General features: G+C 33.6%; 3 protein-coding genes and 1 pseudogene across 15 annotated transcripts; 1 reads left to right on the forward strand and 3 right to left on the reverse strand.

The window, feature by feature from the left end:
* The first annotated feature begins 27,001 nt into the window (after positions 1-27,001).
* LOC107892076 (60S ribosomal protein L36-3) lies at positions 27,002-29,314 on the forward strand. 3 transcript variants are annotated; one of them, XM_041101765.1, is made up of 5 exons: positions 27,002-27,141; positions 27,383-27,558; positions 28,127-28,230; positions 28,775-28,974; positions 29,056-29,314. In XM_041101765.1, the coding sequence occupies exons 3-5, from the start codon at positions 28,129-28,131 to the stop codon at positions 29,090-29,092; spliced, it is 339 nt and encodes a 112-aa protein (XP_040957699.1). In that variant the 5' UTR covers positions 27,002-27,141; positions 27,383-27,558; positions 28,127-28,128; the 3' UTR covers positions 29,093-29,314. The 3 variants fall into 3 exon arrangements, with proteins under 3 accessions (XP_040957699.1, XP_016672543.1, XP_016672542.1); XM_016817054.2 differs by lacking the exon at positions 27,002-27,141 and having other exon boundaries at positions 27,375-27,558; positions 28,124-28,230; XM_016817053.2 differs by lacking the exon at positions 27,002-27,141 and having other exon boundaries at positions 27,376-27,558.
* A 2,517-nt stretch (positions 29,315-31,831) lies between these two features.
* Positions 31,832-42,514, reverse strand: LOC107892077 (uncharacterized). Of its 11 annotated transcripts, none has more exons than XM_016817056.2 (11): positions 41,942-42,507; positions 41,307-41,393; positions 41,053-41,151; positions 40,187-40,962; positions 39,991-40,079; positions 39,763-39,866; positions 39,572-39,662; positions 39,124-39,199; positions 38,907-39,021; positions 38,277-38,808; positions 31,832-32,567 (listed from the first exon to the last, which is right to left on the reverse strand). In XM_016817056.2, the coding sequence occupies exons 1-11, from the start codon at positions 42,249-42,251 to the stop codon at positions 32,069-32,071; spliced, it is 2,778 nt and encodes a 925-aa protein (XP_016672545.1). In that variant the 5' UTR covers positions 42,252-42,507; the 3' UTR covers positions 31,832-32,068. The 11 variants fall into 11 exon arrangements, with proteins under 11 accessions (XP_016672545.1, XP_040957704.1, XP_040957705.1 ...); XM_041101770.1 differs by having other exon boundaries at positions 40,187-40,275; positions 41,942-42,503; XM_041101771.1 differs by having other exon boundaries at positions 40,187-40,275; positions 41,307-41,404; positions 41,942-42,502.
* Positions 42,515-72,910: 30,396 nt separating this feature from the next.
* On the reverse strand, positions 72,911-87,918 carry LOC107892696 (cytokinin hydroxylase-like; annotated as a pseudogene).
* Positions 87,919-125,879: 37,961 nt separating this feature from the next.
* On the reverse strand, positions 125,880-132,947 carry LOC107892078 (DNA-directed RNA polymerase III subunit RPC3). Its single transcript, XM_016817061.2, has 14 exons — positions 132,638-132,947; positions 132,341-132,488; positions 131,978-132,096; positions 131,643-131,730; positions 131,329-131,468; positions 130,775-130,927; positions 130,592-130,699; positions 129,759-129,870; positions 129,011-129,154; positions 128,888-128,925; positions 128,708-128,800; positions 127,048-127,131; positions 126,459-126,605; positions 125,880-126,329 (listed from the first exon to the last, which is right to left on the reverse strand). Exons 1-14 carry the CDS (start codon positions 132,704-132,706, stop codon positions 126,219-126,221), a joined length of 1,554 nt encoding a protein of 517 aa, XP_016672550.1. The 5' UTR covers positions 132,707-132,947; the 3' UTR covers positions 125,880-126,218.
* Between the last annotated feature and the right edge of the window lie 11,232 nt (positions 132,948-144,179).

The raw sequence follows: 144,179 nt of genomic DNA on the forward strand, positions 1-144,179 counted from the left end.
ATAATTTAAACCCTAACTCGACCCTTAAATCCTTATGTCCTAACCCCTAAATCCCTAACTCTTAACCCTTAACCCCTAACTACTAACCCCTAAACCTTAAATCCCAACCTTTAAACCCATAATCCATAAACCAAATCTTCACACGATTTTGAAAAACCAAAATAATATTATCTCTTTTACAATTATATAAGAAATTAATTAATATATAAATTAGAAAACACTAGTTAATCTAAACCCTAAACCATAAACTTAAACCCTAAACTCATAAACCCTTAACACATAACCTTTAAACCTTAAACCCCAGCCTTTAAACCATAAACCATAACCCCTAAACCCATAATCCATAAACCTTAAAATGGTAACACCTAAACCTTAAACTCTAAACCATATACCCTAAACTATAGTGATAATTAATTTAATATTTTAAAATTAATACTGTCTCTTTTATGATTATATAAGAAATTATTTAATATATAAACTAAAAAAATCAGTAATGTATCCAAAAAACTTTAAAACTATTTTAAATAATAGTATTTTAATTTTTCCATTTTTAACAAATATTTTAATTTATTTTAAATCCCTGAGCATTAGCGGCGCTTTCTCAAAAATGCCGCTAAAGCACTGAGCATTAGCGGCGCTTTATTAAAAACGTCGCTAAATCCCTGAAAGCTCAGAAAACGGCGTCGTTGAGCTTAGGTTTTTTTGCGGCGCTTTCCCAAAAACGCCGCTAAAGCCATGAGCATTAGCGGCGCTTTCTTAAAAATGCCGCTAAATCCCCGAAAGTTCAGAAAACGGCGTCATTGGGCTTAGGTTTTTTTGCGGCGCTTTCCCAAAAATGCCGCTAAAAGCCCTGAGCATTAGCGGCGCTTTCTTAAAAACGCCGCTAAATCCCCAAAAGCTCAGAAAACGGCGTCGTTGGGCTTAGATTTTTTGAGGCACTTTCTAAAAAACGCCGCTAAAGCCCTGAACATTAGCGGCGCTTTATTAAAAAAGCCGCTAAATCCTCGGAAGCTCAGAAAACGACGTCGTTGGGCTTAGGTTTTTTTACGGTGCTTTCTCAAAAATGCCGCTAAAGCCTTAAACATTAGCGGCGCTTTATTAATAACGCCGCCAAATCCCCGAAAGCTCAGAAAACAGAGTCGTTGGGACTAGGTTTTTTTGCGGCGCTTTCTTCAAACGCCGCTAAATCCCCGAAACCTTGGAAAACGGCGTCGTTGGGCTTAGGTTTTTAGTGGCGCTGTCTGGAAAATGCCGCTAATACTTATTTTCAGCGGCATTTTCCATAAAGCACCGCTAATGATCGATCTTTAGCGGCGTTTTTCATCCAAACGCCGTTAAAAACGCCGCTAAAAGCCTATTTTGGTGTAGTGTATGCGCCCTATTTGCATGTGCATAGTCTGTTAAAAAATTTCAAAAACACCCAAATATGGCTGTTATTTCACATGCTTGAGTTGACCCTTGAGAGGTCTTCATTTGCTCATTTTGATATCAACCTTAGATATATTGTACTTTTAACTTTGAAAAAAAACTGGGTTTTACTTGTCTTCAGGTTATATGTCTGGATGTGTAAATATAGGTGGAAAGAATTGGCTCAAAACCCTAGCAACTGTCTCTATCTCTCTTTTAGATTATATGAAGAGTCAGGACGTGGGACTGGTAGTCTCTTTGGTAGTAGCAAAGCTGAGTAGTGGAAGCTTTTTTTGGTGACTGCTGATTTTTTGTATATCTCTAAAATTTGGGAACCATCTTATTTTATTATTAACGATTTTTGTTAATTTCTTTTTGGTCCCATTTATACATATATTTTGATAAAGTGATATCCAAGTCAGTATTAGATATACGAGTTATTACCTTTGCATTAAAGCCCTTGGATTTTTATTACATTTAAAAAGGTCAACTAGATTAACATTTCATTTACTTGTTAATACTTCACAACTTGAACCATTAATTGGAGAAAAACTTTAACGAATCATTGGAAATGATTGCAACACATTCTTTCTTGTTCAACTAGGGAAACCCCTTTTTTCTTAGGCTTCCTTTGGTTTGGCTTTTAATGCCAGTGAGGTGCAATTGGGGGGAAAATATGGTGCCAACCTCACTGGTATGCTGTTTGGTTCAGCAGGTCAATCTAGTGAGAAGGCATCTCCACCACGCTGGTCAGCTGAAAATCAGCTGGAGATTTCAGCAGTAATGGAAATTTCAGCTGGAGATTTCAACTGTTGGTATTTTTAACAGACAAAAATACCCTTACTCTTCTGCCTCCAATATTTTACCCTCTTTCCATAGGCTATGCAGCAAAATATTACAAGTATTAGGGACACAGCCATTTCTCATCATCTCATTTACAATAGCATTTGCTTCAGATAACTTCCCTTTACGACAGTAGCCATGCAGTAAAGTGCTAAACTCATTCGGCAAGCAACCTTTCTCAGGCATTTTATCAAACAACTCTCGGGCAAGCATTTAGAGACTAGCAAATAATAACAATATTCAGAAGCACAATAATAAAATGTATTTATCACCCAATGCCGAGGTAGGATCACATTCACTCACTGCAGCTTTTTCTTCTATCTTCTCTTTTCTACATCCAAAAAATTTTGCAACAAAAATTAGCATATATATGCTTAATAGGAAAGGTCAAAAGAACTGCATGGTGTTTCTGCATCAGAAATAAGTGAGGTACTTGGCAAAAATTAGTGGTGAGTAACGATAATAAAGTAGGTTGTAAACTTTTAAATTTGTAAAATCTAATAAATAATTTAACTATAAAAAATTAAAAATAATTATCATTTTATCTAATAAATAATTTAAATTGATTATATAATTCATTAAAATATTAGAAGATACATTTTAATATTTTATTAAATGAATTTATAAATTCACATATTTTAATAATTTTAAAAAAGTAAAATAATTTTAAAAAATTCTATTATATATCAGTTCTAATTTGATGTCCTTAATAGTCATTTTTTATTCTCACCTCACCGCTACAGCTACGTTTGAATCCAAACACACACTCCACCATTGTTTCTAATCTCACCGTTACAATATCCAATCTCACAGCTACAGTAACTAATCTCACCGCCACCGCTGTTTTTAACCTCACCGGAGGTAAACACACCGCCCATCCAAACTAGCCCTTAGTATTTTAAAAAGTGTTCCAACTCCTATATTTAAGCTCTATTTTTACTTGGTTGATGCTATTAATTACATTCTTTATTCATGATTTAGTATATCCTTTGTCAATTATTCTTGTGAAGTTAAAAGAATTGCATTTAGAAATAATTTAGGGTTTTTTATAAAAATGATCCAAAATTTTTTATTATTTATGAAAATGACTCACTCTAAATATCATGTACGTAAATGACCCATTTTGAATAGTAAATTCTGGTGCCACCATAGAACTTTACTTAAAAAAAAGGAATTATTTTGATTCAATCTTCTCTTGCCTACTCAAAATCTATATTTTTGACACCGACGAAACTAATCACACAATATTCACAGTTTTTTTTATCTCTTTTGTGCGATTCAGGATATAGTAACCAATTCCATAGATCTATGTAGTCCCAAAAAATAATTTATTTATCTTATTATTAATCAAGGATTTCGTATATAGCTAGAACAACCCTCACAAATTGCGACTACTAATTTGTTAAGAATTAATCGAATTGAAGCTATAGCGTCATCATTTGCTAGAATTGAAATATCTGCAAGATCGGGATCGCTATTTGTATCGATTAAACAAATTGTTGAAATTCCCAAAGTGATACAGTCTCACAGAGCCATATATTCTTCTTGCTAATCAACGATGATTACAATATCAGGCAATCTCGTCGTATATTTAATCCCGCCCAGATATATTTGCAAGCGAGATAATTGTCTCTCCAAGAACAAAATTTTGTTATGCTTAATATCTTTAATTTGATCTGTATTTGTTTTAATTCTGCCCTTTATTCGAGTAGTTTTTTATTCGCCAAATTGCCCGAGGCCTATTTTTTTTTGAATCCAATCGTAGATTTTATGCTAGTAATATATGTTCTCTTTTTTCTCTTAGCCTTTGTTTGGCAAGCTGCTGAAAGTTTTCGATGAGATCCTTAATACTGTCCTAGAAAAATGCACCACCCTGTCGAGGCAGAAGCTGCGGGTTCGAGCCCCATTAGTCCCTACAGATAAAATTTTTAAAATACATCAATTGATCCCTCCGTTTTCTGTCAAAGGGGATACAAATGACAGAATTTCATTCCCAACGATATCTTTATCTTTTTATTTATTTATTTTTTCCTTTCTTTTTTTTGTTGGGGTTTATTTGGAAACTATTTGTAAACGGTAAAAGTGGAAAAGCAGTCGGATGATATATCATCAGACGATTGTACAAGGAAGACGGTAGATTATCGAAAAGAATGGGTGGAAAAGAATATATATATAAATAAAGGAAAGGAACTCTTTTGATTGGACCAGGCATCACTTTTTTTATTCGGTGTGGATAAAAAATCTTCCTATGTTATACTATTCAATTCTCGACGGTGAATCGATTTGATAGCCTAGATAGTCATTCCTGGTTTTCCTGTAGCAGGATCCTCTAGAACCACAAGAATCCTTAGTTAGAATGGGATTCCAACTCAGCACATTTTGAGATTTTGAGAAGAGTTGCTCTTTGGAGAGCACAGTACAATGAAAGTTGTAAGTTGTGTTCAGGGGGAGTTATTGTCTATCGTTGGCCTCTATGGTAGAATCAGACGGGGGCCTGAGAGGCGGTGGTTTACCCTGTGGCGGATGCCAGCGGTTCGAGTCCGCTTATCTCTAACTCGTGAACTTAGCCGAAACAAAGCTATATGATAGTACCTAATTTTTTTTATTCGGCCGTTAGTTCGATCTATGATTTATCATTCATGGACGTTGATAAGATCCTTCCCATTGGCGGCACCACCCATCACAATCACCCAATGATTGGCCCATAGAATTAAAAAATGATTTCTTTGGGGTTGTCATTGACATTGGCGGCACTAGCATGTGTATTTGTAGACCCGTTTAAAATACCAGAATTCTAGGGAAAAAGAAAAAAAAATATTAATGTGTGTCACTATTGCCATTGGTGGCACTAGTGTTTTTATTTTTTAAAAAAATTGGTGTCACCATTACCCTTGATGACACCCATATGATTTTTTTTAAAAGGCAAGGTTCAAATGAAAAAAAATATAGAATCAGAGCCTTAGAGGAGATAGGCTTTACAGTGTGATGCAATGATGACAATGTGAATCGTTGGTTGAATGAAACAAAGAAATGAGACCAGGAAGTAATGGGTCGGTTGGATCATATGAAGGGACATTGGCTTGCTCGCGAAATGAGATTTGGAGTTGGGTTATTAAATCTTTAAAGAAGAAAAAGAGAGGAAAAGAAGATAAAAGGAAACAGGGAAAAGGAGAATGAAATCACAAAAAAAATGAAAGAAAGAAAAAAATAAAAATGATGAGGGGATGAGAGAGGGATAATGATGACAGGGGAGGGAGGGAGAAGAAAAAGGGGATGAATGCAATAGAGAAAGGAGATGAAAAGGTAAAGAAAAAAATTAATTAATAAAAAAAGAAATAAAAGTTGCTAACAATTGACAATTAATTAAGGCATTTACTTCTTTGTTTCTTTTCTTCCCAAGGTGTATCTATTTCCCTTCCCTTTGCTTTAACTTCTTTCCTCTTTACCTTTTTATCTTTCTATTCTTTCTTTGTTGCGTTCATCCCCTTTTTCTTCTCCCTTGTTTCAACGGTTTTCCCTTTTTATTGGTTCCAGGTTTTTTCTTCACTTTTTTTCATTGTTTCATGGAAGATCAAGCTAGTTCAAGTTCAAGAGAAGTTACAGTATTCAACGCGCCTTTCACTCTTGGAACCTTCATTCTTCGTTCATTGTTTCTATTTCCCTTCTACTCTTCTCTTCAGCATTGCTCCTTTCTTTGTAATTTAAGTTATATTGGATTTTTAGGGTTTTAAACAACCATAAACAGTGTAGTTTTAAGTTTTAGGTTAAATTTTTTATTAAATTAACCGGTGCCACCAATGACAGCAGCGACAAAAAAATTCAAATTCTTTTAAAAAATATAATTTTTTTCTGACTAGTGCCACTAAGAGCAATGACGACACAAAAAGCACTATTTCAAAAAAAAATTGGTGTCGCTGTTGTCACTAGCGACACCTATTTAAAAAAATATTTTTTTTTCTTTTTTTTAGGAAATACAAGTATTTTTAATAGGTGGGTACGTGTATTGATATCGGTGTCGCCGATGTCGCCAATGTCAATGGTGTCACCTGAAGAAATCATTTTTTAATTCCACAGGTCAATCATTGGGTGATTGTGATTAGGGGTGAGCATTCGATCGAATCGAATCGAAAATTTTCAAGTTAATCGAGTTTTCGAATCTCATTTTATCATCCTAACTTTATTTGAAGTTTTTTCGAATCGAGTCGAGTGAGATGAAATTCGAATTGAATCGAATCGAATCGAATCGAATCGAATATGTTTGTTCGAGTTAAATTTTAAAAAATAATTTTGGGTTGTAACCGTTGTCACCCATCGTAATAAAATTTGTCCACCTTAATCAAAATTTTTATTAACTTTCATCACCTCATAATTTATTTATTAATTTTTTATATACTGGTTAGCTTATTTGTTTGCTTAGTTGTTTCAATTATCTTCAAATTCTTGTCACTATGTATTTTGGAATTAACAAATATATTAAATATAAAAATATGATTTTTTAATAAAATTTATTTTAAAAATAAAATGTGAAATTGATACCAATATAAAATTTTAACACGAATATTTTATGGCATAATTAAGAATTCAATTTTAATATAAATATTCAATATGACTAAACAATTCAATAATATAAATAATATAAAATGTGAAATTTAATTTAATAATGTAAATAATATATATAAATAAAATTATTACTATTTATGTTTAGTGATTTTTTTTGGATAATTTTGATTTTTTATTTGAGAGTAAAGGGTGAGAAGTAAAAGTTTAGGGGAAAAAAAAGTTTTGGGGAATAAAAGTTTGAGGAAAAGTAAATAGGGGGAGTAAAATTTTGGAGGGAAAATATTAAAAAAAAATTGGAGGGGGAAGGGTTTGGGGTAGATGGGAGGTGGGATGGGAAGAGAATAAAAGTTTTAGGGGAAAAGTGGGAGGGAATAAAAATTTTGGGGGAAAATAAAAGGTTTTGAGGGTTTTTGGGAGTAAAATTTTGAGAAAAAGTAAATGGAAGAGTAAAATTTTGGTGGGAAATGGATTTTGGGTAGATTGGGGGATTGGGAGGGGAGGGGAGTAAAAGTTTTGGGAGGAAAGTGGGAAGGAGTAAAAGTTTTGAGGGAAAAGTAAAAAAGTTTGGGAGTTTAGGGTAAAAATGTAAAATATTATAGTTTGATATTTGAATTATTCGAGTTATTCAAATTCGAAAATTCAACTCGATTCGAACTCGAAAACCAAAAAAAAATTTGAGTTGATTCGAATAACTCGATTCGTTTGACTCGAAATTCGAATTTTTTTTCGATTTTTTCAAGTCGAATCGAGTTTTGCTCACCCCTAATTGTGATGGGTGGTGCCGCCAATGGCAACGACGACATTGGGGTTTACTATTCAAAACGGGTCATTTACATACATGATTTTCAGGGTGGGTTATTTTTGTAAATAATCAAAAGTTTTGGGTCATTTTTATAAAAAAACCAATAATTGGGTTATTAGTTGTTAATTTTTGGTTATTTTTTTAAATTTGTGCACTTGGTTAAATCTATTTAGATCACTTAATTGATCGTAATTAGTGCAATCGGTCCAATCCAATTGTTTTTTCCAATATTGTTAAAATTTGTTTAATTTTAAATCTGATGGTAATTTATTGGCAAATTTAGACTGTCAGAACTACGAAATGGATAAGAGTTGGATGAAATTGTTAAGGGTAAGTCAAGACTATAGAAATGGAGTACAAAATTTTCTAAATTTTACCTTTGAAAATGCAAGCCAATAAAATATGATACTTTGCCCTTTTTTGAAGTGTGTTAACATTAATTGGCATGTTCATGAAGTTGTTTATGAACACTTAATTGTTTTCGGCTTTCTTCGGGGCTATAAAAGATGGATATTTCATGGAGAGTATATACCTCATAGATTTACGGTTAATCCAACATATCCTCTATAACACCCCTTATCCGAGACCATTTTCGGAGTCGAGCTCGAGGCATTACTTAACTTAAAAATTCGGAGCATAAAATTTTACTTTTGAAATTAATTTCACTATTCACAACAAAGCTGACCACCTGCACAGTAGTTACTAATTTAGTTATAACTCAAGCTAAGAAATTTGAAATTTAAATCCGTAAATTTTCCCTGAAACTAGACTCATAGGTCTTATTACCATAAATTTTTTAGAATTTTTGGTTAAGCCAATTATTAAAGTTTATTAGTTAAAGTCTCCCCTGTTTCACCACTCGACTATCCTAACCTCTTGTCACTAAAAATAAGCTTTCTCATTGTAGGATTTTCATATGGTGTTCTCACTTAATTCTACAGAAAATAAACTCAATAAGGAATCTATACATACAAACTAAAACTCATAACCATTTTTTTCACAATTTTTAATAATTTTATAAACTCAGAATAGAGGACTCCAAAAATAGTTCTGAACCTGTCTCACTAAAATTCACATATCTTAAAATATAAAATTCATTTTGCTACACCATTATTTTTTTATGAAAGTAGACTCAATAAGATTTAATTCTATATATTATTCATCTTCTAATTCATTTTATACTATCCTAGGTGATTTTTCAAAGTCAAATCACTGTTGCTGCTTGAAATCTGTTTCTTTGCAAATTTTACTCTTTCATGATTTCCATGTATGATTTATCACCTAAACATTTGTAACAACAAACACCTTCATACTTAGCCATTTTAACAACCATTCATCATCAAATACTTACATATCATTCTTTAGCAAAATCATAAATACAAACATTCAAAATAACTAAGTCCCTATACATGCCATAACCCAAACATGGTTCATCAAAAAATACCAAGTTGTTGTCGTTGATAGTGTGGACGATCTCCGACGTCTTTAAGTTCCCGAAAGTAGCTTTACAATACTATAAGAGAAAGAAAAATAAAATAAGTAAGCATAAAGCTTAGTAAGTTTACTAGCAAATAAATAACAACATTTGACACAAGTAATTAAACTCAAATGTCAAGATCTCTAGTTTACTCTTTATTTAATCTCATTCTCGTTCTCTTGCTGGTTTACTTAGTTAACTCATGATCGTAACTTATTCTTCTCTTACTGAAACATTGAATATCAATTGATAATATAGTAAGTTCTTAACTCTTATAACTCATCTGAGCTTGCCATTTATGCTTTTAAATGAACTTTCATTAACATGATTCGTTTACTAGCCTGTTGAGCCACGTTGGAATAATAAGGATACTTGGGTCTTTTCTGATAATAACATGCCAAAGCCATGTCCCAGACATGGTCTTACATGGGATGTTCTCATATTGGTGCCCATGCCATGTCCCAGACATGGTCTTACGAAGGACCTCTCATCTCGGTGCCAACGCCATGTCCCAGACATGGTCTTACATGGGACCTCTCATCTTGGTGCCAACGCCATGTCCCAAACATGGTCTTACATGGGATTTCTTTACCCAAATGTCATGACATTTGTATTCGATACATTCCTCATGTTTCAACGGGGCTTTTTAACACCGATTCTCCGTCATCTCATACTTGAGTCAACATTAAATAAATTCATAATTGCTGGAAAATAAAAATATTAATAATAATTATTGAAATATTTTATTTATTTACCGTAAACTTACCTCGGTATAAAATATAGCCAAATTCACCAACTTAGCCTTCAACTTTATTCTTTCATTTGTCTAACCTCGATTTTCGTTCCTCTTGATCTAAAATAGAAAATTTAACTCATTTAATACTCACATTTATCAAAACAACCCTCGACTCTAACTTTGGCAAAATTATGATTTTGCCCCTAAACTTTTACATAATTACACTTTTGCCCCAAAGTTTGGAAATTAAACTTCATCTCATATTCTTATGCTATATAACATGCTGAACATTTTTCTCTTCTATGACAACATCAAATTCTCACTCTAACACTTACATATGTACATTAGGGATTTTTACCGATTATGTCAACTTACTCGTTTTCGCTTAAAATCGGCTAGCAAAAGTTATTTAACATAATTTCTAGCTTCATATTCTATCATAAAACATCAAAATAAACACTTTTCACCTATGGGTATTTTTCCAAATATAAACCCTAGGTTAAATTATTGCTAGAATAAGCTAAATTAAGCTACCGAGATCCCAAAAACGTAAAGAACATTAAAAACGGGGCTTGGGATCACTTACTATGGAGCTTGGAAGCTTGAAAACCCTAACTATGACTTCTCCCCTTGCTAAATTCGGCCTAATGAAGAAGATGATCAAAAATTGGCTTTTAATTTTGTTTTTAATTCATTTTAATAACTAAATGACTAAAATGCCCTTAATGAAAAACTTTGGAAACATGCCTAACCATGTCCATTTTTGTCCACCAACTTAACCAATGGTCTAATTACCATATAAAGACCTCCAATTTAAAATTTCATAACAATTGGACACCTTTAACATATAGAACTCAATTTTTACACTTTTTACAATTTATTCCTTTTGACTAAATTGAGTGCCCAAACGTCAAAATTTTTTAATGAAATTTTCACGAAATCTTTCAGTGAAATTGTAGGTCATATAAGCATAATAAAAATAAATTTTTCCTCATCGGATATGTGGTCCTGAAACCACTTTTCCGATAACCTTAAATTTGGGCCATTACATCCTCCTAATTATCAACATCATTCTGTAGAGAATATGACATGGAAGGTATGTTGTGAGATACATTTAACATGCACAATCATGGTTTGCAAGCCTTTTCACCTGAAATTATTACATAAAATGATTGTGATACTGGTGTAAATGATTTTACCGAAATGGGAAAAAGTGCATGTGATCAAAAGCCAAATGGAGAAGCAACAAAGTTTTATAAGTTGCCTGATGAAATGAACGGAGAACTTTATGAAAGATCGAAACATTCAAGATTGTCCTTCTACATTTATCCTTTTCACTTAAAATGTTTAAAAGGTTAGATCAGGAACTTTTTTACATTATTATTAGTTTTTGAAAATAGTATTTCCTTTTGCAAAAATCCTTCACTCATGTAAAGATTCAAAGAAAATGATTAAGGATTCAGGCCTTAGATATGAGAAAATTCATAGTTGCCCAAATGATTGCATGTTTTATTGAGGCAATCAAAAAAACCAAGAATCTTGTCATGTATGTGGTAAATCTCATCGAAAGAATGAAAATGCAGAAAAAGTGAATGAGGATAAAGGTAAAGTACGATCAACAAAGAAGCCAACAAAGATTTTGCGATATTTTCATTTAATACCAAGGCTTCAAAGACTTTTCATGTCTTCAAAGGCAATTGAGTATATGAGGTGGCATCATGATGAATGAATTAATGATGGATTATTAAGGCATCTTTCGGATTCTTTAGCTTGGAAATCATTTGATAAAAAGTTTCCAAGTTTTGCAAGAAATCCTAAGAATGTAAGGCTTGGGCTTGCATCTGATGGCCTTAATCCTTTTAAAATCATGAGTCCTTCATATAGTACTTGGCTTGTTGTGCTTGTTTCTTACAATTTCCCTTCATGAATTTGCATAAAACAATATTCTTTTATCTTATCTATGATAATCCTTGGGGAGAAAGGCCTAAAGAACAATATTGGCATTTATATGCGTCGCTTATAAAAGTTTCCAAGTTTTGCAAGCAATCCTAAGAATGTGAGGCTTGGGTTTACATCTAATGGCCTTAATCCTTTTAAAATTATGAGTCCTTCATATAGTACTTAGCCTGTTGTGCTTGTTCTTTACAATTTGCCTCCATGGATTTACATGAAACAATATTCTTTTATTTTATCTATGATAATCCTTGGGGAGAAGGGTCTAAAGAACGATATTGGCATTTATATGCAGTCGCTTATAAAAGTTTCCAAGTTTTGCAAGCAATCTTAAGAATGTGAGGCTTGGGCCTATATCTGATGGCCTTAATCCTTTTAAAATCATGAGTCCTTCATATAGTACTTGGCCTGTTGTGCTTGTTCCTTACAACTTGCCTCCATGGATTTGCATGAAACAATGTTCTTTTATCTTATCTATGATAATCATTGGGGAGAAAAGTCAAAAGAACGATATTGGCATTTATATGTAGTCGCTTATAAAAGAGTTGAAGCAGTTTTGGGCGACTGTTGAAACATATGATATGTTAAAAAAGGAAAATTTGTATTTATGTACAGTTTTGTTGTGGACTATTAATGATTTTCTTACTTATGCAAATTTATCTAGTTGGAGTACCAAAAGTTGTTATGCTCCTTGTGGTGCTGCACAAACATGTTGGAAATAGTTATAAAATGGGAAAAAGTTCTCATATATGGGACATTGTCAATGGTTAGATGTAAATTGTAGATTTAGATTCCAAAAGAATATATTTGATGGTACTGAAGAGTTCAAAGAAGCTCTTGAGCAAACTATTGGGTCTAGAATCTTGTTGATGTTGAAAGATATCAATTTCACTTATGGAAAGATGAATCAACCACCTAACATGTAACCAAAGAAAAGATCGAAAAAGGTGTATGAAGGTGATTTTAACCAGTAAATTGATGATGAATTTGATAAAAATGAAAATCCAAATGAGGCAAAATTATGGAGAAAGAGAAGTATTTTTTTAGTTGCCTTATTAGGAGTATAACATATTGCGACATAATCTTGATATGATGCATATTGAGAAGAATGTCTATGAGAATATCATCGAGACAATTCTCAATGTCGATATAAAATCAAAGACAATCTAAAGAGTCGACTTGACTTAGTTGACATGGGAATTCGACGTGATCTTCATCCTAAATTACTTTTTAATGGAAAATCATGGTTGTCGCCTGCTTATTTTGAGATGTCATAAAAAGAAATATATGTGTTCTGCATGGTGTGAAAGGATATAAAGGTCCCTAATGCATATGCATCAAAAATATCTCAATGTGTGAGTTTAAAAGATCAAAGACTTTATTCTCTAAAGTCATAGGATCATCACATCTTGATGCAAGATTTACTGCAACTTACTTTATGTTGTTGTATGTAAAAAAAGTGACATATTTTATAATTGAACTCTCTAACATAATGAAAGCTATTTGTGGCAAAATTATGAAGGTTAAGAACTTGAGAAACTACAAGGTCGAATTGCCCTAACTTTATGAAACTTTAAGAAGATTTTTTCACCTTTGTTCTTTACAATAATGGTGTACTTGATAATACATCTTCCTCATGAAGAAAAAATTGATGGACCAATTTTCGCTCGACGAATGTACCTTATAGAGAGGTATTAATTTCAAATTATGTTACTATTCATTCTTGAAGATACCTTTTAATTACAAATATTAATAATGTTGTGTATCTTGTTTAGGTTCCTGGGCAAGTTGAAGTCTTACTGTCGTAATAAGCGTTATCTAAAAGGATAAATTGTTTAAGGTTATTTAGCAGAAGAGTTCATGACTTTTTGTTCTAGATATTTGGAAAATATTGAAACAAGATTGAATAGACCAAGGAGAAATGTTGGGCTCACTTATAATAACTTAGCCAATACTTATCTCTTTGAAAGTTATGAACAAAAAATTGGTAAAGTTAAGGTCGTAGAATTGGATGATAAATTTTGGTCACAAGCACATCGATATGTTCTTTTTCATCACGATTCAATGGAGCCATTACGTACGTAAGTTTTATAATAATATAGAATTTTAATCACTTGATCAATTTTATCTTGTATTTTTTTAACGAATTAATGTACCTTTTTTACATAGTGAGTTTAGACAAGTCTTGAGATCCTATTTACGTTCTTGAAGATTACAACATCGAGAGCTTTATAGGTTATTTACAGAAACTTTTCATGAATCAATTATAAGTAACTACTTTACTTTCACTCTAATAGGTTTGGAGTGGGAGGGATGTTAGTGAAGAAGTTAAATGGCTTTCCCAAGATTCGAATAGAATAGTTAAAAAATATAATGCCTTTATCATTAATGGCTTCAGATTTCATACAAAATCTTGTGAACGATTGAGGAGAACTCAAAATTGTGGAATAGTTGTTACTTCTTCAATTACAAGTTATGCTAGTTGTTAGAATTAAGTGACCCGAATCCTTATTTAAATAAAATACAGTGGTAAAATAAAATAAAAGTAAAATCCCTATAGAACTACACTTTTTTATTTTATTTTAGAATAAGGTTTTTTAAATCTTATTAAACTCCATCTATTTTATATTGATTAGAATAAGGAGTTTCAATCTTACTACACTCCTATTAGAATATGATTTTACAATCCTATAAATAGACATAATCTACTCATCTTGTAAATATTTTGAATTCGACATAGCGAATTTTCTTCTCCTCTACCCGTGGTTTTTTCCCCGAAAGGGTTTCCACGTAAAAATCTGTATGCTTCTTTATTTTTATTTCTATTTTATTTACGATATATTGTCATTACTGACATTCTATTTTTACAAATTGGCATCCGAGCTTCCATGTTGTTCATCTTAATCACGGTAATGGCATTTTTAAAGTATGAAATTCTGTTGTTGGATCGCAACACCAGATTCACGTTGTGGCAGATAAAGATGTAGGCAGTTCTTGCACAGATGGACTTATAGGAAGCCCTGTAGATGCCTTCGACATTGACGGAGAAAGAAAAGAAGTGCAAGGATCAAAAGGTGTTAACACAGTTACATCTGCATTTGTCTAACGAAATTTTGCAAGATGTGATGAAAGATAAGACCACCGCTAGATTATGGAAGAGGCTGGAACAAATATGTATGTCGAAAACTCTAATCAGCAAGCTGCATATGAAGCAGCATCTTTATGCTCATTATTTGGAGGAAGGTGTGTCTGTGCATGAACACTTAACACTGTTTAAAGAAATTCTCTCAAACTTGAAGGCCATGGAGGTTCAGTATGATAAGTAAGATCTAGGGTTGATTCTACTTTGTCCGTTGCCCCTATCTTATTCAACCTTTAGAGACACAATTTTATATAGCACCGAGTCTCTCCAATTGATGAGTTTTATGATTCTTTAACCTCGTATAATAAGATGAAACATCTTGTGGTTAAAATCGACTCTCAAGAAGAGGGTCTCATTGTTTGTGGGAGACAAGATCGGAATGCTTATGATGATCATGGAAGGACACAGGAACGGAATCCTCGCGGTAAATCTATGGGTAGATCAAAGTCTTCAAACAGAGGTAAAACTTGTAACTTCTGCAAGAAGAAATGACATATTAAATCTGAGTGCTATAAGCTACAGAATAAGATCAAAAGAGAGGCTGTGAATCAAAAGGGAAAACAACCAGAAAATTTTGGTGAAGCTGATGTTGTAGAAGACTACAGCGACGGTGAACTTCTAGTCGCTTCTGTCAACAATTCTAAAGTGAGTAAGGAGTGGATCCTTGATTCGGGCTGCACCTTCCACATAAGTCCCAATCGGGATTGGTTTACAACTTACGAAACAATGTCTGAAGGTGTTGTTTTGATGGGAAATAATATTTCGTGTAAAATCGTAGGTGTTGGAACAATTAAAGTTAAGATGTTTGATGGAGTTGTCAAAACACTTAGTGACGTACGACATGTTCCAAAATTGAACAGAAATTTAATTTCGTTGATTACTCTTGATTCAAAAGGGTACAAATACACAACTGAAAGTAGGATGTTGAAGATTTTCAAAGGTTCCCTCATTGTGATGAAAGGGCAGAAAAATACTGACAAGTTATATATTCTGCTGGGTTCTACTATTACTGGTGATGCAATTGTCGTTTCTTTTTCCTTGTCAGATGATGATATTACTAAACTTTGGCATATGCGCCTAGGGTATATGAGTGAGAATGGCATGGCAGAATTGAGCAAAAGAGGACTTCTTGATGGGCAAGAAATTTGTAAGCTGAAGTTTTGTGAGCACTGCATTTTTGGGAAGCAAAAGAGAGTTCGATTCACTAGAGGAATCCATAACATGAAGAGGACATTAGAGTATATTCATTCTGGTCTGTGGGGGCCATCCAGAGTGCCTTCGAGAGGTGGAGCTAATTACATGCTAACTTTTATTGATGATTTTTCTATAAAATTTTGGGCGTTCTTCCTGAAGTAGAAAAGTGATGTGTTTTCAGCATTTAATTCTTGAAAAACATACGGGAAAATAAATAAAGTACCTCAACACAGACAATGGCTTAGAGTTTTGTTCTGATGAGTTTAGTAAACTGTGCAAGTTAGAAGAGATCGTGAGACACTTGACAGTTCATCATACTCCACAGCAAAATGGCGTTGCAGAACGAATGAACAGAACGATCATGGAGAAGGTTCGATGTATGTTGTCAAATGCCAACTTACCAAAGTCATTTTGGGCTAAAGTAGCCTCTACTGTATTTTTTTATCAATCGATCTCCATTTGTTGCCATTGAGAAAAAAACTCCACAAGAGGTATGGTCTGGTAATCCTACTGATTATTCTGATTTAAAAATCTTTGGGTGTCCTGAGATCCATTAAATGTGTTTTTCTTAGTTTTAAAGTTGGTGTAAAAGGGTATAAATTATGGTGTCCTGAAAATAGAAAAGTTGTGATTAGTAGAGATGTTGTTTTTGATGAAACTGCTATGCTACCTAACTTATCTCTTAAAGGCTCTTCCAATAAAGAAAATCAAAATCATATGGAATATCAGATTAATCCAGAATCTACAACAGAGTTGACTCCTCAAGCTAGTACAAAAATTTAGAATAGAGTTGATTCTTCACTACAATACTTTATTGCCAAAAACAGAATTAGAAGAGAAATTAAACCTCCAAAGAAGTATGTCGAGGCTGATCTAGTTGTTTATGCTTTAAATGTGGCTGAAGATATAGATGCAAACTAAGAGTCATCTAATTATTCTGAGGCGGTTAGTTGTGAAGACTCAGAAAAGTGGATGTTTGCTATGCAAAAGGAGATGGAATCACTTCACAAAAACAAAACATGGGATCTTGTGAAACTTCCTAAAGGTAAAAAGGTTGTTCGTTGTAAATGGGTGTTTAAAAAGAAAGAGGGGACTCTAGGATTGGAGAACCCATATATAAAGTAAGGCCTGTTGCAAAGGGTTACAGTCAAATTCCAGGAGTGGACTTTATAGATGTGTTCTCCCCAACTGTGAAGCATAGTTCGATTCGAGCTTTGCTTGGTATTGTGGCCATACATGATTTGGAGCTTGAGCAGTTAGATGTAAAAACTGCATTTTTGCATGAAGAACTTGAGGAGGATATTTACATGCAACAACCAAAGGGTTTTAAAGTCTCAGAAAAAGAGGACTATGTTTGCTTGTTGAAAAAGTCCCTTTACGGTTTGAAACAGTCACCAAGACAGTGGTACAAGAGGTTTGATTCCTTTATGACTTTTCATGATTTCAAAAGAAGTAGCTTTAACAGTTGTGTTTACTTTAAGAAAAACAGTGATGGTTTTTTTGTGTATCTACTCCTTTATGTTGATGACATGTTGATAGCAACGAAAGATAAATGAGAGATAAGAAAGGTCAAAGCCTAACTAAGTGAAGAATTTGAGATGAAAGATTTGGGACTAGCCTTGGTATGGAGATTCTCAGAGATAAAAAAGTAAGTAAATTGTACCTAAGTCAGAAGGGGTACATTGAGAAAGTTCTTTGCAGGTTCAATATGCAAAGTGCTAAGCCTGTTAGTACTCCTTTAGCATCCCATTTCAAACTTTCATCGGCTTTGTCTCCACAATCAGATGATGAGATTGAGTACATGTCACATGTTCCATACTCTAGTGCAGTGGGATCTCTCATGTATGCTATGGTTTGTTCACGTCCAGATTTATCATATGCAGTCAGTGTAGCTAGCAGATACATGACGAATCCCGATAAAGAACATTGGAAAGCAATTCAATGGATTTTAAGATACTTACGAGGTACTACTGATGTTTGCTTATAGTTTGGAAGAACTAGAGATGAAGTCATTGGGTATGTTGATACTGATTTTGCTGGAGACCTTGATAGAAGTAGATCTCTTACAGGTTATATCTTTACAATCGGAGGATGTGTAATAAGTTGGAAAGCCACTTTGCAAACTACAGTCTCTTTGTCTAACACTGAAGTTGAGTACATTGCGATTACTGAGGCTTGTAAAGAAGCTATTTGGTTGAAGGGACTCTTTAGTGAACCCAATGAAGACCTTCAAAATAAATATAGTATTTTGTGACAGTCAGAGTGCAATCTTCCTTACAAAAGATCAAATGTTTCAGGAGAGAACAAAACACATTGATGTTCGGTATCATTTTGTTGGTGATATTATTGCTCGTGGTGATATTGTTGTGAGCAAAATTAGTATTCATGAAAATCCCACAAATATGATGACTAAGTCACTTCCTATAACCAAGTTTGAGCATTGCTTAGACTTGATGGTGTTTATTGTTGGAGTTAAAACCCTTAAGGGGTTTTATGGAAGAGGTGGAGAACTTGTTCGTTGAGAGTTCGCGATGAAGAACTTGTTCATTTAGAATTCGTGTCAAGGTGGAGATTGTTAGAATTAAGTGACCCAAATCCTTATTTAAATAAAATACAGTGGTAAAATAAAAAAAAAGTAAAATTCCTATAGAACTACACTTCTTTTATTTTATTTTAGAATAAGATTTTTTAAACCTTATTAAACTCCATCTATTTTATATTGATTAGAATAAGGTGTTTCAATCTTACTACACTCATATTAGAATATGGTTTTACAAGCTTATAAATAGACATAATCTACTCCTCTTGTAATTATTTCGAATTCGACATAGTGAATTTTCTTCTCCTTTGCCCATGGTTTTTTTCTCAAAAGGGTTTCCACGTAAAAATCTGTGTGTTCTTTATTTTTATTTCTGTTTTCTTTGCGATATATTGTCATTACCGACATTCTATTTTTACACTAGTGTTAGGGACAAACATCTTATGGAGGGAAATATGGAATATTATAAACTTCTTACAAATATTATTAAGTTGAACTATTATGGAAAACGGAAGGTTGTGTTATTTTGATGTGATTGGGCTGATGTCAATACTGCTCGAGGGATTAAAAAAGATCAATTTGATTTTAGGGTGGTGAATTTCTCTCGATTAATTCACATTAGGCAAAAAATGATAAACAAGTCGTATGTATTTTCTTCTTAAGTGAAACAAGTTTTTTACTTGAAAGATCCAATTGATGAGGGTTGGTATGTTGTACACTGTAACAACCTTAGAAACTTGTTTGACATGGGCGATGAAAGTAGAAATGACATTGAATCAAGATCAAAAACATTTCCTTTTATAGAACAAAACTTAGACGAAACTACCCCTAGACTAGTATATTTTAATGGGTTTGTGAATATGTGGATGAAAATATTTATGAATCATGACGTGACATAAAAATGTAGTAAGATTTTATATTTTAATTGGTTTATTAGTAATATTATAACTTAAAAGATGATATGGTTGAATATATCTATTACTAGTATTGTTGTATTTAGTTACTAAAATTTCAAATGTTATATATTTTTTGCATGTAACATGCCGATGAGGAGATTGATGGATCTAAATATTCTTCAATTTCCTTCACAAGTGAAGGAAACAATTAATGAGCAATAGATTGTTGTTGGATCTTCGAATATTCAGAATACATTAAAAGAACTTGTAGAAACTCAAAGTAATGATGTTCCAAATACACACGCACACAAAAAAGCAACGTTTATATGAATAAGCATCGTTGAATTCTAAATGATATCACGATGTTTGTAGGAAATGCGTCGTTATATGTCCATTTCTTTTGCGGCGTTTGTATGAATACTAATGTAACATCTCGATTTTGGGCCTAGTTGGAACAATAGTTTCGGGACCACAAATCCGATGAGAAAAAAATTTTTTGACTATATTTTTATAGCCTACAATTTCACGGAATGATTTCATGAAAATTTCGTTCAAAAATTTCGACGTTTGGGCACTCAATTTAGTCAAAAGGACTAAATTGTAAAAAGTGAAAAAGTTGAGTTCTACATGTTAGAGGTGTCCAATTGTTATGAAATTTTAAATTGGAGGTCTTTATATGGTAATTAGACCATTGGTTAAGTTATGGACAAAAATGGTGTAACAACCCGGTTTTGACTCTAATCGGAATAGTGGTTTTGGGACCACAAATCTGAATTAGAAAAATATTTTAATATTATTTTTAGTGTCTATTATATGTTAAGTTATAGGTGTGAAAAATTCGTGTGGAAATTTAATTGTTTGAATGTTCAATTCGATAAAAAGGGATTAATCGCGTAAAATGAAAATTTGATGGTTAATAAGAAAGTACTTAATTATTGTTGACTTTATAAAATGGAGGCTTATGTGGCAATTAGACCATTTTATTGGTAGTGGGTGACAATGGTCAAGAAAGACCTTGAATTATATGTTATATATATTTTATATTAAAGGTTAAGTTAGTAAACTAATAAATTGTTAATATATATGTTATAATAAAATTAAACAAAGCCATGGTTATTATTTTTCTTCCTTAGCCGAAACTAAACAAGAGAAAAAGAAAGAAAACATAGTTCTATTCGGCAATATTGAAGTTTAATTGAGGTTAGTTCTTTGTTCGGTTTTTGATAATTTTTACGTTTTTGGGATCGTTGCTTTGTGTTCTTCAAAACCCATGTTTCAATTTTGTGAATTGATGATAATTTTGGAATATGCCATTGATGAATGTTTTAGTTTTATGATATTAGTTGATGAAATATGAAATATAGGTGTTAGATTAATATGTTTTGTCTTTGAATTTTTGGTGAAATTGAATATATAGGGTTAAATTGTGAAAATAAATTTTTGAGGGACTAAAATGTGAAATAAAAGAAATGTGTGAACTTGTATGAAGTATAGGAACATCCAGCCCTAGCTTAGTGTGGGCAAATTTTGTGTATTTTGTGTTTTGTGCAAAAAGGACTAAATTGCAAAAAGTGTAAAATGTTAGGGGCAAAATGGTAATTTTCCCATTTATTTATTTTTGGATTTAATTTAATGTTTTGATGAATAAAAAGGTTAAATTTGAATATGTTTAGATTGAGAAACAAAGAAAACAGATTTGGATCGGGGAAAAACGAAAGTAGTTGAATAGTCGATCGTGTCCGCTGATATCTGGGGTAAGTCTATTAGTTATTTAATTTTATTAAATTAGTATATGTGTATGTATATCAATTTTATTTTTGTTGAGTTAAATTTAAAAGTATAAAATTCGAATTGAAAGTATGTAATTATATATATATGTGATAAGTTCGAATGACTATGAATATGCAAATATGCATATAAATGTCATTGTAATAAATTTAGGTATGAACATATATGTATGTATAAATTATATTCGAATATACATGTATATGCATGTAAATTTTGTTGTATTGAATTTAGGTATGAAATTACAAAGGTATGAGATATATTCGAACATATGCATGTATGTGTGAATAAGGTGCGAATTTAGTATAAAATATTTGTATAAGTTGGAGCAAATAAGCATGTATACTTATGAATAAATATCTATATTGAGTATAAGTATGAAATTATATTTATACATATATATATGTTAAATTTGAATATGTATGAGTATATAGGTATATGTTCTTATTTCGAATATAACCATAGAGTAATATATATTTGTTAGATTCGAATATGTATATATGTACATGTATAAGATCTTGTATTGAAATGGTATATGAAATTATATAAGTATATATGGAATTCAAATGTTAAAAGTACATAGTATATTATAAGTTAAATCTTATGATATTAGTAGTGGAATCTAAAGTATGAGGTTATATATATATAAATGTGTTTCGGTTGAATTATTGAATTATTTAAGTTAGATTTGATGATTGGGATTTATATATATCCATGTGTTTTAAAGATATAAGTTATGAATATTAGCTGAATTTTATGTGGATTTTATATACAAATATGAGATACAACTTCTGTGAATTGAGATTCTTTTGTTAAAGCTCAGTACCAATCGGATTTATTGCTAGTGAAATTATTCAGACTATACGTCTAGCAGGCTAAGTGCCGGTGATCTGAATCAGGTTATAAACCTAGCAGGCTAAGTGCCGGTGATCTGAATCAGGTTATAAACCTAGCAGGCTAAGTGCCGGTGATCTAAATTAGGCTATAAGCCTAGCAGGCTAAGTGCCGGTGAATCTGTTAAATTAAGTGATTATATGCATTTGATATATATATATGATTTTGGTTATATGTAATGGATAAGTATATGAACATTTTTTTATATGTATTTGATGAGCATATAAACGTTTGGATCTTTGTGTTTAGTTAGTAGGCACATATATTGGTTGTTATGAAAATTGTTGAATATATGTATGCATTCAACATATGTGGATTATAAGTATAGATGTGCATTTGGCTCATGTAGTTGATAAGTAACAATATAAGCTTTTGACATATGTATTTGAAAGATCACAGATATGCATTCGATGAAATGCAAATGATAAGTATACTAGCAATCAGTATATGCAATTAATGATTATGTTTGTAACTTGATTATAAGCATATAATGTTTATACATATGTTTGTTTATATGTATTTTAGATATGCTATAAACTTACTAAGCTATAAAAGCTTACTCTGATTGTTTTTGTCCATTTGTTTTATAGATAAAAATCAAGCTGCAGACTCGGGGATCATTAGCGAAGATCATCACTCTATCTACTGTCTCGGTATTGAAATGTTCAAATTTTAACTTATGGCATGTATAGGCTAGATAATATTTTGGGAGTCGTACTTTAATGTACTGTATATATATATAATTAATAGCCATACGAAATTAGCTTATTTTTCTTATGGTTTAACTGAACAGAAATGTTATGTTTTGTTATAAAAGGTTAAAGTAGAATTTATAATTATACTTACTTAATATTTGACTAATTTAACATAGATGTAAAATTTTGAATTCTACTGAATGTCCGTGTTAAGTTGTGTTTTGTCAGGTAACGCCTCGTAACCCTAATTTATCGACGTATACGGGTTAGGGGCGTTACAAATGGACATGAGATAAGTGAAATAGAAAATTTTTAAGTTAGGGGCATTTTGGTAATTTGGTAATTAAAATGAATTAAAAGGGAAAAAGATGGCAAATTGTGCTCATCTTCTTCATTTGGCTGAAATTAGCACGGGGGGAAACCATAGTTAGGGTTTTCAAGCTTCCAAGCTCCATAGTAAGTGATCCCAAGCCCCGTTTTTAATGTTCTTTACGTTTTTGGAGTCCTAGTAACTTGATTTAGCTTATTCTAGCAATAATTTAACCTAGGGTTCATATTTGGAAAAATACTCATAGGTGAAATGTGTTTATTTTGATGTTTTATGGTCGAATATAAAGCTTGGAATTATGTTAAATAACTTTTGCTAAGCGATTTTAAGTGAAAACGAGTAAAACGACATAATCGGTAAAAATACCTAATACCTAATGTTCATAAGTGTTAGAGTGGAAATTTGATGTTGCCATAGAAGGGAAAAATGTTCAGCATGTCATAAAACATAAGAATAAGGGATGAAGTTTAATTTCCGAGCTTTGGGAAAAAGTGTAATTATGCAAAATTTAGGAGTAAAATCGTAATTTTTCCAAAATTTGAGTCAAGGATTGTTTTGATGAATATGAGTATTAAATAAAATAAAATTGCTATTATAGATCAAGAAGAACAAAATCCAGAGTTAAACCGAGGAAAGAAAAAGTTGAAGACTAAAGTGTTAGATTTGATCATATTTTGTACCGAGGTAAGTTTACAGTAAATAAATGTAATATTTTGATAATTATTATTAGTGTTGTTATTTATCAACAATTATGTATTTATTTCATGAAAATATCTAATGTTGACTTAAGTATGAGGTGACAGAGAATCAGTGATAAAAGCCCCGTTGAAACATTGGGAATGTATCAGATATAAATGTCATGACATTAAGGGAATGAGATCCCATGTAAGACCATGTCTAGGACATGACATTGGCATCATTGATATTATGAGAGGTCCCATGTAAGACCATGTTTGGGACATGGCATTGGTACCGAGATGAGAGGTCCCATGTAAGACCATGTCTGGGACATGGCGTTGGCACCGAGATGAGAGGTCCCATGTAAGACCATGTTTGGGACATGGCGTTGGCACCGAGATGAGAGGTCCCCTGTAAGACCATGTCTGGGACATGGCATGGGCACTGATATGAGAACTCTCATGTAAGACCATATCTGGGATATGGCATTGGTAATACAGAAAACATCCCATGTAAGACTATGTTTGGGACATAGCTTTGGCATGTATTATCAGACAAGAGACCCGAGTATCCTTAGTATTCCAAGTGATTCAACGGGCTAGTAAATAGACCATGTTACATGAAAGTTCAGATAAAAGCATAATAATAAATTCAGGTGAGTTATAATGATTGAGAATATCTTAGTTATCAGTTGAGAAAGAAATTTTAGCAAGGGAGGAGTAAGTTATAATCATGAGTTATTTAGTAAGCATGTAAGTAAAAAAGTGAGTAAGTAAAGAAGCGAGTAAAGATTCTAATGTTTGATGAAATTTATGAGTATGATTATTTATGATAAATGTTGTTATTTATTTACTTGTAAACTTACTAAACTTTATGCTTACTTTCTTTATTTTCCTTATTTTTATAGTATCGCCAAGTCAGTTCGAGGATCACAAGGACGTCGGAGTTCGTCTCACACTATCTACAGACATCTCGGTATTATGTAATTTCGAAACGTGTAAAGCTATAGCATGTATAGAGACTTAGTCATTTTGAATGTGTTTATATGATATGGCTAATGGTTAGCTATTGAAATGGCTAATTAAGAACATGTGTGGTGTTATGAATGCCTAGGTGATAGTTTATACCTAGAAAATATGAAAGAGTAAAAATTTGCAATGAAACAATTTTGGGACAGCAGTAGTGACGTGACTTTGAAAAATCACCAAGGATAGTATAAAATAAATTATAGAGTGAATGATATATAGAATTAAAGCTTATCGAGTCTATTTTCGTAGAAAAATAATGGTATGGGTAAAAGAATTTTATATTCTGAGATATTTGAATTTTGGTTAGAGAGGGTCAGAATGGTTTTTGGAGTCCCCTGTTTTAACTTTAGAAAATCATTAAAAATTGTAAAAAAATAATTATGAGTTATAATTTATATTTCTAGATTCCTTAGTGAGTCTATTTTCTGTAGAAACAAGTGAGAACACCATATGAAAATCATAAGATGAGAAAATTGATTTTTAGTAAATAAAGGTCAGAACCATCAGGCAGTAAAATAGGGGAGACTTTAATGAATAAAATGTACTAATTGTCTAATCCAAAAATTCTAAAAATTTTATGGTAAGATGATATATGAGTCTAGTTTTAGGAAAAATTTACAGATCTAAATTTTGAGTTTTTTAACTCGAGTTATAATTAAATTAGTGACTGCTGCGCAGGTGCACAACATTATGGTGAACAGTGAAATAAATTTTAAAAGTAAATTTATGGTTTGAACTGATAAGTTAAATCAGATAACGCCTCGTGCTCGACTCCGGCAACGGTATCGGGTAAGGGGTGTTACAACTGCCTCTATATGTCCAGTTCTTTTGTGCCATCTTAAAGCAAAAATGCCTCTACAGTTTTCGACACTTGTTTTACCGATGTTTTTTACTATGCTTTGTTTTTCATAACTATTTTTTTAGTAGTGATCATGGATGTGTAACTAGCACTAACAACTCTGTTAACATTTTCTATAATTGTTATTATGATTCAATTTAAAGAAAAGAATTATAAATATGAATCTTATATCAATTAGTAACATATTTTTGCATAAATTGTATTTAAAAAAAAAGTAGGTTATGACATATTCGTACGTATTAATGTTTTTCTTTTTGGTGTTCAATGTATGATAAATGTATGGATAAGTTTTCGTTTTGGTCACTTACTAGAAAAAAGTTACAATTTGATCATTGAATTATTCAAAAGTTTTCATTTAAGTCTTTGAGCTATTAAAATTGATGCTATATGATTTTCTCTATTTGTATTGGTTGCACCAATTAAACAACTTTCTTTCCCCTTCTCTTTTGGAATTTCTTTTCATGAAACAATTTTGGATGCCAAGAATTTGCTTACCAAAATTAATCAGATTTGTTCTTCAATCTACGACACGGACCGTCAAATCGACTTGAATCTAAGGTATATTCTTCTAATCGTCGATGGGTATTGGTCCACGATATTAATCGTCGAATCATTGCTTGGAACTTGTTGAGAGAACTTTTAAAAAAAAACCTTAACAACATAGTAACTTAAATAAAAACTTTGAATAATTTAGCGACTTAAATAAAATTTTTCGAATAATTCAATGACTAAACTCCAACTCTTTTAGTTAACAGATCAAAACGAAAATTTACTCATAATTTAATGACTAATGATATAGTTTACCTTATTCATAATTTTTTATATGTTAATCATTCATTTATTCAAAATTTAATATATTTATTTATATTATATAACATTTCATATTTATTTCTTTATTTGAAAGGTTTAATTCACTATTTGTTTTTTAAAGTATAATATATATTTTTCTATTTTGATACTTAAACTTTTTTTTATTCCAATTAAGTATGTAAAGTATTCAAACGTTAAAATCTTTAGCCCAATTATAAACTAATGTTAAAAAAAATGCATCAATCACGCAATGCCATATGGCTCTTTTGTTTTACGGTGCAAATTATGAAAAAAAACTGAAAATATTTTATTAAAAAAAGAGAGAAAAGTTTAAATATTTTACTTTTTATTAAATGCAAATAAAAAAAATTACTCTCTCCCCCCCTTCCCCTCCTCCCCAACAATAATTGAGCAAGCAAGTCAAGGTGCCGCACTGCACCACCAAACTCTTACCTTTTCTCTCCTCTACTTAAATCACATAACACCGGAAGAAACTGAAATGTTTTTTATTTTTGGTAAAATACGCTTCGTGTGGTTGTTTGGTTATCTATTTTGACTTGTGGAGATGTGATTTTTGTGAAGGCTTCTTCTATTAGCTGGGTTTGATGAATTTATTTTTCCTCTTCTAAGTTCTAAACCCATTGTTTCTCTTTGCCTTGTTTTGTTTTTATATAATTTTATAAAAGAAAGACGCGTGGCACGACACCATCAACCATTTCGTTGACGAGTAATAGTCAATTTTTAAATTTTGTTTAGGTTGAAATAGACATGCAATTGGGCCGCAAATGGTGATTTTGGGTTGGATCATGCCTTCAACCCAACCCTAGGAGGGAACTCACTTGCCAATTCGCCCTTATATATATACTCTTTAAGAACAACGTACGCAAAACCCTAACACTCCTTTAGTCCGCCATAGATCGCCGTCTCGACTGGTAAATCGCGCTATCTCTAAACCCTCCTTCTCTTCTTCTTTCTTCTTCTGAATATTTTCCCTTCTTTCATTGCTTGGGAAATGAAATGCCGTGCTCAAACATTTAAGTAGCTTTAGCTGCTTTTGGCTATTGCAATGAATTCAAACTGTGTTTATTAACTGCCCTTCTTCATTCGTGGGTTTTCTTTTAAAGATTATATCACATTGGCTTTTCGATTTTATATGTATCGTTTTCGTTTTAATTTCAATTTTTCTAACTTCATTAATTTTATAGGTTTTTAAACCCTTTTTTAATTTCATTTGCAGTAAATCTTGGTCTTGAGATATTTGGGATTATCATGAATCCGTTTTATATATATTTTACTGCTGAATCATGCTAATAAATTATGTGAAATTTGAGAGGTTTTTGAGTCCTAAGTTAAAGAATCATTTATATATATCTGCTAATGTTTGAAGCATGAGTTGAAATCTAAATGAACGGTAATCTAGATTTGATAGCTTATTGAAATGCCGCTCGAATGTTGTGCTTTTCATTCTATTTATCATGATTTTTTTGTTTACTTAAGCAGGCATGGCCACCAAGCAGCCAAATACAGGCCTTTTTGTAGGACTGAACAAGGGCCATGTTGTAACCAAGAAGGAATTGGTTCCACGTCCATCTAACAGAAAAGGAGTAAGTGCATCCTATGCCTAATTAAGTTCTTTTTTTGTAGAACAATAGTAAACGATTATATGTAAGAGTCCTTTGCCAAAAGGTAAAAATACCATGAAGTCCCTGTTCTAGGAGTCAAATTGCATTTTACTCCCTTTATTCAAAAAATGAAATGAGCAAATTAGTTTATATACCTTAGATCAAAGAGCAAAGAGCAAATTGATTCATGTGTACCTTATTTTGATGTATAGGAACTAATTTTTAATAGTAGAAATGAATGAAATTTTAACAAAAAGACCTGTGTTTGCTCTTTGATCTAATGTAAATAGACTAAATTGACTACTTTTTGAGTAGAGAGAGCAAAATGAAATCTTGACTCCTAGTATAAGAGTTTTCATGGTACTTTTACCAAAAGAGAGAAGGGAAAAAATGCATGAAAAAAGGGCAGCACTACCTTTGAATAGCCATATTAGATCTTTTGTTATTCTTTGTATTTAATCTTTTGGAAGGGATTGGATCTTAGAGTGGAAGTTGAAATCATGATTTATCTTATTTCTTTTCCCAGAAAACTAGCAAAAGAGTCCATTTTGTGAGGAACTTGATAAGGGAAGTTGCTGGTTTTGCACCGTATGAGAAGAGGATTACGGAGCTTTTGAAGGTTGGTAAGGACAAGCGAGCTCTCAAGGTAGCTAAAAGAAAATTGGGAACTCACAAGAGAGCCAAGAAGAAGCGTGAGGAGATGTCGAGTGTTCTCCGCAAGATGAGGTAACTCATATATATGTTATTATATCAGATGACATTGAATTATGTCTTCGTCTTACGAATATGTTGATGATTTGCATGCAGGGCTCATCATCCTGGAGGTGGAGACAAGAAGAAGTGAAGCTTTTATTTTTGTTGATTTATGGACAAGCTTGAAGGTTTCATTTAGTAGCTGTTAGGGATTTTGTTTAGCACTTTGTTTGAGACTGAAAACCATGCACTCAAATTTGCTGCTTTACTTGAATTACTACAAGGTTTTTTTTGTTTAAAATGTGTTTATTATGCACTCGTAAAAATTCAATGAAATGCAAAACATGGCTGGGGCCATGGATTTAAAATCAAACTATATGTCACAGCTCAATTGATTCGAATATGTCAGTTGAAACTTTTTAAAAGAAATTAAAAATATAAAATTTATAAAATTCATCTCCTGGCAATCTGTGTATGAGCTCTGTTAATTTTTACGTATAAATAATTTAAGTTTAAGGGTTAAATTTTTCTTTTTATAGTTGAAGGTCAAATTATGCTTTTATTATTTTATCAAAATAAATTAAAAATTAGACTATAAATGGAAAACATGATACATTCAAAATATGTGTGTACGATTATGTAACACAATTAAGGTATGCGACTGAAGTTGGTTTTGAGAGCCAAAATCTTATTAACTTGTTTATTGTTGGCGGGTTCAACTTACAATTTTTCTTTTAATTTATTTATTCAACCAGTCCATTGATTTTTATCTCATCCAAGTTTAGTTTTTTCATAAATGTATGATCCAATTGACTTGTTCAAATATTCAATGCAATAAGAAAATATAAATATTTACAATCGAATTAATCTTAATACAATTATACTTGAACTTCCATGGTTAGAAAGGATGGAGCCCAATCACGACATTCGTATCCATGCTCATGTTTGTAAAAGCAACAACCATTTGGTTTTTTTTTTTCGTTCTTCTTGCCCTGCAAAGTGGCCTCATTGAACCCCAACAAAATGAATCGACCATTTCAAAGAACTATAGTAAAGAAGATACATGGTATGTGTCTTGTTGCCGAAGTGATTTTGGCAACAATATTCCTCTTACCATCCAAAGCATTTAAGCTCTAGCATATCGATCTATCTCTTCCACAATTGAATGTATAATAGTTAATTTGAGAAGCCTTTCTAATTATCTACATTTCATTTGATTCACATCAATTTCTTTCTTCTTTTTAGATGACACGACACTTAATAACCGATCACATTTATACTCAATATCAATGTTACTAGCTCCGATTATCACATTTTCATTGATTGAAAAACCGATTGTTAAAGCGACATCTTCTAATGTTAGTCATTTCTCAATATGAAAAATGGAATGTATTCGTTATCGGACTCCATCTTTCCAACAAGGTGGGAAGCAATTCTAATTTCATAATAAACTTTGTTATCATAGATATCACATGTAAACCATCACTCTTCAAGCAATTTACAATACATCTATCATCCTCCGAAAATTTTAAATTATGTTGAACACAAATAACTTGATATTTCAACCGCTAAAAAACCCACATAAAAATGTTTAATTTCTCAAAATCTTAAAAAAAATATTTCTGTAAAAGATTAAAATTTTTTAAAAAAATTGAATTAAAAATTTTACCATATTAAAGACATAATTTATTACATTTTCTTCCTAAAACTTTCAAGCGACCATTTTTTCTCGAAAAAAGAAGAAGAAAATAACAAGTTTATTGGAGAGAGTTTGAGAAACTTTTGATGGAAAGAGAGGAAAAATTAATGGAAGTATTTATAGGAGAGAAAGTCGACCCATGGTTGTTAACTCCCCATGGTTGTTAACTTCTTCGTATTAAATTCTTGAGTGAAACTTTACAACTTAAAAATCTGACACCCTATGGGAGTCAATTTATTGTTGATTTTACCTTGCAATTATGACATATAGAGCATGCATTCTTGTAATAATTTGACATTGCACTGAACTCAATACACGCGAGTGTCGAGGTATCTATAAAAGGAAATTCTAAAATATAACTTTTACAAATAAAAATCAAATTTCGACTGAATCCTCAACGGAACGCATAGCCACATTGCTTTCAGATTCAACTAAAACGTTGTGTCATCCAAAGCAGTATATGACCCTCGTATATAGCCTGATGGACACTGCAACAACCAATATTTGTATAAAAATCAAATGATTTTAGTTCTTGGTTTGTTCCTTGTTCTTTGATTTTTCTGGATCCTTACTAAAATATTATTCTTTGAATTGGGGCCTAACAATTTTTTTAGTCAGATTTTACTTGCCTAACCCCGATTTAAAGATTCGATTATTGGACGGTTGTGCAACTTCGACACTTGATAAGATGAACCTCTTCATTGCTCAGAACATGCAAATGGCTTCCACAAATCTCCAAATTAAAAAGTGGATTTACTATTATTATTATTATTATTATTATTTATTTGAATCTCTTGCTTTTGCAGATTATAAAAGCTTTTTTTTTTTTTGACATTCTTTGGAGATTTCGAATAGAAAAAGAAAATTATGGAAATAATTTGATGGTTTTAGTTTTGAGAATGATAGCAACAGCTCCAGATACAACCCAAAATGGAGTACACCTTCACAGATCAATGTGGATGCAGCTTTCACTACTTAATAATAATGTTTGGTTGAAGAGATTCCAATTTTCTTTTATTTAAAATACCTTTAGTGTTACTTAAAGTCAGGTCATTCAAATAAACTTTTTTTCTTGACAGTTGAGGTACCAAAATAGAGTTACTAGCGTTTGGAGATTTGATGAAGTACAAGGACTACTAATGCTACCATACCAATTATTCATCAAATTATGTTTTTAAAGATTTCAAGATATGATTAAATGTCCAACAAGAACCTTGTCGGGTGCTATTAAGAACAAATACATAAGTAGCAATTTTCATTGCTTATTATTTTCTTTTACACATCATTTAAATGACAAATGATTAACATGGTACATTCATTCTAATGCATATTGATCAGAGATGAGATGAATTACATACCTCTCGACTGCAAAATTTCTTTATTTCCGTGCCCAAGAAAGGCCAAAACATAAATCACAGGTGGAGAGACTTATGTTCTGAACCTCTGAGTGAGTTTCTCAACCCCTTTCCGACAATCACCAGCCACCCGTTTTGCGCCTTCTTTAAGGGCTGAGCTAAATCCTGCTGTGCTTTGCTGCAATTCTTGTACCGATCCCCTTGTGCTCGATGCAGCCCTGTCTTTCAAAACTCCAGCTTTTGCGCTTGCTATGGAGGCCCACTCCTTCAACATTGAGATAAAATATTGTATCTTTTGAATGATCTTACTGATGAACTCTCTAGTTTTCCATTTAACTTCACTTGCCAATGCCTTGAGCTTCTTCACTAAAGCTTCACTCCTGGTGACGGTTCCTTCAACCTCATCTTCGACTTTCTTCCCTACATTTACCCATGTAACTTCTGCTATAGTCTCTTCCTGAAGGTCTTTATCGACCACCACTTTGATACCTTGCCTCTCCCAGCGTTCTCTAGCCTCCTCTAAGGCTTTTGCCTGTTCTCTTGCTCTTTTTGCTTCATCCTCAGCCCACGCCCTGAATCATTAGGAACTTTAAATGCTCAAATGATAACAGAACTGAGTCAAACATATCTTTCAGAAAAACTAAAGCAGCCAACGACAGACAAATTAAAGAAGAAATACAGTAAGGCAATAATTGAATCTCCAAATGGATTTTACAGTAACCCAAGAGAAGAAAAAGCCAAAATTATGAACAATTATTCTTCCATAAAAGCATATAAGAAATGCAGGAGAAATATTGATTCGACTGCCAAGCTAGATATTGGTTTAGCAGTTGGCAGAGGGTATAATTCAAATAGCAAGCAAGCCAGGTTGTCTTTCTAAACTAATAATCTTTACTTAATATATTGGTTTAGCAGTTGCAGAGGTAAAAAAACATTTGAATTTTGAACACAGATTTTCGAGAAAAATAGTTCCGTAAATTAAACAAGAATATAAATCATGACATATGAACATAATGTCTGACACATTGTTTCTTGTTGAAATATGTGAAACCCATATATTTTGGGAATATATTTTAAATGTATTTAGGTAGATAAGTTTTATTCTTATTCTAGGAATATTTTATTTTATGTTTTAGTAGTTTATTAGAATAAGGGAATTATTTTCTCTTATATTTTAGTAGTTTATTAGAGTAAGGGAATTATTTTCCCAACTAGGATTAGGACTATTTTCTCTATTTAAGTTCAGTTCTTTAGTTAATAGAAAATAGAACAGTTTTATTAAAAGCTCTCTTGAAAACTTTCATGGCATTTGAGCTAGGTTAAATCTCTAGTAACATCATGGTTAAAATAGCCTTTCACTGGAGATAAGAGATCTAGCAATCAAACAGAAGAAGAAAGTTCTACTGTTGAAACAACTACCGAGAGTACAATGACTCAAGGGGCAGAGGCGTCTCACCTTTCTTTTCAGTTGACATCTCACAAGCTAAATGGCAAGAATTATCTGGAATGGTCATTGTCCGTAAAATTAGCAATTGATGGGCGCGGCAAGCTAGGTCATTTAACTGGAGAAGTCAAGCAACCACAGGTGGGCGATCCAAAGATGAGCAAGTGGAGGTCAAAAAATTCCATGATAATTGCGTAGCTTATTAATTCCATGAAAGCATCCGTAGGTAAATATTTTCTTTTTCTCCTGACTGTTAAAGATGTTTGGGACGCTATGGAAGACACCTATTCAGATTTAGAAAACGCTTCACACATCTTTGAGTTAAAAATAAAACTTAAGAAAGCTAGATAAGGGGAAAAGGAAGTTACTTTTTATTATAATGAGACGATGTCTCTTTGGCAAGAACTTGATTAGTGTTATAATGATGAATGAGAATGTCCCGGAGATGGTGTAAAAGCTATGAAAAAAGAAGAGAATGAACGAGCTTATTTGTTTCTAGCTGGTTTAAATAAAAAATTTAATGAAGTAAGATATCGGATCTTAGGGAAAAAACCGTTTCCAAAACTTCGTGAGATTTTTTCTGAGGTTAGAAGAGAGGAAATAAGGAGAAAAATTAATGTTAAGGCCAGGGATTGAAGCTAATGATAATTCTGCTCTTGTAACTACTAAAATTAATGATGATAGTGAAAAATGGAAAAACCTTGGTGCAATCACTACAAAAAATATTGGTACACTCGAGAAACATGTTTGGAAGCTCCATGGAAAATCGACGTATGGAAGAAAAAGAGTGGCAATGATCGTGGTTCACAGTCAGGGGATAGCAAAGCTTTCCAAACAATTAATAAAAATTATGAGGCCAAAGTTCTCTGGAAAGGTCTCCATTCACTAAGGAACAATTAGAGCATCTACACAAGCTTTTTCAATCACCACTGTTTCGGATGAATTCTTCTGTTTCTAACTCATCCAATAATCTTTCTTCCTCTTTTGCCCAATCAGGTACTGATTTTTCTGTTTTTTTCAATATCAAACCTTGTAAAATAAACACGTGGATCGTTGATTTTGGAGCTAGGGATCACATGATTAGTAGTTATTTTCTTTTTTCAACTTACACACCTTGTGCAGAAAACAAAAAGATCAAAGTAACAGAAAGGTCGTTCTCGGCAATAGCCGGGAAAGGCACTATTAAAATTTCGTCTTCTTTGGTTTTACATGATGTTTTACATGTGCCAAATCTAGCTTGTAATCTTATATCGGTCAGTATATTATCCCAGTCCTCAAATTGTCATGTTATATTTGACTCCTCTATGTGTAAATTTCAGGATATGGTCTCGGGGAGAATGATTGGCAGTGCTTTATCTGGTGAAATTTACTCTGGTGAAATTTACTCTGGTGGAATTTACTTTCGTGACGACAACCATCTAAGTCAACCAACAACTACTTTATGTTTAAATTCTGTTTCTGATTTTGATAAGGTTATGATTTGACATTATAGGCTTGGACATCCTAATTTTTACTATTTAAGATATTTGTTACCTGGTCTATTTAAAAAATAAAAGTCCTTCATATCACTATGAATTTTGTGAATTGGCTAAACATTATCAGTCATTCTTTCCACCTCAAAAATATAAATCTTCCAAACATTTTTCGTTAATTCATAGTGGTGTTTGGGGACCTTCAAGAGTCTCAACTTTTTTAGGAAAACATTGGTTTGTCACATTTATTGATGAACATACTCGTATTTGTTAGGTGTTTTTATTAAAAGATAAGTCTGAAGTTAAAAATGTGTTTCAATCTTTTTATGCTATGGTGAAAACACAGTTTGGTGTGAAAATATAAGTATTTCAGAGTGACAATGGTGGGGAATTTTTTAGTGACCAATTAAGTGTTTTCTTAACCAAATATGGAATAGTCCACCAAAGTTCTTGTACAAATACACCACAACAAAATGAGATTATAGAAAGAAAAAACTGACATCTTTTGGAGGTAACTAGAGCCTTGATGTTCACTAGTCAGGTAACACATTATCTTTGGGGCAAAGCCTTGCTAACAACTACATATCTTATTAATAGAATGCCCAATAAAACTCTAAACTATAGAACTCCTTTTCGTCTTTTTAAATATAACTTTCCTAACTCTAAATTGATCACAGATTTATCCCTCCGAGTTTTTGGTGTAGTATTTTTGTTCATCCTCACAATCAAGGTAAACTAGATCCTAGAGCAAAAAAATGTATCTTTGTTGGCTATGGTTCTAATAAAAAAGGTTACAAATGTTATGATCCAATTGATAGGAAGATTTTTGTTACCATGGATATCACATTTGTTAATACACAATCTTATTTTGATTCTAATCTTCAGGGCGAAAATTATAGTAAGGAATATTTTATAATTGATCAAGAAAAGACTAGGAATATACAACATAGGGATTCTAATAATAGGGAAGGCGCATTTATGATTAACACAGAAATTAATAATGTTAATGTTAATAAAAAGGAGTATGAAGGTGTAGAGTCTGATCATGAGAATAAAAAACAGATAAGGAGTTAATTGTTTACTCAAGAAGAAATAGAAATAAAGAAAGTGGAATCCACCAGATTCATCACCAAGAATCCGACTCGCAAGATATTGTCAAAAGTCCAGGTAAAGCTCATAATCCAACCAATGATTTTTCTGATTTAGATATTTCAATTGCTAAAAGAAAAGATGTTAGAAATAGTCAAATATCTCATGTCTAACTTTATATCCTATAAAGCCTTGTCTTCAACATTCTCAGCCTTTGTTACGTGTCTCGATACTGTGAAAATACCCAAAAATGTGAAAGATGCTTTACAGGTTCATGAGTGGAAGGAGGCTATTTTAGAGGCGATGCGCGCTTTTGAAAAAACAGATACATGGGAAACAGTGGAATTACCTGTAGGAAAAAAACAGTGGGCTGTAAATGGGCGTTAACAACCAAATTCAAACCAGATGGATTTTTAGATAGATACAAAGCCCGGTTGGTGGCTAAAGGGTATACTCAAGCATACGGGATAGATTATCTTGAAACATTTGCTCCAGTAGCCAAATTAAATTCCATTAGAGTTCTTTTATCAATTGCTATTAATCTTTATTGGTCTTTACAGCAACTAGATGTGAAGAATGCTTTCCTAAATGGGAAACTTGAAGAAGAAATTCACATGGATCCTCCTCCAAGTTTTGAAGAAAATTTTAGAACTCAAGTATGTAAACTCAAGAAATCTTTGTATGGTCTAAAGCAGTTTCCTCGAGCTTGGTTTGAACATTTCACTCAAGTTGTTAAAAAACAAGGTTACTCACAAGGGCAAGTTGATCACACAATGTTCTATCAACATTCACAAAAAGGTAAAATAGCAGTTATTATAGTTTATGTCGATGATATCATTCTTACAAGAGATGAAGTGGATGAAATAAGGTGTCTCAAGAAGCATCTAGCATTGGAGTTTGAGATCAAAGACTTGGGTCCTTTGAAATACTTTCTTGGAATTGAAGTTTCTTGATCAAAGAAAGGTCTTATGGTCTCTCATAAAAAATATGTGATTGATATTTTAAAACACCAATTGATCCAAATGTAAAATTCCAAAAATAAAGAAGGTCGATTAGTTGATAAAGGACAGTACTAAAGATTAGTTGGTAAGTTAATTTATTTATCACATACAAAGCCAGACATAGCTTTTGCAGTGAGCTTAGTGAGCCAATTTATGCACTTCCCAATAAAGGAACATGAAGAAGCAATGTTTCAGATTCTAAGATACTTGAAGAGTTCACTTAGAATGGACTTATTCTTCAAGAAATCCGAATAACGAGGAATTGAAACTTATACAGATGCAGATTGAGCAGACTCAATAACAGATAGAAGATCTACATCATGATACTGTACATTTGTTTAGGGAAGCCTTGTGACTTGGCAAAGCAAAAAACAAAGTGTTGTAACAAGAAGTAAACTAGTGGCTGAGTTTAGATCAATGGTTCAAGGAATTTGTGAAATGAGGTGGTTAAAAAGAATTATGGAAGAGCTGAGGAAACCAATAACTTCACCAATGAAGTTGTACTGTGATAGCAAAGCTGCCATTAGTATTGCTCACAACCCAGTCCAGCATGACAGAACTAAACATGTTGAGACTAATAGACACTTTATCAAGGAGAAGATTGAAGAAGGCCAAGTGTGCATGCCGTTTGTTCCTTCGAAACAACAGATTGCTGACATACTCATCAAAAGGCTCTCGAAGACAAGCTTTAATTTTCTTGTAAGCAAGTTGGGCATGATTGATAAATATGCACCAACTTGAGGGAGGGTGTTGAAATATGTGAACCCCATATATTTTGGGAATATATTTTAAATCTTATTTAGGTAGATAAATCTTATTTAGGTAGATAAGTTTTATTCTTATTCTAGGAATATTTTATTTTATCTTTTAGTAGTTTATTAAAATAAGGAAATTATTTCCCCTTATGTTTTAGTAGTTTATTAGAGTAAGGGAATTATTTTCCCAATTAGGATTAGGACTCTTTTCTCTATTTAAGTTCAGTTCTTTAGTTAATAAAAAATAGAGCAGCTTTATTAAAAGCTCTCTTGAAAAACTTTCATTTCTAACTTCTAACTTGGAACAAAAGTGACATTTATAGATTGAGCAGATAAGCACAAATCCATGTCAAATCTGATAGATGCAAGTTCTTATGCAAGTGAACAAACATAAGCAGTCTCACACTACATATCCTTGAATATGTTATCCTGCAAATAAAGCATCTAATTTATATTAGAAGAATCTTTTCAATTCTTCCCTGTTAGGTGTTGCAGCATCTAATAAAGTTCATTTCTTTACCTGGCCATAGATAAAGCTTTTCTCTCCACCTCCAGCTCATGCTGTAACCTGACAACCTCCTGGCTTTCATCCTCTGTTTCTTTTCGTAGTTTGTTAATCGCTTCCTTCTCATATGATATCTCTACCTTGTTATTCATCAGGCTTTCCAACTGCTCCTCCACTTCACACCTTAACCTTGAAAGAGCTTCCATTTCTGAATCAATGGCAGCACGGTCCTTCATTAAGGCCATATTCTCTGCCTCTCTCTCAGCTTTTAACCTTTCCAGTTCATGCAGTGCCTCTTCGGCCATTTTTTCAACAGCATCAATCTTTTCCTTTTCGATTAAAAGCTCTTTCTCAAAACTAGCATTAACATCTTTCTCAACTTCAGCAACTAAAGCATTATGAGCAGATACTGCCTTTTCTGCCATTGATTCTGCTTCAATACGCGCAAGCTCCTCATTTACTAGGTCAAAAGCCTCACCAGTTGCAAGAGCAACAGCAACTTGGGCTTTGGTCACAGGCTTATTTGGCTGAAACAGTCTTGTACAACCTGCCGGGGATAATGAAAATAACAAAGAAATATCAATCATCAAATTCAACATCAACTAGAAATTTAGTGAAAGAAATTGTAATTCAAACAAAACTTACCAAAAGCAAGTGCTATTATTCCTTGTTCTCCGGCAGACATATCAGCCACAACTGCAGGCCATGCATCTGGATTTATCTTATCTATGTCTATAAAACCAGAAATTTGGTAGAGGATCTATACATGGCCACAAGGTAAAATTAATACCAAATATACTCACTACTACGTACAACAAAGAAGATAAAATGCACAAATAAACAAAACTCAAGCATAGCCAACCTTTTTGTCGCCTTCCGGAAGTTGTCTTTTCTCCAGGGCCATTTTCCAACTCACAAGATCCTGGCGTGATAGAGGACTGGAGCATAAAAAAAGGAAGGAAATGAGGAAATAAAAAGACAATAGAAACCCAGAAGTAATGCAGGCTTGTATCCTCAAAGCAACAGACTGAAGAGCAAAACTGCAATGCAAAACCGCAATGCAATTTTCATTCACATCATTCCAGATTTTATTAAGGCTAAGTCAGAAAGTTATATATCAGGCTTTTATGCACATCTTCTAAGAGCATTTTACTTCAATTAAATGAAATGGGTTAACCACGACTTCGGGAAATGGGAACCATTCTTTAGATATAGAACAAAAGGCCATGCAGAAGTTTAGGGTAAAAATGTAATGGCAAGAATTGCATTGGAGACTTATATTGCAAGTTCAATGTGTGAACAGTAAAAACCTTTCAGGAGAAAAGTAAAATGGGCCTAGATCATCATTAAGCAGATCTTTATTTGAAAGCTTGCTTGAGATAAGTCCAGCCTCCGCTAAGCCTGAATAACCAACTCGATTAACAACAATGATTAGAACAAAAATAAAGTTACCAAACAAATATGAAATATCATTGCCAAGAATATAAAATCCTATTCTCACCTTGAATGGATGAAAAATCAGGGTCTTCAGGTGTGATATCATCAAATGCAAGTTCAGTAACATTCTCAATATACATTGCAGGATAAACTTTTGATACTGAATTCCTGCGAGCAACAAAAAAGGGATTGCAAGTTTTCTTTTCCCTATTTTATATTGCTAACTAAGATGCTAGTTTCCCAATGCCAACATACTGCCATACATGGGAGTAATTAGGAAGGGACCTGTTACCTCGAAAGAACACCACTTCCAGACACTAACCATCGAGCATACTCACGGCGTGTGCAAAGATCGCTAGGTTGAGCATCAGCCTCAATGACCTGGAAAGATTCAGATATTTGATGAATAGGTTGCAACTTGCAGGTCCTCATCTTATCTGCAGAACTTATACTGTAATTGTTTCAATATATCAGTGAGAAAGAAACACCTTCAAAACTTGAAGGGCTGCAAGTGCCTGCCCCTGAACCTGATCAACAACTGCAGGAATGAGAACCTTTCCTGGATGCACCTGTAGAGCTGCAGAAACTACAGATGGAGCGGGTATACCGGCAGGGGAGAAGGAACTCCTTGGAATTGGAGATTCCAAAACTGGTTTGCTATCATTTATCTCTTTATAATCAATTTCCCTTTGCTCATCTTTTGGATGAGCTGGTGCTGACATAGAGGTTATTTTAGATGGCACACTCTCATTTAAGTTGTTCACCTCAAGGTTTCCTTCAGATGGAAATGATTCTATGGTTTTCACATTGTCTATGGGTAAAGAATGAGGTTCTAAAATTGGTTCAAACTTGGAACTAACTGAGAAGTTCATAGTCACAGCCTCATTGGTTAGACTAGAACTAGAAGAAGAATCCACTGAGGTATTGCAATTCTCTTTTCCTTGTGATCCAAGCTTTCCCTCATCGATATCATTGTCTAGGTTTATTGGGTCAGACAAGTTAGTATCTATAGTTTCTTTGACATTAAACAAATTGTCTTTAGTTTCTGAAGTTGCCTCAGGTGAATCAATATCAAGGTTGCTATCTGATTCTCTAAGGCTTGGTGCAAAAAAAGGCCCACCAGCAACTTCAGATTCAGGCAATTTAGGTGATATTGGAGTTAAGCCTGAGCCAATTGGCATTCCATCCAAAGCTGAAACATTTTGCAAGTCTTCTTGAATTGGAGCAGTGTTAGAGGCAACATTGCCATTATATGTGTAACCGTCTACTAAGTACGAAACATTGTCATTTTCAAGTTTATTATCAGTAGAAGTGGAATTAAATTCTGAAGGTGACAAAAGATCCTTATGTATACCTTTCTTGCTTTCATTCTCCTCAGACTTATCAGTCTCATTATCAGAGGCCAATAAAACTTCCTGTAGAGCTGTTAGTGGTTCCAACTGTTGTTTTGTCCCTGCAGTCAACAGATTACAATCTTTCATCACCACCACTCAGGCCAATTTGATCTAAATTACCTAATAAACACACAAAGGAAAAAAGGTAATAGCATGCAAATGATACAAGACCATGATAAAATAGAACGTGCTGTAGTCAAAAGAGACCACTTACTAGCAGTGCTTTGGTTACCAATGGACATTGCTGCAAAGGAAAGCCCGGCTACCAGAACAAGTCCAACTGATCCAGCTCTTATAATTCCTGAAAGCAAACTACTTACGACTTGTTATTAGTCCATGAAAAAGGGACCAACTATTTTAATTTAAACCCCCTTTAAGAATAATTAGAACATCCCCACCCCAAGTCATTGCCCAAGCATTCTTTGACAACCCTGAAAATAGAAAAGATGAAGTGCCCAATTCTATTCGCCATTATCAACTTATGCATATCTGCTTCATTTCAAAGGAATACCTCTGATTGGCAGATGCTAAAAAGTAATTTAGCGTTAGAAAAACATAAATCTTAAACTCAAGCAAATTATAGCGGGGAAGGGATAAATCTACTAATAATGATAACAAAAAAAAAAAAAAACAGAGCAACGCACCATAATTTGATATTGTAAAACCAGATTCAAAATATATTAACATAAAATTTCATCCTTTTGCTGTTTGATCGACAAAAACAGTTAGATAAAACTTTTATTATTTTCAACTAACTCTTGAAAACAAAATAGCACAAAATTCAATCAAGAAAAATAGTAATGACATTTTCGTTAGATGCAGAGTAATAAATGTATCATAAATTTATACCTCCGAACCATCCGTTCCGTCTCGAGTCTACGGAGTCTTCAACATGTTCCGAATCGGACCATCCAGAAAAGGCATCCGCCCCCGCGCCAGCTGTGGAGTCGGCCACAATCCGAAAAACACCGTTATGACGTCGTTCCAATCTCTTACTCCTGCTTCGTGTAAGAGAGAGCAGGCGAAGACGACGATGAGAATCGAGGTTGGTCGTCCACGCCCCGACGAGAAGCGCGCGTGGTTCGACGGAATTCCTGCAACGCAGAGCCAGACGGAGCTGGGGAGAGCTGGGGGACAACGTGACAGTGGTAGAAGCCATCACCAACAGAAAATGAAGAAGGAAGGTAAAAGGGGTGAATTGTTCTAGGGATTTTGGTAGAATTTGATTGTGAGTTAATGGTATAAAGGAGGATGGAAAGAGTGGGGTTGGTTATTTGAGTAATTGATAAACAAGAAGTGAGGAAGGATGATGCTTCATATTCAGTGTGTCGCTGTGTTGTTGTTTTTACCGAGTACCGGAATTTGATGTTCGGGCACCTACCTATCTTTTCATTAATCTCACCTCCCTCATTTTCCTCGTTTTGCCTTCCTAATTATCCTGTCTTAAGTCTTAACCAGACATTTTAGGAATTAAGTCCATAGGAGAATATTTTAAACATTTTTGTTTTCTTCTTTCTTTTTTTATTTTTAAAAAAAGCCAACAATAAAATTCGTTTTGTTTATTAACATAATTTAAATAAATTATCTATTATCTATCTATAATATTATAATATATTATATTATAATCTACCTATTCATTTATAATCTATCTAAAAATTAGAGAAACTAATTTGATCATATTAGGAAGCATAGTTTGCTTTGATAGCCCGTTTGGGTGTCTGCTTTTATATCACGTTTTTCTTTTGTTGTTTGTTTTAGTTTGTCATTTTATTTGGTGCTTTTCTAGATGTGTATCAGTCGCTGGAGTGTCGTTTTGTGTTTTTCCTTTTAGAAGTTGATCATTTCAAATCTACTATGGCAGAGTCGCTGACGAGTATGAAAATTGAGGATGAGGCTCCTTGGAGAGTACTGGTGGAAGGGAATGCTAGTTTTTGAGAATATGATCTATGTTTGGTAGGATGCTTCTGAACTATGAGTGTAGTTCATTTCCAAGCCATGAGGAACATGTTGGCAAATCTTTTGCACCCATTAAAAATGGTGGCAATATCATATATAGGGGAAAAGATATTCATTTTCAAATTCTTTTATGAGATCAATCTGACTAGGGTGATTGAAGGTGGACCATGGACTTTTAACAACCATCTACTAGTGTTTCATTGTTTGTTAGAAGGAGAAGACCCTCTACAAGTACCACTTTTTTTCCATGGATTTTTGGATACAAATTCATGACCTTTCCAATGGCTTATTCAATGAGACCATGGCAAAGCAATTTGGAGGTTTTCTCAGTAAGTTTATTGATTATGATGCTAAGGCTATAACACGAGGTTTACGAAATTATATGTGTATTAGAGTGCCATTGGATGTTCGTCAACCATTAAAAAGGAGGAAGAAGATTTAGATTTTGATAGACCAGTTTTTTATGCTCATTTTATTATAAGAGGTTATCTCTATTTTGTTTTTTGTGTGGGAAACTCGACCATAGTGAGAGCTATTGCCTTTGCGAATTTCTCAAGGTGCTTAGAATCTATTTATGGAATGGGATCTGTCAATAAGGCAATGCTAAGACGAGCGATGATGGCTCCAAGCATCTGGCTGAGAGGGTGACGTGATCTGGCCCGGTTGATTGAGTCGATTCACTTGATTTCCCGATCGTCGACGAGAAGTGTCGTTCAATTTTGTAGATCAATGGAGTTAGGTTGATTTATAAGCGGAAGTAAACAAAATGGGTTCAAAAGATGGCTTGGTTTTGGAGATAGATAGGTTCAATTTTAACAAAGAAAATAACTTATAAGTTGAAAGATAAAAATGGAATGGAATACGAACTCATGCGTCAAGATCGATTCAATACTATGTAGAGTATTGCCCCGGGACTTATATTACTCAATGTGGGTTAAATGGTTTATCGAAGATGGACCTTGACCCGTTACCTATAGAGAGGTAAGAACCAAAGGTATAAAAAGGTGGATGAACGCCACACCAGGATGGTGATAAGTTCAAAGAGTCGGGTTGACGCCACTAGCTAGCTAGATAAGTTAGAACGAGACTCAAACGAAATAGGATAGAAGGAAACCTCACAATCAAGTTTTGATAATAAAAAATGTCTAACCTTTTTTACAAAGATGAGTAAACTATTTATAGACCTAAAATGCCTATTCATATTCGGCATCTATGTTGTTCACACTGACTTAAATTCTGTTCACATAGGTATTTAACATGTTCACACAAAAAGCATTAAAATTCAGTTCATGCTTGAAGAGGGTACATGAATTTGGCTGAACCATCATGATGCTTCACTTGATGGATTCATGCATCCTTAACCTTGAAGAATCTCCATAATTCCATGAATGTGCAGCCCTTTAATGCTCATACATCTCCCTTGGCCGAATAAGCCTTAATGTGCCTGAAATACTTGAATGGCCATTTTGAAAATGCATGAATCAGGCATGAAACGTCCCAATGTATTTTCCTCCTTAAATACGATCCATGAATCTTTAAATACATGAACATTCAGCAACTCCCTCTTGCATGAACGTCCTAAATGCATGTTCTCCTTTAAATGCCATCCATTAAACCGAACAGTGCATGAATCAACCTTAATTGCTCCCTTTCACATTCGCTGAACCTGTAAGGAATTTAAACAATTTAAATGGTTATAGATTCAGCTGATCTTGGACAAAACAGCATGTAGACAAATTAAATAATATGTTAGGACAAATTAAAAATACTTAAATAAATGTCTAGCTAATAATTAAATTCGGCTAGCTCAAAAAGATGTGAAATAATTAATAAACTAATTTGAGCTAGGAAATTTGGTCATGAGTTGTATGAAATTGAATAAATTAAAGCCAATACTTAATTTATTTAAATGATAAAAGAAACGAGCTAAAAATAAGCTAAATTGAGCTCAAACGAGCTGAAATGAGCTGATTTGAGCTGAGTGTAGTTCAGAGAGCTGAAATTGAGCTAAAGTCAGCTTGCACTAAGGTGCATGGAGTCTTCAAGGAGTTGACTCTAGCTTCAACATCATCAATGAGCTGATTCTCCTTCTAAAGTTTAAGAAATAAAGCTGAAACAGCTTCTTGAAGGTGCCTAAATCGAGCTCGGATCATTGGTCCTTTTGGAAGCTCAATGGGTACGAAACTGGTACTTGGAAAGCCATGGGGCATGGTCACGTCAGAAAGGTGGCGGAGATACCTTCCATTGATTCTATGGAACTGATAAGTATTTTGGCAATATAAAAGGAAATAATATTAATCTTTCCTTTTTTGATAAGGTTAGAGCTAATCCTAGCCTAAATTTAGGGGGTAAAACTTTTTCAAAAATCTGGGGCTTCATTCATGGGCCCGACACAAGTTGGAAAAGATAAAAGGGTTTTGTGTCATCAGTAAGAGGGCTTACTAATGGATTCAGCTGATGGGAAGAAGAGGCCTAGGTTGGATGTAATGGAGACCAAAAATGTGGACCATGAACAAGTGTTTGGATGTGCTTTAGATGATTTGGCTGAGCTTGCTGGATAGGTCAGCCTTTCACATTGTAGCTACTAAGCTAAAATGTTTATGGGTTGGGGAGTCCACAGGTCGTTCGACATCTTCAACATAGTTTGAAGACTTATAAACCCCACATAGTTTTTTTTTCATTTAAATAAAACTATATGCTACTTGTATGGAAAGGACTCGTAGGATGCTCGATTTTCAAATGGGTTTTGTTGTCAATGCTGAAGGCTCTCAAAGAGATTTTTCTTTAAGATGGAATCATACTTGTCATGTTAATCTTGAATGGTTCATTGCTAGTTTTATTGATGTTGATTTTGTAGAACATAATGATGGTAAATCATGGAGATTTATGGGTTTCTATAGAGCCTCAGATGAACGAAATCAGTAGGAATCATGGAATACTCTCAATAATCTTAGTCAGGAATCTTTGCATCCTTGGTTGGTTGTGGGAGATTTTAATGAAATTACATCATCATGGGAGAAACAAAGGGGTCAATTGAGGGACAATGGCAAATGCTTGCTTTTTATGACGCGCTAAATGTGCGAAGCTATATGATATGGGTTATAAGGGACAGTGGTATACTTAGGAAAAATGTCAGTTGCCAGGTTCAAATTGTTGGAAAAAATTCGGTTTAAAAACAGTTTTCTTGCATAACTGAAAATAAAAAATTTGAAAATCGACCCGATTTGTGATATTTATAACTATAAACCTTAGACCAAAATCGTACTTGTGTTTTCAAATAAGTGGATCCTTGATGTTTTCTGGCATTCAACCAAACGAGCTTCTCCACTATTCTAGTACCATGAAATGCTTTGAGTGTAGGCTCAAACCAATTGAATCAAAACACAGAACTAGAAAAATTGAAATTCTCTCTTTTCTAATAGAAATTGGTAGAATTGTTTTTCTAGAAAAATATATTTAATAGTTGAGAATAAATTCCCTCTATTTTTTGACATAGTAACAATCTCTCAAAGTTGTTGTAACATCTCGCCTAACGAAGCATTAGTATTCGAAAATTGTTTAAAGTAGCAAGTCATATAAAGTAAGTTATGAGTGTATATAGTGTTAAAATTTAACTAATTATAAGAATTCTATGAGCGTGCCTAAAAAGCCCTGGTTTTGGCAGGTAAATGGAGTGGTACTCTGAGTGGAGTATTGTTATCCACTTAACCGATGCTCTTAGTGTGTAAAAGTGGCCGCGTAGCAGACATTGGATTATTGCAAGGGATTGTCTTAGAAAGGATGAATTGTTAAAAGAAGGAGCTTAGTAATATTTTCGGGTAATTGGGTTACCGCCGCATGGTATTATGCGCTGGGTTGGTTATTTACAGTCCTGATTACGTCCTAATGTGATGATTTGGAATGAACGATGGATTGGAACCCAATATATATAACGTTATATTTTCATACATATTCCTTTACAGTTGTAAACCATGAAACTGTAGATTGAAGAGGATTATGACGCATGTCAACTTGCCATAGGGACAAAGGTTGTATATCTAGATAACTAGGTTAAAGAAAAGGAGAGTTTTTCCTCATCCTTTTTTAAGAAGCATTTTTAGTCTAGATCTAAAGGAACCTAAGCGTTTCCTCCTTTCACTGAAGCTAAGTTGTAGATCCATACCTTTACTTATGAATACTCCAAAACAAGGTAAGATTTATGATCCCACAGATTATGTTATGAAAGAGCAAATATGTTTAGCTGGGTAAGATGTGGTATAAGGCCTTTTGGGGAATTCTACTATTAGGGATGACAAAAAAATGAGTATATAAATAGATCTTGATGAGCTTCCTTGTCCCATAGAAGTATTTGCTGTCGATTGATCAAGGGAAGCCTGGAGTTTGGAGCTACAGAAGGGGAAAGTCAAATGAGTGCCTAAGCTAACTCTTGCATGTGTGTTATGCATTCTAGAAACTTCAGTGAAAAGAGATAAAAATATTAGATTCAGGTTGGAAAAAGTATGATATCATGATTCTGATAAGAGATGTATGATTTATGGACTTGTGTGTATATATTGCAAGAAATATGATGGTCTAAGTGTGTAATAGGAATCTTGAGGTTAAAGGATGCTTGTATCTGAAGATTGAAATGTATATATGTGTCTTGAAAAAACATGAATATGTTTGTCATGTATGAGTTAATGTATGATGAGTCTGCGTCTGTCTCTAAAGTCGTCTAAAGAACTCCGTTGGGACTTTAAACATGATCGTCTAAAAGGAAAAGTCCATGGCACCATATCATGTAAGACTGTAGTTGGTGGGTTATGACTTCATATAGAAAAACCATATCGTATAAGACCATAACTGGTGGGTTATAGCTTCATATGGAAAAAAATTAAAGGAAGGTTATTACCTAATGGAGTTCTCTGCATGACCCAAGGTGATGGGGGACAAAGCTCACGTAATGTGAGTCTAGGCGAATCCCTATCATGAGCACACTGGAAAAATAGAAGCCTTTGTGGCGTATTTGAAATGGAAGCCTTTATAGCGTATGGATTAGCTCTTATGAGCACCTGGTGTGTTTTGGTTGGAATATCGATGTACTATTATCTATAAGTCATTTATCATATTGTAAATCTCGGTAAGTTAACTTGTTTAGTAAATTTTTATGGTTTTTTCATGTACTTGAGTTTTGAATTGAATTTTGCAATTCACCGTTGAGATTGTGGATGACAGGAAACACATATGGTTGTATTATTATTATTTGATTTGTTGTACTTACTTCGGTAAGATTTATCATTTTAGTACATCGAACTTGCTAAGCTTCAATGAGCTTACTTGTGTTATTTTCTGTGTTTGTAGATACTTTGAAGGTTGGACGGTTGGATTAGCACTTAAGTCACACTATCTATTCATTTTTTTGTAGTTTTTGGAACGTTTATTTTGGATTATATGGCATGTAATAGGCTTGTATGTCATTATTATTTTGGATATGTAAAAGGTTAATTATGATCTTAAGTGCACATAATCAACTCATGTGAATATGAGAATGAGGTAATATGTTTTAATGAAAATATGAATGATATGTGTTAATGCAATGTTGTATTTGAGGTGCCTATGATAGGCACATTGGTTAGGTGTGTTATTTTGTAAATTGATAAGTTGTGATTGATGATTCATTTTGTTGTATAATTGTATATACTTGTGGCATCACTGAGGATACATTGGTTAGGCACTTAGGATGTTGATTTGGCATGTTTTTAGCTTTAATGTCATTTTGAATAGGTCTTTTGGCTGGTAAATGGATTACTTAGAGTCTAAGTAAGCTTGAAATAGTAAACTTATTGTTTAAAGTTCATTTTAGGTTCACATGGCCTGAGACACGGGCATGTGACTAAGCCATGTGTGACACACGTCTTAGCAACATGGCCGTGTGTCATTTGATGAGTTCTTTAAGGTGCAAGTCAGTGAGTTCTACAGGCTAACACACGGCCTGACACACGGGCGTGTAAGGCAACTTAGAGGCTACACAGCCTGGCACACGGGCGTATGACATGGCCGTGTGACCCTACTCAAAGAGTTACATAGGTGAGGACACGGGCTAGGACATGACTGTGTGTCCCTAGTTCGATTGTTACACGGCCTAAGACATGGGCGTGTGTCTCAGCCGTTTAGGTACACGACCGTATGACTGTGTTTTACAAATTTTGCATCTTTTTCCTAAACTTTCCAAATTGTTTCAAATTGGTCCCAGATTGTTTTTAAATTATTTTTAGGGCCTCGAAAGCTCGATTTAGGGACAAAATGCATGAGTATGAATATTTTATGATATGATTATAATATTGAATGACAATATGTTTAAATGGTTCTAATTGTTTAGTAATACTTTGTAAGCCTAATTCGACGACAGAGATAAGTTAGGGGTGTTACATTAGTGGTATTAGAGCTACAATTTAGTCGGTTCTCGAGCTAAACGTAGCATGTGAAATGTCTAGAATTACATGCCATATAAACTTGTAATAGTGTGACATGTTTGATCTGATCTAACCCTTGTTCTTCTTATATATTGTAATGATGTCAGACGAATCTGATCGTGTAATGATGAGGTTAATAGTAATAGACCGACCTCAGATCAAGGGACAAGTAGTAATATCCCAATTCCACAAGTACAAGAACATGAACTTAAAAATATGTTTTTCAAGTTTATAAACTAGTGGTTCAAGGAGTTTATGCAAATGAATACTCCGGCTTAACGACCTCCACCCCTTGTTATACCTCCGATTGTACCTCCACCTCCTCTTGTGATTGAATCTAGTCGACGTATTCCAATAGAGAAACTTAGAAAGTGTGGTGTTGAAGAATTTCGGGGTAGATCTAAAGATGATCTAGGTAAAGCTGAGTATTGACTTCAGAATATATTACAAGTTTTCGAAGAAAAGGCTTGCCATCTCGATGATTTTCTTAGATGTGTCATTTCATTTTTAAAAGAGGAAGTGTATAGTTGGTGGACTACGTTGGTAGCTGTGGTACCTAGAGAGAAAATTTCTTGGGATTTCTTTTAGACCGAGTTTAAAAAAAAGTATGTAGGAAATGGTATCTGGACAAGAAAAATAGGGAATTCGTTGAGTTACGACAAGGAAATAAGTCAGTGACTGAGTATGAGAGAGAGTTTGTGTATCTTAGTAAATATGCCCGAAAAATTGTTCATATTGAAGAAGAGATGTGTATCCGGTTTAAAGATGTCCTAAATGATGAAATTAGAATGATGATCGGAGGTAATGAAATTTGAGAATTTGTTATTTTATCTGATCGTGTACAGAAAATGGAAGAAGTGTACAATCGCAAAATACAAAAGGGTAGACAGATTCGAGAGTTTAACAAGGAAGTTCTTCTAAGTCTGTACCACCAATAAAGAAGATTAAAGAGGAATTTAGTCGAGCTACTTAGTGTCTGACCATTCGAACAAAAATAAATCGATTCAGTATGACTTTAAATCTCCTATAAAACCATTTGATAGTGTGGGAAGTGTATGGAACACTCCGAAGCCCAGTTGTAAACATTGTGAAAAATTTTATCCTGGCAAGTGCAGAGCTAAGTTGGAAGCATGTTATAGATGTGGATCGACTGATTATTTTTTTGGAACTATCTAAAACAGTTAAAGGAAAATGAATAACATAATGAAAAGCAAATGTCTACATCTCAGAAAGGTAGACGTCCAAGCCAGAACAGTACTGTTGGGACTACTCGTACGGGAGTAAAAAACACCGTTGTTCGGTTTGAGGCTAGAGCACTTGCTCGCAAATATGCCATCCAAGCCAGAGAGAAAGCTGATGTACCTGATGTGATTGCTAGTACATTTTATCTCTTTGATTTTACTGTGTATACACTGATTGACCTTGAGTCAACTCATTCTTATATTTGCACTGCATTAGTAACAGAAAAGAAATTACTTGTTGAATCAACTGAATATGATATTCAAGTTACTCATTCTTAGTTTGTCGTAAATGTTCATTGAAAGTTAGAGGTTGTGAATTCCTTGACGATTTAATGTTACTACCCTTTCGAGAATTTGATGTTATTTTGGGTATAGATTGGATATCATTACATGATGCTGTGGTAAACTGTAGACAGAAACAGATTGATTTGAAATGTCAGACGGGAGAGATGATTTCAATTGAATCTGATGGGCCGAATAGCATTGGTAGAATCATTTTAGCTATTTCTGCACAGAGATGGATATGTAAAGGTAGTGAAACATTTCTAGCATACTTTCTTGATACCAGAGATTCAAAGTCAAAGTTAGAACAGTTACCGGTTGTTAGTGAGTTTACAGATGTACATCCTAAAAAGTTACCATGTTTCCCTTCAGACCGAGTTGAATTTGTGATTGATCTGGTTCCTGGAACTGCATCGATATCGATACCACCGTATCGTATGGCACCTGCTAGATTAAAAGAATTAAAAGCACAGTTGCAAGAGTTGATAGACAGAGGGTTTATTCGACCGAGTGTATCTCCCTGGGTGCACCTGTGATGTTTGTGAAAAAGAAAGACGGCTCTTTGAGATTGTGTATAGACTACAGACAGTTGAACAAAGTTACAATAAAGAATAAGTACCCCTTGCCATGTATTGACGATTTGTTTGACCAATTAAAAGGTGCCACAGTGTTCTTGAAGATAGATATCAGATCCAAGTATTATCATTTGCGGGTTAAAGACTATAATGTGTCAAAGACCACTTTCAAAACTTGTTACGGTCATTATGAGTTTTTGGTAATGCCATTTGGTTTGACTAATGCCCTTGATACTTTTATGGATTAAATGAATCGGGTTTTTCGGCCTCATTTGGATAGATTTGTGGTTGTGTTTATCGATGATATATAGATCTATTCTAAGATAGAATCAAAGCATGCTCAACACTTGAGAATTGTGTTACAGACTTTGAGAGAAAAATAGTTGTGTGCAAAGTTTAGTAAATGTGAATTCTGGCTTTGCGAGGTTGGATTTTTGGGTCACATAGTATCAGCTGACGGGATTCAAGTCGATCTGAGTAAAGTTTCTGCTGTAATGAATTGGAAAACTCCGAAAAATGTTTCTGAAGTACGAAGTTTCCTAGTTTTAGTAGGTTATTATCGTCATTTTGTTAAAAATTTATCAATCATTGCTTCATTGATGACCAGATTACTACAAAAAAATGTTGAGTTTGTTTGTTCTGATAAGTGCCAATAGAGTTTTGATTAGTTAAAAAACATGTTGACAAAAGCTTCAGTGTTGACTCAGCCTGAGTCTGGGTAACATATGTTGTTTATAATGATCCATCTCTCAACATTTTGGGTTGTGTACTGATGCAGGTAGGGAAAGTAGTAGCTTATGCTTCTCGACAGTTAAAACCTTATGAAAATAATTATCTTACTCATGATCTTGAAATGGTCGCGATTGTATTTTCTTCGTTATCATCTCTTCGTTATCGTTTCCATGTCATCGCTGTTGGACCACTGTCGGCCATCGTTGGCTCTACTAGGCCTGGTTTCCTTCGTTTTGTTTTTCGGGTTTTGCTGGGAAAGAATTTTACAAAATTTTTTATGTCTATTTTCGGTTCACATATTTTATTCTAAATAAATAAATACAACCCTTTTTGGAAATAATAGTCCACAATCTAAAATATAAATGCCCAAAAAGTAATTTAAATTACAAATAAATTTCTAAGAACCACAACTTTGTTAAAATTATTTTAACATCCATAACAATAAAATAATTATATATTCATTCACATACATTCCCCTAAACATGCAAATGATTACAAGAATCTCACATCTTATCAAATAAGATGAATAGAGAAAGATTCGGTCTCCATTTACACTATAAAAATAGCACAACTTGGCTCTGATAAAAATTCGATTTGAAAATGGTTTTCTTACACAACGAAAAATTAAAATTTTAAAAATCGACCCACTTTGTGATATTTATAACAATAAACCTTGAACCGAAATCATACCTGTGTTTTTAGATAAGCAGATCCTTGATGTTTTTTGGCCTTCAAAAAAATTATCTACTCTGCTACTCGTACCACGAATTGCTTCGAATGTGGGCTTGAACCAATGGAATTAAAACATAGAACTAGAAAAAGTTTTCTTTTATCTTTGGGGTGAAAACAAAAATTTTGTCTTCTTTAATAGAAACCAATAGAATTGTTATTCTAGAAAATATATTTAATAGTTGAGAATAAATTCTCTCTATTTTTCAGTAGAGTAACAATCTCTCCAACTTATATAAATAGCTCTATCTATGTAATCTATTTATAGAAAGAAAAGATAGAACCCTTATTGAATTGTAGAGGTTTATTTCAAATAGAAAAATAACTTCCTAGTCCAACTAGAAGAGGGAAAGGGGCTAATAGTGTGTTTCCCCTCATATATATTATGATGGGGATTTGGGCCTCTAATTGTATTGGGCCCAATTATATTTGGTTTCTAGACTTTTAACCCATCACTTTATAATTTAATCCAGCCAAATACATATTTTTCTTTTTTCCAAAATAAAGATTAACTTTCCAATTAAATAATTTTCTCATCCCAATTTTACTCCAGTAAAATTATGATGATTTTACCCCTAGTATAATTTCCAAGAAAATATATGCAATATTTCACAACTAAACTTTTTCATTATGATCGAATGATTTATTTTCATTTTTGGGCTTTAAAACTACTTAAAAACATAAACTCATTCTTCTGCTCATTTCTGCGTAATCCATATATATTTGCAAATGGATCATTTCTCATCTTTATTTTCATTTTTATTTTCATTTTTAGTTTTGAGAAACCTGCATTCATTTCCAAATGATTGCATTTCTCCATTTCGGAGAAAGCCATAATCATTTATGAATGTTTTCCATTTCTCTGTTTCTATTCATTTCGTTAATTTTGACTCAAACACGCAATTCATTTCTGGTTTCAATGAGCTAGCGAAGGGACCAATTGGACATATGTAATTAGGGTTCAAATAATTTATAATTAAGTTTAAGCTTTTTGCCTATTAATTATAAAATCATTTAGTCACGAAGTCATTCCACTATAGTATCGTGACTAAGCTCTCCCAAGCGACAAACCATTACGAAAGCAACTACTCAGTGCTCACCCTATGACCTTGTCATAAGTGTGTTACCTCGTATGATATCCTTGATCTCTTTAGGAAAATATCTGCTCTCCAAATATGATCCTATTTTATCTCATGGTAATCATTACATCTTCTTTCATGAAAAGTCAATCACTATCAAATAGTGATGAAGTCATCCATCACAAAGATGAACAACCTGTGGTCAAGTTTACTTTTCATCAACCATGTAGTACTAACGAGAGGATATCTTTTACCCATATCTTAAGCTATGAATTCCATTGTTGTAAATGATGCTACATACTGAAGAAGTCGTACACTTAACACAACAGTTTTCGATTCCTTATCTATTCGAACTCAAGCTTTTACTTACATTAAAATGTACGAGTCACGTATACATAGTCTGTCATCCACTTAGGATTTAGGCATGGTACACTATGAATGTCACAAGTGAATAAGTCCATAAATGAACTCAGGATCTATTTTGCTTGTATCCTGTCTAATGTACTGTCAGTCTTGTTAGTCACATTTATTTCTCTATCTTCTAGGAGTCATCCGCTCCAATGCAAGACAAAGAATCTCCCCAATTGGGTAGTATTTCAATTTGTCTGCTCATTTACAGTTAGATTAAGGACATGTTTAGGTTCGTCAACTAATAGAAACTATCTTTCCATATTATGACCCAACCATATAATACCGTTAAATATTAGTTAAATAATAAACAACCAGTAAGTAGCATTTGCTTTCATTTTGTTTTGCGTGCAAAAACTGTGTGAGGAAAATAAACAAAGTATTAATGTAATTCATGAATAGTTTTATTAACGAATCTGTTCGAAAAATTACAAATGTACTTAGACAAAAATAATACACTTAAGGCACCAAATTCAACATCTTTGTAACGACCCAATAGTCAAAGTTGTCAGAAAATGAAGTTCGAGATTCATTTTTGTAAAACAAACTCGTAAATATTTTTATTTAATATATGCGTGGTTAGTTTAGTAGTGAATTAGATTTTGATTAAGTAAATTTACATGATTTATAAGTTGTTAATGTGTAGGGATCAAATCGCATAAGTATTAAAAATTGAATTATAGATTAAAATTAATTAAGGGGCTAAAGTGTTAAATATACATTTTCCTTGTTGAAGTGGACGGCATTAGTGGATAGCATATATATTATATATATGTAAACTTATTATATATATATGTTATAATAATAAATAAGTTTAAAACTAAATGCATGTATATATATTATAATTAAATAATAATAATAGAAAGTAAAATAAAACAAAAGTGGAATGATATGAAACATTCCATGCAAATTAAAGAAAAGAAAAGAAAGTGAGAAAAAGGTGAAGAAGTTGTGGCAAACCTAGGGACCTTAAGGTTCAAATTTAAAATTGGTTAGTACAATTTAGTTATTTTTTTTATAATTTTTATATTTTTGGAATCCCGGTGTTTAGAACTACCTGACCTATGTTGAAATTTTAGTATTGATTAAGATTTTAGTTGTTGTTATTGTTAAATAGTTTTAGTATTAGAGATTAAATTGATAGATTTTTAAGTTAGAAATGGAAAAGGATTGAATTGTAGAATTAATTGTTAATTTTGAGCAATAGGGACTAAAGTGTGAAAATTTTGAAATTTAAGGGTATAATTGAAAATAATGAGTTAAATTTAGCTTAAAGTGAAATTAGTATAAAAATAAGGACTAAATTGAAATTTAAGCAAATATAGTGCAAAAGTTAAGAATTTAATGTGAAATTGAATGGTGTAATATTGATGCATTTTAAATGTTTTATTTCGTAGCTAATGTTGTACCGAAATCCTCAACTAAAAAGGGAAAGGACAAAATCGATGTTGAATAGCTCAGAATTCACGGTTTGTGTTTTTATAATTCGAATTAAGTTTTTAATTATTACATTTTGAATTATTGCATATGGTAAGCATTTAAAGTGAGTACTTTGGTACTTTGAGATTGAATTGAGTTCTTAGTTGATTGAAATGGATTGATTTGGTATATATTATGGATGTATTGATTATATGAAGATTGAAATGAATATATATTTAAATGTGATAATGTGCAAATATCAGAATTGGACATTGGATGTATTTGTAACTAAAATGGAACCCTATTAACTATTTCGGGCTAAGTTGGGTATAGAGGGCATGCCATAGATAGGAAGAGTTCAGGGATTTCTTCGACCTCGAGTCGATGAGGCACTAGGAGCCAATTTTTTTCGGTTTAACCAATGAGACATTGGATATCAATTTATATAGCGCTAGGCGTAGTTATTACGTCAAATTTATCATTTGAGGCCCTGGGTGCCAAACTGGTGTGTTGGTTGGATCCGTGTATCTGTCCGAGTCTGGGTCGTGTTAATAGGGGTAATTAAATAATAAATTTATGTAATTGACATTGAAATGGTAAAGTATGTGAATTGGAAATGAAAAAGTGGATTGGAAAATGAAACGTGAATTATGTTGTCAACATAAATGAGATATATGAGTAATGCACTCATGGATTGAACATAGGTTGGTTTGTGCCATTATATAAGTGAATTGTTAAATGATTTGTGAAAAACTATTTATATAGCAAGTGATTTGAATTGAGATATATGTTAAAACCAACTGAGTATGAATACTTGTGAAAGTTGAGCATAACATGAAATAATGTGATAATATGCATGAAATCGAAATGGTGATATCTTGTAATTGCATATTTAGATAGTAGTATGATTATATAATTCAATTTGAGTATTCATGTATCGTATCATGTCTTTAAACGTTTGGATTATAGAAATATCACTGAGTTTTACTCAGCGTGCAATTTTGTTTTCAGTGCACAGGTTAGGTACTTCTCTTTTGGTTGCCGATTCAGCATCCAACAACGATCCCGAGCTCAAGTGTGGTGATATTTATTTTTGTAATAGCATGTACCTAGGAGGTCTTTGGTTGATATTTTTTTTGTGAATGTGATGTAAATTTGGGTTATAAGTATAATGACGATCATTGTATATAAGTATATGTTTGTGTTTGAAGCCATATGTTTGGTATATTAGTTTGACTCAAGGCTTGATATGTGTGTGTGTAACTTTAAGCTTGATATCTTACATAGCTATATGATAGGTTAATATGGGTGATTTTGGCATGCATGAAACCTTGATTTGGATGATGCCTTGTTTATATGTTTTGGCATGTTTTGAGTATGTTTAATCGTATTGTGAATAGGTTAACTGATTGGTATTTGAGTTGCTTAATGCCCAAGAAAGTAGGAAATGGTAAACTTAAATTTTAAGGTACATTTAGGTGCACACGGCCTGAGACACTATTTTTCACATGGCCTTGTGTCACACACAGGCGTGTGCGCTGAATGTGTGGTATAATTGCATAAGCATAGTGTCACACATGGGCTAACACACAGCCAGGGACACGGCTGTGTGGCCCAAGTCAGAGAGTTACACGGGCTGGGACACAGCCGTGTATCTTCATTTCAAAAGTCACAACCCGAGGGTATTCCACACAGCCTGGCCATACGGCCGTATGTCCCTTATTTTTAAGCATTTTGAATTTTCCCCTAAACTTCTAGAATTGTTTCAAATTAGCTCTGTTAGTTCTAAAATCATTTTTAAAGATTTGTAAATTCATATTTAAGTATGCATAACTTTCACTATGATTTGACTGAAATAGCTTGATTTAAATTATAATTGATTTTGTAGTAATGCCTATAATCTAATCCGTTGACGGAGAGGGGTTAGGGGTGTTAAAATCTTAGTCCTGGATTCACCTAATATTGACTTACCAACCCCACTGCAAAATAGATATCTGGGTGTGTACATAACATAACATACATGAGACTTCCTACTCCCGAAGCATAAAGAACCTTTCTCATGTTCTCTCTTTCTTCTGTTGTCTTAGGACAGTTCTCTAAAGAGAAATGAAATCCTGATACGGAAGGTTGATTTCCCTTCTTCAAATAGGTCATTACATAACACTCCAATATCTTGCCTATGTGTAAAGCTTGAGTTAGTGCTATCACTTTTTTCTTTCGATCCCTTAGGATTTGAATGCTTAGAAGAAAATTAGCTTCTCCAAGTCTTTCATGCTAAACTATTGGTTTAACCACAATTTAATTGATGACAACCTCCCTACATCGTTCCTAATTAGCAGAATGTCATTGACAATTAGAATGAGAAAGACCACCTTTTCATTCCCTAAATGTTTATAAACACAAGGTTTATCTATGTTTTGCTCAAATCCAAAAGTCTTGATCACTTGATCAAATCTTTGATTCCATGAGTAGGATGCTTGCTTCAGTTCATATATGGATCTAAGAAGTTTGCAAACTTTATGTTCATTTCCTTTAGTTATATATCTTATGGGTTGCATCATATAGATGCTCTCTTCAAGATAGCCATTCAAAAATGTTATCTTGATATCCATTTGTTAGATCTCATAATCGAGAGTAGCTGCAATGGATAGTAATATGTGGATTGACTTGAGAATGGTAATCGGAGAGAAGGTTTCTTCGTAATTGATGCCTTCCTTCTGAGTATAACCTTTTGCTACAAGTCTGGCCTTTTACGTTTCCACTTTTCCATCTGCATCTCTTTTCCTTTTGTAGATCCACTTCCATCCTATGGTTTTTTATCCCTTTTAGTAAATCTACAAGTTCCCACACTAAGTTGGAATACATAGAGTCCATATCAGTTTTCATAGCTATTTTTTCAAAGCTTGGAATCAACACTTTACATTGCTTTGTTATATGTGAGTGGATCATAATCTTCCTGTTCGACAGACTAAATGCTAAAAATACTTCCATCGAATTGGAAAAACTCAGGCCTATCAAAGACCTTCCCATTGTGATGAAGTACCTTATGCAGCTGACCTTTTGCAAGTCTACTATTAGGAGTTGATTTTGGATCCATTTCTAAAAGGTTTTGTATATTCTCAAAAGTTCTTTGAGTACATCTTTAATCCGAGATTTAAAGTCATCCATTTAACTTTCTTCAAGGAAAGTAGCATGAGTTGACATTATAACAATTTTCTCTTTCGAGTTATAAAACAAACCATCATTTGATCCTTTTGGATATCCTACAAACATGCATAATTCTACCTGTGAGTCCAACTTCCTCGCATCTTTATCCAATATGTGGGTCTAGCGTCTCCAAAGCCTTAAATGATTAATATTCAAATTTCTAAAAACATGCATTAAAATGATGCATGCGTCTTACATTAAACCTTGAAACTTTTATAAGTCATTGTAACGATAATTCCTACACCATTGAATCAAGCAATCGTGGGGTGATCATGATCAACTAGTAAGAACATAGATTTTCATCCAATTAGTACATGAATCTAATTCCTTAGGAATTCGCACGTACTAATAATTGTGTAACGTTTGACCATCAGTCTAACTTAAGTAGAGCTTTGTGGAGAGTTACTTAACTAGAAGATCTTGAGTGTATAATCATCAACTCAACACATATCTCATCATGCACTAGAAATGAGTCGTCGTGGGAAAATTTCACCGAGTAGCATGCTTTGACTAGTTGTCCTCTTTGAAGCTAGTACTTCTAGCTATTCCATATGATAAGACCTACCAAATAGGTCGGTCCAATTATCATATGAATAGAAGATAGTTCGTCTTACTTTCAGGAAATCTCTTCAGTAAGATCCACATGAAAGTCCTACCATGGGGTAGTGCACTTGCCATGCCATTACAAGAGACCATTAATGGAGGTCGTAGGTATTATTTAGGGACCTTCTCCCATTCAATATTTTAAAAATTATGCAAGGTTTTTATAAATCTGATTTCAATCATGAATGATCAATATATGACATTCTTCCTTAATCTATATGGCATGCTTATCTCATATATGCATTAATATACATTCATAGTCGTATAAATATCATCATGCTTACCTCATAAACATAAAAGCATAAAATTTAAATGATTCTAACCAACCAAAGTTTTCATGATTTTGATCTACTGTCAAATGTAGTAGTTAATTTGGTTTAATTTTGCACTTAAGGAGCTTGTTTTCTAAGCAATTTAGGATTTTATATTTCGTTTTTGGTAATTAGGCCTTAGGATTAGAATATAATAAAATAAGTGTTTTTCAACACATTTTGTAGGTGTTGTGATCTACTAGGTTGACACAGGCCTTAGGTTATGCTAATGTATTTAATTGAGTGTGTAGAATGAAGATATAAAGACGCAATTGACGTGGAAGCAAGAGACGAGCGATGCACAAGTTTCCTGAGCTGTCAAAGCACCAAACAATCGACTAAGGCTAGAATTGGGTGTTGTGTTATGCCATAGCCTTAGTGTATTGCAACACACATCGACGTCCTTCCCAAGTAATTCAGGGTTATTTTCGTCCGCGTAATCAAACTCATATGAAGCCCTAAGACGCGTCGAAGACCTAACTTGGGCTGCTAACACCTTTATAAATAAGACATTAGGGGTTGAATGTAGTGAAATCGTCCAGACGCCTTAAAAAAATCTCGTAGTTTAGAAATTTTTTTCAACTTTTAGATACTTTTTTGTTTTTCTTCTTGAATCAATTTTGATTCAAGAACTTGTTTATTTAATTAAAGTATTCATTTTATATTCTTCTTTGTAGTTGTTTTATTTTGTTATTCCAATCGAGAGATTTGCTACTCCGTTTCCCATTCGATACTCAATCCACAATTATTCAAATCTCTTTTCTTCTTCGAATCGGTCATGTTTCTTACATGGTTATTCAATTGAAGTTGAGATTATGAATAACATGAGTGGCTAAGTCCCTTAAAGGAGATTAATGAGTGGATGGGGATGTGATTAAAGGAGGATTTGAGATTTCTCGAGATAGATTGGTTGGTATAAATTGCGTTTTCTTAAATTGTTAGGCTTGACAACCCTAATAAGTTATCATAGGGTAGACGAGATCAGAAGATGAAGCCAAATCGAGTAAATCGTAATTTATCCTGGTTGAGAAAGTGATGTCAGACGATAAGCAAGTATCAACCAATCGATAAAGTTAATTAGAGTCAAGAGGTAATAATTGTTTGAAGCGATGACTAATCTACTCTAGAACCCTAATCCGAAGTTAGTTGCAAACCCTAAAGCGAGTTAATCTTCCTAACTGGTTTATTGGTTTAGTTCATTTGCTTATCTTTCCTTCTTTCTTTATTTTTGTTATTTATTTCTTTTTAATCTTCTTAATATACTTTATGATCCATCGTAATATAGGAATTAACTATTACTACTTAGGCTTAGTATTGTAAAAAAATATTTTCATTATTTGTTCCATCCTCCCCTAGGTACAATCCTTGGAATACTTATGGTATTTCGTTGTAGAACTATATTATAATTTGACCCATGCACTTGCGGACACTGCCGTTTCAATTCTTATATTTTTGGTGTTAGATTTATTCTATAAACAATAACTCGTTTTAGGCGGTCTTCATTCTAGAAAATAATAATATTATAAAATTACAAAATTCACCCCAAAGCATATTTTAGGTCATCAATTTTGCCACCACGAACTTCTGTTGCGGTACCGGTTCATATTTTTGTCATTGCCATCTTTCCACGGTTGTTTTTGTGTCACCATTGTTATCGGTCACCGCTAACCACCGTCGCCACAAGGAAAAAATTAGGTTATCGTCGGCCACCTTCGGACCACCAATAGTCTCATGCTACCGAACCATCATCTGCCACCCTTTGGTTTAGTTTCGTGTTGTCTTGGTTCTCAGGTTTCGTCAGAAAATAATTTTACAAAAATTTCTATGTCCAGTTTCGAATCGCATATTTTATTCTAAAATAATAAAATTAAAATCCTACATGGAGATAATAGTCCATAGTCTAAAATATACTTCCCGAAAAACAAATTAAGGCTCCGTTTATTTACCAGGAAAACATTTTCCATAAAAGCTTTTCAGCCTTTTCCAATGTTTGTTTGGCTAAAAATGATTTCCCACGGTAAAACCTATTACAAAATACGGGAAAAGAAAAGCTTATTTAGGAAAATGTCTAACCTTTTTTTTATTTCGGTAAGACATTTTCGGGAAAAAGAAGCCTCTTCCCTTTCCCCTTCCCCATTCCCCTATCCTTGCCACCCTAATCTACTACTTGTCGTCAGCCACCAACAGTTCTCAACACCAGTTGCCAGCATTCATATTTGATTTCCCCATCTTGGCCTTTCATTATTGAAATCTGCACTACACCATCAATCGATGATGACGTTCATCTTCCTCTCTCGAAGGTAAGAACAAGAAAAATGTGATTGTTTTTGTTTATTTTTGTACTTATTGGGGAAAGGCTGTAATTTATTCCAGAAAAACATGAAACCCTTTGGGAAACTGGCTCTACTAATATTCTTTGAAAACCTAGCCTAGAGTCCCAAAGCTAGTAACAATGTAATAATGGGCAAAGCAATTCCCAGCATGGATTCATCATATTAAATTCTGTAAGTACTTTCAATGAAGTTTTAGCTTTTCTTTTGCCATTGTTACAAGTTGCAGATTGGTATTTGAAACTGCCCTTTTTTGCTTTTCTTAAGTGTAAAATGTAGGTATATCATAGATTATGCTAAAGGTCCAGAAATCTATGGGGTGATTTACTGATGAACCCAAGGTACTTTGATCTTATTGGTTTTAAAGCAATTTGGCTTGGCAGTTGTTCAGTTTGATCCTAGTATTTTGTAGAGATTAATTAAATATGCATTGGTGCATTACTCTATAGTCTCATTTTTAGTTTTTCCTTATAGCCTGAAAAAGTGAAGTTTCAACTATGATTGGGACAAAGTAAACCCATTTATAATACTTTCAAGGCGATTAAAGAATCTCTTAATTGGCAATCGTTGAGTGAAGCTCACAAACGTATTATAGATGGTAAGTATATGTTCCCTTTTTGCTTTGGTGCCTTAATTCAAAACTAGAACCATTACTTAATATTGAGTGCACAGTCTATTAGTTGGCTTGCTATAGCATATATTAAGATGAGAATTTTGTTTAAAAAACAAAACAAACAAATAAACAAACTTAATGTTGTTACATGTATTATAGATATAAAAGTGTTCTCACTACGACATGCTTCTTCCATTCCTTTTAGTTTCTATGGGTGTTTGACCTGATATCTCTTTTGTTTTATTGTATGTATTCAGCCCAGACAAAGGAAGCTGTTCTTAATGGTGTTTCACTTGAAGATGATAAAAGAGAAAAGTTTAACAAAATTGAACATGTACAATATAGTGGTGCTAGGCTGGTTTCTTGTTGTAACCACATAAACATTTATGCTCAATTGTATCATGTTCATTTTTTTTTGGCTATTCTTTTATGTTTACTATAAGCTAATTTGCAGGAATTGGAGATGTTGTCTCACAAATTTTGTGAGAATGTTTTGGATGCCACAAAGAAGTTTGAAAAGCTGATAACTGATAAAAAAGAAATTGATGGTTTGCCTGCAACTTCTCTTGGGGTAGTTGCTCAAACAGCAATGTCTAAGGTATTCTTTTCCAAATTTCAGCACATGTTTACATTTATTAATGGTCTCTCATTGTCAAGTCTAGTGCAGTTTCTGTTTTCTATCATGTAATATATGTTCTCTCTCTGTACTCGCCGAGGGGTATGAAAATGCAACCGCTGAGAATGGACCATGAATGATTATATTGGATACTCCAAGTTTTATTTCTGTTATGCAACATGCTCGTAATTGTGCCTTACGTGAGGAAGTCTACCGTGCTTATATAACTCGGGCATCAAGTGGTGATTTGGACAATACACCAATCATCAACCAGATATTGAAACTTCGGTTGGAAAAGGTTAAGCTTCTTAATTACAATAATTATGCTGAGGTATGAATCTAGAGTATCTACTAGACTGCAAATACACATTGGCAGTTTTTCTTTTCACACTTAAACTAGATACCCTTTTTTGCTTTTCTTAAGTGTAAAAGGCAGGTATATCACAGATTATGCTAGAGGCCCAAAAATCTTTGAGGTTGGTTTACTGATGAATCTGATTTTGGAGCCCATGAAAAACCCAGCAAGCAGACGACTTCAAGGAGATTGCTTTTTAAGGTTTTATGATGGGAAAATCCCCCTGGTTATTATCAGCTTGTTGTGTTACTAGGAATATGTTACTCCATTGGTAATTAATAATTTACTAGGATAGGATGTTTAAACGAATGGTCTAAAAGTGGAGGTGTTTTGATTTGTAGAGGTTAGTTACTGCAAATGTTACAAATATGATGTTGTGATTCCAAGATTTTGAGTATTGTTGTATGAAAAATGAAAATTATATGTTTCTTTTGAAAAACTTCAATAATATCTGAACTTGGTTTTTGCAGTTCACTCTGTTTATTTAATACTGTACATGTTTTGTGATTTTGATTCTATTGAACAATCTAGCTTAATAATTGAGTATTATTACATATTGAGTACTATTTTGAGATTTTGATTCTCTAATTCTAACTTTATAATTGAGTACTATTATATATTTAATTTTATTTATTTATTTATAAATAAATTATTGCAATATATGTAAAAACAATGTAAAATATAAATTTAATAGATATAAAATAAGCTGAACTAAACAATGAAAAAATAATAAATTCTTGAATGTATGTTTGTTTAATTTAAAACAGTTTTTATAAAATATTTTCAAGAAATCTACCAAACAACAGAAAATGTTTTACACAGATTCATCCAAACACCAAAAAAAATTAACTTTTCTAGAAAAGTAAGTCATTTTCCAAAAATCATTTTTTGGAAACCATTTTCAGTCAAACAAATGGATCCTAAATTATAAATGAATTTCTAGGATTCACAACTTTGGCAAAATTACTTTACCATTCATAACAATAAAACAATTATATACATTCATTCACATACATTCCCCTAAACATGCAAATAATTACAAGAATGTCACATCTTATCAAATATTAATCAAACAAGATTAAGAGAGAGATTCGATCTAGATTTACACTATAAACATAGCACAATTTGGCACTCTGATACCAATTGTTGGAAAAAATTCTGATTTGAAAATGATTTTCTTGCACAACGAAAAATTAAAAATTTAAAAACCGACCTAGTTTGTGATATTTATAACAAGAAACCTTAGACCAAAATCGTACTTGTGTTTTCGAATAAACGAATCATTGATATTTTTCGACTTTCAACTAAATGATGTTCTCCACTATTCTCATACCATGAACTGCTTCGAGTGAAAACCAATTGAATCAAAATACAAAATTAGAAAATGTTTGCTTTTCCTCTTGGGGTGAAAACAAAAACTCTCCCTTCTTTAATAGAAACTGGTAGGATTGTTATTCTGGAAAATATATATTTAATAGTTGAGAATAAATTCTCTCTATTTTTTGGCAAAGTAACAATCTCTCAAAGTTGTGTTAATAGCCCTACTAGTGCTATCTATTTATAGAAAGAGAAGGTAGAACACATGTTGAATTGTAAATGTTTATTTCAACTAGAAAGACAACTTCCTACTTAGAGTAAGAGTAGGGTGGATAGCATCCGCTAGTATTCCTACTAGGGTTGCCGCCCACCTCATATCCATAAGGGTTTTTTGGCCTCTCTCACATCGAGTCCAATTATGAGTATTTCTCAGACTTTTGACCCAGTACTTTGTAATATGATCCAACCCAATTCTGCTTTTCTATTTCCCAAAATAAATTTCAATATATTTATATTAAATAATTTTCTCATCCCAATTTTACTCCCGGTAAAATTATGATGATTTTACCCCTGGTAAAATTTTTGAAAATATATTTAATATTTCACAATTCAACTTGTTCACTATGATCGAATTATTTATTTTTAGCTCAAAAACATAAACTCATTCTCACGATCGTTTTTAACTAATTCATCTACATTTGCAAATGAATCATTTCTCATTTTCATTTTCATTTCCATTTCATTTTTGAGAAAACCACATTTATTTCCAAACTCTTCGTTTGTTTGTTCATTAAGTAAAGTCTCTTTTGTCCATAGTTTTTTATCCTCTCAATTGGAGGAGTATTTCCACATAAATTTGGGTGTCCAATTTTTTTTGTTCTTTCTTGTTTGTTTAAACAAGTCAATCACTAATAATTAAGAAAGAAAAAAATGAAAATTTAATTGTGAAAAATCTAATTTACAATGTAATATCTTTTTATAGTTTTTACAAATTCTTTAATGATGATTAAATTTTTTTTATTAACATTATATTCGAATTATCAAAATAATTGATATATTTAAACTATGTTTTTTTTAGTTAACACTAATATGCGATCCACATTTAGTCACCATGCTATAAACACATCCAACGGTTCAAATTTAATCCCAATTATATAATATCTTATCTTATAATATTTTCTACATAAATCTCAAGTAAAATAATCAAAATGCTATTATACAAAAAATTTACACTTTAATCCCTTTTTTACCTTTTACTACACTTCCTTCGCATAAAATTCAACACTTAACATATTCAAATTTCTTAAATCATATTTACTCCCTAATATTTATCCAGTTTTTTTGTTAAAAGTTACACTTATACCCTTAACAATGAAAATGGAAAAAATTATAATTTGATCTTTATACATTTCAATCTTTTCTAATTTAGTCCAAAATTGATGTTCATCATACTACTACATATTCCATACAATCATGCCAAATAATCATTAATAAATCACATTTCTCTTTCTAATTAAATCACATTTTTATCCTTAAACTTTTCAAAATTTACAATTTTATCTTTTTTTCCACATTTTCATATTCACAATTCACTATATTGATTTCCATCTCTAGCATACTTTATGATGTCTTTAATTGAATCATTTCCAAATTTCTTCAATAATTCATTTTATTCGATTTCGGAATATAACTAGATGTTACATAAAAAGTTTTAGGGCGTTGCATGAAAATTTCCAAACTTAATTGCTTGGTTTTAAATTTGGTCTTTAATGTCCCCCATTTGATTTAACATATTTTTTGGGTTAAGACCCTCTTATTCTCTCTTTTTGCCTTTTTTTAGTGGGCTCAATTGTGGGATTCTTTTTCTCCAACTTCGTGCAATCATCTCCATAAACGCATCTCATTCTTTATTCTTGTCAATGCTTGAGAGCACCTTCTAAATGTTAATCCACCTTCTCCTCCCCTCTGCTAGATTGCATCATCTTCTCCACCATCTGCGATCCAGACACTTACCTATCAACTGGTGCAACTCTCATCCAATAATCGTATATCATCCTCTGATCCTCCTTGTCAATGGCCTAACACGAATCGAAGCTAAGCCCTAAATAACCACGCGCATAACAAAAGGTAGGGAGACTTACCTTTTCTTCAAAAAATCATGGAAATTCCCTTATTTCACATTATTTTAATCGAATCTTCTATACATGTATGTGTTAAGTATGCACATATGTTGTTTCTATTTATTAGATAAGTAAAATTAATTAATTATAAGAATATTTTTATAATCAATTTAAATTTTTAATTATAATTTCAATTTTCTTCGAGTTTTGATCGTTTCATCCATAAGGTGTGATATTGTAGGATCCTGTAACATTGACAATAAAATTAAAATATTTATAATATTATAAACATTGAGTAATATCTAGCAATGTATCACTATTGTACGAGTTGGAGGAAGTCATGGTTCAACAAAACATTTCTATGATAATATTATCATTTAGTATATTTCTTTGTTCATGATGCTCAAATTTAGTAGAAGTCATGGAACAATCACACTTATATAGTCCAATGTTTTATTTGATATCTCATATCAACTCATTTGAGCATGACCATACATTTCTAGTGTCATTTGATCAATGGGGCTTGAGATATCGCTTCCATTATGTAAGAGGGACAAATATTGTCTTGATTATTTATATCCCACTAAGTTTGTGGTATATCTAACAATAGTTTTTATAGTACAACCATTTTCAAAAGACGTTTGATGTGTTAAAGTATACGACTCTCGATGTTGGAACTATGATAACCTCAAATCTAAGTATCACATCTATTGTTATGAGAATTGTTGTGACTATTACATAATAATCCAAGAAACATTCTCATTGTGAGTCAATCTAATACATAGTTTTATAAACATGTACTAATGCATTGACTTGATATTTCATATCTATAACAATACATTATCATTAATCAACCGCACATTAATCTTAATGTATTATTGTAATTCAGTCTCACAATAACGATTGGCTAAAAATAATTTAAAAATAATCATATTATTCTCAAAACTTTATTATTATTCAACATAAAAATAGAATTAAAAAAATACTTTAATTAAAAAATAAATATACAATTATAATTATTCCAAGATTCATATGAGTTACACGTAAATCCCACACAAGGATTCCTTAAAAGAACCCACTCCTGGGATTGCTTTTATCAATACAAAGAGCATAACATTATCTCCAACCTATTTCAATATTTATTATTGAAAACAATTTTTATTTTGAATTGTAATAACAAGACAAAGTTCGAACAACAAATGTGACTAACACGACTTGAACTCAGGCCACACTTAAGGCGATGAATACCCTCAACTATTAGGCCATTATATGAGATTTGAAAACAAAATATATGTTTAAAACTTGCTTTGACGTCTATAAATTTCATAATTAGATTACTATGACAAGGCGCCGCATAGACTATTTTATTATAAAGGTCAATTTCTAATTTTATTTACAAAAATGGGCCACTTAAAACTTTATTTACCAAAATAGGCCAAAAAACCCAAAATGCGCCTACGTCGAAGCGTTTTTAGGGAAAAATTTTAGAAAAGCACGCTGACGGGGACGTGCTTTAACCCGAGTCAATAAAAATGCACTAACATGGGCGTGCTGATGTGGTCATGCTTTTGCTCGTGCTCAAACTAAATTTATGAGAATAAGCCTTTATAAAGACCCAAAGTGGCAGCACCATTTTTTTTGGTGCCACCAATTAATATGAAAATAAAACTTACAAAACAGATCTTTATATAGACTCAAAGTCTCATTTCCCTTTTTTTTTAAGCCATGTGGGATGCGAGATATGTGTATATATAGACTAATAGGTTTGCAGCTTGTTCCTAGACAATGTAGGATTCCTTCCTCTTTTAACTAACAACATAAAATTAAAAGCTACACTATATTTTACAGTTTTTTTTACTTATAGAGTTTAATTTTTTTTTACAAAAAGTTAACATTTGTTATATTATAAATAAAATTTTTAAACTCTAAAAGTAAAATAATTATAAAATATAAAATGAGTATGGTAAAATATTAAAAAAATAAATATTTAAAAAATTACTAATAGTTGAGTAATCTTTTTGTAAGTTTTTATAGTTCAATAGCCAAAAAATCATAGTTAAGTGACTATTAATGTAATTTAATCTAGATATAAAAATATGAAAAACAATTATTATATTTTATGTATATTATATATCTCTATAAAAAAACTTATTTAACATAACTATATACTATGTTTAAATAGATTATCTAACTAGTCAAAATACATCTGAAATAAATTTATCAACATTCATTAGGTGATAAAAATTAAATTAAAATTAGGATTAAAAAAATTAATGAGTATAGTAAAATACTAAAAAATAAATATTTAAAAAGAGAGATATCAATTTTTTAAAATTACAAAAAAAAAACTATTTGAGTACCAAAACTCACCATTTATTTATTAATCAAATATTCATAACATAAAATAAAATAAATAATAAGAAAATTAAAAGCATAACTTCTAAATTGAAATAATGGAAAATTATTTTAAAAATTAGAATTGCATGGATATTAACTTCAAACATTTAAAATTGAATAGAAGATTACTGCATGTACAAGTTTCATATATGTAATTTGTTCTTTTTTTAATAGTCCTTTTTATATATGCTAACAATTCTAAAATGCATCAAGATTAAAGATATCAAAAGATAATTTTATAATATGAGAAAATGTTAAAAAAAATAAAAAATAGAAATTGTTTTGTAAAAAATTATAAAATATAATGTAGGCTTTAATCTTATGTTGTTAGTTAAAAGAGGAAGGAATCCCACATTGTCTAGGAACAAGTTGCAAACATATTCATGGCTCTATATATGCATATATCTCACATCACATGTTGCTTAATAAAACAAGGTAAATGAGACTTTGAGACTATATAAAAATTTGTTTTGTAAGTTTCATTTCCATATTAATTGATGACACCTTAAAATAAAAAAATGGTGTTGCCACTTTGGGTTTTTATAAAGGCTTATTCTTGTAATTTTTTTAAAAATTTGTTCATTTTTATAATATTCAATGACTTTTGAAAATTTAGTCCGAGTATGGAGTAAAGCGCCGCTTCCACGTAAGCACATTTTGAGTTTTTTGACTCATTCCAGTAAATAAAATTTTATGTAGCACATTATTTTAAATAAAATTAGAAATGATCTTTTTTTAATAAAATAGTCCGCCGCGTAGTTTGATAATATCAGCATTTTATGTTTATTAATGGAGATGAGGAAATTTGTAATAAACAAATATGCATATTGGCGGTCTTTTAATTTTGATTAAAAATTAAAATGATACAACTCGATTATTCTATTTTTTATTTTTAGAATTTAATTTTTTTAAAATTTTAAAATTTAAGTCTAATTATTAATACGGTTAAGATTATTTTGTTAAATTTAGGTTAATTACAAATGTTATTTTTAATTATATTATTACCAAGTAAGTTTTTTTTTTAATTTTAAAATCTCACACCAACAAAATTAAAAAAATAAAAATAGTATTAAAAATTGAATATAAATATTAAAATATGAAAAAAAAAAATTAAAATTTAAAAATACAAAAATTAAGTTCTTAATTTATAAAAATATATATGAAAAATTATAGCATATTTTAACATTTAATTTCAAAGCAATTCATGCCCCACTTGAAAGTTGGATCATTTACTTAAAATTATAGGGATCGGTGATGAAGTTTAGTTAACTTCACTCTTTCTTAGGGAGAAATTCAAAATTTAACTTTAAAGGGGTGAAATTTCTAAATTCGAATGTTTTTTTTTAACATATTTGATTTTTCTCTACTAATAGTAGAAGTTTGAGGAATCAATTGATTATTATTATTTTCTAACACCATTTTCTTGAAAAAAGATTTAATCTTTTTATTAACCATAATTTAATCGAAAAACTTGAATATTGTAATAATACAACATATTAGGAAAAAGAAAATAATAATAAGTCAAATAAATAAAGAATATAATTTATTCAAAAATATTTTCAAGAGGTCTTTTACATAAGAAGTTGAGAGGAAGATATTTTATATTTTTTTACTCTATGTTCTTAGTCTCAACATCAAACTCTCTTTTTTTTTTCTCTCGGCAGTGCTAACACCTTACTAGAGGAAGATAATTTATTAGCAAGACATATAAATTAACATATAAATTAACATATAAGAAAGTTACTAACCTAATATGTATTATAAGTCAAATCAATTAATTCTAAAATTTAGCTTTAAAGTCAACATTTGGCCTCTAAGTTTAGTCTTTTAAGCCTCATCATACATTAATATTTGATTATTATTAAAGTTATATAATTACAAATTAAAAAATACTTTTTTAATACAAAGTATAACTTTATGACTTAAGGCGACTAATAATATGAAATATAATTTAATAAAAAAACGAATATTATATAATATAAACACTAAATATATAATACATAATAATTTATATATAAAATTTAAAATTTTGAAAATTTCAAGAAGAGCGACCGCGGCACCCGCTGTTTTACACTTTTTATTTGACAAAATATATTAACATTATTGGAGAATTAAAGTGAAAAGAAAATGTCAGTCCACCTTTATGTCTTTAGTTGGTAGAATAGTTGGTCAAGAAATGATGTACTCCGATTAGTCTAAGGTCAAAAATGTTGTTGGCCGAAAAAAGGTAAAAAAATATGATCATGATTTTTATGATGTCATTATATGTTCTTTATTAAGTAAACAAATCGTAGTTATACATCGAAAGTAAAAAGAAAGAAATATGGATATGATGTCATTCATAGAAAGTGACCATATAATATATTTTTTAATTAATGTCATGGAAGGAAAAAAAATAGACAAATAATTTAGTCTATATTTTAATTTGGTTAGTTTTAGTCTCTATACTTTTTAAATTGATTAGTTTTAGTCTTTGTATTTTTTTGAATTTTAAAATTTTAGTCTTAAACCAAGTCGTGATAGTAAAATTTGTTTGGTTAAATTACGCTATTAGTCATATACTATGTATAAAGTTAGATTTAGTTTATGTTTTCCAATTTGACCATTCTTAGTCCTTATACTTTCCGAATCTTGAAATTTGAACAACAGTTGTCAAATCATTTAATTGATTTTTTGTGAGTAATATGTGGAACTAGCAAATTGGCATGATATTATACATGTGATAACATGTTTGTCACATAAGATTTTGGAAATTGCAAGACTTGAAGAATTAAACATCTAACATTTGGTAAGGATTGAAATCTCAAATTTTGAAAAGTGCAAGACTAAAAATGATCGAATTAAAGTACAATAACTAAATCCACTACTTATATTTAATACATGTACTAATAGCATAATTTAACCTAAATAAAAATATTACAAAGTTTAGCCTAAAATTTTATATTATATTCAAATTAGGTTATGTACTCGAAGAATAAAAAATATTAGAGATACTGAAATTCAGACATTAAATATGTTCTTGATTAGCATCAAGATTCAACTTAGTATCATTTTAAGTAATTAAAGTGACATCCAACTATACCATACGAAAGAAAATGGGGAAAAGAATGAAGAGCCTAAAGGGAACAATGAGAGGCAATCCATATCTAAGCCGTAGAGAAATAAAAATAAAAGGCGAATGGCGATAGGTAGGGGAAAGTGAGAAAGAAAACATAGTGAGCATAAGGATTAGGATAACTTTATATTCCATAATTGCAAAATTCTTCCCAATGCACATTCTCCCTTCGAACCCAAACGGCAAAAGCCTCATTTTGTGCTTGCACCCACCATATAACTGATCGTCCTTAAACCTCTTTGGCCGAAACTCATTAGCTTCATCACCCTATATGGTCGGATCATGGTGCATGGATGCAATGTCGATCCATATATTGGTTCCATTAGGAATGAGTAGGTCATCTACCTTTATATCTTCTCTTGCTTACCTTTATGCATTTGGTGCTTATGAGTATAGTCTTAGCACCTCGTTCATCACCCATCCCATCTGCAAATGAGCAAATCAAATTTATCCATATCCAAAATTAAACCAAAAAAAATATAGAAAAAGTGGGGAAAAACACGGTAAAAGTACTTTGCATGCCTTTGTGCTAGCGTCACAGGGCAAAGTGTAAAGCCCGTGACCATGGCATAAGATACGCCCCATGGAGGTCTATTGATTAAATGGGGATCATTTAGCCCACAAGAACTGGCCTGATTCCAAGAACTGTTGGATAAGCCTGTTAGATTGAAGCCTGGTTGGCCAAATAATGAATATATGACAAAATAGGCTATTTTTAGTAAATATGAGAATAATATATTTTAGATTTGATTTGATATGATGTAATCTTGTAAATCCCTAAAATCAAGGGATAGGTTAATATCGTCCATCGATGTAATTTGGTCTTGACCGTCGATTTTGGGGGAGTTCAACTATAAATAGAGAGCTTTCCCCTCATTTGTATCTCATCCATTGTAAGTTGAATTCTTAAGAGTAATAGAATTCTTTGAGCATTTACTCAAACACTTTGTGTGTGTTCTTTTTGTGGGTTTCTGTTGTTCTTTTGAAGCTTCTTTTGGTACAATTGCTTTCACTATACAAATTGGTGCCTTAGAGGAATTCTAGAGGAATCATCACTTTTGAGAGTAAATGTTGACTTAGGCAAGTTTGGAGTGAACGGATCGCCTAAGGCCACACAGATCACAAGACAAAAGATTTAGCCCCGTGACAAGTGGTATCTGAGCTATTGGTTCGAAGACACTGTTGGGATATTGAAAGAAGTTGTTGATCAAAATGAGCCAATATAGACACGCGGGAGGGCTAGAAAAGTAAGTCGCTCGAGGGACATGCTGACAGCTTTATAAAATCGAGTGTATAATCTCAAGGAGTCTGTAGGAAACATGAAGGAGATGCTTGAGTTGGTCGAGGGACGCATAGATGGGTTTAGCTCAATAGAAGAGCAACTTAGAGAATTTGTGTTGGATTCTCTCGGTGCCAATGTGGAAAAGATGAATGGATTAGTTAATTCCACTGCGAAAAAGTTGGCAGAGAGGGATGATACTTTCGAGGATATGGTGCTAGCCATGAAGAAGGAAATCAAAGAGCTTAAGGGGGAGCTCACGATTTACAAAGCTGCTTTGAGTAATGGGATATTGTCTTCAAGGTCGAAGCAACAAGCAATGGATGTTCCCAAACCAGAGAATTTCAAAGGTGCAAGGTCTGCAAGGGATGTGGACAACTTCTTGTGGGAAATGGAGCAATACTTCCTAGAGATGGGCATCGATGATGATGCCATTAAGGTAAACATTGCTTCAATCTATTTTACTAATGTGGCTCTCTTGTGGTGGCGTCGTAGGTCCATAGATGAGAGATGTGGTGAGAGCGCAATTGGGACTTGAGAGGAGTTCCAAAGAAAGTTGAAGAAATAATTTTACCCACAATATGTCAAGAAGAAGGCTCGAGCTAAGTTGCACAGTCTCACGCAACAAGGTACTATTCGAGAGTATGTTTGGGCATTTAGCGAGTTGATGCTTCAAATCTTCGACTTGAGCGATAAATAAGCTTTTGATTGGTTCAAGGATGGGTTAAAACTGTGGGCAAAGTGTGAGTTGCATAGGTGAGGAATCATCAACTTACTGTAGCCATGGCCGAAGTAGAGTCCTTTGTTGAGCTTGGTCCAACGAAAGACGAGTTTGAGTCGTCTAAGCCTAATGAAAAGGGAAATGGTGAGAGAAATCATGAGAAAGATGAAGAGGGACATAGCGATGATGGCAATAGTATCGATAGGATAAGTGGCAATGAGAAACCATGAGATGCAAAGTGGGGATCCAACAACCCAAGGGATAAGAAGAAAAGGATAAAATGCTTCCTTTTGTCAAGGACTACATATAGTGTGAAAATGTTTGAAGAAATCGATAATTTTGGCTATCGAAAAGAAATATGAGTCGAAAGAAGTGAAGCCTGTTGAGGAAAAAAAATTCAGGGTTAATTCGATGGTACTCTTTCGTAAGAACAGGGATGGTGAAGAAGGGTTGATGTTTGTGGACATCAACATTGCGGGTCAGAAGTGGAGTGCTCTTGTTGATATTGGAGCATCAGACTTGTTCATATTGGAAAAGGCTGTAAAGAAACTTGGTCTCTCGATTAGGAAATTGAATAAGAAGATCAAGACGGTAAATTCTAAGGAGGCCCCAATTGTGAGAGTAGTTCGAAATGTGGAACTACAAATCGACGAGTGGAAAGGCAAGGAAGAATTTGAGGTAATCCACTTAGATGATTATGATTATGTGCTTGGCTTAAATTTCCTTGACAAGATTTAGGCAGTTCTGTATCCATGGGTCGATCAAATTCATATTGTCACCGGTTCATTATAAAAAATTATTGTGCTGATGCATCGGGATATGAAGGTTTAGACCAAGGTGTTGTCGTCCTTCCAACTAGTCGAAGATGTTTCGTATAGGAGAAACATTAACTCGATAGAACAAAATGCTATGAAAGCCCATTCGTAAAAGTTAGTAGAGCATGAGACCGATAAAGGCTTGTGAAGTCGACTGTGGAGCCGCCACCTTTGGGAAATATGGGTTGTGTATTGGACTTCGAGGGGAAGACGCGATGCAAAAGCAGTCAAAAACTCTAATAGTGTTTTGAATTCTGACTTGTTGGCTTGGCAAGGTCGTAGGGGACTTTTCAAAGTTCTTAAGTAAGGAAGCCGAGGGACTATGGGCGGTATGAAGCAAAGATGCAAGAATCAAGGGGATTCCAATGGGAACAAGTCAAAATTGGGGCAAGTTAGAGTAAAGACTTCTTGCGAATAAGATGTACCAATGAGTGCAACGATTCAAGTTAAAAGGCGATGGAAGCCGAGGTAAAGGTTTCGAAGAAAGGGATAACTTGATCACAAGAAAAGTCGAGAAGAAGGCAAGGCAACAAAATAGTTCAAAGGTGAATTAAGTCAATGTCATTTGAAAGTCGCAATGAGGGCGTTGCGAGAATGGGTGGCGGAGAATGTCACGGGCCAAAGTTTAAAGCCCGTGACCATGGCACATGATGTGCCCCATGTGATACGATCATGGTCCACGACTCGTCCAAAGCTGCCGAAGAGGATCAAGAAAGGTGTTTTGGGCCTTATTGATCGAATTTGGGGTGAAGCTGTTGCGGGGTTCATTGATCAATCATGGACATGCTATCCATGCGTGCTATGCAACTTGCTTCAAGCTCAACTTTAGCTTTCTTCAACTTGTGAATTTATTTGTTGGAATAAATAATTAAATTTGATTCTAGTTATTTAGTTAAATTAGTTTAAGTCTTTAATTATGTCATAATTTGAACATCATTAATATGAGTTTTAATTATGTCATACTCTGAACATCTTTAATAAGGGTTTTTAATTATGTCATAGCTTAAGACATCTTAAATATATGTTTTAAATATGTCATAGTTTAGACATCTTTAATACAAGTCTTTAGTTTAGACTAATTAAATTATGTTTAAGCTGTGTTTAATGTGTCTTGTAGGGTGTTCAATGGACGACATTAAAGGAGGAAACATGCATTTAGACGTGCATGCATGGGGGAGTTGTTGGTTGCTCTTTTCCAAGCAACCTTTCGTGGAATTCAATGGACACAAGTGTTTTCACACTTGTCCAATCAGCTGGATGCTATGATCACACCAAATGACCATCCAATTTTGTGTTTTCACACCTTGAAGGCTATTGTGTGCCCTATGCAACATTAAAAGGGAGATTACACATTCGGCTTCTCAAGAAGGCATGAGCTATGTTCACACCATCCAGAATCGATCATTTACTTGAATCATCAGCACAAATTAAAGGCTACACATTTTGGCTATTTGGGGAGTGCAAATGACATGGCTGTTGGCGTCACCTATTCATGGGAGTCTTTAAAAGTCATGTGGGATAGTTCAATGGTTATTCAGCTCAATTAAGCTGAATTAAACTAGTTCATTCGGCTGGACTTATGTAGAGCTATAAATACTAAGCTCAAATATTGTATTTCAGACTTTTTGAACCTTTGATGAATTTATATCTAATTGTGAGTCATTCAACTCTCTTTGTTCTTTTGAGACTCAAATTGACTTATCTAGCTAGGTCTAGTGGTGTCAATCCGATTCCCTTTGTGAACTTATCACTGTAATGAGTGTGGTGTTCCAATTATACCATTTGGTTCCTATTTCCAATAGATAGTGGGTCAGGGTTCAATCTATCATTCATTTCCACCTTAAGAGCATCATAAGAATTGGGTCAATATTCTCTTTTAATATTGGTTCATTCTTCAACTTTTAAGTCTATCCTTCATCCGTCCCTTTACTAAACAACCAAATAATCCCTTGATTAACCTATCTTTGTCCAAATTCAGCCCTTTAACAAACTAGATCGAATACTACTTAATTTTACGATCGGGAACACAAACAACTCGAATTAACCAACAAGTACGAGATCACATCATTTGGTATTAGAGCTGGGTAAAATTGAGTAAGTATTGACGTTCTACCATCCCAGGGTTGAGTTAAAAAAAGTTGTTTTAAAAAAGAAAGAGAATATATATAGTATATTTGCAGCACAAGGTTTGAAATATATATAAAAAAAGAAGAAGATGAAAGGCCAGTTTTGTGAAAGTGATTGTTTTTTCGAGCTCTAAAAAAAAATTTCCTTTACAAACATTTTCGCCACAATTTAAGAACCTTTCTTTCTTTTAGCCTATTCTACACCGATATCAATACCTACCCTTTTGCAACAGTTTTGAAGCCGACCCACAAAGATTTGTTGTTAAGTCTATGGCAGTCACTTACTAACTTAGAGAGGCGAATACGAGTAGAAAAAGGCAAGAGAGTGGTGAGAGCATTAGAGTGACAAAAGCGAAAAATTTGAGTGAAACATGAGTGGAGTGTATACTTTTCTTTTGAGTGAATTCATGAGGTTTGCTGTAAGGAAACACCATGTCTCGTAGTCTTGAAAGAAATATTGCAGAAGGTGGTGGTGTACACCCTATAAGAAACATTGCTGGTGGCGGCGGTGGTGGTGTACCCGACCTAACTTATCAAGCCCTTATCTACAAAAATAGATCGGATACTCCAAAGGCATTTAGAACCCATACAAGAACAACTAGAACAATTGGAAGAACGGGTCCAATGAGAAAAAACTTCACAAAATCCGAGGAAGGAGCGAGGCCAACCGAGACTCTATCAAGATGATTTCTACGATCCTAGCAATATGGAGAGTGATCAAGTATCTAATTAAAGCAAAAGACGACGAGGCCATAGAAATCGAGGGCCTAGAGAGCGTGAACGAGTAGATGATAACCTCAAGAATATCAAAATAGCTATTCCACCATTCCAAGGAAAGATCGATCTGAAGGCGTATCTAGAATAGGAAAAAATTATTGAGCTTGTCTTCGAGTGCCATAACTACTCGGAGAGTAAGAAAGTCAAACTCGCAGCCATCGAGTTCTCTGACTATGCAATTATATCATGGGATCAATTAACCATGAGCCGGAGAAGAAACATAGAACGACCCGTGTCTACATGGCCCAAGATGAAAGCCATCATGAGAAAAAGGTTTATTCCTGCTTATTACCATCGCGAACTATTTCAAAATCTACAAAACCTTACTCAAGGCAATCAGAGTGTTGAAGACTATTACAAGGAAATGGAAATTGCCATGATCCGAGCCGACGTCGAGGAGGATTGAGAGGCTACCATGGCGAGGTTCTTAGTTGGATTAAATCGTGATATTGCCAATATGGTGGAACTACAACACTACATTGAAGTTGTAGACATGGTGCACATGGCCATTAAAGTGGAGAAACAACTCATATGAAAATGTGTCATTCGAGCCTATCCCAACTCCACTTCCACATCAAAATAGGGTCAATAAACCAACAAGAAAGACACCTACTTTCGAGCGAAGGAACCCGTCATATCCACAAAGCCTTACAAGCCAAGTGGAGAGACTAGTAAAGACAAAAATAAAGCCGTGCTAAACCGCACTCGTGACATCAAATGCTTCAAGTGCCTTGGGAGGGGTCACATCGTGAGTCAATGCCCCAATAGAAGTGTAATGGTTGTAAGACTTATCGATGAGATCAAGTTTGAAGAAGAGAAAGAAGATGAATTCGAAGCACTCACCGAAGAGGAGGAAGATCTCGAGTGTGTTGTTGAAGATGAAAGACTCGTCATCAAGCAAAGTTTGAAACTTCAAAGCACGTAGAATAAACATCAACGCGAGAATATTTTTCACACGTGATGCCATGTTCAAGGCAAAGTGTGTAGTGTAATCATCGACGGAGGAAGCTGTACAAACATTGCTAGCAACATGTTGGTGGAGAAGCTTGGCCTACTAATGACCAAACATCCACACTCGTAGAAATTGTAATGGCTTAACGATGGAGGAGAACTCAAAGTCACCAAAAAATCCGTTGTTGCCTTTTCAATCGGCAAATATAGTGATGAAGTCTTGTGCTACGTGGTGCCGATGCATGTTGGCCATTTTCTTTTGGAAAGACCATGGCAGTTCGATCGAAGAGTGATCCATGATGGTTACACTAATAGATACACTTTCAAGCACCTTGGAAAGAATGCGACCTTGGCACCATTAACCCCTAAGCAAGTGTACGAGGATCAGTTAAAATTGAAAGATTTTGTTGAAAAGTTGAGAGTAAAAGAAAAAAAAGGAAAAGAGTGAAAAAGAAAAGAAATTAGAAAAAAAGGAAAGCATGAGGTAAAAATGAGGGAAAAGAATAAAGACATTGAAATAAAAATGAGAGAAGAAAAAGAAAGAAAAGACGAAAAAGAGAATGAAAAATTAAGTGTTTATGCAAAAGAGTGGGAGATTCAAAAGTCTTTGTTGTTGAAACAGCTGATGCTAGTACTTATATACAAGGAAAATTTCTTTAATACTAAAGATTTAGATGATAACCTTTCTTCTTCGATTGTGTCTTTGTTGCAGGATTTTGAAGATGTATTTCTGGAAGACTTCCCTAGTGGTTTACCACCTATTCGAGGGATCAAACATCAAATTGACTTCGTACCTGGAGCTATAATTCCAAACCGTCCAGCATATTGAAGTAACCCCTAAAAAACTAAGGAACTTCAAAGGCAAGTAGCTGAATTGATGGAGAAGGGGTACATTCGAGAGAGCTTAAGTCTTTGCGCCGTGCCCGTGCTCTTGGTGCCCAAAAAGGATGGAACTTGGCATATGTGTGTGGACTACCGAGCAATCAACAAGATCTCAATCAAGCATAGACACCCAATTCTGTGTCTTGATGACATGTTGGATGAACTAAGTGGAGCCCAACTCTTCTCCAAAATAGATCTCAAAAGTGGCTATCACCAGATCCGAATGCGAGAAGGAGATGAGTGGAAAATGGCGTTTAAGACAAAGCACGATTTGTACGAGTGGTTGGTCCTTTCTACTTAACTAACACACCCAACACTTTTATGTGTTTGATGAATTATGTGTTACATGCTTTCATTAGTAAATTCTGCGTAGTTTATTTTGATGACATATTAATCTATAGTAAGTCTGTAGAAGATCATTTGCTTCATTTGAAATCTATTTTGGAAGTATTGTGTAAGTAAACCTTGTATATTAACTTTAAGAAATGTTCATTTTATACTAACCAGGTTATTTTCCTAGGATTTGTGGTTAGCTTGGAAAGACTCGAAGTTGATCAAGATAAAGTGAAGGCGATTTGAGAATAGCCACGACCTACAAGCATAAGCCAAGTAAGAAGTTTCCATGGCTTGGCGAGTTTCTATAGACGGTTTGTTCCTAACTTTAGCACTTTGGCTGCTCCATTGACGGGTATCATTAAGAAAAATTCTACTTTTCATTGGAGTGAGGAATAAGAAAAGTCTTTTAAATTAATTAAAGATTCTTTGACAAACGCTCCTTTACTTTCCTTGCTTGATTTTAACAAAACGTTCAAGATTGAGTGTGATGCTTTAGGTATATGTATTGGAGCTGTGTTGACTCAAGATGGGCATCTCATAGCTTATTTTAGCGAGAAGCTGAATGGTGCCACCCTCAATTACCCAACCTACAAAAAGGAAATGTATACGCTGATCCGGGCATTAGAAACGTTGTAGCATTACTTGTGGCCCAAAGAATTTGTTATTCATACTGATCACGAGGCGTTGAAACACCTCAAGGGCCAAAACAAGTTAAACAAGAGACACGCCAAGTGGGTGGAGTTCCTTGAATCATTTCCATATGTAATCAAATATAAAAAAGGTAAATAAAATGTCGTAGCAGATGCGTTGTCGAGGAGGTATGCCCTTCTTAACCATTTAGATTCGAAACTACTTGGTTTTGTGCATTTGAAAGAACTTTATAAAAATGATTATGATTTTGCTGAATTGTATAAGGCTTGTGAACACGGAGCCTTTGAAAATTTTTATAGACATGATGATTACCTTTTTTGAGAAGGTAAGCTTTGCATTCCTGAAGGATCTTTTCGGGATATGTTGGTAAACGAGGTGCACAGTATAAGCCTAATGGGGCATTTTGGAGTCACAAAGACATTGGCTATGCTCCATGAGCATTTCTTTTGGCCAAGGATGAAACATGACGTGGATAGAGTTTGCAATCGATGCATAGCTTGTAAAAAGGCCAAATCGAGAATCAAGCCTCATGAATTGTACACGCCCTTGCCTATTCTCGAGGAGCCTTGGGTTGATTTTCAATGGAATTTGTTTTAGGCCTTCTTAGAACTAAAAGTGGAAAAGACTCGATATTTGTAGTGGTTGAACAATTTTCCAAAATGACACATTTTATTGCTTGTAATAAAATTGATGATGCTTTACATGTTGCAAATTTTTTTTTCAGAGAAGTTGTGCATTTACATGGAATCCCAAGGACTATAATGTTCAATCGAGATGCGAAGTTCCTCAGCCACTTTTGGAGAACATTGTGGGGGAAGCTTAGCACAAAACTATTATTTTCTACAACGTGTCACCTGCAAATGGACGGACAAACGGAAGTGGTGAACTGAGTCTTGTCAACATTGTTGAGGGCCATTATAAGGAAGAATCTCAAAACATAGGAAGAGTGCTTGCCGCACATTGAGTTTTCCTGTAACCGATCTATTCATTCAACAACTAAGCATTCTCCCTTTGAAATTATTTATGGTTTTAATCCTTTAACACCTATTGATTTGATTCTTTTACCTAATGAACAACTTGTGCATGTAGATGCTAAACGAAAGGCTGAGTACATGAAGCAATTACACCAAAAGGTGAGGAAGAATATAGAAGAGATTTGGGGACGATTTGGGGACAAATCGCTCTAAAGGGGGAGGGGATGATGCGATCATGGTCCAAGACCCTTCCAAAGCTGCCGAAGAACCCATGGAGTTACCAACGGGGTTGACTACGCGAGCTCGAGCTAAGAGGTTCAAGGAAGCTGTTGTGGGCCTTATTGATCGAATTTGGGGTGAAACAGTTGTGGGGTTCATTGATCAATCATGGACATGCACTCCATGCGTGCCATGCAACTTGCTTCAAGCTCAACTTTAGCTTTCTTCAACTTTTGAATTTATTTGTTGGAATAAAGAATTAAATTCGGTTCTAGTTATTTAGTTAAATTAGTTTAAGTCTTTAATTATGTCATAATTTGAACATTATTAATATGAGTTTTAATTATGTCATAATCTAAACATCTTTAATAGGGGTTTTTAATTATGTCATATTTTAGGACATCTTAAATATATGTTTTATATATGTCCTAGTTTAGACATCTTTAATACATGTTTTTAGTTCAGACCAATTAAATTATGTTTAAGTTGTGTTTAATGTGTCTTGTAGGGTGTTCAATGGACGACATTAAATGAGGAAACATGTATTTGGACATGCATGTATGAGGGAGTTGCTGGTTGCTCTCTTCAAAGCAACCTTTCGTAGAATGCAATGGACACAAGTGTTTTCACACTTGTCCAATCAGCTAGATGCTATGATCACACCAAGTGACCATCCAATTTTGTGTTTTCACACCTTGAAGGCTGTTCGTGTGCCCTATGCAACATTAAAAGGGAGATTACATATTTGGCTTCCCAAGAAGGCATCAGCTATGTTCACACCATCCAAAATCGATCATTTACTTGAACCATCAACTCAAATTAAAGGCTACACGTTTTGGCTATTTGGGGAGTGCAAATGACATGACTGTTGGCCACACCTATGCATGGGAGTCTTTAAAAGTCATGTTGGATAGTTCAATAGTTATTCAACTCAATTAAGCTAAATTAAACTAGTCCATTGGCTGGACTTATATAGAGCTATAAATACTAAGTTCAAATATTGTATTTCGAGCTTTTTGAACATTTGATGAATTTATATCTAATTGTGAGTCATTCAACTCTCTTTGTTCTTTTAAAACTCAAATTGACTTATCTAGCTAAGTCTAGTGGCGTCAATTTGATTCCCTTTGTGAACTTATCACTTTAGCGAGTGTGGCGTTCAAATTATACAGTTTGGTTCCTATCTCCAATAGATAGTGGGTCACGGTTCAATCTATTAGCCATTTCCACCTTAAGAGCATCATAAGAATCGGGTCAATATTCTCTTTTAATATTGGTTCATTCTTCAGCTTTTAAGCCTATCCTTCATCCGTCCTTTTACTAAACAACCAAATAATCCCTTGATTAACCTATCTTTGTCAAAATTCATCCCTTTGACAAACTAGACCAAATACTACTTAATTTTACGATCGGGAACACAAGCGACTTGAATCAACCAACGAGTACTGTATCACCATGGAGGTCTATTGATTAGATGGGGATCATTTAGCCAAAGAGAACTGACTCGATTCCAAGAACTGTTGGAGAAGCCTGTTAGATTGATGCCTAGTTGGCCTGATAATGAACATATGGCAACATAGGCTATTTGTTGTAAATATGGGAATCATATCTTGTAGATTTGATTTGATATGATGTTGTAAATCCCTAAAATTAAGAGATAGGCTAATCTCGTCCGTCGATATAATTTGATCTTAACCGTCGGTTTTAGGGGAGCTCAACTATAAATAGAGAGCCTCCCCCTCATTTGTATCTCACCCATTGTAAGTTGAATTCTTAAGAGTGATAGAATTCTTTGAGCATTTACTCAAACACTTTGTATGCGTTCTTTCTGTGGCTTTCTGTTCTCCTTTTAAAGCTTCTTTTGGCATAATTGCTTCCGCTATACTTAGAGGAATTCTAAAGGAATTCTCAATTTTGGGAGTAAAGGTTGACTTAGGCGAGTTTGGAGCAAACAGATCGCTTAAGGCTGCACGGATCGCAAGACGAAAGATGCAGCCCCGTGACACTAGGACTTGGATTGCATTTTACACTCTTTATTTAAAATGAGCAAATTAATCATTGTACGTTAGATCAAAAAGTAAATTGAACCTTCTATTAAAAAAATTCATCTATTTCTCCTATTAAAAATGGGTTCCTATATGTTAGTATGAGGCACATATGGCATACCACATGTCACTATTTGATTATTCTATCTACCATGTCTATTTTTAATAGTAGAAATTAATAAAATTTTTAATAGAAAGGTTCAATTTACTCTTTAATATAATGTACAATGACTAATTTATCTAGTTTTTTAGTAGAGAAGATAAAATGCAACTTAACACTTAATACAGGGTCTCCATAATATTTTTACCAAAAAAATATATATCACATAAGAAAATGTAAAATTCCACGTGAAATCCATTTAATACGTAAATATAGGAATATATATATATATTTGATCAAACCATGACATTTGTAAGAAAAAAAACAAAATAAATGAACTGGAGGCAAAGTCCATACATTGGGCTCAAAAGGAGAAGTTTGATTCTCAATATAATCCGACAAATAGTCAGTTCAACAAATAAGATTTGATTTTTTTTTTAGCTAAAGAATTGAGTCTTTTCATTATAGTTTTGTTGATTTCCAATTTAGATTCTTTAATAAAATATAAGGCTCCGATTGGCTTAAAAAACGGAGTCATTTTCCTTTTTGTAGAATATTAAAATATTAAAAAATGTGTTTGGTTGAAAATTTTAAAAATAATTTTTAAAAATAAAAATTAGAAAATAATAAAAATTATTTTCAATAAAAATACTTTGTAAAAAAGAAAATGATAAAAGTAAAATTTTTAGATTTAAATAGAGGTGATCCCGGTCAAACCAAAAAAGGAAAAGGGTGGGGCGCCGGGGGGGAGGTGATGGCTGGGAGGTTTGTCCCACCATGATTTTAAAGACGGCTGCCGCAATTTGCAGCGGGAAGAGCCAAATTTTTGGTAATTTACAGTTCAATGGTTAATATTAACGTATCATACATGGTATAATATTAAATTTATATCTTACCATTTAGATCTTTTGTCAAAATAGTTTTTTTTGTTTTATTTAAATTACATCTTAACCTTTTAAAAATAATTAAATCGTTTTTTAACAGAAATATTGATTAGAATTTTAATCTATTAACAATATTGGTATGACAATCTACGTGTACTTTATATTGACATTACATTATTTATTTTATATATCTAACCAAAAATAATTTAAAAATTATAAAAATATTCAAAAATACTCATAATTCAAAAAATATATAAAATATTCAAAAAAAACATGAATTACATGTGGATTGCCATAAAAACTGTCATGTTTAAAAAATTAACATTTTAGGCCGTATTTTTGTTAATTTAACAATTTAATTCTTTTTGAAAGGTTAATAGTCAAATTTAAATTATAATAAGAAGAATCAAATTGAAAAAAAAATATACAAATTAGGAGTTAAATTTGGTATTGCCTTATTGATCAATAATAATATTAGCGAGACTTAAGATTTGGGGTTAGCATTAAGATTTTTAAAATTTACTTATTATTTTTCAAACTTTTATATAGAAAAAATTCCATACAATTATTTTATTTTTTATTATTAAACATGTTTCAAAAATTAAATCATTGAAAACATTTTCGATAGATTTAAAATTTTTAATTATTTATCAAACAAGACCTCAGAGTTGTATTGGATCTGGATAATTGTAGTATAATAATTAGATTTAGAATCCAAGTTGTGAAATGTTGATCGGGTATTTGTCTTTCTAAGAAATGACATGAGTTTGAATCATAGCTGTACCAAAAGAGATACTTAAATTTATCAAACCTTGGTTAAGCGAGACAGGGTGGTGAAAGCGATGTCTTATCCATCTCCAATCACTTGTCTAATTTCTTCCCTCAATTGGATTTGCCATTGTGGATATATGGCCAAAAGTAGTAAGGTCCATGTGAGTGCCATTGTCGTAGTTTCATGGGCACCAAAGAAGAAAGCCTTGCATTCATCAACAATCTCCCTTGCACTCAACCTTTCCCCTTCCATCAAATACCCAACCAAGTACCGATGATGGGATCCATTACAATCCTTTATGATCGACCAAAGTAGCTAGTCGATCTCTTTCCTTAGTTTCTTGGCTTCTAGGTTTTTCTTAGGACAAATCTAGTGGCTAAAAGGAACACCCACGTACCTGTTTGAGTTGAAAAGCGTGAATTGCATGGCTCTCAATTTTTCAAACACTTCACTCACCTTTTCGTTTCTTAACCCAAAGGTTGTCCTTGCTATGATCTTCCCTGTCATGCCTGAAATTTCCCTTTCAACATCCATTTCAGGTTTACCACTATTTATTAAGGTAGTCCACCTTTCTAGCATCTTTGTGGCCGGTTCCAATATCAAGCTTGCCATAGCCTGCGTTCATCATCAACATATATCATAACTCCAAACAAGAAAAATTGGGTAAAAGTATCATAGATTACTATGTACTAGGAATCATTGTATTTTGCCTTTTCCACTAGAAAATAGGTAAATTAATCCGTATACATTAGATTAAAGAGCAAATTGATAATTTCTATTAAAAAAATTATTCATTTGTATTATTAATGTTGACGTATATAAACCAGTTTTTAGAAATAATAATAAAATTTAAAAAAAATCAGTTTTTTCTTAGATCTAATGTACATGGACTAATTTACCCATTTTAGTAAATGAGAATACCTCCATGATAATTCTATTAAAAAGCTAGGTATGCCTATGGTATAAATAACTATATATAAATAGTTGACCTTCAAGTTAGGTGGAGACATGGCGATGTCGAACCCAATCATCCCCTTCAACCATCACCAAACGACTTCCAAACATAGGCTTCCTATCATGTTTAAACATATTGGGTTTTCCCATCTTATTTCCATGCACTTTTGATGACATTTTCTTAAGGAAATTTGGTTCTGTAATGTATAAAAATGGCTCCTTTCCCAGCCAATACATGAATACTTTCCCTACAAAAACAAGCATAATGTTATTAACCACAGAGTCACACACACACAAAAGAACCAAAGAGAGTTAGTTACCGTGAGACTTTTGCCACCGAGCAAAGTAGGGAAACACAATGGGGTGTATATTATGGGAAAAAACAAGTGAAGAAGAAGCATCATTATTAATAATCTTGGCATCCACTTTCATCTCTCTAATATTTCCCAATAGAAAACGAGGAGTTGGACCACCAAAACCCATTCTTCCTTATTTTACGGTAAACTAGAATGGGTAGATTCTAGCATGACAATATCAATCTCAACAATAAATACAGAACCAAACCCACCATCACTAATGAGAACTACGAAATACCAATTGGGAAACTGAATAATAGATATATATTGTTAACCTGAATCAGAATGTACAAAGCTCACTGTATTTATAACACTAAGTATTAACTGTTAACTAACCATTACAAGAATAACAACTTAAACTCCAACTACTAACTACCACAACTATTTTCATTCCTTAACATGCTCCCATCGTCTTGACTCATGCTGGGTGATCAGCTTTCACAGTCACCTTAAGACACGATCTAAACTTTGTAAACAGAGGCACTGTCAAAGGCTTTGTAAACACATCCGCAACTTGCTCATGTGCTGGAACATATCCCATACACAGCTTCCCAGCAGCAACCTTTTCTCTAACAAAATATAAGTCCAATTCAACATGCTTAAACTTCAAGTGCATCATTGGATTAGCAGAAACTGCAACAGCTCCAGAGTTATCACATCACACAGTGGTTTTCCGTGAAAGTGAAACATGGAGTTCAGACAATAGAGACTCAAGCCAGACCACCCAGTCAATGCATGAGCTAGCCCTCTATATTCAGCTTCTGCAGTGGACCTAGAGACCACCTATTACTTCTTTGATCCCCAGGCTACAGGATTACCGTAAACAAACATACAAAATCTCGAGGTTGACCTTCGATCATCAACATTAGTGCCCCAATTCACATCTGAATAGCCAACTACATCCAAAGTGGCAGCAGGAGTAAACTGAATACCACAGTCCAAAGTACCTTGCAGGTATCGAACGATTCATTTGGCAACTTTAAAATGTTGATCAAGAGGTCGATGCATGAACTAAAAAACTTTTTTTACAGCAAAAGTGATATCTGGTCTGGTGATGACCACATATTGTAGTGCTCCCACAATACTGCTATACTCAGATGAATTCTTAATCGCACAACTAGTGTGCTGAGACAAGATGGAAGAGGTGATCATGAGTGTAGGAGAGCTATTAGCCTGATCCATTTTAGCCTTTCGAAGGAGATCAAGCACATACTTACGCTGACTGAGAAATAAGCCAGTAGAGGTGGAAGACACTTGAATTCCAAGAAAGTAACTGAGAAGTTCCAAATCTTTTAAAGAAAACTGAGTATCCAAGTTTGTAACAACCTGATCAATATTGGCCTGATGATTTCCTGTAATAATTATGTCATCGGCATATACCAAGACATATAAAACCACATCGTCAGTCTTCTTAATAAAAAGTGAGCCATCTGACTTGGCCAAAGAGAACTATGAAGACAACAGAAAATCTCGAAGTTTAGAGAACCAGGACATAGGAGCCTATTTGATGCCATACAGAGCCTTCTTTAACTTGCACACCATTGGTTTGTTACCATGGTTTTGTTCGAATCCAGGTGGTTGAAGCATATAAATTTCCTTAGATAGGTCACCATTGAGGAAGGCATTGTTGATGTCCACCTGTCTGAGTTGCCAGCCAAATTAAACAGCCAATGCCAAGACAACTCTAATAGTTGTTGGCTTAACAACAGGACTGAAAGCGTCCTGAAAATCAGCCCCAGCCTCTTGAAGATAGCCCTTAACCACCATATAACCTTTGTAGCGAGCAATGGTGCCATCTGAATGCCTTTTGAGCTTGAAAAAAAACAACTTAAGGCTCTGATACCATAATAAGAACTACGAAATAGTAATTAAGAAACTGAATAATAGTTGTATATTATTAACCAGAATCAGAATGTACAAAGCTTACTGTATTTATAACACTAAGTATTAACTGCTAACTAACTATTACAAGAATAACAGCTTAAACTCCAACTACTAACTACTACAACTGTTTTCATTCCTTAACACTGACCTAAAATAACCTTCTAATAACCCCATTTTTATATTCAATATTCTCTAGCTATGTCAGTTTTGATATTGTGATAACTAAAGAAAATGATGAAGTGGGGTTTTATAGGGGATGATGCGTTCACTATTTACTCCACTTTTTTTTTGTTTTTTGTTTTTAGTTTCAACATTTCTCAAGTATTCGTTTACTGTTGCTGCTATGTTTTTTAATTTGTTTCCTTGTCTATATATGAAACCAAAAATAAATAAATAAATACCTGGTCTAATTTGCCGAATAAGAATATAGGTTAAATTCTACAATTAGTCCCTATAATTTACAAAAGTTGTGTATTTAGTCTTTAAACTTTAATTTGGTTATTTTTAATCTCTGTACTTTTCGAATGGTAAAATTCTAGTCCTCAGCGAATCATAATTGTTAAATTTATTAAGTTAAATTATGTTATTCTAAAATTTAATGTAGTAAACATATTATTATATTTGTAATGTCATGTTAGCATATTATTTCTAAAGTTTGCTGCGGGCTGTTTCTAGTACATTTCAATGTATCAAAAAGGGAAAAATCTCTAAATTGGGGTCAGCCTTTTCTTTCAGCTCATCTAATCAAATATTCAAGTGATTGAGTGGAGAGGCTTGGGAGTTCATAGAACATGGGAACGACCAAGTCAATTTGTATAAAATAACACTAACAAAAAACAGCTCATGTGAAGTCATATTAAACATACACACATGCTGCATTAAATACATGAATTTATTAATCATCGTGTAAAGTTTACAAACACACCTTCTCAATGTGTGAAAATTGAAAACAGGGCCAAAAACTTTTTTAGGACCGAAATTAAATTATAATTTTTATGATAATAAAAATATAATTTCATTATTTTAATTGTCTATATCTTTATAATTTTTAAAGAATTAAATCAAATTTTTTATATTTCTAGGAGGGTCAAAATGTAATTTTACTTTTACTAATTTAAAATTTTAAAAATTTTAAATGACTTAAATAAAAATTTTTCATTTTAGGGGGTCAAGCCCTACGAACCCTAGTTTTGCCCCTTATTGAAAGGGTTATCTTAAAAATTAAAACTTTGATTTTGTGTACGGGGAAAACATTTCTAATTAATAAAACCAAGTTTGTGTAGTTTCTCATTTTTTCTATATATTGTAAAAATAATTCATCAAACCATGCTTGAGGCGTGTAGAACATTGTCTTGCACACGGGAAGAGAAATCATCGATTTGTACTATATTAGCCTTTTGAGTTTAATTCTTGTACACATTAACTTTTTCTTTCTACTATTTCTTATAAGACCAATGGTTCATTATTACCAGATAAATTCTTTTGAAATACTTCAAATTCCAACAATCTCTGACATATTTTAAAAGAATGATGGGCAAATTTTGATTAAATATTTTATTCTTTGATATAATGTATTAAGTATAGTATCTTTTAGACTTATGAATCAAAACTAAATAAACGAGATATAATTTACAAAATTATTGGTGCTTAAATTTTTATGAACCAAGAATTCATCTTGTAAACTAAATTTCTCATAGAAATGCAATTGTTCTTAAACGCAAATGTGCACCAATAAGCCATGCACACGTCCGAATTTTTATGAGTGCTTTATAGATTTTATCTCAAATCTCATAGAAGTGATCCCACTACACAGTCGTATAGGTCAAATCATCAAGTGTACATTACAAATTAATACACAACCTATTAAAGGATATGAATTTGATTAAGAATTTTGCTCACCCTATTATTTTCTTTTTGCAATTTTAAAATTATTTACACTAGAGAAATGAAATAGTTTTATAGTACTTAACAAATCAACTAATGATTTTTTTTATTACCTATATGAACTTAATTCATGGGATCGTTAATCTCATAAGTTGGGTTACCATCATTACTGATATATCAGTTTGGCAGTAGCCACATTCCCTTGATGCTTCATTTAATCTTTTTCTCTCAAAAAAATTAGTTAGAGGATCAACCAAGTTCACTTCTAACTTCACATAATCAATTGATATGACTACATCTTTTTGTAGTTGTTTTATCACATCATGTCTCAAACGAATGTTTATTTTTACCATTGAAAGATTTATTATTTGTAATGGTTATTGTCAATTGACAATCATAATAACGGATACAAAAGGTGTTGGTTTTGTGCCCAATGAAATATTTGCCTAGAAGTTTTCTTCAACCACTCAGTCTCATTACCATTCAACTCTAAAGCAATAAATTTTTATTCCATGCTAGATTTTACTATAATAGTTTGTTTGGCTGAGCTTCGTGTAACTACACCACTACCAAGGGTGAACATATAACCATTAGTGGATTTTGTCTCCTCTGAATTTAAAATCCATTTACCATCATTGTATCCTTTTAATATAGTAGGAAACCACTAAATATGATGCCATAATACACAGTACTTTTCAAATAGTTCATTAGTTTGACTATAGTATGCCAATGCTCATGATCTGAGTTATTTGTGTATTTGCTTAATCGATATACAACATATGCTATATTAGATTATGAAAATTTTATTAAATGCACTAAATTTCCAATAAATTTGTGCATACTCAGATTAAGTAAGAGGGTCACCTTTATTTTTCTTCAATTAAGTGTTAGCATTATAAGAAGTTTTCACTAGTTTAACATCTAAGTGTCCAAACCTTTTTAAAAGTTTTTCAACATAATGTTCTCGTGATAGTTTTATACTATAAGCTTTCCTTATGATCTTAACACCCAATATAACACTTGTTTCACCTATATATTTCATGTCAAATTTAGAATCAAGAAAACACTTTGTTTTAAGTACTAACTCATAACTAGTACCAAATATAAGCATGTCATCAACATACAAACATATGATCACCCAATCACTATCAACAAGGTTTTCATAAACATATTTATCTACTTTAATAGAAAGTGGAACACCCCAAATCTCATAATTCGTATTTTGGTTGGCTGACATGATGGGCATAGGTTGGGAAGTTTAGGATGGATTCATCTGATGAATTATTTTGCTATGATCCGCCATCTGGCAGATTTTCACTTTTCTCGCGTTTCGTTAACTCTTGTGTTCGGTGAATTATCTCGTGCGTGAACATGCCAATGGTAGGTTCTTTTATAGCGGAGTTAATCATTTGATATTTTTTTGATAAAATGGGCCTGAAAGCCACCACCTCATATTAACTAGAATCAACAATTACAAGCTCATGGATATTGCAAGGATACAATCATTTGATATTTTTACCCAACGTAGGTGGGACACATATTAGTTATGTGTCAAACTTTAAGTAAGGAATGTGTCATTTGCATGACACCTGTAGAGTCTTGATAATGGTGATTAATTAGTGGAATCGTTTGTGCATGAATTATGATTAGGGATTCTGCTTAGTGGGAGACACGGGTTAAGTTTCGTATATTTATAGAACTGAAGTTTAAAAGAAGAGACTCTATTTTGCTTCCTTCTTTTAAACCTTTATTTCCCCTTGAAGAAATTAGAGTGTTCTTCATTGTTGAAGGAGAAACCATATTGTATAGCTTCTCTAGAAAGTACCCTTGTTCAAGCCAATTGTCGGTAATCTCTTGAGTCATTTAGTATATAGGAAACTAATGGATAGTTTGAAACATTTAAATAGGTTTTCTCAGGAAGTTCTTGATTGAAGATAGACTTCCTTTGTAATCTTTAATGCATGCGGTTGATTCTTTCCTCCCATAGTTTGCTCCCATTTCCTTTATTAGCCCATTTTTTCCTTTATTACTTCCCCTTAAGCTACTCATTTCCATTTTTCTCTCCCCTATTCAAACTTTTCATATAAAAATAATTTTTGTTTTCTCTTCTCATCTATTCTCTTCTCTTAATTCTCTTATTCTCCTCCTTTAGCCACCATTCTTCCACTTTTTGCCACCAAATCACCACCGTCGGCCACTACTACTTCACTACCTCATCCATCTCTTCCTTTCCTTTCCACCGCATCAGCAACGTCGTGCCACCATTGTCTTCAATTTTTTTCTCCATTTCTCCACCTCTACTCATCTCTTTAATTGTAAATGAATTTTATCCATCTTAGCATCTATATATTTTTATTAAAAAAGAATTATTTTCATCCTTTCACTAATCTATTTCTTTTTATTTTGTTTCATCAGTCACCATCCTTCCTTCCTAACCAAGCCACCATTGAATCATAGGTTTCCAATCTCGTTAGCAGAAAGTGTAAGTGATATTAAAGTTTTAAGTTTTGATTTTGATTTGTGGTTCCAAATTCTTGGGGTTGGCCAAATATTTGTATAACCATTCCAATCATGAATTATTTTGGATTGAAGGATCAAACTCAATTATTGAGAATGTTTAGTGATGTCAAGGATAGTAGTTCTTTTTTTTATTGAAGAGAAAGAAAAGCAACTTTGGAGCACCCAAAATAATTATAACATTTTGAATTCTTTCAATTTTGGCCATATGTTTTGGTATAAAACAAAATAGATTTCTAACTTTGATTTGTATATTTTAGGTGCTAATCTGAACTAGTCTAGTTAGATCCGAAAGTGAGGGCTGAGGTTTAGATTTGCTACGAGTGGGACGATTATTATAGGTGTGTGTCTTATTTTAAAGATCCAATTATAAAAAGTGAAGTTTACATAAGTTATTATTATTAAATGTAATGATTGGAATAATTTTTTTATTGGCTGAATAAACCAATATAATATTTCAAACGGACTAAGGTATGTTCCATAACTTCCAACGTTCTGTTAAATTTCCTATTGATTGATGAAAATTGTGTATGTTCTAACGTTCATGTTATGTGACTTAATAGCACAACCTAATTAAGCAAAATTTGATATCATGGTGAAATTATGTGAACATCGTATTTTGTTTTGATAAGCATGAAAAGTAAACAATGTTTACTATTTCTGTTAACATTTGATTCGCATGTTAAGCACGCCTATTGTACTATTTTTGTAATAAAAATATGACCACATGTTAAACATGCCCTCTTAAATATTTATGTTTTTGTACGCCATAACACATGCATGGGGTTGGGACGACATTGAAAGGAGGAAGATTCTTGCAATATAATGATCTGCATATTCTGGTGGTTTGACCATACTTCTGGCAGTATATCTGTAATTCTGGTGGCTTGTCCACATATATCTGTATCTGGTAGCTTGTCTGCACTATTTGGTGGCTTGTCCATAACTTTGGTGTGTTATTGGATGAATGAGTTCTGAGGAACTTTTTATGGTATGTAACGAAGTTGGGTAGGAACATTTTCTGAAAATTTTGTACTGATTTTTGAAAAACTCTACATCATCATTATCATGCATATTGATATTTGTGAAATTATAATGCTTATATATTTTATTTTTTAAATATATGTTTTAATTACTATTATACTTAAGTTGAGACTCACATTGGACTAGTATAGCTCACTCTTTAGTTTTCTGATATTACAGATAATCCTCAAAGTTAGGACTTGAACGCGGTTGTTGGAGGAGTTCTCAGATGGTTTTCACTTTAAATACCTAACTCTATTATATGGTATTTTGGGACTGTGTTATTATTTTATGGGATTTGGCATGAGACATTATTTTTGGGATTTAAGTTTTTCTAGCATGACACAAGGATTTTAAACTGTGTAATTATGTTTTATTGAATAAGTTATTATAACTTATTTGAAATAATCAATACTTTGTATGAAATATTGATTTTATTAAAATTTTGTTTTAATAAAACTTCCGCTGCGACGTTTTAAAATATGTTGTTTTTCTTCAAATATTCAAATGTGGTTGATCACAAAGTATTTTATCTTTACAAAAATAATTCCAAAGACATTTGACGGGTTTATTTTTGAAACTAATTAAGTATTCTGAAGGCGAAAAAATTTAGACAAAAGCACTGTGTTTAAAATTAAAGGCAAATTATTCTAAAAAAATAATTAAACAAGAATGTTTATCGTGCCAAATCAATGGCCAATGTAATCTTTAGGATTTGACCATAACGTCTAGGCCGAGTTTGGGAGGTTGCAGGATGTCACTAGGTTCTCCTAAACTTACAAGAATTTCTACATGTATGCAGGGTGGACAAAGACTCAAGACTTGAGTAGAGGGGCCAAGTCAGACACTGTCAGAGTCTAGTGATGGGTGGGGTAGTTGTGCATGTATATAGAGGTGCATCCCTAAAGGCCACACTTCAAGGTTTAAGTTGACTATATCTCTATTCGAGTCTTAACTTAAAATTTTTTAATTAGATGTTGGTATCAAAGTTGTAAGAACTTATCATTGGTTTTGTATGAGTTTTTAATAATGATTGGATTTTAAAATTTAAGTTATTTAAGCATGTAATTAAAGCAAAATTAGAGATACCGTTAAGTTATTTGGGTTACTATATCATCCGATACCTGGACCTGGCGACTGGATTAAGTATAGGGTGTTTCAATTTAATGGTATTAGAGTTTCGATTTAGCTAATGCTTTGGACATAGGAAGTTATGGAATAGCCCTATATACGTGTTTCATTGGAACTGGTTTAGTCCATTAGGTTGTTATAAGATGATAAATGTGATGAGAATAAGTGCAGGTTGGCGAATCACTACAAGATTAGTGGTAAACTTACTAAAAAATAATAAAAGGAAGGGTGAGTGTAGTGGGAATAAAAGATAAGGAAAATAAAAAGGTGGGAATTTTCATTAATTAGGGAACTAGTACAAGTACAAAGATGATCAAACTTTGTCACCAGCCAGCGAATTAGCCGCCTCCTTTGTTTTTTCCACTCCCTCATCAATGGGGCAAGAGTGTTTGGCTCAGGTTCAAGAGGGAAGAAGATGTCATCAAAATCCCTCCACCTTTTTTGAAACACTTCCCATTCAATCTCAGAGGGATTCTTCATATCGAAGCCCAAGTCAGTGTAGGCGAACTAACGCAAGCAACCGAAGTTTACTTGACTCACGTTAAAGGGTCCCATGGTAACTTGGGCATTTAGAATATAGTTAGATCTTAATTTGGGGATATAATTTGATACCCCCACTTGATCTGACTCTCTAGCTGACGTTCCCTATCCTTAAATTCTATTTCTAAGGAGTTGTACTTAGATTCCCAGCTGAAGACAAACTTGATGAACTCCTGAATTTTGTGGGTTGCAACCTCTTGTGATTGGCAGATCTGGGCCAGTACTTGCTTTCAAGAAGCTAGGGTCATCTCCAACTAAGCTCGTCTAGTTTTACTTCCACTACATTACTCGCGGAGCGCCCAACCCAGCAAACTACGATCCTCCACAAAAATCTGATAAAAGTCCATCAATTCCAAGAGAGGTGGTTTGCAAGCCTCTGAAGAGGATATGCGAGTACATTCTTTCAATTCTTGAGGCAAACCCCTTTCCCATCGTTGGCTGACTTTTGTTGGGGAGAAGGGATGTTGACCCGTAGCAAAGAGGTCTCTCCATAGGAGTGAATTTGATGCCCCACCAGAAGAATAGGGATTTTGCCTTATGCCAGTAGGGGTGGGCGATAGTTCAGAAGGGGAAATAAAGGGAGCTAGCTTTTTAGGCGGACTTTGAGCCAGGGGAGCTAAGTTAGTTGGGGTGATGAACTCCGTTTGAACCTCAGAATGAGAAGGGAGGATAGGTGGAGTAATCTCCCTTTCTGAACTGACTAGTTTTTGCTACTTCTGCGGCGAACCAACCTACTGCCATTGCTCTCCTCGGTACTTTGAGAGCCCCCTTCATCCCTTGGCCTTTTTTGGCTACTACTCCTCGGCTGAACCCTCACGTCCTTCTCCACAATGATCGTTTATACGTTATCCATCAACGCTTCCATGTCCATGCCACTTGAAGTGTGTGACGGAGTGGAAGATTGGGCAGAACCTACAAGAGAAGAGTTAAGGTTAGCCACAAGTGGAACCAAACGTTTATTAAAGTATTCACCAGTAGCCATTACTAGTGGGTAGACTAGCGATGCACTCACTGCCTGCAAATGGTGTAGAAGATGTATAGGGATTCATCCTTCCTTCCAACTAGTACAACGGCCAGGTCATCAATAGTGTTGTAAAGTCGCGCCTTCTCAACAGAATGCACTACTTGGGGATCAACCCCAATGATAATATACATGGGATGATAACTATTTAGGCTCTGATTCTCCAAACAGGAACAAAAAACATTTCTGACGGTGATAGCATCTCCAACACTAGTGAGCAATTTAATTTTAAATGATCAAATTGATCCATAGCCGCCTCATTATCTAGTGGATGCCTACAGGTGTAGATGAACCCGGGAGGAATTGTCCACTGTGTTGGGAACCCAAACCCATCCCTTAGTTTGCTCTTCACTCGAATGATGTTATTTCTGTTAAGGTGAATATTGGAAGCCCAATTTTTTATTATTGGCTAGCATCCCTGGCGAGTGTTGAAATGTGCCAACCGAACCTAGTCCTTCAGGTGGTCACCTTCAACTGGTAGATACATTGGAATATGGCTAGGATAGGTGGCTCATTATTAGGTGACAATCTATGAAATAAGTAACCAGAGTCCACAGGATAATCTAACGAGTTGATCTGATACGACGTCGTCTCGTTTAGATTAGTACAAAAAAAAGATGAAGAGGGAGATGAAACCTAACCTCGAACAAGCCAAAGGGGAGGATAATGTCGTTAGAGTTGTCATTAAGTTGACACTCGCTTTGAACTAGGCTAAATTCATAAGCGAAGTTAGATAGTTGAACCCCTCAAACCCCCAGATGCCGGATCGTTACTTCTTGGGTTGTCGAGCATCAAAGGAGTGGGGTTTCCATCAAGGTACTTATCTTGTGGTTATTAGGCTCAGCCTCGTCACCCTTTTTACCACCACCACGACTCCTACTACCAGCATCACGGTTTCTTCTATCCTTGGGACGGCTATACTTAACCCTGACCATTTTGGGGGATAATGAAAGAAAGGGGAAAAACTAAAAAGATTACCTAGAAACTTACAGAGATGTAAAAAAAAAGAAAGGAAGCGGAAAACAAACAAGGAAATTGGAGAGGTCCAAGAGGTCCAAGCAGAACACAAACAAGGAAATTACAGTGTAAAACCCCAATTCAATCCATTCGTCGAATTCAAGATAGAGCATCATGAATGGACCGGGTTCTCTTATCGTTATTTAATTTATGCTAACATAATTGTTATAAAGTAGACTAAAGTAAAATAAGCTAATAATAAATTCAATAATAATAATTCTTAGAACCAGGGCCTTAGCTTCTAAATGTTTAGACCTTCACAATTTATATTTTAAAACTATCTAACCATGTACAAATAATCATTTAAAATCTAGCTAAGGTTAATTATTCAAAAATCTAGATTCAACGATTGATCTCTAGATATTACATAACTAATCCTGAGGTGAAGCCTTCAATGGTATCCCCTTCCTATGTGCATGAGTTGATCCAATAGTGATTCTCGACCTCCACACCATCTGGCTTGGTCCCTCCTCGGAGTCCTCGATCAACTTCACAATTCCTACGAACACCAGACAACTCTGGAAAGTTCAAATGAACTTAGTGAGTTCCTTTACTACACTATAATTAAACCCTATCACTCAAGGGTAACAAATGCAAAATAAACAAAATGTAAATTTACTACCTGCTCACTCAAGATAAGTGTCCTTTATCAGGGTGGCGGACTCCGCCCAGTCCTCTGAGCTACTCGACTCACTATGAGACCTTCCTTTGGTTGAACTCTTCACCTAACTGTAACCCAAATACCTCGCTATATCAGCGTGCCCTATCTTACTTCTTCTCTTTCCTTCCTTTCACAGATTCCACATATAGGGTGTTCATTGACTTTTAACTTACCTGGTTGTACACCTTTCTTGGCAGACATAAACGAACTAGTCCTTTGCGGGTTTCCTCTTCCCTTACTCTAATCCTGAAAGACTTGTTGACATTTTCATATTGTTTTGACCTTCAGCAATTCTCGCCACTCTGGTGAACCCATTCTCATTCCACCCTATTGTTCGCAATGTAAAATTACTTTCAGTAATACTTGGCTACCATAGTATCTTTTATCTATGGTCTTACTCGTCAAGCATCTTTCATCTATGGTCTTACATCGTATACCTTATACCTTGTACCTTACTACCATGAAATCTTTCATCCATAGTCTTACGCTACGTATTTCATACCAGACTGCCATAGCCTTGTTCATCTGTGGTCTTACACCATATATCGTTATCATGGTGTTGCCCTGAAGGACTAGTTGATACAGCCTTTGCGGTAAATACCTTTCCTTAATTTTCATTTCTTGAATCCTTCTCCCATTATCTCCTTTACACCACCTAACATTAATGCTTGAACACCGTACTGTTCCCTTTATAATGCCTAGAGCTTCGCCCGAGGTGGTAACTAATAGGTTCACTCCTTATTTCCTTTCCTAACTTCGTATATACCATTACAATGCATGCTCATATAATCATATATCATGGCTACGTGATGTACGATATACTATGACCCTCTCATGCTTAAGAAAACATGACATACTCAGACAACATAGATCGTAACAACAGGTTTGGAGTCTGGAACTCACATGAAACTTTATCGTTTCTACAACTTAACTTTCTCAAACAACAGAGTTTCCATTCTCTTGGCGGCCAAGTATTACAATAAAAAATCAACTAGTTAAACTTACATTTCATCTCAAAATCTTAGACTTTCATCAACATGCAGAGCCCCTAAAATGCTTCTGAAAGTCCGCAACCATATTTACCTATTCTTACGTACACAGAAGGGTTAAAAACCTTACTAGCTTGTTGTTTTCTCTACTTTTCCATATCCACCCTTATGAATTCTACTCCATGCAGAACCTTCCATGGCCTCATTTTCTTCAAAGTAACCAAATACGGTGAAGAAGAGAAAATAAGAAAAATCGGGAAGAAAATCATCCATGGAAAGTTATGAGACCCATCCATTACAAATTATTTCCAACCTTATGAGACCCATCCATTACAAATTATTATGTCTCCCATCAAGGAATCGACTAGTTTCATTTTAATCGAACTAGGTTTGGTTCTTAACCATGTCTAATTTAGTTTCCAGTTTTTCTATTTTTTCAATAATGGCCACCAACTTGCGATCTTTTTCGATTTAATCCTTCAATTATTTCAAGTTTTTGGGTTCTTTAGAATTCGGGTGTTACATACAGAAGGAAACTTAATAAGAAAGGAATGTGGAAAAATGATTTTAGATAAATATGTCTCCTTCCCCTACTTATTGATTTAAATAACACAACGTCCAAGTGAAGTTTAGATTCATTTGAACTAAATGATTCAAACCCTCAAATCCATATTTAAACCTATTTGAAAAAAATGATTTTATATTTTTTAGGGTGCCCATCAAGTATTATTCGTCAAACAGAAGCCATTTGCCAACATCAGGCTAAATTGATGTCTGATTCAAGGTATAGGTCAAGGATCTACCTGGATAGACTCGAGGTTATCCTTGTGTAGCTATTTGTTTTATATGAACGTGAACTGTAAGACCTAATTACTATTATTGACTCAAAAATTTGGGAATGTTATGATTAAATTGAAAAGATTAGTAAATTATCAAACCCCGTAGGGATATTTGAAAGTTTTAATTGTTGGATTGTGATTAGTTGGATTCCAATTCCAATTTAATTAGATTGGAATCTGCTGGTTCCATAGTGGGGCACAACATGATTAAAAATAGATGGTTGGGAAGGCCAGTGAAGACTGTGACTAAAGAGTATATATATAAGTGTGAGTGGAGATGGAGTTTTCTCAATTTTGTTTATGAATTTTTTTCTTCTCCATAGCATCGTCTTCTTTAGTCATTCTGAAGAAGAAAGGGGATGCAGTTGTCGAGAACTATGCATGTTGCTATAGTCGTATAGATTGAAGTCTGGTAGTAGAAAAACTAACAAACTGGTAAGCTTCTTTACCTCTCTATACTTGTGGATTGAAGGATGAAGTAGAGTAAGAGCACTTAAAGGCTTCTATTTGATGAGAAATTCTGAGTTTTAAGGATCGAACATCTATAGTTTCATTGATGAATGGTTGTAATGTTTGGATGCCAAGACCAAGGAAGCTCGAGCGATTCAGACCAACTAAACTACTAAGGATAAGGAAGCAATGTGAGTTTCTACACTCCAAGTCTGAGGTGCAATGTGTTTAGCATGTGTTTGTGTAAATTCCAGAATGAACTCTATGATGACGCATGACCCTTGTTGTTTGAGAGCACTTAATTTCTTAAGTATTGGGTAGGTTATGAATGTCCATCAATATGTTGAAATGAAAAGGTGTTATGAAATTCTTGTAATGTATGATTGTATGTGTTGTGGAACACAAGCATAAATTATTGAAGGGATAGATGAAGTTAGGGTGAGAAAAATGGTGTGTAACATCTTTAACCCGTATTCAACGCCAAAACAGGGTTACGGAGCATTACCGGACTTACAACTTAAACAATCATACATTTCATAATCAATTATCAATCAAGTTAAAAAACCATTCAAATACATTCATACAGTCCCGAATACGAGCCCTCGAGGTCCCAAATAGATATTAAAAGTGGTTCGGGACTAAACTAAGTACTCAAGAAATTTTTAGAAAAACACTAAAATTTTTCAAAGTACAGGGGAGACACACCCGTGTGGTCAGGCTGTGTGGGCATTCAAAATGGGGACACATGGCCGTGTCCCAGCCCGTGAAGATGCCAAGTAACCTCGACATTGTTTTCTCATGATTTCCTCGGGTTCTCAAGTAGCCTCCTCAATACCATGATGATGCCAAAAAACCTTCACTAAAGCTATTCTTTTGTTTCTTAACTCCTTGATCTCTCGAGCAAAAATTCTAGTCGGTTCTTCATTATACGACATGTCGGGCTGAACCTCAACCTCGATCGAAGAAATTATATGCGAAGGATCTGATCTGTACCGTCGATAAGCCACATGAAACACATTATGAATCTTTTATAATTCTAAGGGTAACTCAGGTCGATAAGCCACTGGCCCAATTCTCTCGATAATCTCATATGGTCCGATAAATCACGGCTTTCAAACTGTCACAAATTAGTTTCACTTTCCCTTTAGTTTCTCAAATCAAATCAACCCCGTGTTTTCTCACTAATCTCGGTCCAGTACAACGGAGTTCAGCATTTACGACCATATAAAGCTTCATACGATGCCATCTTAATGCTCGATTACAAACTATTATTATATGCAAATTCAACCAACGGTAAATATTTTTCCCAATTACTTTTGAACCCTAAAACACAACAACGAAGCATATCCTCAACAATCTAAATCACTCTCTCAGACTGACTATCGGTTTGGGGATGAAATGCAATGCTAAAATGTAACCGTGTACCCAAAGCCTTTTGCAACTTCTTCCAAAATTGTGATGTAAACCGCGGATCTCCATCCGAAATAATGGAGACTAGCACTCCGTGCAATCTCACAATCTCAGAAATATACAATTCGACTCTGTTAAGAGAGAAGTCCGTACGCACCGGAATAAAATGTGCGGACTTCGTCAAATGATCAACAATGTCCCAGATAGTATCTTCCTTTTTTGGAGATAGAGGTAATCCCGATGCCAAATCCATCGTAACTCTATCCCATTTCCACTCCGGTATTATCAGTGGCGGTAATAGTCCTGAAGGCACTTGATGTTCGACTTTGACCTGTTGACAAATCAAACATCTAGACACAAAATCAGAGATGTTGCGTTTTATACCCGACCACCAGTACATCTGTCTCAAATCACTATACATTTTGTTACTCCCAAGATGAACAGACAAGCTGCCACTATAAGCTTAATGTAGAATTTTCTGTATAAGTTATGTATTTTTCGGTACACAAACTCTACCTCAAAACAACAAACAATCATCAAGTTTGATCTAAAACTCTGAATCAGTAGTCGACTCACACTGTACTCTTTTAGCTTGCAATTCATTATCACATCTCTAAGTCTTGCAGATTTGCTAAAGAAACATTGGTTTAGTTTTTAAATCGGCTAATATCGAACCATCATCAGACAAATCCAATCGCATATTCATTGCTCGCAAAGCAAATAAAGATTTTTTTTACTTAAAGCATCCGTGACTATATTTGCTTTCCCTAGATGATAATCAATTACTAATTCATAGTCTTCCAACAGTTCGAGTCATATTCGCTATATCAAATTTAGATCTTTCTGTGACATCAGATACTTCAAACTCTTATGATCGGTAAATATGTGGCATTTTCACTGTACAAATGGTATTGCCAAATTTTCAATACAAACACGATCGTAACCAACTCCGAGTCATGTGTCAAATAATTCTTCTCATGCGTCTTTAATTGTCTGGAAGCATACGTTATCACTTTGCCTTCTTGCATTAAAACACATCCCAAACTGTTTAATGATGCATCACTGAAAATAAAAAATTCTTTACCTGACTTAGGCTAAACCAAAACTGGTGCTTCGGTTAACAGTGCTTTCATCTGATTAAAACTCTGTTGGCAATTATCAGACCACTCAAACTTTACATCTTTCTGTAATAACTGAGTCATCGATGTAGCAATCATCGAGAACCTTTTTACAAATCACCGATAATAGTCAGCTAATCCCAAAAAAACTTCTGACCTCAGATATGTTTCTTGGTGGTTTCCAATCAACAACTATTGAAATCTTACTCAGATCAACTCTAATGCCTTTTACTAATACAATGTGTCCCAAAAATCCAACTTCTTGGAGCCAAAACTCGCACTTGCTGAATTTAGAAAACAGTTGTTTATCTCTTTCTCAACATTTGTAACACAATCCTCAAATGTTCGGCGTGTTCAGACTCATCTCAGGAATAGATTAGAATATTATCAATGAATACAACAACGAATCTGTCTAAATACGATCTTCAAATCATATTCATCAAATCCATAAAAAAATGCAGGAGCGTTAGTTAACCCAAATGACATAACAAGAAATTCATAATGCCTGTACCTGGTTCTGAATGCAGTTTTCGGTACATCCGAATCTTTAACCCGTAACTGATAATAACCAGATCGCAAATCAATCTTTGAAAATATTTTTGCTCCTTTCAACTGATCAACTAAATCATTAATTCTCGGTAAAGGATACTTATTCTTAATCAGAACCTTGTTAAGTTGTCGATAATCGATACACAGTCTCATTGATCCATCTTTCTTCTTTACAAATAAAACTGGTGCACACCAGGGCGAGAAACTTGATTGTGCAAAACCTCTATTTGTTAACTCTTACAATTGAGCTTTCAATTCTTTCAACTCTGTCGAAGCCATTTTGTATAGAGCTATCGATATCGGTGATGTTCCCGGTATTATCTCAATAGCAAACTCAACCTTTCTGATCGGTGGCATTCCAGGTAACTCTTCTGGAAACACATCTGGATATTCACAAACCACTGTCACTGATTCAATCTTTGATTCAGACACTTTTGCATCAAGTACATACATAAGGTAAGCATTACAACCCTTTCTCACATATTTCTGTGCTAGCATAGTCGATATCACAATAGGTAAACCACTCGAATCATCGGATTCAATACGAAGAGTCTCACCATTTTGACATTTTAACACAATAATATTTCGTCTACAGTTTACAATCGCATCATTCGAAGTCAGCCAATCCATGCCCAAAATTACATAAAAACTCATCAAACGGTAAAAGTATAAAATCGACTGGAAAATAATAAGCCCGAGTCATCAACGGGCAATTCTTGCAAACTTTATCAATTAGGACATACTGACCAAAAGGGTTCGATACATTAACCACGAATTTAGTGGACTCTATAGGTAAAATCTTACTAGACACTAAATTTGTACATACATATGAATGGGTTGATCCGGGATCAATCAAAGCAGTTAAATCAGTGTTATAAAGAGAAAAAGTACCAGTGATAATATCTAGCACTGATGCATCTTCGCGAGCGCGAATAGCGTAAGCTCTAGCTGGCGCTCGTGCCTTGGATCTCACAGCAGAATTCTTCGTTGCACCTCGACGACCACTCATATTTCCAGTATTTCAGGGTGGTCTCCCTCTTGTAGCTATATTGCTTGGTTGAGCAGTCAGAAGCTTGTTTTTCTCGGGTAACTCAGCACAATCATGGATAAAATGCTCCTGCGAGCCACTAAAACAAGCTCTGTCATTCATCCAACATTTTCCAAAATATCATTTACCACACCGTTGACACTTAGGTTTATTGGCTTTAACACTACCAAATGCTTGCTACTGAAGTGGCTTGAGCTTTTGAACCTGCGTGTTGTTCACCACATTTCTGTTGGAATACCCCACTGAAGCGGTCGGACGGTTATGAAAATCCTTCGATTTCTTTGACGATGAATGATATTATTTGCCCGTTGTCCTCTTTCTCGAATCTCTAGCCTCAGAATCGACTTTTTTTTTGCTAAGCTCTCCAGCATTGTGAGCTTTATCAACTAAAACCTCAAATTTTTTTAGTTCAAGAAATCTGACTCAGAGCTTAATGTCTTCATTCAACTCATCTTCAAATCGTTTACACATATCCACCTCGGTTGGAATGCACTCACGGGCATACTTACCCAGTCTCACAAATTCTCTTTCATATTCAGATATGGCCATACAACCCTATTTCAACTCTAGAAATTCCTTACGCTTTTGATCAAAAAACCGTTGACTTATATATTTTTCTGAACTCTGTCTGAAAGAATCCCCACGTGGCCCGTTCTCTCAATACTACGGATATTAACGTGCTCCACCATTGATATACGAAATCTTTCAGAAGAGGCATAGCACATTTAACACATTCTAACAGTGTACAAGATAACTCATCGAAAACTTAGATCGCATTCTCTAGCCAAAACTCGGCTCTCTCATGGTCATCATCAACTGTAGCTCTAAACTCTTCTACCCCATATTTTTGAATTTTATCTACTGGCGATTTGCTCATGGGTACCGACTCTAAGACTTGAAGAGCTACGGGGACTGGTTGGGGAAAAGGTGGGGGTGGAGGTTGATGAACAGCCGAATTCGTTTGGACAAATTCAGTGAACCACTCAGTCACCATCTGAAAGAAGGCTTTCTTAGTCTGTCCTCTATGACCCTCAGACACGGGTTTAGACCCAGACAACCTGCCCCACGAACGGAGGCCGGCGCGTTACTTTCAACATCATCGGAGTCTGCTCGATTGGAATCCATTGCTATATGAAAAACATGATTTTAAACTGTTAAGAGATGCCACACTATCACAGGCTATAAAATGGCATGTATAGCTAAACTCACATATACTACGATAGTCTTAGAATTGACTAAACCGTAGTTCTGATACCAATAAATGTAACACCCTTAACTCGTATCCGACGCCAAAACAGGATTACAGAGCATTATCGGATTTACAACTTACAGAATCATACATTTCATAATCAATTATCAATCAAATTAAAAACCATACATTAATACAGCCCCTAATACGAGCCCTCGAGGCCCCAAATAGACATTAAAAGTGGTTTGGGACTAAACTGAGTACTTAAGAAACTTTTAGAAAAACATTAAAATTTTTCAAAGTGCAGGGGACACACGCCCGTGTGGTCAGGCCATATGGGTATTTGAAATGGGGACACACAGTCGTGGTCCAGCCCATGTTTGACCCCGTGTAACTCACTGACTTGGGTCATACGGCCAACCACACGCCCATGTGCCAGGTCGTGTACCCTTCGAGATGGCCTCACATGCTCGTGTGTCGGGCCGTGTTAAGACTAGAGGGTATACTAACTTATGCTGGACGGCCAAGCCACACGCCCGTGTGCTAGGTCGTGTGAAGCTACTGACTTGATTCCTATAAAACTATCAGGGGACACACGACCGTGTCACCTGGCCGTGTGTTACACACGATCGAGACACACGCTCGTGTATCTACCCGTGTGGATAAAAATAGGCCATTTTCCAAGCCATATTCCTCACCCACATTGGTAACAACCTATACATACCAATTTGCACATAACCATAGGATAATTAAGCACTCAAAACCAACCAATATCAATTTTATATAATGTATTATCCACACATACATCATGATATCCATAAGCACATTCATATGACCACTTTTAAACATACCAAATATACTTCCGAAGTCTACCTAAATGGTCAATCACATATATGAGACATTGTGCCTAAAACTTAACATACATAAATATCTAAAACACAACCATTTAGTGCCAACACACAATCTCACAAGAAAGGCATTCATATAGCAACTATACACCACTTATCATAAGGTCATTTATACCTTTTTACATATCAACACATATACCATTTTCAAGTCAAATCAATTGGCTAAATACACAACAAAACATATAGGCCACATTAGCTGAAATACATATACATGCCATTTAACTCAAAATATAAAGTCCAAAGTACCAAAATAAGAGTTTGATAGTGTGACGCGATCTCCGACAACTTCCAAACCGAGCGAACTTTTGAATCACTATAAAACACAAAAATTAAAACGGAGTAAGAAATTAAGCTCAGTAAGTTCGTATGACTAATAAATACAACTTACCAAATCATCTACAATTGAGGTAAACAAAAATAAAAGCATAGATGCAACTTAATTTAGCCCAAAGTCTATCACACAATCACAATCATGTTAGCCATGTATTTACATATCAACTACAAATCACTTCTCATATTTCACATAAATACATGTATTAGTTCGAATCGAACTCATGTAATCTCAAATCATCACTGTGCCCGTTGAACCATTTGGAATACTACCGGATACTCAAGTATCTCACACACTAAGTGCTAATACGTGGTCGAAACCACCCCTATCTCATATCTGATATAGACACTCACTCTCGAGCTATCACTGGGTCTGCTCACACAAGCTGTCAGTGAAGACGTAGCTACATGGTGCTGCTGTTAAGTAACTGCAACACATGCTGGAAACTCAGCCACCGGTAGAATGTACGAGACCAGCACCCAAAACATGGTAACCCCTAATGACATGTCATTTGTATCCTATCTATTCCTAAGGTTCAACCGGAATCCAATCCATAAGTCGTTGAATCTTCGTCGAGTTTTTCCGTAGGGTTATATCATTACAGTTATAATAATAAAGCATTTAAAACACGTATAATTTAATGCTTATTAACATACGAACTTAACTCGAATTAGTATGAAAAAAATCAACCGATCAATCCACTACTTTATCTTTGCCTCGAACTAATTCTGAACGTGGCTTTTCTTGATCTAAATAATCAAATTTAACTAATTTAATTCTCAATCCATTCAATTTAATCCAAAATTCATGTCATGGAAAAATTACCATTTTGCCCCTATACTTTTAACTTCTCTACAATTTAGTCCCTAGGCTTGTAAAATGAATTTTATACAATTTCGCCCCCAACCAAGCCTAGCCAAATTTCATATACATCCATATCAGCCCATACGTTTCATAATTTCATACATTTAACACAAAATTTTCACCATTCTCAATTTAACCACTAATTTGCAATTTCATTAACCCTTAACAAAAGTTGTTTAATTAACAACAAGGACTCATATTCTTCCATTAAAATTCAACAAAAACTAGAATTCTCTCATGGAAAAACCTTATACTTTCAACCATTTTACAAATTAATCCCCTAATTAGCTAGGTTAAGCAACAACGATTCCAAAAACATAAAAATCAACAAAAATGAACACCAAAATCACTTACATGCAATGAATTTTCTAAACCAAAATTTTCAAGCTTCCATGGCTCCTCTATACTAAAATTTTTGGTTGGTATATGTATGAGGAAGAGGAGTATTTTGTTTTATTTTATTTTTGTCTTTAATTGACTAATTACCTAATTACCCTTGCCTAACTTTAAAATTTTCAAAAATATCATGCCATGCACATTCACAATCTCAATTAGTCGTCTAATTACCAAATAAGAACCTCCACTTTAAAGTTCTATAGCTATTTAACACATTTTGCTAATAGAACCCAACTGATAGAGGGTTGCGCGCAGACCAAGATCGAGTTGCCAAGTCATCCTACGAAAACTATCGACACTTAGATCTGAAACAAAAACAGAAAATAAAAAATTAAACTTAAAAGACCAAGAAAACCAAATTGAAATAGAATGATACTTGGGCGGCAAGAAAGGATGAATAAAGAACGTTTCTTGATGCCAAAAAATGTTTCAAAATAGATCTTTGAAGCTTGGAATGGCTGGAAACGCAACAAGAACAATTAAACCAAGTTAGTCAACAATTCGACACAAACAAAAATAATTAAAAAAGAACAAACAACAAAAAGAAGATGGATAAAGTCCTAAAAAGCCTTGAAATCAAGAAAGATTTCACAACTCCCTTCAAACGGCTTCAATCTTCCCTCCAATGTAAAAACATGACAAGAAGAAGGTTGAAGATGGCTCCCACAATAAAAATATTGTTAAAACTACTTCTAAAGAAAACTCAAGAGAGAATTCTTGGAGAAACTCAAAGAGAGTTTTCACTCCACAAAAAAAATCTGAATTCAATGTATCATCCATAAGGGTGGTCGGCCAAGACATATATATAAGCCTCCTAACTACTTTCCTATCCCTACTAGGAAAACTAAAAAAAACTCTAATTGTTGGCTTTCAAGGGAATTTCGTCCAAGGCCTTTAAATAGGCCTCTTGGACTGAATTCTTACATAGAAATTTATTCATAAAGTCAAAAATTAAAACTAAGTATTTAAAGAATTAAAATTTTACAAATTGGGCCACTTTGAAAATTTGGCCTGATTTTCAACTAAGTCTAATTTAAACTTCTTGGTTGGGCTTGGAACATTTTATTGGGTCGTATCTTCAAGAACTTGGGCTTGTAATCCGTTCTCTCCCGAAATTGGTTCGTTGATGCTCGTAACTGAGATCCAATGTGTCTTAGCTGCAAGATTCAGTTTCTTGGACCAAGATTTCCAAGATTTGAAATCTTGATTTTCTTGATTCTTGAAATCGCTCAAAACAGCAAAATTGGACCAAGATTCGGTTTCTTGATTTTCTTGAAAACAAGAAAGTGAATCTTGATTTTCTTTTTCCTTTGTATACGCATCTAAGGCCTTGCTAATGAAGTCTTGAACGGTTCCATTTAGTTTCATACGCATTTGCCTGGCCTTTGACCTCGTTATTGGGCCTTGTGGTAATTTGAACCCATCACGTTCTTGAGCTTGAGTTGGGCCTTTGTGACTCGTATCACTAACTTTCACATTTTACGTGATTTAGGCTTAGTTTGGATGGGCGGTGTGTTTAGCTCCGGTGAGGTTAAAAACAGCGGTGGCGGTGAGATTAGTTACTATAGCAGTGAGATTGGATACTGTAGCGGTGAGATTAGAAACAATGGTGAAGTGTGTGTTTGGATTCAAACGCAGCTGTAGCGGTGAGGTGACAATAGAAAATGACTTTTAAGGACATTAGATTAAAAATGATATATAATAGAAGTTCTTAAAATTATTTAACAATTACAAAATTAATAAATGATTAAAAATTATTACAATTATATTTATTTTTAATAATAAATAATTAAAAATGAATTAAAACTAGAGAAAAATTCAAAAAATTATTTTATTTAATATTTCAAAATTAATCATATATTTAATTATAGAGGCTCAATTCATTATTGAAAGATTATTGAAATTATTGAGCCTTTAGAAAAATAAAACATTACTGAAAGATAAAATAATAAAGCAACACTAGAATAAGGATCTTAATGCATGTTATTTCAAATGTTTGTCATCAGTAACTCAATGCAAGACATTGCTAGCACCAAATAACTTTAAAACTAAAACCAATTGTTGGCTAGTAACTGAAATAGCCTATGGCCACCATGTAGAACGTGCAATGTCGAGCCTTGAGCTGGTCATCAATGCTTAAGGGAAGAGTTAAAAATCACATCTGTTGGGGTTTTGACAGCAGTGGAAGAAAACAGAAGCAAGTAACCCGGATGATGTAAAGATTAACTTCATTACTTGAATAAGCAATATGCCATATACATAAGTAGTCTGGATTACATGTGTTGGTCTTTTTAGCAGAAAACTAAGGAGAAAAAGAAAAACGAATGCAAAGAAGTTTGAACAAGAAGAAAACTGAATTTGATTTCCAAAAATCAGATCTTTTTCATAGACTTGAGAAGCATTTATGTTACAATGAAATATGGCAGTTAACTAATGTATAACTGCTCCCACTAATACATGACTAAAGCCTAGATAGAATTACAAACAAAATGTAGCTGACATACCATCTATAACATCAAACATAAATCAACAACTACTCCTACTAAATTTAAGTATAAATTACATTGCAACTAAATCAAGTTACAAATGAACAAAATAAACAAAATGCTGCTGCTTATCTGGTTCAGCTTGGATACTGGTCTGCATGCTGGTTTGCTACTAGTTTCCTGTTGCATTGCAGGCCAAAGTTCAACAACATCCTGTACTTTTTTTACTAACAAAGTAGTGCATATTGCAGGCCAAAGTCAATACAACTATAAACTTACAATGAAAAGTATAACACCATTTTTCAAAGTAAATTTATGCCAAATGCTAATTGTTTATTGAAAATATTGAACCTTGATGAACATAAAATAGACTTGAATTTGGATTCACTTACTGTGTTGTTATTAGCGATGAGTCACCTGCTGGTGACGGCATTAGCATCAGAAATTAAAGCACCAATGGTTCTAGCAAAGCAACAAAACTAGATAAAATGTTGCCAAAATCACCAAAAAAGCATCATAGCCATCTGATCAGCTGCACCAATTACATTCCAAGAAGAGAGTAAATTACACCAAAACAAAAAAGAAGATTTTATCAACTAACCACTCTTCAAGAAAAACGAATATCAACTCAAATGCATCCTTTGGGAGGATCACCCCTAGTTCTTCTTGAAGCTCCCTCCTGAACAAATAAGATATTTAGCAAGCATTGTGTTTTAACACTAGATCAACCAAAAAGGGATAAATTTCTAACAATAATATGTTCACCAAGTAATAGACGATGGAAAAAATGGGCCAACAAGGTAAAAAGAAAATCAATGGATGCTGATCTCCAAAGAATTTCTTGTGTTGAAAGTTACTACAAAGGAATGGACAATAAGATATTTAAATAAAGAAAGAAAAGAAAAAAACCAGAAGACTCAAATGTCTTCACTTCTTCCGAACAAAAAGGTTTCTTGGCCATCTAGAAACCACTAGGTTTACCATCAGTTAGGAAACTATCGATTAGATATTTAAAAGAAATGTATTAACCAAATCTAGCAAGTATATAAAACAACAGAAAGTAGCAATGATAAACAAGAACATGGGGAGAATATATGTGCACGACACATATAGAAAGATTAAAAACCGAGCAGTTTTTCAAATGCCCTATGAAAGAAGCAGCACTGAAGACTTGTGAAATTGGATTCACTTACTGTGTTGTTATTAGCGATGAGTCACCAGCAGATATATGGCCAGCACTGGAGATATCCACAACCCTGGCCATGAGTCCTTGCAGTCTGCACATTTTTGGAGAAGTAATTCTTGTGTACTCTCAGCAAAAATCCAGCCATGGACTGTTTTATGGTAACCCCCATCTCGATGGACATCTCCCCTGCAAAGAGATCACAATGAGTTACATATCAAGAAACTACCATTATAGAGAAACGCCGGTACAGAAATCATAAGCAACCTCTAACACACAATAATACTCAAAATGAAATATTTTATATCAAATGTATGCCTCCCTATCTCTAGCTTGCAAGTTTTCCATTCCCAGTTCCAATTTCAAGGACCATAAGCAGCCTCCCCCCCACAACTCACACACACACACTTGAAAACTTTCAGTTCTATAATCCAGATTGAGTACCAAAAAAATTAGGGGTTCATTGAAAGAAATTACAAACCAAATCAACAAATGAAGCTATTACTACCATTTTCAAGGAACTAACTTAACTAATCTCAAAGGTTCTATCAAACCCAATTTACAGAACTGCAAATAATAAGTATAGCTTAAATTAAATTGTCCTATAATTTTCCAATTTGATAACTGCAAAAACATGTTTTCTGCTAAGAGTAAGCAACAGACAGTATAGAAAATAAATAAAAGAGCTGGTTGTAAAGTAATCCTTTATGTTGAAAGATCAAAAATAGATAATCCAGAAATGGACAAGAATGAAGGGACGTGCCTGGGATTGGAAACCTCGATTTTTTACCAGTTTTAGTGAGAACGTCGAGATACTCTACTTGCTCAATGTAAGGCTCTGCCATTGTTTCTTTCGATGAATTGGACTTTGTCTTCATTGACGAATTTGGTAAATTACGTGCTTCTTTATTTATAGCTGAAGACAGAATATGCTGAGAAGAGAAGATGAAGAACGGAAGAAGAAAAAGGAATGAAGAATGGAAGAAGGAGAAGGAGCCTTACTTGGATGAAGGAGGAATAGAAAGAGGTCATTGACCAAACTGATTTGCAACCCAAGGGGAAAGGGAAAGGGGAGAAGAAGGGTAACCAAAAATCAAAAAAGCCTGAAGAATGCAACTGAAGAATATGTGGGTAAAAGAGGAAAAGAAAAAGTAATTGAAGTTGCTAAATTTTTATTGGAACAAAAGGCTCCAGTCTGGAATGAAGCCTCTGGTGAGGTGAAATGCATTTTCAACGCACTGAAGAATGCTTTACAAACAGCCTTGCGTTTACTAACATTTCAATTGTAATTTTTTTATCCTAAAAAAGCCAACGTACTGAGATCCAGTTGCATCCAAAGGAAGCCTTAGTCATTTTTCACAAATTGAGCATACAAACAGTAAAATTTATGAACGAAATTTTTATACCATAATTCTAATATGTTGTAGATATTAAAATAATATTAAAATAAATTTTACAACTTCAAATTTGTGTTCGCAAAACCACTATTTTGATTTCACTAAAAACGGGTTGTTACATGGTGATTCTGGTAGATACTGCGATATGGTGTTACTAAGTGCACCCATGATGTACGAAGATCCGGGCTTTGCGGAACGGAAATTATGATGTTCAAGGATCAATGTATAGGATGAAGAAAGGAGGAATGGGAGGAGGAATAGGGGATAAAGAAACTGAAATTCTATTAAGATTCTGTCATCTTGGATTAGTGGGAGTAAACCATCATGTGCGCAGTTCTAGGGCTTGCGAGGGGACACTTCAGTGTTGGAGCATCAAGATGGATATAAGATAAGATGATATAGATGGTACTTAGGTTCCGTTGAGTATCATTGTGACAACGGTTAGCAAGCTCTATGGGGCGACACCTCACAAAGGTTTAAGGTGTAAGACCATAGCTCGACTTTGGCAACCAATGAAGTCCGCCAAGATGTTAAACATGATGGTATAATGTGTAAGACCATAACTTGGATATGGCAACATGACAAGTTCGTCGAGATAGTAAAAATTGGGTAGTCCGTTCGGACAGTAAACAGAGAATAGTCCGTCGGGACCGTAAACACGGGGTAGTCTGCCGAGACAACAAACATGGGTTAGTTTGCCGGGACAATAAACACGATGTAGTCTACCAGGATGGTATAAATAGGGAGGTTCACCAGAATGATAAACACGAGAAATCCACTAAAATGTCAGACTTGGGGATCATAATAAAAAAATTCACGGTTCATGAAGGATGTTAAGGGTGAAGTAGAGTTCGCAGTGCGAATGGAATGATAAGTCACAAGAAGAAGTGAGTTGGTGCGTCTAAGAAACATAGACCACCAAAATAATGAGTGATACATAGATGCAACTTATTAGATAATGAGGTAAACATGGTACACACAAATACTAGTCCGCCAAGGAAGTTGTAGATTCTACACGGTTTAAACAGGCATGGATTGGTCCGCGGTAGGATGTAGTCATATATTGTAAGTTGATAAAAAGTTAGTCGAAGAATCTAATAGGCTGGTCAGGGTTTTCAAGAGAGGTAATGCATGCCCAAGGCCGAATGGCTAGCAAAGTCCACTAAAGGATAGTGGAAACTGGAGATCAGACATAGCCATAGAGAATGGCTAAGATCTTGTTAAGCTTCCAAATTTAGGAACTGCATGTCTTAAGAAGTCTTCTTGTAAAACAAATCGACAGAAAAATGGCTATGGTGTTGACCAAAGAGTCCTAGTACTCTAGGGCAATGAGAACATTGATACTTGGTAAAGACCGCAGGTGTAGCAATTATTTGGTTAGTTACCAAGCATTGTCTGCCAAAATTATATTGAAATTGTATGGTGTGATTGGTCGGATGGTGTGTTTTGTGGTGGTTTACTGGAGAGTCACTCCAGTGGCTAATGTGATATTTTAAATTCGGGTTGGACCATCTTGGTCGGGTTTAGGGCACCACAAGTATCCCTAGAGGCCTTGCCTCAGGCTTTAAGTTGACTATATTCGTATTCGAGTCTTAACTTAAAAATTTGTAATTAGATTTTGGTATCAAATTTGTAAGAACTTATCACTGGTTTTGTATGAGTTTTAATAATGATTCGATTTTGAAATTTAATTTGTTTAAGCATGTAATTAAAGCTTAACCAGAGATACCGTTAAGTTTTTTAGGTTATTGTATCATTTGGTACCCAGACCTGGCGATCGAGTCGGGTATAGGGTGTTTCAAATGTATACTTTTGCTACAGAGCAATATTGTGAAAATAGCTCTTTAGAGCATTGATTTGATCAGAAGCTAGCACAATAAAGGGTCTATGAACTATTTATGTTTAAGTATGTTTTCTATAAAATCTTGCATGAGAAGTTATGATAGTTATCCACATGCAAAATGTATGTAATGTGTCTTATTCTGTTAAGCAATTATACCTAGAAGTGGATAGTGTCCGCCATTGTATAGTAACTATTTTGCACTATATATCTGCCAATGAATGGTGCGAAATTGAAATGTCACATTTGCGAGTAAAACCAAGTTACTCATCTTTTTGTGATATTTTCTTTTCTTTGGGAACCTTGTTAGGGAGGTTGTCATTTTATTGGAACTCACTAAGTTCAAATCAAACTTACCTTGTTTCTTTTCTCCAAATTTCAAGAATTTTAGGTTCTCATGGATCCTTGAAGACTCAGCCAGAAAGCCACAACAATTGTAAACCCTGTGTTTGTTTTGTAACATGTATATATATATTGAGGTAGTTTATGGAAAACTTATTCGGTGTTTTAATATGATGTATTGTAAACCTTAAATCTGGTTGTATTCAAGTACCTTATTTCCTATAAAATAATTTATGGAGGCATTAGCCAAACCTTAAAACTCTATTTATTATAATGCGTACTCTTATTTTATTTTTGACTTGCTTCAAACCATTGCCTACCAAACGGTGAGCTAAGCATGCTTACTATTTTAAATTAACTTTTATTCAAAACCTTCTTTGTCTTAAAGAATGTGTTCGTTCAGGTTCTCTAGTAATATTATCATTTGATGGTATGACTGCCAAAATAGAGGGTGTTACAATGACCATGGCACATGGCCCTAGCTCCTACCCCACAATTGAAATGCATTTTGAAGGCTGACCAATAGACATCAACTGAATGGTGCCGGGTAGGATGCCTTGTAAGGTATAGGGACTTCTTTGGAAATTGAAGTGCATGGTCATGGAACCAAAATTCTAGGAAGAGAAGCCATTGTATGCCTATAACCACATCACACCCTTTTAAGGGCAAAATCATGAAGTCTGTGACAAATTTAGACCCTTAAGCCTTCCATCTAACCTCTCTACAAGTGTCACTAGTGAACAAACACCTCTCATTTTTCACTGTAACCTTAAGTTGATCCTGCTGCAAAATTGGCAAGGACAACCTGCCAGCTAATCAAGTGTCCAAAAAATTATGGGTACTCCCTAAATCCACCAGTATGATAGTCCTGGCAGCTCTTACACCAGCTTCAAAATGCATGGTATGAGGTCTTTAGGACCCTTGTATAGCATGTAGAGATAAGACAGGAACCTAAGGTTGATCCCCTTCTATAGGAGAATCTTCTAAATGATCTGAACATTCCTGGAACTCATCTCCCTCACTATCAGAATGAGAATCAAGCAACATCTATATAGTTAAGCCTTGACATACTTATGGTCAATGTGGTATATGGCACCACACAAAATATACATGCCCTTCTATTTTCTTCTAGCCATGACAGCTGGACTTAGCCCCTTTGAAGAGACTTAAGACCATTCGAGCCACTAGAAGCCGTATTAGCAGATTGAACAGGTACACCAGTGTGAGTAAGAGATACTAGCTTATTTGATACTGTGGCCTGTGATCCTGCTGATCTAAAACGAGGTAATTGATTCTAGCTAGTGAAAAAGCTCTTCTTAAGAGAGTTACACAAAATGTCCTCCACCTACTTGGCAATATGAAAGCCTTCTACTAGAAATTTGGGTCGGAACAGTTGTAAGTATTGACTAATATCTTGTTTCAAATTGCTAACAAATATGATTAAAGCATAAGATTTAGGCAGTTGCAGTTGATTTAAAAAACTTCCAAACATGTCATGTTAATGCTCCATAGTCCTTTGTTGCTTTAGTGTAACCAACTTAGCCATGACATCCCTAAAAATACTCGATCCAAACCTTTCCCTCAAACTGTAGCATAATGAGCCCAATCTAGCATGTGCAAGCCCCCATGCTTCTGAGCATAGAAGTGGTGCCAGTCTAGTGCTCGCCCTTCCAAGTGCAACATGATGGTATAGACCTCGTCCTTGCCAGTTGTCACGTGTGAATGTGTAATGCGAATGTGCAAGTATACACGTCAAATCAAGTAATAAAATGATGAGTGAGTATTGCCTCCACAGGGATCGAAATTGATTAAGAAATTTGGTTATGCTATTACTATAGATTTGACTAATTAAACTGTGCAAAAGAAACACATGACAAATTGATGAGGAGAATTAATGAATGGATTAATAAAATCAATTATGAATGAAAAATGCTAGGGAAATTGAAATGTTATGGCAATTCTCAAAGAATAAATGGGGACGACTTGTACTGTTGAATGGTAAAGGTTAGAATTACTTAGGTTTTATTTTTATATCCTAATAATGCCATGGCAAAATCTTGACCATTATACTGCTCAGGGATTCACTACTGTAGTCTGCTTCTTTCGAGAGCCAAACTTTAAGCTATCATTCTAATTTTTTGTATGTCTACAGAACTCAAAAATGATATCTAGACTGTTCTTCCTTTCCCTGTACAGATCGCAACTTCTACGTCTAGAGTTCTACGAATATTCTTTCAAATACTCGCCTTTATCAACCGATAATTATCAAATTTATTTAATCTTTTCAGAATTAAATTAGATCTAAAAACATACCATACAATCATCTATGTCTAGAGCTTGCATGCATGCATTTAAAATAATCACAAATTGAATGAAATAGTAATTTACTCAAAATTAGACCATAGGCATTAAGGATACTAAAAATTTACCCAAATAATTCCAATCCAATGAGATTTAGCTCATGGATTGGACATTCAAATCCAAAATAAAACCATTCAGCATCATCATTCAAGTTTACGAATCACAAAGTTCAAATCAGAAAATAAAGGTAGAACTGCAGGAAGCTCTCGCTACTCCAACTTTCCCTTTAATACCGAAATTTGATGCAAAACCCAAGGAGATTTCTCTTCCCCTTCCTTGTAAGCTGCTACCCTCTCCTATCTTCTTTTCTGAAATTTTCCACAAGAATTCGATGCAGAGAAAAACTGTTCTCCAATTCCTCTCTCCCCAAAATCTTTTTCTTTTCTTTTCTTTTCTTTTTCCTCCTTTATCCCTCCCTCTCAGCACACACCTTTTGCTTCCTCTTTTTCAGGGTAGTTTATCTGGTACAAGTACAGCTGGCTGAGAGTGACATAGACTGAGTGTTGCGTCATATTCTTGGAATTGCCATGGCATTCTTGTTGGTAATCTAACCAATATTTTTGCCATGGAAATATTTCACTTCTTTCATTTTCTTTCTCCTTTCTCTCTTTTCTTTTTCATCATGCACCTACTGTCAATAATAACCAGCACCTTTTTTCCCCAGTAACAAATAATGACATTTGTAGCACAATCCAAGCTTTGTTATGCAATGTTCTAAAAATATCTTAAAAATGAAAACATATTTACTTAAATACAAATAATTAATTTAATCTAGAGACCTAAAATATAACTCTTTTCAAGAGTTATCACAAACCAAAACCTAAATTATTACTTGTTCTCAAGTAAAATATGTATGAGTAAGCATGAATGTATAAATTTGCCATAACACACAGTTGCCATATATACTGGTAAACCATTTTCCGTATATTCTATACCTCCATTCTTAGCAATCTTCTATTAAAATAAAAAAAATGATTCAATTTTTGTAGGTTTGTTTAGCAAACAAAGTGTAGAAAATGTTACCTAAAAATAAAAATTCCTAAATATTCATGCAATTCTGACTATAGTAAATACCTTCTAATGCACTTAGGTCATCTTTCTTCTAAACTTAATTTCTCTATTCTCATTTATTCTGTCATTTCAAAACTTTAATTACAATTTTTTTCTAGGGAATTCATTTTGTCACATGGTTTCTTTACTTGACAATCTCAATGAAGCATACACTAGATTGTCTGGTATTACATCATGCCACAATTTGAATGTAACTCACTCATGAGGCTAAAACTTTTAACTAAAAAGATGGATAGAGCAAACAACTACCTCATTAGCTAATCAGCCTATTACTATAATGGAGTGTCCCTCAACTATTTTTTTTACTCACTCTTATTTGAACTTGTTTTTCTGATCAATAATACGATGGAGCAAACAAAGTATTACTGATCTACTCAACATTTTTAAACATTAGAGTGATTCTTATCATTTTGCCATGATATTCATTATTACACACTGTCGGTTTACTAAATTTAAGTTTAAGAATTCCTAAATGTATTAAAAGAAACTTACTACAGACTAATTGCAATTATAAATATAGCATTCTACCTTTAGGAATTAATGTTCACACAACTATCCTAAACTAAACATACCTATTCACCCATCACAATTTTTTAACTTTATCGAAGAATTATTATCCTCATCGAATATCAGAGATAATAATATACTCGTCATAGTCTAGCAATTACTTGGCATTTGTATGTAATGGAAAAATGAATGACAAAATGCATGAATATTAAAACATATATCTATTGCATACTATATTTACAACACAACACACCCCCAAACCTAAGGGATGCATTGTCCTCAATGCATGAACAATAAAACATTTCAAAATGCAAAAACAACTTACAAATATAAAAATGCAATGACAACCAAGTATGAATGCATGAAACATATGTTATAAAATGAAAAAGATGCAAACGAAAATAAAAACAAAAGCTTGGAAGGAATTTGGGTTACTCTAACTGGGTTGGGTTGATTTTCTGGCAGCGCATTTGTAGGCTGCTTCCTTTCCACTTCACCAGCATCATCTTAAACTAATTTCCCAACAGATTGCTTATAGCGCTTCCTTTTTAGCTGTTTAATTGGCACCTCATCATCATCAGTATATATATGATTTTGTGAGATTATCAATCATTTGATGAACCGCATGCTCTTACTCAGTCATAGGTGTAGTGGATTTCGGTGTAGTGGCAATTGTAGCAAGTGTAGAAGTTTGAGTCATATCAGCTTCATCCTTATCAGATACAATACGCACGAATTTAATTTTCTCCTCCTCTCGCTCTTTTTTTGTGTTCTTCATCTCTACAGTGGCTTCATCATCATCATCATCATCATCATCTTCTTCTTCTTCTTCTTCTAGCTCCAACAACAATTCTTTAGGGAAAATAGGGAATGTAGGCATAGGTCGGGAAAATTTCTTTTGAAGAGATTTCTTAATGGCTTTGTCCCGTCATTAGACATATCCCTAAAATAGAGTCATTTCTTCTTGAGCTCGGCCAAGATCAATGACTATCCCCGGTTGTTGTTTTTCCATCATCCAAAATTGTTATTGCAACATCTGAAGAACATCAATCACTTTCTACTCAAAGTCACTGTGAGATGTTGATGGGGCAGCATCAGTAGTCATAGGTGGAGAAGCTGTGGATGTAGAGCCAGGATGCTTTGGCATTTCCTCCCCTGAAAATCTCAGGGCAATTTACTTGGTTATGGCTCCTTTATTGGGGATTTTGTCTTCATTTGCATGAGTAGGAACCTTTACTCTTTGACATAGTGCCGTAATGAGCGACAGAAAATTTAAGGTACGGCATTCTTTTGTGCACAGCGATAGACTTCTCTACAAATGATTTTTTTCAACATTTATCTTTCTTCCAGTCATAATCAAATGCAACAACAATATACGTTCCTTGGAAATAGTAGAGTTGTGCGTAGAAAGGCTAAGAAAAGATTTAAGGAAATGATACCATACCCTACATTGAGGCTTCAAAGTTACAAAGTCGATAGTGTAGTAATCATTTCAAGAAACTGTCCATGTCATTCATTCTACACATAAATCTATCAAAACTTGGTTGAGTCCTTCAGTTGTCATTGTCTTGACAAATTTAGAGTGTTCATCAAGTTCTTCAGGTAACCCATATTGCGCATTGATTCAGTCTTCATCGAATAACATCGAGACATCGCGCACATAGATGAAAGCATTTTCAAGAGAGGTTAAATGTGCATAAAATTCTTTAACTACCTTAGTGAGGACGTCATTAGGGTGGAGGCTGAAGATTTGTCACTCGTGTTTCTCCACTACAGATGAGATGGCTTTAGAATAGCCCATAAAGGGGGCATCTTGGAAAAGGAAACCTTTTTTCCATGCAAAAAGGTCGTTTTGATATGTTCTTGTTATATTTTTCTTCTGCGATTGTGCTAAAGAATGTTCACAGATGCACAGATCCACTCTGCCTCAAAATACTTTTCGAGTTTTAACTACCATCATCTAAAGTCAAATCCATCAAATCTTTGGCAATCAAGTTTGTATGATCGCTCCTAAGACATTCCAAGGTTGGATCGAGGCAAACTTGCATTGCTAGCCATAAAAGAAGGTTGAGGAACCTCCAACGGCTCCTTAGGAGGAAACCTGGGGGAGCCCCTACTAAAATCCCTTTACTTCTCCTTGAATCTTAATCATCTCTTGGTGCAAAAAATCATATCCTTTTGCAACTGCGTAGTGACCCCATCCCCTGGCATAGAAGATCGTTGAAGCTCTGATACCTCTGATGCACATTGATTTAGAAGTGTTGAAAGCTAAGAAAGGAAGAGAAAATCAAGAGAGAGAGAATGAGATAAAGAGAGGAAAATTTTCGTGTATAACCAACTCCATAACTTCCACTTTACAACAAAATAAAAAGGAGAGAAAGAAATGGAAAACAAATTAAAAATTGGTTACTAACGGTTGCTCCCCTAAAACGCCTCGTTTTCATTAATGTGCCATGCACTATTACATCCTTCGTTTAATTTCTTCTTATTTTCGGTTTTACCCCATAACATTTTTCTTTAGTTTAAGTCTGACAGAGAAAATAAAAGAGAATGAAATATGGCGTTGGATAAGAAGACGGAGGAAGAAAAGAAAGAAACGTGGGAGAAAGATAGAATTTAAAATTTTAGTTTTTATTTTTATTTAAGTCATTTTTAATAAAAAAATTTAATGAACTTATTTAATGTAATGAAAAGTTAAAGACACATGGTATGTTATAATTGGTTGTTTTTTTTTTCTTTTTTAAATTGCAGCTAATTTTTTAGCTAAAAACCATGATAAAATTATACTTTAGGTACGGGATTTGGACAAAAAAAATAGTATCAAAGTGAAAAAATAAATATACTTCAAAGATAAAATTACAAATTATGCCTAATATACATGAAAAAATTAGGATTTGAATTTTTTTATTAAGTTAATTTTTAAATTTAATAATTGTTGTATATTGGGGTTGAATTTTATTTTATCGAAGGAGGACATGTGTCGTTACATTAAAAAAAAATACAACCCGCCCGTAACACAAAACGTCAAAACTTATATAGCCTTTCAAAAAAAAATCCCCCTTAAATAAAGGCTATGTATCAGTACTTGGTAGAAAGAAAAACAGTATTTCTAGTAAACAATGGAAGTAGCGAAAAATGACCCACGAAGCGACACTCACGTAAAAGATACCAAAAACAATAAGAGAAAGCTTGCTGTCTCTTGCAATGATGATTCCTACTTCAATCTCTGTCTTCCTCTACGACAGCTTCGATCCCATTTTATTCAGGTTTAATACCTTCACTTTATTATCCTTTTACCGTTTATCCCATTTTCTTCTTTCATTTGCTTCTTCTATTTCGGGTTTTGGGTACGTTTGGTTGGTTTCTTTTTGGAATTTAATTATAGTTTTGAGTGTTTTCAGCGGATTTTCATAGTGTTTTTTTTTTCTTTTACGGTTCAATCTATTTTGGGCGAGCAAACTGGGTTTCCATGGATAAACATAGTGATTTTAGGAGTTTTGCTTGATTGTATGAAAATGTAACAGTTAAAAACCACACAATGGGATTCTAAATGGTGTCTGTTGAAGAGTCAAATCATGCTTATATTTTAGATGCTAATATAAAAGATGATACAACAGGACCATGACTAATAACTGGGTCCATTGTATATAAACACCTAAGAAGTCCTTATTATAGCATGGAAGGTTCTCAAGTTAAGCCAAATGAAACAAGTAACCGATAGTGTGTATTTTTGGGCATATGCAAAATGTTCAAATGTTCCTTGATAGCAACAAGGATTGCTATTTTTCCATACTGATGACTTGTTTCTGTTCCAGGATCAATTTGTAGACCTCAACTATTGATTCTTAGTTTAGTTTCTATCCTCATATGATGACTTTTTTGGTAAAAATACCATGAGGCCCCTATAATATGGGTTAGATTGTATTTTGTCTCATTTACTTAAAAAATGAGCAAATTAGTCCATATAGGTTAGATTAGAGAGCAAACTGGTTTTTCGTTAAAAATTTCATCCATCCATTTCTATAGTTAAAAACTGGTCCCTATACGTCATCATGAGGTACACGTGGCACGCAACGTGCCATTGACAGGTTATTTTGTCAAGCATGTCAATTTTTAATAATATAAATAGATAAAATTGTAACAGAAAAGATTAATTTACTCTTTGATCTAATCTACAAGAAATAATTTGTCCATTTTTTAAGTTAAAGGGACAAAATACAATCTATCTCTTAATACTGGTTCCTCTATGGTACTTTTACCAATAATTTTTTGTTTCATAATGTATGAAAGTGGTAAATGTGGTGGAGCATTATGAAACTAATTTTTGTAGCTTAGAACAATAACACAACTGATAAGCAACAAGCACATTTTCACCCTTGTGGTATCTTAATTTCAAGATATTAAATGTGGTGGATTATATTGAAACTATTCTTTGTTCGTTGTACTTCATGCAGTCAACTCTATAGCTTGTTATATAGTTTTTTGTCAAAGTGATGAGTAAGCTGAAAAAAAGAATCAATCACAGATTTGTTCATTCCTTTTGCCATTTTTTCAACGTAGGTTCTTGGGACACCTGACTTCAGAAACTACAAGAAATTAAAAATAGCGAGTTCCGTATGATAAAAGTAATAAGTTCCTAGTGTGGCAGTAGGTGTATATTCTTACTAGTTTTTAGTTTGCATCCTACTTTCCATTGGCTGAATATGAGCTGATTTTGTCGACAAATTTCTGGCAAGGCAATTGAACATCTTACCGTCATTGCTCTGATCATGAATTACGAACCGGAGATAAATATGATTCTCGATATTTGATATGCTTACACTCAAGCTTAGTGAACAATTTGAAATGTATATAGTGATACTACATACACTACATCCAGTATGTGTTTTTTCAGACATGAAGCTTGTTTTAGATTTATACAAACAGATGATAGCGGAGACAGACCCAGCTGTGGTGGATCTGCAAAATGAAGATTGTGTAGAAAAATCAACAGTGTGGAAGATGAATGATGGACGACTTCGTGGTAGCTATATTGTGAACCAGTTTAATATGGGATAACAAAGGAGTCATATCTAAGTAGTAGGCAAACCAAGTCAATATGACGTGAAGCAAAAAAATTGCAATGAGTCCTGTTGGAGGCCATGAAAGATTACTACAGTTTTTGAAACTTGGATTACAACTTAGGAAGAAGCCACTTACTATTGTAGATTTCTTCTCTTTTTGTGATTTTGCCCCATCAATCCCCATTTTCATTTACTAGTGTTACAGCAATGCAAAACCAATGTAATCTCTATTGGATAAACATGGATTATGATATATATTTATGTATAAACCATTGCAGAACGACTTCCAACAGTTGAGTGGACTCAATCAAATAAGTAAATATTGTAGGACATTCTTGCAACCCCACTTGGAATTCCTATGGTGGAACACCACATCCCTCCCTTACCCCAGGAAATGGTATGGCTCTGTCAGAAGTCATGGAAAAGCATGATGGCATCATCAAGCTTCATCTGTGATGATTCCAAGAGGAAGCGTTTTCTTAGTCGGTTAACACGCTTATCTTGCAGGACATTGGAAAGCTGAAAAATTCACCACACCATATTATTAGTATGAGATACATAGAATTCTTCTGCTGGAAAAAAAGACTCTGCAAATGGCAAAGGGATTCAAGAATCTGTATCGAGACGAATTGTTTAAGCATAACAAACCTCCTTTTCCTGTTCCAACTCGAATGCCACTCGTTGGCTCAAATTAAAGGCAGCATGGAACATCTCATCTAGAACATGCACCTTCAGAGTGCTCTTGTTCACCTTCCACAACTGGAACGGTGTTTGTTTAACTCCTATCTGTAATTTCTGCAGGCAGAATATAAGCACAATCGTTATAAACAACCTTGGACTATTTAAAACATTGTCCACTCCATATGGCAAAAGCACATCACAATCATTATAAGCGCATAGCCGACTGATAATGTAAAAGGACACTTCCGTTCCACAATTAGCAACATAATTTCTTTATTACCAACAAATTACTCATACACTATACGGCATTGCCCAAGATAAACATCTATTTGTAGAAAACATAGTGCTTAAATATCTGATTACACACACCATACATCACCCTGATAATTAGTTTTGAATTTCAGAAAAATAAGTATTATCATATTTATCCATTCAAAAAACAAACTTAATTTTAAATGAATCCAATATAATCACTTTAAAGCAACATGTAGCAACAGCTAGTCAGAAATATATACAGTTCAATATGTTTACTCATGGGAAGACAAAAGAATTGTACCTCCAATTGCAAATAATCATCCTTCCACAGTTTATAAAGAATTATTGGCGTCTCCTTCTTTTCAACAAATGTGGCATCTGCAACCTACAACATGAAACTATAAGGAAACAAATAGGGCTGTAATTGAAAATGGTGTTCAACAAAGACTTTTTTTTTGGATAATAGAAACAATTAATGAATAGACTGGTATGTATTTTTTTTTCTGTATTCATTTCTCAAGCTAAACAAAATGATTTTGAACACAACAATGTTCTAACTCAGACCCTGATTTTTTTTTTCTTTCCCCTTCCGAGTCAAAACTCTACTAATCAACTTTCATCCCATCTCAGCCCAGCCCAGCCAGTAGCCACCAGCAATAGCAATATTTCACTCTTTCAGACCATCACTGCTATCTAGTCATAATGAATGTTTGCAGGTCTTTTGTAGTCAGTAGCAAGAAAACAGTAGGGTATTCTTATTCAATTTAAAATTTTGAAGTTATTCATCTAATACTAATTTCTCATATAGAGTAAAGAAGATATTACTTTGAAGGCTATTTATTCTCAACATGTAAAGGTAAATAAAAGTTTAATTTTTAAGTACTTAGTTTTGCTCTTAGGTTATGCGTTTCAAATTTTGTTGGAATTAACAACCGAAGTGTTGTAGTTAGATGCATGCAGTTTTGATGTTGGATTTCTTAATTTAGTTTTCATCTTTAATTTTTAATTGATAATTTGCTATTGCTACTAGCATATATATATATATCTTATAAACTCTTAACTTGTTTCTTTAAATTTTTCTTAGATATGCTTGTTGTTCAGAAACATATGTAGGGGTGAGCATTCGGTCGAATTGAGTGAAAAAATTTTGAGTTAATCGAGTTGATGAGTTAAATGATTTTTTTTCAAATTGAGTTAAATGAAAACTAAATCGAGTCAAATCAAGTAAAATTGTTCGAGTTAAATTAAAAAATTAAATAAATAATTCCATGTTTAAAGCACATAAATTTGGAAACTTTTTCAAAGCAAAATAAGAAAAAAAATTAAGATACTTTAGTATGATAAACTTGAATCATTAATTAACTTATTTAGATCCTTGAAATTATTATTTTAATTTTTTTAAATATTTAAATTTCATTATATATTCTTTAGAATTTTTTATAATTTTTTTTAAAAAATATAAATTTTGGAATTTTTATCTATATTTTGAATTATAAAAATTATTTTGAAATTTTGATTGAGTGAGACCAATTTGCTCATTTTCATAACTGATAGGGACCAAAGGGGTATTTACACCAATTTGTTATTCGAATTGGAAAATTCAACTCGACTCAAACTCAAAACTCGAATTACTTATTCGAGTTGACTCGAATAACTCGATTCAATTAACTCAAATTAGAAATGTTTTTCGAATCAAATCAAGTTTTACTCATCCCTAAACATATCCTTCACAACTATGTTCATCAACAAATTCATTTAACTTAACCAAACATGTTTTATTATACATTCATGAACAAACACATAGGTCTGTTCTATTTGTTCAAAGCCAGCTCGTTTACAACCCTAAAATGAACAATTCCGGGGCAGTAAAAGATTTCAGAAACATTCTTAAAACCACTACTATTTATATCAAATGGCAATGGCAAAAGTATACAGTGTTATCTCTGTTAAAGGATTGTTACCTTATCGGTTTCAAGTAGGTGACCACTGTTCGATAGTAGCCGGAACATTCTATATGCATCCCTTCCATATCTTTTCAACACAATAGATTCCACCTGCAATATAAGATATTTTAAAGGTCATCAGGCTGAGAGGAGCATGAGCAACTTGAATATTTTAACCAACACAGAAATCAGAAATACCTCCTCATGCTGAGCTAGTTCAATTATTTTCTTGAAATCTGTAAAAAAAAAACGTGTCACCAGAAATATAAAACAAATTAATCAGCCAAAACAAAGATAGACTGAGAAAAATGGCATACGAACCAACACTGTACGACTCATTTGCTGCTTTTACAAAGGGTGGGCAACTCAACTGAACAAGGGAGGCTCTAACACGATCAAAGGTTATATTACGACCTTCTTCACTCTTTATCACCTCTTCGTAAATGGAACTGAGTGACACTGGAACTGTAAAATGCAGTTTTATCAATAATAGAAGCAATAATTAACAAAGTGGCATGAGCCAAAGCCATCACCCCCACCCTCTTGTTTTTATCCTTGAGCTAAAATATTGTTTACAGCAAAGCATCTAGGACCTCTTTTTCACATATTAATTAAGATCTGTTACTCGAACTAAAGCGTGTGTCAGGTAGGATACATTTGAATATGGGTATGTTTTAGACACGGGCATGTTCATTTCTTTATAAGCATTTCTATGTATTTGGAGAATCCTTGGAGAGTCATGTCCCTGCATCCATGTCCTGATATGCATAGGACAGAGGTAATCAGAGAAAATGAAGAGTTGGAGAAACATGGTTAATATTACTTTAAAGACACTCTGTGGACATGCAGTACTTTTTTAAAGTTCATTAAGGAAAAGAACCTAGGACTTTGCAAGTTATAATTTCTGTAAAAGGCAGAATAACCCCAATTCTTGAAGTGATAATGTATTAGATCCATGTTTGCATTACAGAAAATAAAAAATATATCTGAATATGATTCTGGAAGCAAAATACATACATAATTGTAGGTGTTCAAAGATAGTTAGCAACCATATCTAAGATTATCTGACCTGAATTCTCTGTTTTAACTTTCTTCTCTGCACTTCTAGTTGCTTCCAGCATTGCACCAAAGACAATAACAGCTCCATCATCGAAGCGCGCCCTCACATTCTCAATGCAAGCCTAGAAATTACACACAACTTGACATCCATTCAACAACAAGAAGCAAGGATTACTGAAGTACAAGCAAGGTTTCATCAAGCATCTAAGCCCATTAGCTCTGTAATTTGTAAGGAAACACTTTTGGCCAGTAGAGTAATCAAAGAAATAGAGGGGAAAAAGCCTTTGAAGGGACAGTTCACTGGACCCTTGAAGTCGTTACTTCTGTTATTCACCACTCTGAATTTTTTTTACCAAGGAGTACATGAAAAAAGAAATTAAAAAAAAAAAGAAAATAAAAGAAAGAGAAGACTAAAGAAAATAAGGAAGGGCATTTTTTAATAAAGTTTTTGCCCAGCAAAAGGAAATGGCATGCTAGTTTACAAACTTTAGATAGACTGAGATCTCTAAAAGTCAGGTCATCTATATGTGACATCCTTTTTTTCAGTGAATTTTTTTGAACATATTGTCAGAGATTTTTATATGGGGACACAGTCTACTCATCTAAAGATGATTTTCCCCCAAAAAATTTTGAAACGGTCAAAAAACCCTAAGACTTTAATGCTGAAAATTCCCAACAGCATGATCCTCTGGAGTATGGCAATGCTGGTAGAATATCACAACTTCATAAGTTACATTAGGATTATACATAATTATCATGGAGCATAGTATTCCTCAAATGAAAAAAATAAAAAAATTCTTGACATATGCAAAGAATAATTCAAATGACAAAAGGTAAACTGACCTTATGCCTAAGATGCCGTATAAACTCATCAATATTAGCACGCCAAAGAACCACTTGTTCATCTGTAGCCCCAGATTCTGCCTTTGACTCTATAGCATCATGCTTGCGCTATAAAAGATGGGGAAATTTCAAATTAGCATATGGATGAGTCTAGTCACTTAAAATGATATGTCTTATGCCAACCTTCTCGCCAGGTGTCACACTAGAGGAATTGCTCTTATCCTTTCCTCCGTCAGCAGTAGGTTCAGTTTCTGTTGCAAACAAAAATCTTAAGGCTTCAGTAGGCATGGCAGCTTCCACAACACGTTGCTCTAATGTTTCTTGCACTTCAAGTATCTGCAAGGATATATCAAAGAAACTCAACTGTCATGTTTATTCAGGATAAAATTTAAAAGATACACAAGTTGATATCAGGAGGCCATTAACAGTAAGTAGAATATGAATTGCTGCAATAGATGACTGCAATTGAAAAGGTTCATCTATACTATGTTATGCCTGCCTAGTTCATTTGACAACAGCTCTTCAGAAACTCACATTGACATAACAGAAAATTAAAATATGAATTAGTGTTCCCTAAGTACGTTTCAATAACAATCCTGAAGGGCAAGACTGTGCCGCAATAGACTTTGCTTCCAATACCAATCCTCTAATGATGTTTCAATCACCGGAAAAAAACATTTGGCTTAGTAATTTTGCATGAAAGCAATCCAACTAATTAGACATGAATCAACAAATACCTTGCCAGACTTAGCAGCTCGCTTCCTTGCAGCTTCTTCTTCTTTAGTTGGGTTAGTGAGAACTGGTTCAGAGGCAGGGCATCGTTCAATAAAATGAGCATTAAGTAACTTAACAAAGGCTTCTTGTACAACATCATCTCCTGGAAAATATATAAAAATCTATTAAATGGAGATTAAATACTTCAATTACAGGTATATCAATCACTTAACTCAGATGCAGTATCTAATCAATCTCTAGTTCCTTTTAACCAAAAGAGAAACTTTAGAGCATATCCAAGAAACAGAAAGTAAACATGGAATTCTGAAAGACTTGCCTTCATTTTGACCCGATTTTGCTCGATCAAACATTTGTTTGAGGGTAAGCCTTCCATGCTGAAGCAAACCCTCAAGAAGTTCAACACACTACAAAGCCAATGCACAAAATTTAATAAAGTTTTAAAGAATCCATATTTATTTAGGCTCCATTTAGTTTATGCTTTTGCTATTTGTCTGCTGTTTTCTACAAAACAGCCAACTAAAGAGACTGTTAATCTTAATTTTGCTATTCCGGTTCTGGTTAATAAAGTTTTAAAAGAAAACACAGCAGCTGTTCCAATTAAACAGAGATTTAGTCTTAATTTTACAATGTTAGTAGTAATGATGAGTTTACTTGTTTATCAAGTTTCTTGGAGACCATAGTCAAGAACTTGGGAAATCTCCAACGCTGAATTATGTTATCGAACAATGCTATGTACTGAGTGCTCTGTTTTGCTCCATCGCCATGCTCACCTGCATGTTCCATTGCGAATTAATTTAAACAGTCAAAATAAAAAGCAAAGGCAGAAGATCGCCAAATTCAAATCAATTTGAGATCCAAAACCATTCGCACTCCCATTGCCCCCAAATCCAGACCAAGGGAACTAAACCCTAAACCTAAACCCTCCTTTCCCCCACATTCTTAGCAGCCAAGCGGAGAATAAATAATTAAGAAGAGAAGGAAGTATAAAATTGAAAGGAATAAGAAAGTAAGAACCAGTTTGATCGAGAATAAAAGCTTGAACGCAATTGTGTTGAATCAAAACAAGTAAGCTGTTCTTGACTTGAGAAGAAGTGAGCTCCGTGGACCGGACTATCGCTTGTAGAGTTAGCGGTCCTCTTCGGAGAAGACACTCACAAACTTTCTGAACAAAGCAAAACAACAAAATCAAACCTTATACTATCACTATCATCGTCGTCATCAGAAATTTTTATAAAATCGCATGAATAAATAAATATATATAATAATTGTAGGTATAAATTGAATGTTGAAGAGAGAGTTAGATTTATTTACGGCGACGAGATCACCAAAGTGAGCGGTGATTAGATTGACGGCGTATTTGATGCCGTACTGAGTCACCATTGCTCGCACTTGTGCGGTTTCTTTGTTTGATGCTTTATTGCCGGAGGAAGATTAAAATATGAAAGAATTTAAATTTATTAGGGTTTTACGTAATTTAGAAAAATATGCAGTTTAAAAACAATTATAAAAAGGGTTTATAGTTTAGTGGTGGACGATTTAATTGCAATTTGAGAGTTCATCGGCAATAATCCGACAGTTTCCTTATGCTTAATTTTTTTTAGTTAATTACATTAAGCATCTCGAAACTATAACCTTCCTTTTAAATTAGTCTTTAAACTTTAAAATTTTTAATTATGTCCCTAAACTATCAATATTATATCAATAATGTTATTTCATTATAAAAATCGTTAATTTAACTGTTAAATGAGATATCAAACTTATGTAACATATTTTAAAATGGAAAATTTAAAGAAAAACGAGTATTGTAAAAATAGATATTGTAAAAATATTGATTTTGAAGTTATCAAAAAATTTACAAAAACTTTATCGCTCACTCTTCTTTTTCGATTTTACTTTATTTTTAGTTTTAATTTTTAAAAGTTGTGTGGTATCATTCTACTTTTCTTTAAAATTTTCATTTTAAATTATGCCACATAAGAATAAACGTATTATTTAACGGTTAAATTAATGGTTTTAATAATAGAAAAACCTTATTGATATAACATCGAAAGTTTAGGGATGTAATTTGAACATTATGAAGTTTGGGGACCAATTTAGAATGAAGGTTGCTTTTAGAGATGTCTAGTTTAATTAACTCATTTTTTGTTGTTTTTAAATGCATATGAAAAATTTAACCCTCAACATTTATATTTTTTCAATTGACCCTTGTTTTTTTTTAGCTAAATTTGGCTATTAGCCTTGCAAAAAGAGTCAATTGTAACGCCCTAAACCCTAGCCCCAATCTAAACTCGAGTAAAGAATGTTGCATTTTGAGCCATACACTTCACATAAGTACCAAACTTGTGATTCAAGATTTCACACACCTTATAGACCTATTTAGGGCCATTTAAGATTTTTTGAATCATTTCTAAGTCCACTCTATTATCTGGTTGTATTCAGAGGTCATTTGGGACCCTTTCAGTGCAAAAACAACTAAATATAAGCAAAACAAAGTAGAGGCACCAATACCTCTCCCAATGTATCAATATTTTGTCGTTGATGTTATTCATTTTTAACATTATGTTGATGTTGTACATATACAAGTTCCTCCAATATCGGTACCTAGGTGTAAGAGAGCCTAAAATAAGCCTGAAATCACCATAAAACATATAAACACGTTCCTTAAACATTTTCAATCAATCTCATTCATTCTTAGACCTTAACACACTTCAAAATCTCATTATAATTGTCAAATGCTCAACCATGATCAATCACTAGCAAGTAATCTCAACAACTTCAAAACATTTTCACTTAATCATTATACAACTTTGTGCCCATTTGCTAACTAGTTAGAACTTCCATTACTTATGTACAAGCCACACTAATTCTATAATTTAAATTACATACTTCACAAGTCTTGCCTTAATGATAATATATGATATGGTGAGCTTACTCGATCACCTTACACACGATCACTTGTCAGAAGTCATTCATTTGGGACAAATGATTTTATCTTTACTAATTTGAATAATGATCATTTTCATTGCGAAAGATACAATGGTGACCAAGAGATAAAAGTATATCGAATTAGGTGAATTGATTTAACCTAAAGAGACCATGGTTATCTTATAAGGGTAACATACATATGACAAGGTCATTAGACTAAAGTTTAAAAAATAAAGCTTTTGTAATGGTATATAATAGGGAGTTTAGTCATGGTAGTTTAGTGGAATGACTCAATGACTAATTAATTTGTGATTAATAAACGAAAAGTCGAAAATTAAGTACAAATTAATTTAAGTCCTAATTATTTAGGTCCAATCAATCTCTTTATTAGTTCAACACAACTCGCCAACAGATTGCGTTTAACATGAATACTTGTATGGAGTTATAAACAATCGAACAATGAGAAATGATCCACTGCATTTACTTATTGGATTAATAGGTGTTTTCTCGGTTTAATGATTATATTGATTTAGGGTTAATTTAGTCACTTCTAATATCCATTTAATTGAATTAAATCATGATTCTGAAGTGGAGCTAAATTAAAAGATTATGTTATCTAATTTTTGTAATGGAGTACAATGAATTAAATAAAGTTCACGTGCATTTTAATATGATGAAGTCATCATGACTTTAATATGATTAAAATAAGGCTTTTGTACATTACTTAATTGGGAATTAATTTTGATTTATTAACTAAAATTAATTAAGTATCCAAAATACATATGTTAGCCTTAAGTGACCCAACAAGTGTCAAAGTAGGCCGACACATATGGGATAATAGGGTTGTTATCAATTCACTTATTTGACAAAAGTGAGAGTTTGTTTAAGAATCATTTTTCTTTAGAGAGTTTTGATTCAATACTTGTGTTTGTATTTAGAACAATGTTGTTGTAACAATGATCGCCTATAAATGTGTTATCGTTTATAGTATAAATATCACACTAAATATATAAAATTAAATCGGCAGTGTCCGCAAGTATACTGGTCAAATTGTAATAAAGTATTCGTGTACAATGGAGCACAGTGAAGTATTTCGAGGATCGTACCCAAAGGAGGATGAAATAAACCTATTGAAAACCTCTTTACAATAATAAGTTTAAATAGTAATAATTAAATCATATATTATGACAAATCATAAAATAGATGATGATTAGAAATTAAATAATGAAAATAAATAAACAATAAAATAATCAAAATGACTAAATAGATAAAACCAATTAAGAAGATTAACTCTTTTTAAGGGTTGTAATTAATTTTGGATTAGGGTTTAAGGGTGGATTAGCTATTAACTAACTAATTATTACCTCTCTGCCTCTAACTGATTAATTAATTGGTTAAAACTCACTGATCTCTCTACCTCACTTTCTCAACCTAGATAAATTACGTTTTACTCAGTGAAACTTATCTTCCGATCTCGTTTAACCTATGATCACTTCCTAGGGTTGTCAAGCCTAGGGTTAGGAACTCGTAATTTAAACCAACTAATCCTATCGAGAAACCCTAAATCCACCATTAATTACGTCCTCATCCACTCGTTAATATCCCCTAAGGGATTTAACCACTCATGGTATTCATAATCTCTAACTCAATTAAATTAAACATGTAAATAACACAAATAAATTGAAAGAGAAAAGAGATTAAACTAATCTTGATTCGATGTTGATTGAAGAATAGAGTAGATAATCTCTTGATTAGAATAACTTGAGTCGTCGCTTGTGAAAGCAAATAAAATGAAATACTTCGACTAAATAAAAGAACTCTTACATCAAAATCGATTCCAAGAGGAAAGAACAAAGAGTTTATGAAAACTGAAAGGAAACTTAGTCTAATCCTACTACTAAACTACTAGAGTTTTTGGATGGGTTTAAAATGACTTAGTTATATCAAACCCCTAAGGTTTTATTTATAGGAGTGCTGGCAACCTGAATTAGGACTTTGGCATGTCCTAGGTCTTCACAAAAAGTTGATTGTGAGAACAAAAATAGCCTTGAAGTACTTGGGCACCATGTTAGGGCTGTGTCGCACCATGCAAGGCCTATGTAGTGACACGACAAGTATTTTTTGCCTTCTTTGGTTCGTTCCATGCTTTGACGGCTTGGGAAGCTTGTGCATCACTTGTCCCTTGCTCCTACATCCATTGAGCTTATAATTCATCATTCTACACACTCAATTCAACACATTAGCACTACCTAAGGCATGTGTTAGCCTAAGAGGTCACTACACTCACAAAATATGTTTAAAACACTTATTTTATTAAATTTTACTACCTAAATACTAAATACCAAAAACGCAATATTAAATATTAAAATTGAATTTTGGAAATAGATTAAAATTACTACTACATTTGACGACAAGCCAAACAACCCGTTTTTAGTGGTATTAGAAATAGTGGTTTTAGGACCAAAATTCCAATGATTGAATATGTAAACATTATTTATTTAATATTTGCAAGTTTATTAGAGTGTTATATTAAAGTTTGGTCCAAGAATTTTGATGTTTGATTGGTTAATTAAGGTACAAGGACTAAATAGTAAAAATCGTAAAAGTTATTTACTATTGAGTTTTATTAGTTAAATGGTTTAAATAGTAAAAGTGTGAGGCCTTTTATGGTATTTAGACCATAATATTATAGTATGGACGATTAAGGCTTGATTTTTACTTATTTTATATGTTAAAGTTATATTAAAATAATATGTACGTTTATTAAACATTAAAAGATGGATATCATCTTCCTCAATTAGTCTTCCTCCGAATAGAAAAGCATAAAATCACCATTTTGGAAGCTCTAAATTTGGTTGCACTTGTGTCCTTGCATGTAAGTCCATTCTAAGCCTATTTTTAGTAATTTTATGTTTTTGAGATCATTGTAGCTTAATCTAATTAACTTGTACCTTCATTTTTGAAACAGTTAAAAGTTTTAAAAGTTTTAATTGATGAAATTGGAAGTTTTTGATGTTTAATGGCTCGCTTGAAAGCTTAGATGTAATTAAAGATTAATTTGTAAAAGAAATTTTATTAGTTTTAAGTATAAGGAATAAATTATGAACATGTTAAAAATAATGTGAAATTTCTATAAATTATGCTTATAGGAGATTATAGAAGGATATAATTGAAATTGAAATGAAAATTGAAGCTTAAATGTGAAAGTTATACTTGTTCTGATTTTAGGGGCTAAATTGAATAAAATGAAAAATTTTAGAAAAATTATGAAAAATGAATAAAAGATGCTTTATACATGAAATGAGATGATTTAAGTGATATGAGATGATAATGTGAAATGGATTATCTTATAGATATGGATTCGAAACAACTGGTAGATAAACGAGGAAAATGGAAACTTGTGGAATAGTCCCTAACTTTGTACTTAGTGCCAAATTCACCTAGTAAGTTCATATGGTAAAAAAATATGTGAATCAATGTAATGTTTATGGTTGAATTTTTCATTTATAATGTTTGAATGTACTTTTAAAGTGTTTGCATATTTGTACAAAAGGTGAAAAATGGATAGAATTGTAAAGTATAATCCTAATATGTTAATAGAGCCTGAATGAACATAAGATAGGGTATGATTGACACGCCAATAGGTTTGACCATGCACTAGTACGGGATACGTGTAAAAGATGTTGTGGAATAAAATATTTGACGGGGATATCACTGTTTACGCTAAAATCCTGCATTTGTTACGGATTACTGAGCTTTGTCTTTATGGAGACCTTGGTGTGGTATAGTTATCGCTTTATTGAGCTATTTGGTGTGGTGGAGGGATAATTCATTACATGATATGATATTTCTACCTACAAGCTTTGCACTATGGTGCCTTGGTGTAGTGTAGTTACCCGTTTATCTAAATCTCATATTTTAGTTCATCGGGCTAAATGTTTAAAATAAAATGTTTCGATTGCTTCCATGAGATATATGGAAATGGATATGTTTATAATGCATGCAAGATGAATATGTTTATATGGCTAATGAAATATTATATAGTTAAACAGAATAAACGATGTGTATATGTTTAATAATTACTTAGAATTGATATTGAAATAAATGGATTGTTAATAGCTTATATGCACCAAATGCTCACCTTGTAAATGTGACATGTTGTGATAGGGATATAAATAAATTATTTAAATTTAGTGTATATTAATATGAATTAAGGTAAGTTATTGTTTTTAATTCTATAAACTTACAAAGCATGTCAATGCTTACCCCATTTCATTTTTCCTGTCTTCTGTACTTGAATTTTTGGTGGAACATGGCTATCAGATCACTTCCAAGGCTCACACTATCCAGCATTTCATTTGGTAGACTTCTAATTCATTTTGATCCGATTATAAGTGACATGTAATAGGTGTAAATGTTTATATATGTGTTTGAAGTTAAAACTTATGGATTTGTTCATTTTGAAATGTGTAGTGTAATTAGGAAAAGTAAAGTTTATGATGTTGTTTAAATTGCATTTGGTATGTTGTATATATATTTTGAATGTGTTTTAGTAGTTGGAAATGATAATGATAGAGTGTGTGTAAGCATTGAGGTTGTTGTATGCGTAGTTGTTAATGGATTGAAATAGTTTGGTTGTATTGTGGTGCCAATTGTGGCATATTGGTTAGTTACATTTTAGGTTGGAATATGTATGTTTTGAATTGGAATTGCTAAGTTTTGATTAAGGTTAAAAGTAGAGAAGATTTATTGGTTTGTTTTGTTTAGAAAATTGTCCCTTTCATGTAGAACAACTTGAGTTGTTTTGTAGTTGGTTAAATGGATGCATTGATATATGTTTAAGTTGATTTTGTGCAGGTTTAAATGGCTAATATTGTACCATTTGAGTCTTTGGTATGGCTTGGCACGAATTAGGTATCAAAGGGCTAAATTTTACCAAAAAATAGGGTTCTTGTTTCGACGTGAATTTTCCCTCGTTGCAACGTTGAATGATAGTTTGTAATGTCCCGACCAGAGACGTCGTGACGTGACTCATTTCCAACGTCATCACAATGTGAAGAAGGGCTCGTCACATCGTGAAGTCCAACTTTTTAAGACATTACAAGTTGTTCCTAAGTCATGCTCGGGTCATCTATAGAGCTTCCGTAAACTCGATTTAGTTTTGATTTCTATTTTAAATAGATCTTATGATTACAATTGAGTTACCAGTGAATGTTGCATGATTATTTTAATGTTTTAGATTCTGAATTACTGTAATAGTATCTCGTAGCTCAGGTTCGCCAACTGGATCAAGTATAAGGTTTATATTTAGTGGTATTAAAGCTACAATTTAGTCTATTCTAGGACTGAACGTAGTGTGTATAGGTCTAGAAATTACATGCCACATATAATCCGTGACAGTGTGATGCTTTTGATTCGATCTAACCCTTTTTCTTATAGATATAAAGATGTCGACAGAATCTAACCTTGTTGTCACTAATAAAGTCAAAAGTAATGTCTCGGCTACCAAGCAAGGGGCAAGTCATAGCTTGCCAGTTCCATAGACGTCTGAGAATGAGGTGAAAAATGCCTTTTAAGCGTAATAGGTCAATGGTTTAATGAGTTTTTGTGAGTCAATCCTGTGGCTTCACAACCTCTGCCCCCTACAGTGCCTTCCTTAACACCCTTTGGTCCTTAAAGTTCGAACCCTATACATGTGCACAGACCCCTTATCAATAAAATTTGGAAATATGAGGCCAAAGAGTTCAGAGGCAAGACAGATGATCATCTAGCTATAGCTAAATTCTGGTTAGAAAATACTCAAAGGGCATTTGATGAAATGGCATATTTGCCAGACGACTATTTGAGGTGTGCTATATCTTTGTTGAAAGTTGAAAGGTAAGGTGTAGTGGTGATGGCATACATTGATAGCTATCGTACTGAAAGCTAGGGTAAGTGGGAATTTTTTTGAGTTGAGTTTCGAAAGAAATATGTTAGTAAACGACACCTGAACAAAAAAAAAAGAAAGAGTTTTTTTTAGTTGAATAAGGAAACAAGTTTGTACCAAAATATGAGCGAGAATATATTCCACTAAAAAAATATGCTTGTGTGATAGTTTTGATCGAAGAAGAGATCTGTGTTCGTTTTGAAGATGAACTAAATGATGAAATTAAAATGTTAGTAGGGGTAATAGAAATATGAGAATTTGTGATTTTTTCTAATCGAGCTCAGAAAATGTGTAACGCCCTAAAATTTCTAATTTCATTACTGTAAAAATATGACACAAATATTTGTCAACTTTAGTGGTTATGTGTTCTGGGAGTGTTTGGGAGGTCCCAAGTTCAAGCCTTTGCTTGGGCAAATTTTGGTATTTTGAATGAATTAGGTCTTACTCTTGTTTAGTAGGCTTTTATTTGATTGTTGGGTAAAATACATCAGAATGGGCCTGTTAGTTTGGTGATTAAATGGTGTGTTATTATGGTGGAGGTCTTGTGTTCAAATCCCTATGTAGGCAAGAGAATTATTTTTTACTCAGATTTCGGGATAAAGTTGTGTAATAGAGGGTTTCTGGGTAATGGATGTGTAATGGGACTTAGGGGAGAAGATTAAGGGATTTTGGGGGTTATCGGGATTTTTTTCCATAACCGAATTTTGACTCTCTTTTCCCAAAAAAATTCTGCTGTCTATTCTTCTCCCTCTCCTCTTGCCGAAATTCACTGAGTTTTTCCATCTTTGTCTTCTTTTTCTTCTTGATTTTTCCCTAATCTATTTATTTTCCTTCGTTTTCGCACACGGTTAGTGCTCGTTTAGTTTCAGTAAGTGTTTCTCTTCGTTTCTATCATGAATCTCTTAACGACAGAAGTTGTAATGTTTTTTTCTCTGTGATTTGGGCATGGGGGAGGCTCGGACTGGTGAATTCGGTGTTCTCGTCTTAACAATATTTAAATAGAGGGTTATCGTTGGTGGTAAGTTGGGTTTTAGTTCGTTCTTGGCTATCAATTCACTTGTAAATTTGTTAAATTAATGTTGAGTATCTTGATTATAGGCTTTGGAGTGCTCAAAGACTGTTTTAGCATCAAACAAAACTAGGTGTGTACCCAAAACGCAAAAGAAAAAAAGGATTTGGCGAAAACCCGAAATTGCTTACTGTTTGGACAACAACAGTAGGCTAACTTTGAAAAATTTCCATAAATTTTGAAAATCGAATTAGAAAATGAATAAAATATGGAATTAAAGCTTATTGAGTCTAGTTTCTCATAGAAGAAACATTATAAGTAATAGAATTGTAAATTGTGAGGTATAATAAAATTTGTGAGACAAGGTCAGAATGAATTTGGGTTCCCCTGTTCTGACTTTGGAAAATCATCAAAAATTGGAGAAAAATAATAGGGGTTAAAATTTACATGTTTAAATTATTAATGAGTCTATTTTCAATAGAAAGAAATGGTAACATCATCCAAATTTTGTACTAAGAGATAATTAATTTTTAGCAAAGAAGGGACGAAGTTGTCAGACAGCAGAACAGGGGTAAGATTGAAGATTTTACTGTACTTATTGGTTAAACCAAAAATTCTGAAAATTTTATGGTAGAAAGGTATTTGAGTCTAGTTTCAAAGACATTAAGCGGATCTTAATTCGGAATTCTGTAGCTGATGATATAAATAATTTACTAACAGTGACTCAAGTAGACAGTGTTGAAGGAACATATAAGTAAATAGTGAAAAAATATATGAATAATTAACTAGCACGAGTTACATTAAAAATGGATCACGTGGCCAAGGCCAATTTGGGCCGAATGGGCCACATGGGCGTGTGAGCCCATTTTTCTGAAAAGTTCTATAAGGTTGCACGGGTCTCCCAAGTCAACTATAGACCTACTGTAGGGTCGGTAAGCTTTACTTAGACCCCTATATGTGTGATCTGTCTGTCTGATTTCTATACCAAGCATGGCTTATGATATCTGAATGTATGTACTATTAATTTCATAATGGCATGACATATTTTGTATGTTGCATTGCATCGGGGTTGGTTGATGATATTTGGAGGAAGTGTTTAAAAGGCTATTAAGCCTGTTATCTAGCAGCTCAGCTGCAACCTTCTGATTATGTGCCGCATTTCGGTACAGCACAGTGTGTAGGGATGGGTGGGTTGATTTAATCCCCACATGGTGTGTAGGGTTGGACGAAGACGGTGTGTAGAGACTGGTGGGTAGGATTCTGATTTATTGTATCTGCATTCTGTATCTAATATGGTCCAAGGCCTTAATGTATTTCTGAGACTGTATCTGAATGGTCAAAGGCCGAAACTGATTCTGTGATTGGCACGGGCCCCAGACTGTATTTAACTGAATTCTGTTGATTATCTGTATGCATTTTTTCTGTGGGGATTACACAATGAGTTTGCGAAAACTCACCCTTTCTCTGTTTAATCTGTACAGATAATCCCCAGACTTGGCGGGTCAGTGCAGTGGAGGACTCGACGGTGGCCACACGTAAATTTTAGATTATTGTCCGTTAATGCCTAGAATTTGTTACTTATTTGGGGTTTTTGATGTATCTTTTGGACTATGGACTGGTTGGCTTTAAATTTGGGACTTGATATTGTTTTTTATGGATTTTTTAAAAAAACTGCAACTCCACAAAGCACAGTTTTTTCCTAAAAACTAAGGTTTTTCATAAATAGAAATGATTTTCCCTAAATTAATTGGTTACAAAAGCTTCCGCTAAGAGACTAGTTTTAAAACAAATCAACTATTTTTTTTCAAATTAAATAAAAGCTAACTTATTGTAACGGTTTTTAAACTCGACAATCTTGTCTTCAAATCCCTTTCCATATGACATCGCCAAATTCGACCATAACGTCTAGGCCGGGTTTGGGGTGTTACAAAATGAAATAAATAGGTAATAGTAAGAAAAAGGTTGAAATGAAATTTGAGATTTTGGTAAACGGAATGTGTCTAAATTATTCTCAACTCCACCACCAAAGAGATTCAGGGAAACATTTAGTAGTCGATCTACACTAAAGCCACCTCTAAACCTGAGCATACTGCCTATGATGTCATGACACAGACACTAGGGTGTCACAACACCAGCCTTCTATGAGAATAATTATGAGCCAGGGGCATTTTGGTCCACATAATGAAAATTAATCACGAGAACTTCAACTGAGCTAGGGTTGAGGATGACAACTACCCTGATTCTATAAATAGGCTCATTTAGCACTTGTTTAAGGACAACTTTTCAGGCTTTAAGTTTTTCTTTGTAATTTTAGCTTCATTTTTCCTTTCTTTTAGGCTTTACTTTTATTTTCAATTATTTTCTATTTTGTGTTCTTCAGAGAATGTGATTTGTAACCGCGATCAAACACTAGTGGATTTTCTACACTTCATCTATCAAATAGAAACAAGATTCTCTAAAATCCGTTCTTGATTTCCTCTTTATGCATAGTTTTATTATCAATTTTATGATGTTTATGGATTCCATGATGAACTAATCCTCTTATGGGGGATTAGTGAGTGGAGGTGTGATTAATTAATTGCTACGTAGGATTTTCTTAGTGGACCAACTGTTTGGGAGAGGAAGAACTTAAACCCTAGGCTTGACGACCCTAGGAAGTCATTTAAGTGAGAATTAACCAAAAATTGGTATGACCTATCCGTGAACACCTTATCCCTAAACCGGTCTGGATTGTGAGGTCGAGAGTAGGGTTGAGCAAAACTCGATTCGACTCGAAAGAATTAAAATTTTTTAAAATTTTGAGTTAAACAAATCGAGTTATTCGAGTCAACTCGAATTTTTTTTTGAATTTCGAGTTCGAATCCAGTTTGGTTTTCGAATTCGAATAACTCAAATAATTCGAATAAACCGAATATCAAACTATAATAATTTACATTATTACCCCAAACTCCTAAACCTCTTCACTTTCCTCCCAAAACTTTTAATCCCTCCCA

This window comes from Gossypium hirsutum, chromosome D09, assembly GCF_007990345.1.
Source record: "Gossypium hirsutum isolate 1008001.06 chromosome D09, Gossypium_hirsutum_v2.1, whole genome shotgun sequence".
NCBI lineage: Eukaryota > Viridiplantae > Streptophyta > Magnoliopsida > Malvales > Malvaceae > Gossypium > Gossypium hirsutum.

What these genes read in the sequence shown, in the direction of transcription:
- LOC107892076 (XM_041101765.1), top strand. Translation starts at nt 28,129, where the DNA reads ATGGCCACCAAGCAGCCAAATACAGGCCTTTTTGTAGGACTGAACAAG. An exon ending in GTCCATCTAACAGAAAAGGA is followed by an intron (nt 28,231 to 28,774) that starts GTAAGTGCATCC and finishes TTCTTTTCCCAG; the next exon opens with AAAACTAGCAAAAGAGTCCA. An exon ending in AGTGTTCTCCGCAAGATGAG is followed by an intron (nt 28,975 to 29,055) that starts GTAACTCATATA and finishes ATTTGCATGCAG; the next exon opens with GGCTCATCATCCTGGAGGTG.
- LOC107892077 (XM_016817055.2), bottom strand. Translation starts at nt 42,251, where the DNA reads ATGGCTTCTACCACTGTCACGTTGTCCCCCAGCTCTCCCCAGCTCCGT. An exon ending in GGAAGTGGTGTTCTTTCGAG is followed by an intron (nt 39,867 to 39,990) that starts GTAACAGGTCCC and finishes TGTTGCTCGCAG; the next exon opens with GAATTCAGTATCAAAAGTTT. An exon ending in AATAATAGCACTTGCTTTTG is followed by an intron (nt 38,809 to 38,906) that starts GTAAGTTTTGTT and finishes TATCCCCGGCAG; the next exon opens with GTTGTACAAGACTGTTTCAG.
- LOC107892078 (XM_016817061.2), bottom strand. Translation starts at nt 132,706, where the DNA reads ATGGTGACTCAGTACGGCATCAAATACGCCGTCAATCTAATCACCGCT. An exon ending in ACTTTGGTGATCTCGTCGCC is followed by an intron (nt 132,489 to 132,637) that starts GTAAATAAATCT and finishes TGCTTTGTTCAG; the next exon opens with AAAGTTTGTGAGTGTCTTCT. An exon ending in AAATGAGTCGTACAGTGTTG is followed by an intron (nt 128,926 to 129,010) that starts GTTCGTATGCCA and finishes TTTTTTTTACAG; the next exon opens with ATTTCAAGAAAATAATTGAA.